The sequence below is a fragment of the Manis pentadactyla genome, chromosome 3, assembly GCF_030020395.1.
Source record: "Manis pentadactyla isolate mManPen7 chromosome 3, mManPen7.hap1, whole genome shotgun sequence".
Classification (NCBI taxonomy): Eukaryota; Metazoa; Chordata; class Mammalia; order Pholidota; family Manidae; genus Manis; species Manis pentadactyla.
The window spans coordinates 102,781,940-102,926,118 of record NC_080021.1 but is presented as its reverse complement, the minus strand read 5'-3'; the positions used below and the strand labels follow the sequence as shown (position 1 = coordinate 102,926,118).

General features: G+C 36.1%; 1 protein-coding gene across 6 annotated transcripts; it reads left to right on the top strand.

Annotated features, from left to right (window-relative positions):
* The first annotated feature begins 50,190 nt into the window (after positions 1 to 50,190).
* On the top strand, positions 50,191 to 131,601 carry MINDY3 (MINDY lysine 48 deubiquitinase 3). Of its 6 annotated transcripts, none has more exons than XM_036908030.2 (15): positions 50,191 to 50,516; positions 60,298 to 60,377; positions 64,442 to 64,502; positions 66,168 to 66,338; positions 69,587 to 69,638; positions 70,493 to 70,607; positions 72,634 to 72,707; positions 73,467 to 73,546; positions 90,181 to 90,251; positions 94,642 to 94,722; positions 109,994 to 110,066; positions 123,426 to 123,498; positions 125,759 to 125,846; positions 128,755 to 128,826; positions 130,663 to 131,601. In XM_036908030.2, exons 1-15 carry the CDS (start codon positions 50,423 to 50,425, stop codon positions 130,810 to 130,812), a joined length of 1,335 nt encoding a protein of 444 aa, XP_036763925.2. In that variant the 5' UTR covers positions 50,191 to 50,422; the 3' UTR covers positions 130,813 to 131,601. The 6 variants fall into 6 exon arrangements, with proteins under 6 accessions (XP_036763925.2, XP_057354216.1, XP_057354215.1 ...); XM_057498233.1 differs by lacking the exon at positions 60,298 to 60,377 and adding an exon at positions 65,034 to 65,098 and having other exon boundaries at positions 50,193 to 50,516; XM_057498235.1 differs by lacking the exon at positions 50,191 to 50,516 and adding an exon at positions 65,034 to 65,098 and having other exon boundaries at positions 60,309 to 60,377.
* The last annotated feature ends 12,578 nt before the right edge of the window (positions 131,602 to 144,179 follow it).

The window sequence follows — 144,179 nt, the reverse complement described above, 5'->3', positions numbered from 1 at the left end:
TTTGCCTGTGTATGACAGTCTACATGTTCCCTTAGGGAGAGCTGAAAAAGTGGCTCTTACTAGGTAAAGTGTATGAACTTTATAAGGCCTGTAATACATGTAACCATAACAAACATCCTTTCTACAGAGCATGTAACAATTTTCACTACCACCAACAGTCTATGAAGTGTTGCCAACAGTGAAAAGTATCACTTTGTTTTGAATTGTAGTTGATGGATAAGGAATTGTATCGAATTACTATAATTGTGTAAATTTAGTGTGATTAAAACTGTTGCACCTTTCAGTCACTCAGTGCATGTGAGACAGAATCAGTTGTTTTAGACTGTTATTCCTTTAAATTGGCCATATCAGTATAATTTCATCTCTTTACATTCTAATGTCACATCATGTAGAGTATAATGGAATGTCCAACATAGAACTTCCAGCTGTTTGAGAGAAGTTCAAGAGACAGTATTTACATTTTTAGAGGAAAATTATGTTTGCTCTGTCTTTTACAGGTTAATAAGTCAGAAAGCCTGGGAAACTTGTGCAGAAATGCCCTAGGTTTGGTTTAAGATAACCAGCCTTATAGATATTTTAGATTACTATAAAAAACTTATTTACACAAACAGGATAATAACTACACAACACTTTTTCTCTCTTTTTCAAACACAAAGTATGGTAATAAACTCATTGTTCTAAATTATGAATAATATTGGTACTACCTTTTTAAACTACTGTCTTGATTCAACACATAATGCATCTTCAAATATAATGCTTTTGGAGATTGGTTTCAAGATGGCAGCGTGAGAGGTGAGACAGAAACCTCCTCCAAAAACCACATATATTATGAAAATATAGCAAATACAACTTATCCTGAAAGAGCAGCCAGAAAGAACACTGCAACAGACTGCCTACATCTGGGGAAAAGAGCAGACCACCCAGAAAATGGTAAAGTACCAAAGCTGTGATCCAGTGAAACCCAAGCCCTTCCCCTACCCCAGCTCCCCAGCAGAAGGAAGAGAAATGAAGCAGGGAGAGGATGGAGGACTAGGACTGCTGTACACCAAGCCCTGGAGATCTGCTCTGGGAGCACAAACCTACAATATATGGTGCTCTGGAGATTAGTGTGGCTGGAAAGCTAAGACAGGAAGAATACTCAAAAAGACTGAGATTTCAGCCACTGGTGGAGAACAGGAACCCACAACCAACCTGCTTTGGGACAAAAGAAAGGTGGGCACTCTAAGAGACTTCCCAAATGGCAAGAGGGCTGCTACAGGGGCAAGGATTTTACAGAGCTTGCTGCTCAGAAGAAAGGACAGGTGGACAAAATTGTCCCAGTGCACTCAGCCCAGCAGGTTGGGAACATTCAGGAGCTTCAGGTGCTCCATCGCTGTAGCTTGCAATGCAGCTACAAGGTCTACCACCACGATACACAGCTGCCACTTCTTCCACCCAGCCCGCACCATCTTATAAACTGGCTGCCCCCAACATAGTGCCAGGCCAGCCAGAGGGTGACCCCGCTTATAGCAGCTTTAAGTGCATAGCATAGAAGCTCCTCCCTGCATGCTCAATCCACTGGCCATGGCAGTGAGGGCAGGCACTGCAGCTGGGAAGCAGGAAAGAGCTCTTTCCACCCTGGCAGGAACCAATGCCACTCCCCTGCAACCAAAACCATCACTCCAGAGGCTGAGCAGCTCCAGAGAGTAGACATTCTGGGCACTAGAGGGTGCCACATACAAATATGAAATGTCAAAGGAACTGGTTCAAACCAAAATCCCACAAACACAAGGAGGGCCGAGTGAAACTGAACTCACCAATCTTCCTGAAAGAGATTTCAAAATAAAAATCATAAACACGCTCACAGAGCTACAGAAAAATATCCAAGACCTCAAGGAGAAATTCAAGAATGAGAAAGAAACTTTGAAAAATACAGTACATGAAATGAAACATACAATGGAGGGATTTAAAAGCAGATTCGATGAAGTAGAGGAGACAGTAAATGAAATAGAAATTAGAGAACAGGAATACAATGATGATGAGGCACAGAGAGAAAAAAGGAAACCTAGGAATGAAAGAATATTGAAAGAACTCTGTGACCAATCCAAATGAAACAATTTTTGCATTATAGGGGTACCAGAAGAAGACAGAGAAAAAGGGATAGAAAGTCTCTTTGAGAAGATAATTGCTGAAAATTTCTCCAACCTGGGGAAGGAAAAAGTCTCTCAGGCCATGGAAGTATACAAATATCCCAACACAAGGGACCTCAGTAAGACAGCAGAAAGACATATAATAATTAAAATGGCAAAGATCAAGGATAATGACAGACTATTAAAAATAGTCAGAGAGCAAAAAGAGATCACATACAAAGGAAAACCCATCAGGCTATCATCAGAGTTATCATCAGAAACCTTACAGGCCAGAAGGGAGTGGCATTATAAATTTAATGCAATGAAATAGAAGGGCCTCAAACCAAGAATACTCTACCAAGAAAGATTATCATTTAAATTTGAAGCATGGATTAAACACTTTCCAGATGAGCAAAAGTTGAGGAAATTTACATCCCACAAACTGTCTCTACAGTGTATTTGGGAGGGGCTACTGTAGATGGAAGTGCTCATAAGGATAAATAGCTGTCACCAGAGAAAATAAAACCACAGTAAAGGAAGTAGACCAATTAATTACCAAGCAAATGCAAAATTAAATTAACTACCTACAAAGCCAGTAAAGAGGTACACAAAAAGTACAGAATATGATGCCTAACATATAAAGAGTGGAGAAGGAAGAAAAAGAAGGGAGAAAAAGAAAAAAAAGAACCTTGAGATTATGTTTATAAAAGATTACTAATTGAGTTAAGGTAAACTGTTAAATAGTAAAGAAACTGCCATTGAACCTTTGGTAACCACAAATCTAAAGACTGCAATGACAGTAAGTACATATCTATCGATAATCACCCTAAATGTAAATGGACTGAATGCACCAATCAAAAGACATAGAGTCAGTGAATGCTAAAAAAACAAGACCCAACTATATGCTGCCTACAAGAGACTCACTTCAAACCCAAACACAGACACAGAATGAAAGTAAAGGGATAGAAAAGATATTTCATGCAACTAATAGGGAGAAAAAAGCAGGTGTTCCAGTACTTGTATCAGACAAAATAGAGTACAAAACAAAGAAAGTAACAAGAGATAAAGAAGAACATTACATAATGATAAAGGGGTCAGTCCAACAAGAGGATATAACCATTATAAATATCTATCCACCCAACATAGGAGCACCCAAATGTGTGAAACAAATACTAACAGTATTAAAGGGGAAAATAGAATGCAATGCATTCATTTTAGGAGACCTCAACACTCCAGTGACTCCAAAGGACAGATCAACCAGGCAGAAAATAAGTAGGGAGACAGAGGCACGGAACCTAACAGACATCTACAGGACACTCCACCCAGAAGCATCAGTATACACAATCTTCTCAAGTGCACATGGAACATTTTCAAGAATAGATCACATACGAGGCCACAAAAAGAACCTCAGTAATTCAAAGAGATTGAAATTGTACCAAGCAACTTCTCAGATCACAAAGGTATGAAACTAGAAATACATTATGCAAAGAAAACAATAAGGTCCGCAAACACATGGAAGCTTAGCAACATACTCCTAAATAATCAATGGATCAATGACAAAATAAAAACAGAGATCAAGCAATATATGGAGGTGAATGAAAACGAAAACTCAACACTGCAAAATCTGTGAGACGCAGCAAAGGCTGTGCTAAGAGGAAAGTATATGGCAATACAGGCTTATCTCAAGAAATAAGAACAATACCATATGAACAGTCTTAACTCACAATTAATGAAACTAGAAAAAGAAGAACAAATGAGTCCGAAAGTCACTAGAAGGAGAGACATAATAAAGATCAGAGCAGAAATATATAAAGTCAAGAAGAATAGAACAATAGAAAGAATCAATGAAAGCAGAAGCTGGTTCTTTGAGAAAATAAACAAAATAGATAAACCCATAGCCAGACTTATCAAAAAAGAGAGTCTACACACATAAACAGAATCAGAAATGAGAAAGGAAAAATCATGATGGACACCACAGAATATATACAAAGAATTATTAGAGAATACTATGAAAATCTATATGATAACAAACTGGATAACCTGGAAGAAATGGACAACTTTCTAGACAAATACAACCATCCAAGACTGACCCAGGAAGAAACAGAAAATCTGAACAGACCAATTACCAGCAACAAAATTGAATTGGTAATCAAAAAACTACCTAAGAACAAAACTCCTGGGCCAGATGGCTTCACCGCTGAATTTTATCAAACATTTATGGAAGGCCTAATTCCCATCCTCCTTAAAGTTTCCAAAAAAGTAGAAAAGGATGGAATATTTCCAAACTCATTCTATGAATCTACTATCACTCTAATACCAAAACCAGGCAAAGACACCACAAAAAAAAGAAAATTACAGACCAAAATCCCTAATAAACAAAGATGCAAAACTCCTCAACAAAATATTAGCAAACTGAATTCAAAAATACATCAAAAAGATAATCCATCGAGACCAACTGGAATTTATTCTAGGGATGCAAGAATGGTACAACATTCAAAAATCCATCAACATCATCTACCACATCAACAAAAAGGACAAAAATCACATGATCATTCCCATAGGTGCTGAAAAAGTATTTGACAAAATTCAACACCCATTCATGATAAAAACTCTCAACAAAATGGTTATAGAGGGCAAATACTTCATCATAATAATGGTCATATATGCAAACCCACAGCCAACATTATACTTAACAGTGAGAACCTGAAAGCTTTTCCTCTAAGATCAGGAACAAGAATAGGATGCCCACTCCCCCTGTTTTATTCAGCATAGTACTGAAGGTCCTAGCCACAGCAATCAGACAACACAAAGAAATAAAAGCCATTCAGATTGGTAAGAAAGATGTTAAACTGTCACTGCTTGCAGGTGACATGATATTGTACATAAAAAACCCTAAAGAATCCACTCCAAAACTACTAGAACTGATAACTGAATTCAGCAAAGTTGCAGGATATAAAATTAATGCACAGAAATCTGTTGCATTCCTATACACTAATGATGAACTAGCAGAAAGAGAAATCAGGAAAACAATTCCATTCACAGTTGCATCAAAAAGAATAAAATACCTAGGAATAAATCTAACCAAGGAGGTGAAAGACCTATATCCTGAAAACTACAGGACACTCATGACAGATATTAAAGAAGACACCAATAAATGGAAATACATCCCATGCTCATGGATAAGAAGAATTAATATTGTCAAAATGGCCATCCTGTCTAAAGCAATCTACAGATTCAATGCAATCCCTATCAAAATACCAACAGCATTCTTCAACAAACATGAACAAATAGTTCTAAAATTCATATGGAACCACAAAAGACCCCAAATAGCCAAAGCAATCCTAAGAAAGAAGAATAAAGTGGTGGGGATTATGCTCCCCAACTTCAAGCTCTACTACAAAGCCACAGTAATCAAGACAATTTGGTACTGGCACAAGAAAAGACTCATAGATCAATGGAACAAACCAGAGAGCCCAGATATAAACCCAGGCATATATGGTCAATTAAAACATGATAAAGGAGCCATGGATATACAATGGCGAGATGACAGCATCTTCAACAACTGATGTTGACAAAATGGAACAGCTACATGTCAGAGAATGAAACTGGATTACTATCTAACTCCATAAACAAAAGTAAACTCGAAATGAATCAAAGATCTGAATGTAAGTCATGAAACCATAAAACTCTTAGAAGCAAACATCTCTTGAGTATGTACATGAGAACTTTTTCCTGAACACATCTCAGGCAAGGGAAACAAAAGCAAAAATGAACAAATGGAACTACAGCAAACTAAAAAGCTTCTGTACAGCAAAGGACACCATCAGTAAAACAAAGAGGCATCCTACAGCATGGGAGAATATATTTGAAAATGACACATCTAACAAGAGGTTGACACCCAAAATATATAAAGATCTCACATGCTTCAACACCCAAACAGCAAAGAACCCAATTATAAAATGGGCGGAGGATATGAATAGAAACTTCTCCAAAGAAGAAATTCAGATGGCCAACAGGCACATGAAAGATGCTCCACATTGCTAATTATCAGGGAAAGCAAATTAAAACCAAAATGAGATATTACCCCATACCAATTAGGATGGCCAACATCCAGGAGACAAGGAACAACAAATGCTGGCTAGGTTGTGGAGAAAGGGGAACCCTATTACACTGCTGGTGGGAATGAAAACTAGTTCAACTATTATGGAAAGTGGTATGGAGGTTCCTCAAAAAAATAAAAATAGAAATTCCATTTGACCCACAAATTCCACTCCTAGGAATTTACCCAAAGAAAACAAGACCCCAAATTCAGAAAGACACATGCACCCATATGTTTATCGCAGTGCTATTTGCAATAGCCAAGACATGGAAACAACCTAAGTGTCCATCAGTAGATGAATGGATAAAGAAGATGTAGTAAGGTAGTACATATACACAATAGAATACTATTCAGCCAACAACATGGATGGAACTAGAGGGTATTATGCTCAGTGAAATAAGCCAGGCGGAGAAAGACAAGTACCAAATGATTTCCCTCATTTTTGGAGTTTAACAGTGAAGCAAAACTGAAGGAACAAACCATCAACAGACTCACAGACTCCAAGAAGGAACTAACAGTTACCAAAGGGGAGGGGGAAGATAGTATGGGTGGGGAGGGAGGGAGAAGGGGATTGATGGGCATTATGATTGGCACACATGGTGTGGGGGGGGGTCACGAGGAAAACAGTGTAGCACAGAGAAGACAAGTAGTGACTCTGTGGCATCTTACTATGCTGATAGACAGTGACTGCATTGGGGTATGGGGGGGGACTTGATAATATGGGTGAATGTACTAACCACAATGTTTTTCATGTGAAACCTTCATAAGAGTGTATATCAATGATACCTTAATACAAAAAAAGACAACAAATAAAAGAGTGCCTTTCATTAAAAATGGCATGATGAAATGTGGAAAAAAGAAATAATACCATTTTTAACTTGTGAGGGATCCATAGTCATTTTGCAAGAGAATTTCCTTAACCACATTGTTTCTTAACTACTCAGAGATATTTTAAGATTGTTACATACCTTACAAATGTTTCCTCCAGTTTTTGTTAAATCCTGAAGTTTTTAATTAGAGCAAAGTTCTTTCTTACAACTGTTTTCTTTTTTAGGATGAATAAAAATTCATTGTTAGTACATTGGCACAATACTACTGTAGATAATTTCAAAGCCATTATATTCAAAAGTAGTAGCTCTTCAAACTTAGCCACATATTACATTTTGACCATTTCATTTTTTGAGCAACTGGAATGAGATGGCACTGTGCTCAGTGGTTATGAATATATGAACAAGACAGAAACTCTACATTAGAGTGCTTTTGATTAGGATCACTAGATTTAACAAGTAAAAAAACAAAAGGTCAGATAAATATGATTTCTGGATAAACAATTCTTTTAGCGTAAGTATGTCTCAAATACAAAAAAAAAAAATTTCATCCGTAATTTGAATTTAACTAGGCGTCAGATTTTTAATCTGATGAGCCACTTATGAAATAATAGAAGAGTAATAAAAGCCATTAATTCTCCCAATAAATATAAACAGTTGTGTTAGTGCTATAAAGCAGGAACTTAACCATGCTACCCAAGTGAAGTGGTGGATAAGAGGAAGATTCGTTAAAGAATTGTTCCTGAACTGGGTCATAAGCAAGTCAGATTTAGACAGAGGATAATCACTGATGTTCCAGTAAAGGGGGAAAGCATGAGGAAAGGTGGATGGGAAAGAAAGGGGGTCCAAAAATATCCTGGTGATATAGTCCATTTCAGCTGGCAAAGAAATTCATAGCTTCCATGTCTTGGCTATTGTAAATGATTATAAACAATGTATGTAGAAGTCTTAAGTTATAAACTATTTAGGAAATACCACATTGCGTTTGTAGGATATTATAAATTCTCGGGTATAAGAGTTCAATAATATGTTATGGTTGTTGGTGGTATTTCTGCCTGGAAACTAAGACCGCTCTTTATAGCAAGAGTTATAGCTCCCTCTGCTGATCAAAAGTGGAGAAATCCTCAGTTGATATCGAAGATAAATGTAACGATTAGACAATAGAGTGGACATTTCATTTATAAACTATCTGGTAATATTGGCAATATCTTGGAATATCTCCTTTTAAGATAAACAGGTGTTTTCTTTTTTTCTATATTGCACAATTCAGAAACTTATTAGTGACAGAAAAGACTTTAAAAATTGAGGAATTTGTTTAAATGGAAAATGTCAAAATGCTCACATGAAGCTCACTGAAGTTCTCTTCTCCACACCACAGTTTCTGTCTAATCTGACTGGAAGTCAGGGAAAACACTAAATCTGTGACTAAATACATTTTCTAACTACCTAGAAGAAGCTGTGCATAAATGAGACTCACTCTGCGAGCTCATCAACATACTCTTCCTATCCCAAATCCTCTCAAACATAAGCGCCTGAAGAGGGGCTTGCCAATCTGCACTTTAAACAATTGTCCCCAAGTGATTCTTCTCAGGAAACTTTGGGAAATTCTTCTCCAGTACAAATATTTCTCAGTAAACTAAAACGCTTAAGCTGCTAACTTGTTGCTGAACAGCTGACTCCTGATTATCCTCAATTAATTAGCACCACCTGTTTAATAAAAGGGAATCGCTCCCTATTTGTCTATTAGATCAACTCAGAAAGCTCTCTCTGGCAGGAATTCAGGCTCCAGCTGGTGTTCCCTCACCAGCTCACATCCCTACCCAAACCCCTGATTCCAGCTGGGCCCCTCTGTCATGGGAATCTTCCCTGCCATGCATCTCCCCACAGAGCAATTAGCCCTCGGAAAAATATAACTTCTCCACTTCTCTTGAGGTCTCCTTCAAGTCTAAACGTCTATTGTACTGACGACTACAGCTACCATGGTCTTAACCCTCTGACTGCCTTAGGTTGTTTGCGTTTTAGACTTGCTCCTAAATGCTGTTCATTACTTACCAGTTTCTTATCAATTTCTGAGCTAGCACATGTGTGGCACTCCTGACAGGCTAACAATTTGACAGCCTTCTAATTCATAGTAGTTAAAAATTAGTTCAACCTTCATGTAAAGGAGAAGCTGGCGTGGAATGGGGGGAAGGACACAGGAGGACCACAGAGCTCAGTTCCTGCTCTTCTGTTCCTCAAACCTTCCTCCTACTACCCGACCCGAGCCCTGCAGTACGGCCCCAGGGGTCTCACCACACTCCTCCTTCTCACCAAGAAGCTCCTCGAAAATATTTATTTCAACCACACACAGTGTATACCCTTAGAAGTCTGTTGGTAATATGATCTTCTAAGTCTAATTAATTTTCTTCTGATGCCTGGCACACCCTGTGGAAGTGACGGTGCAGTTGTGGAGCCAGCCTGCCTTCGGTCAGCTCTCCATCCTTTAGAGCTAGGTCTTGGCTACCCAGCAAGACTAGCCGATATTTTATTTTAACCTTCTGTACCTACCATGGGACCTATCATGACCCAGTGTACACTAAAGCTCTTTCATAAATATTGGGGGAGTTTGCCACCGTCAGGAGCAATCATCCGGGAACTGCTATCTGATATCTGTAGTCCAGAGATACTAAACAGGCTATAAATTCAGGTTTTGATAATATTATGTTAATGTTTTCAGGCTTCTAGGGGACAGTTCTTTTTAAATATGTATGTTGTGTCAATAAAAGCATGTCGTATGTGATATAAAGTCACTCTAGCAATTACAAACCTAAAGAATCATTAACACTTCCATTTTTGTCTATATGACTGAATAACCAGAAAAGATCAACACTAAAGCATTACAAATACTACATATAAAAAGCAAATATTCTTTTAGACACATCAAAGACAAAAATATTTTGAATGACCTATGTACACTTCACCCAGCCCAACAGCCATCAACCCACAGTGAACTCATAGCCCCATGCAAATGCCCATCCACTCTCTCCACCTGGTATTATTTGAAAGCAAATCCATTGTATCATATATACGCATTTAAGTATGAATCTCTAAAAGGAATGACCTTTTATTAACAAGACCACATGTCAATATTACATCTAAATCATTCCTTAGTATTATTAAATCTCCAGTGTTCAAACTTCAAATTTCTCAAAACTGTCATAAATGGAGCTTTTTAGCATTAAAAAAATAGAGATATATTTCTTAAAAATAAAAGAATCAGGATATTTTCCAAAAACTTTTTAAAAATTAAAAAGCCAAAAATATTTAAATGCCAGGCATGTTTAACACAGAACCAAACAGAACTTCAGTAATTAGACTTTAATAAGTGTACTTGTTACAGCGGAAGTCCCCTGAATAATTAAACTTTAAGGCTTTTATGTTCACTTCTTGACATAAAATTTTTGTCTCTGCTATTGTGAGCTAGAAAATCAAACTATTCTGACTGTGTATGCTATATCCAGGGCTAAATTTCAGCTGATGTCCCGCATAGTGCCTGAGATGTAGAATATATCCAGTAACTGTTACTTGATTTGAAATGACCAAACTGCCTTGGACTAAGCACTCTTACCCAGCTAACAGGCATCAGTTTTAGGTGGGAGCATCTACTACCCACTAATCAAATAAAGAAATAACAGAGCAGAGCAGAACTTGTATATCCAATTTATCAGATGGGGTTGCACACTACTTGTACTCATTTGCTGTTGCAGCAAAGTAAATTACAACCACCTTAAGTGGCTTTCGACAGTACCCATTTGTTTTCTCACATTTGGGTAGATCAGGAGTATGGGAGGAGATGATTGAGTTTCCTGCTTAGGATCTCACAAGCCTAAAATTCAAGGTGTCAGCAAGCTGATTTGTGAGAAGGATCTAGAAGAATCCACCTCCAAATTCATGCAGGTCATTGGCAGAATTCAGTTCCTTTGTAGCTGTAGGACTGAGGTCCCCATTCCCTTGCTGGCTGGCTGTAGGAGCCTGCTGGTAGCTCCTGGAGGTCACCCACAGCCCTTGGTACATGGTCCCCTCCTTCTTCAAAACCAATAATGGCTCAGCAAGTGTCCCTCAAGCTTTGGATCTCTGATTTCCTTTTCTTCCACCAGTCAGTTTAAACTCTGCTTTTAAAGGGCTTGTGATTATGCCCACCTGGATTATCTCCCTTTTGCCATATAACATAATCAAAAGAGTGGTATCTCATCATATGCAGAGGTTTTCCTGCTTCCAAAGGGGAGGGGATTTTACAAAGGTACAGATCAGCGGTCATTCTTGACACTATATACACCAAGTGCATGACTTAGTAGGTATGCTTTATTAAAAACAAAAGATGGAATATAAAAATAAAATATATATAATTTATATAAACACATATAATAATGACATATTAATAATATATATTAATTCAACAAACATTTATGGCATTCCACCTATATACTGGATGTTGTTTATACAAAGTTTACTGTGATGGATATAACCACAAAGACTCTAAATGGTACAGTGGTGGCATAAAGGAAGGAGGGATGGGTCTGAATCTTGATGTAGGAATGAGGTAGCATAAAATGATGATATCTAAGCACCAGCACCACATCAGATCACAAAGGGCCTTGCATATCCTGCTAAGGAATTTTTAATTTATTCTGTGGTTGAGACAAAGCCATTTGTAGTTATTAAACCAGAGAATGATGTGAGGTTCCTCTAAACCTGACACCCAGACTATGAAATTTTCACTAGCAGTAAATATTACAATAGTAGCTACAACATATGCAAACTGACTCACTGTTATCATTACTGAATTTGGAAGGAATGAATTCTAGCAGCCTAGTGGCCAAAAACATACCATAATTTTCAAAGCGACCTAATTTATAATCAGATCGCCCACCAAGACATAGAAAATCCAACTCAGTCCAGCATCTCCTCCTTCACTATTCTGTGACAGATTTCTATTTTACCATAATCTATTATGTCATCCTTCCAAAATTCCATGACTTTTCTGCCCACCCTCTGCCAGGCTTTCAACTATCTACCAAAAAAAAGAAAAAAAAATGGTTTTCTTTTTTAGACTAGAATTAAAGCTTTAGGCACATTACAAACAAAACCCCCAAAACCATGGACATTTTAAACCTGTAGTTGCTTCCTGAGAAAAGGTTGCAGGAATCGCAAGAAAATTTTAATGAATTAGGACCTTAGGTCTCAGAACTGGTTTTTGTGGGGAAGCATTTGAGATGTAGTAAGTTCATGGTTGACGTGAATTATCACAAAGGTGTACACCAGTCTGCATATGGTGTCCTTTTATTTTAAAGAGTAGCCAAGTTACAGAAATAGAATAATTTTTTAAATGTCACTATTAGATCTTGCTAAGTATTTAGAAAATCAAAATCCAGCTTCCTAGAGTGACTCATCACTAAGTTTCTTGTCAGTGAAATTCATTGTTTAAAGCAATAAATGGAGGAGGAAAGACTGTTCCCTGATTAAGATGTAAAAAAAAATTAGTAATACTTTTATTAATTTAGTAATGCTTCCTTCCCATTATCTTCTGTACTTGTCTGTCTATCCTTGCCTTCTCCATGTTACCAGACATGGGTGTGACTCATGAGATTCTATTTGAAGTTTAAGCTCAGCTTAGTCCTCCCCATAATTGAGTTTTCTGTCCAAATTTATGAAGTAGAGAAGAGAAACCTGAACATTCAGGGTTCCTGACTTACAAGAATACAGGTCAATATTTTTAAATAAAAAAAAAACAAAAATCAAAGTATTAGTAAAAATTTAAAGGAGCATAATGCCATCTTCACTTTGGATATTATTTCAGAAATTCTTATCACTACAAGATAATGGGAAATTTTAGGGCTTCTAAAAATTAACTTCTGTAGTATCTAAATTTCTCAAAAAGAATTTTATTTGAACTAAATGTTTTTCTTTATTATACAGCAGCTTTATACTAGGCATGGGTTATATAACAGTGAATAAACTGTCTCATCAGATTCTATTTTAACCATAGAGTGTTGGGTTAAAATTTTCTGCCCAATATTCAGATACCAACCAGTCATAGGAACCTAGGTTTGGGGGCTTTTTGCTTTTTCTTTACTTTTTTCAGTTTTATGAAGATTTAATTGACATATAACATTGTGTAAGTTTAGTTGTGCAATGTGTTGATTTGATAAAATGATCACCCCTATAGCCATAGCTAGCATCTCCATTGTGTCACAAAATTACCATCTTTTTTTATAGTGAGAACATTTAAGGTCTATTCTCTTAGCAAGTTTCAAGTATATAACATAGTATTATATCAAGTATATAACACATGGTATATAATCACCATGCTGTACATTAGATTCCCCAGAACTTACTCATCTCATACCTGGAAGTTTGTTTCCTTTGACTGACACCTCCTTCACCCCCAAGGCCCTGGTAACCACCATTCTACTTTTTGCTTCCATGAGTTTGGCTTTTTCACATTCACATGTGAAAATAGCACATTCACATTTGGCTATTTCACATAAGTGAGACCACACAGGATTTGTGTGTCTCTGTCTGACTTCACTTAGCATACTGCCCTCAAGATCCACCCATGTTGTCACAGTGGCAGAATGTCCTTCTTTCTTGAGGCTGAGTAATATTCCATCATATATGTACACCACATGCTCTTTAGCCATTCACCTGTTGACAGATACTTGGGTTGTTTCCATATCTTGGCTACCATGAATAAATCGATTTTCCCAACCAGATAGTAAATCCTCTTTCTCTGAGGAATCCAATTTATTTTTGCCTTTCTTAGAGCCTTTAGCCCATTCTCCTTTTTATTCAGATTATAAATGTAATTGCCTTGTTGGAGAGACTATCATTTCCATGGCTTATGGATTTGTTTTTATACTATTATCATACTGTTTTAATTCCTGTAGCTTTGTAATATATTTTGAATCAGGAAATGTGATTCTTTCCGGTTTGCTCATCTTTTTCAAGAGTGTCTTAGCTGTTTGGTGTCTTTTGTGACTCCATATCAATTTTAGGATTGTTCGTTTCTGTAAACTACACCATTGGGATTTTGATAGGGATTACATTTAATCTGTATCTCTCTTTGAGTAGTATGAACATTTTAACAATATTAAATTTTCTGATCCATGAACACAGAATGCCTTTCTATTTATTAGTTGTTCACAGAAGGAAAAAAACTGCATGACTCCACTTATACGAGCTATCTAAAATAGTCAAACTCAGAGAGTAGAATGGGGGTTGCCAGGAGCTAAGGGGAGCAAGAAATGGGGAGATGCTGTTCAATGGGTATAAAGTTTCAGTTATATAATATGAATAAGTTCTGTAAATCTGCTATACAACATTGTGCCTACAATAGCAATAATGTTTGTTTTGTGCACTTAAAAATTTGTTAAGTGGGTAGATCTCATTCATGTTAAATGTCTATATAACAATTTAAGAAAATAACAAAAGGAAGCACAATTGTCTTGAATGAGTTGCATAGGAAAGAGCAATGAAAGAGAATAAAATAGATCTGAACTATAGAAAGTAGAGAGAAAAGATTATAATGAGAAGGAGTTTAGGTAACCTAAAGGAGGGAGGGTAAAGCTTTTAATATCAGATGTGGCTTGCATGTGTCTGTGTGTATGAGAGAGAGATAACACAAGAAGTTTCAAGAAATGTGTGCTAAGTATGCCAAAATAAAGATTAAATTGCTTTTCAAATTTTTTGGAAGATGTCACACTGCTGTTTATTTGAATAAAGACCAATAAATGATTTAGCTTTATATGAATAATATGTTTACATATTTTATATGATGCCTGTGGGATTTTTGCCTAGTCATGTTCATTCTCCTTTTTCTAGTGATAATATTAACTCCCCAGACCTAGAGGTCTCCTGGCAAGCACATTTGTATGACACACTTCTATTCCTCTGGTGATACATAATATAGTAAGGATCAACATCATATATCCATATATTCCTAGCCAAAAGTCTCCCCAGGAATTTGGAACTTGAATTTACAGAATGTCACACAGTTTCTAGATATATCTGGACTATAACAGATAAACTTGGGAGTCCTAGGATAGACATAATTCACCACATGAATCATGGAGTAAAGCATATAGGGAGAGAGATGAGAAAAGAAAAATGCTGACAACTTTTCAGTATGTGGTTTAGTCTTTTCGTAAGAAATTCCTCCTGAGAAGTAGCCTTGGAATCCTCAAAGCATCTCTTTATTTTTGTCATGAATTCCTTTTTTGTTTTCTCCTTTAGCTAGCTTAAGTTGATTTCTTTCATTTGTGATCAAACACACACACACACACACACACACACACACACACACACACACATACATATACAAGTTCATTTTGTTTTTTCTCATTCAGTAATGTATCAGGAATACTTTTTCATATTAATGAATACAGCTTTACCTCATCTACATTAATTACTGTATAGTTTTGCATTGATGAGTGCCCATAATTCACTTAACCAACTTCTATTTTTGTATATTTTCTCATAAATCCTTACATATATATCTTTGCATATTTACTTGATAATTTCTTTAGGATAAATTTGTAGTAGCGCACACTCTGGGTCAAACAGTAGGTACTTCCTTTAATATATTTGAGACAAGTTAACAAACTATTTTCCAAAACATATTTAACAATCCATAAAAAAAGCTATAAACATTTTAAATTATTGACAATACTGACAAAAGATACATTTCTTGTTTTAATGTGTAGTCCTTTGACCACTAGAACAGAATATTTATTCACATGTGTGAATAAATTTCTTCTTTAGTTAGTTATATTCTTAACTCACCTTTACAAGTGTACAGTTTTTCCACATTGATTTGTAAAAGATCTTTTAAATGTAAAAGAATTAGTCCTTTGCTTTAGTGTATGCTGAACTTCTATTTCCCTTCTTTGGTGTTTAATTTTCTATATGGTGGGCTTATGGCCATTTTGTTTTAAATGTTTCTGAATTGATCATATAGCAACCTTTATTCTCTATGTTTTCACCCGTGAGGATATGCTTAGAAATTTCTCTGGCATTCCAGATTATATAACCTTTAGTTGGTTCTCTTAGTTTTTTCAGGGAGATAATCATATCATTTCTGTTCTATTATTGTACACATTTTGGGTTTTTTTCTTCTCCACTTCTGCCTTCCTTCCTGCTTGGCCTGCCCCCTTTTTTCTTTGTCTTATTACACCGGCTAGAATTTACAGAACAATAACAAAAGATAACCTAGATAGAAGGCATCCCATATCTTGTTTCAAGTCCAGTGGAAAAGCAACTGGAATTTTGCTGTTAAGATGCTTGGCAAATAGATTTTGAGATACACTATTTATATTCCTGTAACTTGCTATTCATAGCTTCCTGGGATATTTTGTGAGGACTGGAAATTCACCTTGCTCAAAGGCCTCTTCAGCATCTCTAGAGCTAATTTTCTAATGTGGGTGGTGGGTGTCTCGGTTCCAACTCATTAGATATAAAGGCTCATTTCCTGTCCCACCACTGACACGTTAGAAGTTGTAGGGTTTATAACATACATACAAGTAAAAGGTATGGTGATATTAGTATGAAGAACAGGAAAGAGAAAAGAAAGTACACTGTAGAGAGATCGGTTCATGTAATATAAAGAGGCAGACGTAGGTAGACTGTAATAATGTTAAGTTAGATAGTAAACCTAGGGCTGCCACTTAAAAAAAAATGCCAACCACAGAGATAAAATGGAATTCTAAAAAAGTCTCATTCTTTTCCAAAAGACAGGAGAAAAAGAACAGATAAGACAAATGGGAAACATGGAGCAGCATGATATATCTAAGCTCATAATGGATACTGACAATAATGTAATTTAAGTAGACCTAGGGGACTCACACTGAAACAGACCTAGGCCAGAACTTCATTTATTACTTTGACCCTGTAAACCTGAACTCAAATGGGGAGGGTTGGTGAAGGAAGATACCACTTTGAGTCCCTGGATGTCAGCATCAACTTGGATCCTACATCCAACAGCTTGCAAATCATCTTGGCATTCCCTTTCCCCAGTGTACATTTATCAAAATAAATGGTCATAGTTCTCTTTGTCAAAGGACTAAAAGAATCACAAAATAACACACTTGCTGTGTAATTGCAGAGTCCTTCCTCATAGGGACCAGACCTCTGTCTCACTTTGTTAAATTCAAGGGCTGAGAACTGGCTCAGGCCTCGTCACTAGACAAGGGTTCATAATTTTCTGTTGTGCACCTCTACTTATCCATTCTTTCTTTTTTATCTTTAGAAGTCATTTATTAGTTCTGATTGTTTGAGGGAGTCTTTAGGATTTATTATATATGATATCTTGCATATAGAGACCATTTTACTTCCTCCTTTCTGATTTGGATGTCTTTTTATTCTTTTTCTTGCTCTGGCTAAGGCTTTCAGTGATGTGTTAGATAAAAGTGGTGGGCATGGGTATCCTTGTCTTGTTCCTGATCTTAGAGGAAAATCTTTCCGTTGTTCATGGTTGAGTATGATGTTTGCTGTGGCCTTGTCATCTATGGTCTTCATTGTGTTCAGGTACTTCTTTCTATGCCCACTTTGTTGAGTTTTTGTCATGAATGGAAGTTTAATTTTGTCAGATGCTTTTTCTGCATCTATTGAGATGATTATATGACTTTATCTTACTTTCTAGTAATGTGATACATCACATTGATTTGCAGATATTGAACCATTTTTGCATTCCAGGGGTAAAGCCCACTTGCTCATGGCATACATACATTCTTTGTAATGGAATTTGGTTTGTGACTGTTTTGCTGAGGAATTTTACATGTGTATTCATCAGGGATACTGGCATGTAATTTTTTTTCTTGTAGTGTCCTTGTCTGGTTTGGTATCAGGGTAATGCTGGCCTTGTACATAAGTTGGAAGAGTTCCCCCCTCCTTCTACTTTTTGGAAGAGTTTGAGAAGGACTGGTTTTAATTCTTCTTCAAATGTTTGGTAGAATTCACAAGTGAAGTCATCTGGTCCTGGATTTTTTTTTTTGGTTGTGGTGGGGAGGTTTTTGATTATTGATTTAATCTCCTTACTAGTAAGTGGTCCATTCAGATTATTTCTTCATGGGCCAGTCTACTTTATTTCTTTTGAATATACATAGTAATCAACACTTGAGTTAACTGTATGGATACTGTGATGCACCATTCAGACCCACTTTCAATGAAGTACTTGATATCCCAGATGTTGTGAGTGCTCCTGGCAGACAGTCTTAAGTTGTCAGCACCTCAGCTACAGTGAGACCCTCAACCAGGTCATCCCTCTTCCCAGAGTGGCCCATGTCCAATGACTGCTTGATGCAGGAATATAAATGTCTGGCACCTTAGCTCAACTCAGGAAATCTCTGAAGAACCACTTCTTGTTCCCAGAGCTCCTGTGTGGTCAGCCAAGACTGGTGTTAGGTCTGCAATGCAGCTGCATCTCCCTCTGCCCAATCCTGCTTCCATACCCTCCCATCTACAGGTGTCAATTCCAAGTCCACATGTCATAAATATAAGAAGCCCTAATCTCCCTGCCCCAGAGCCTGCTTCCCAGCAAAGCCACCCTGCAATGGTTGGAACAGGAGTGGCCTGTGAAAGCAGAGATAAGACAGGGTTTTGGAGCTGGGTTCCTTGCCATCTGATGGCAATGAGGACCACCTAACTGGTAGTAGGCAGAGCATAGGAGTCCCAGGAACAAGGTGACAGTCCAGTTGTTAAAACTTACAGTGGGGATAAACTGGGATGGTATACCAGAAGAAGTGAATTCACTAGCTGGTGTAGTAAGTATATCAGGCATTTGATAAATACTAGGAAAACAGTAACTACAAAGAAAAAGAAAGCAGATGGATATAATCAAACCATATAAAATGCTGGAGAAAGGTAAGAACAACCTAAGAGTGATGAGTAGCCAACTGAAAGCCAAGTCTGAAATCCAGATGGCTTTGTTGGTAGTTTACCAAGCATTGGGAAGGCAGCAAAAGCTGAGGACCATGCCCAAGAGGGAATTTTCAGTGTAACTGATCTCTAAAGAAAGTTGAACTCAAAACCAAGGCAAGTGAAGGCCAGGGTCTGGTTGGGAAAAAATGGGTCCTGACATTCAGAAAGGAAACATCTGGTTTGATGGCCTGAAAAATCTTGAAATCCCAGATTCCTCTGAATCTTCTGAACCTGTCTCTTCTGAACAAGTGCCCACCCCTCTTAAAAACTGGAATGCCCCCTTTTACTTGAAGACAATGCAGAAGCCTCTGCTTTGTGAGGCTACATGTGCATCTCTCAAGATCTGCTCCACCAACCTCTCCTGGCATCCAGGCCCATAACCAGGATTAAGTCACAGCATAACTCAGCCAGAAGCATGCTGGGCCTGATAAGGGAAATAAGAGATTATATTTCAAAGTAACTGCAAGATTTAGCCTATATATGCTGGAAAGAATTAGGAATGTTGTCATGGGACTAAATTATTAAGGAGTTTGATGAAAGAGGCTAATATGTAAGGTTGAATGCATATTCCAAAGATGCAAGATTTAATAATCTGTCAAGGATCCCAGAGAATGGTCCAATTTACTCCTAAAGTATTTTACATATGGATTATCAAGTGCACATGTCATAAATATAGGAAGCCCTAATCTCTCTTGAAGCTTCAAATGGTCTCTATGACCTTCAACAACAACAAAAATTGAATTCTCTATTTTCCCCAGTTTCTTTAAGTAATATAAACTTCAATTTTATGTTTCATATGTTATACATAACCACTTTTTAAAATAAAATTTCTGTGAAGAAAATTGTAAAGTATAATTTTTTCAATAAATAAAAGTATATTTCTATTGTTAAGGAATACAGGGTCTCAAAGAAGATTCAAGAGGTCCACCCTTATTTAAAAATCATTCACTTCCCTGGTCTAAAGGAAAAAGGGTAAATGTAAGATCTTAGACTCTCTCACAGAATGGCTAAGGACCTGCAAACAAACTTTGAAAGAGCAAAATGGTGGATGGGAGTTGAATATTAATAAAATAAATATGAGATAAGCCTTCATTCTCTTTTATGCCAGGAAAAATTATGTTCCCCACTCCTCACTTACCACCCCATCTAAAAGAAGCACCAGATCTGAAAATCAATGAGATTGTTCTCACCCAATTTAAATCCAAATGAAGACAGAATCACAATATGGTAGGATAATTCTTGGAGAGGATAGACTATTACACGAATGCATTCTTTTTTTCCTACATGTATGTATAATAGTAACAATACCATACACAGCAGTAACAGTAGTGTAACTTTGTTCAGGTACCCGGACCCAATTCCAATGTATGTAAGTATGTGGGGGGGGGTCTTCCCATACATTCTTATACCAAGCAATTCTCGAACACCAGCAGGGTGTTGGAGAACTCACCTCAATTCTGACTCTCTCTGCTGGGAGACAGCACCAGATTCCCCAGGTTAAGGGCTCCATCCTACAGAACTGCCCTTCACCCACCACTCCAGACTCTAGTCACAAGCCCCAGGCTGTTACTTGTGCTTCTGACCTACTGAATACAAACTAGAGGTTCCCACGACCTCCCCCTTGGGTTCAATTAATTTGCTAGAGAGGCTCACAGAACTCAGGAAAACACTTAACATTTTCTAGTTTAATAAAGGATACAAGTTAACAGCCAGATGAAAAGAGACATAGGGCAAGGTCTCAAATAAAGGGGCTTCTATTTTCACGGAGTTTGGGGCCTGGCTCAGTGGCATGTGCAGGCATTCTGGTTCCCCAAGATTAGAAGTTCCCTCCAACAACGATGCAGGATCCAACTGAGTAGAGAGTGTGTTTAGCTCTTCTCAGGGGTTTTTATGAGGTCTTTTTTGCATGGTTCACTAAATTTTTGGCCATTAGCTGATTCAGCCTCCAGCCCCTGCCCTTGGGTGGGGTCCAAAAGTCTCTCACTAACATGACAAAATACCCATTTCACCTTTAAGACTCTGCAGTGTTTTCAGGAATTGTGGATAAGAACCAAATATACCTGAGAAACATGTATTTGGCCATGTGAATGACCAAATACATATTTTTTATGTCTCATTATATCACAGGTATGGATCATCTATCACAATCTAATAAAAATAGCATTTGTACAGTTCTATACATACCTTTGAACTCTCAACCTCCTCAGTTACTGTACTGCAGAACAACTATAGTTACAGTTAAAATGTACTCTTTTCATTGTCTCTACTGTGTAATGAAAAAGAGCCCATAAATTAGAAGGATCCAGCTTAGTCCAAATCTTACTTTAATAGTCACTTCTAAAAATGTGAAATAGGGATTGTTAAAGAGTTGCATAGTAAGAATCATAATAAATCTGAGAATAAATTTGAAAAGTTGGCTCTGAACAATAGAAATATGCTAATAAATGAGAATTACTTGTTAAACTTACACTAGAGAAAAATGATCTTAAGAATATCCCTTAGAATAAATTGTGTCCAGCATATTGATAATTGCACCATTTCATATGTAGCCCCTTACTTGAGTTTCTGTTCCTAAACGAATTATATTTTACCAACTTTGAACTGAAGTTTCTATCTGCTGATTTACACACCTAATTGATGCAAATGATTTTTAACACTAACTCCGTGTTAGTGCTGCCTACATTGCTAGTATTGCTAAAGAACTGTATCATTTTCAGTTAGTTTTTCTCAAATCATGTCAAAAACACAGAACTAATTAGTTTAGAAAATCCAGCTGTTCCTGAAATCACCAAGGAGAATCACAAGAAGCCTCAAAGTCATTTCTGTCTGTGAGTTACAACCTCTTATTCCCACCTTCTGTGATCGTGCTGTGACTTTGACACCCACCCTTGAGGAAATAGCTTTGCCAGCTTACATAGTGAATGGAAGGCAGAACTAGGAAAGGGGTGCAGCCCAGTGTTATTCTGCATTCGTTCTCTTTATGCCAGTGCAAATGGGGTACTCACTCCAAGCTGACCCTGCATGACTTGCTACAACATGAAAGCGATCTCCAAGGTGCTGTTATTTCAAGTAACACTTAACTACAAAGAAATCTCTTGATAGAGTTACAACCAATATAACATTTAATAGCATATGTAAAGGAAAAAACACAAATGGGCCATCTTGCTTCCTCAAATCTAGGGATTTAAATTTGGGGGGATCTAGATTTCATTTTCTGAAGTCTTGCTATAAGTGAAATGAAAAATTATCAATATGATGGACAGTTTCTTAATAAATTGAAGGATTTTTTTTTTTACTAGATAATTATTGAAGGGTAGTTGACACACAGTATTACATTACATTAGTTTCAGGTGTACAACACAGTGATTCAACATTTATATACATGATAATTCTAGGTACCAGCTATCACCATACCAAGTTGTTACAATATTTTGACTATATTCCTTATGCTATTCATTACATCCCGGTTACTTATTTATTTTACAATTGGAAGTGTGTACTTTTTTTTTTTGGGAGGGCATCTCTCATATTTATTGATCAAATGGTTGTTAACAACAATAAAATTCTGTACAGGGGAGTCAAAGCTCAATTCACAATCATTAATTCACCCCAAGCCTAATTTTCGTCAGTCTCCAATCTTCTGAAGCATAACAAACAAGTTCTTACATGGAGAACAAATTCTTACATAGTGAATAAGTTACACGGTGAACAGTACAAGGGCAGTCATCACAGAAACTTTCGGTTTTGCTCATGCATTATGAACTATAAACAGTCAGTTCAAATATGAATACTCATTTGATTTTTATACTTGATTTACATGTGGATACCACATTTCTCTCTTTATTATTATTATTTTTAATAAAATGCTGAAGTGGTAGGTAGATACAAGATAAAGGTAGAAAACATAGTTTAGTGTTGTAAGAGAGCAAATGTAGATGATCAGGTGTGTCCCTGCAGACTATGTGTTAATCCAAGCTACACAAGGGCAATAAAACATCCACGGAAGCAGAAGATTTCTCTCAGAATGGGGGGGTGAGGTTCTAAGCCTCACCTCTGTTGATCCCCAATTTCTCACTTGATGACCCCCCTGCGACTGTGCCTATCTTAGGTTGTTCCTCCCTTGAGGAATCTTACCCGTCTCTGGCTAACCAGTCATCTTCCGGGGCCATACAGGGAAATGTAAAGTTGGTAAGTGAGAGAGAAGCCTTATTGTTTGAAATGGTTAGCTTTTTACTTCTTTGCATATTTATGTCCTGTAGCTTCTATGCCCAGCATTTGTCTTGAGGTATCTTTACCACTTGGAAGAATTATGATACTCGGTAAATTTGATATGAGGCACGAATTCTATTTAAGGGTTGTAATTAGGAAGGAAGAAGAAAAGCTATAGAAGTAGCAGGCGGAAGAAAACATGGGAAGATTGATTATTTCTTCAACAAATCTTCTTGTAGAGTAACTTCAGCATGTATAGGTTTTAAACTACTAATTAAATTGTGCACACACATTAACATAATAGGAGTATAGTTACATAACCAAAGCATACCTGTAATTACCAGCCATCTCCAGTGAAACCAAGAAAACCAGTTAGGCACCTTAGGCATTTGTGAAAACTTATCTATGATATGGTGGATATTATCCAACTGAACTTGAACAGTCTGAGAGAAATCAGACAAATTAAAACAACCCTTTCCTGGGGAATGTTCACATCCCATATGTTCCTTTAACAGTAAATAGTCTGTAGTTGTAAGATTTTGGAGCGCTACAATTTGCACTTCTCCTAATTCTTGGTTGAGTTCCAACAGTATAGATCCAGTCAAATTTGTTGTTTTACTGTATGCACAGGCCAGCTTAGATATCTCCTTCTTCATTCCCATGGCAAGTCCAGGAACTGGTGGGATGAGTGCATCTATAGCTGTAGCAGTGCGTGGATCTTTGTTGGGGTTTTTTGATGATCATCTTCTGGCATGAGTCTTCCAGAGAGCGCTGATGTTGGAAGTTCTTTTTCATATTGTATCTTAGTTCATTTTCGGGGTAGCCCAATTAGGCTTTGATCCTCTGTATAAACACAAACAGACCCTTTGCCTACACTTTTATATGTGCTTTATGCCCTTGTGGAGAACTCATTGGAGGTTACCACACAGGAACTGCCTTTTTTCTTTTTTTAGTATGACTAATCTACACTTACATGATGAATATTATGTTTACTAGGCTCTCCCCTATACCAGGTCCCCCCTATAAACCCCTTACAGTCACTGTCTATCAGCATAGCAAAATGTTGTAGAATCACTACTTGCCTTCTCTGTGTTGTACAGCCCTCCCCTTTCTCCCACCCCCTCATGCATGTGAATCTTAATACCCCCCTAATTCTACCCCACCTTATCCCTCCTTACACACCCATCCTCCCCAGTCCCTTTCCCTTTGGTACTTGTTAGTCCATTTTTGAGTTTTGTGATTCTGCTGCTGTTTTGTTCCTTCAGTTTTTCCTTTGTTCTTATATTCCACAGATGAGTGAAATCATTTGGTATTTCTCTTTCTCCGCTTGGCTTGTTTCACTGAGCATAATACCCTTCAGCTCCATCCATGTTGCTGCAAACGGTAGGATTTTCCCTTTTCTTATGGCTGAGTAGTATTCCATTGTGTATATGAACCACATCTTCTTTATCCATTCATCTATCGATGGACATTTAGGTTGCTTCCAATTATTGGCTGTTGTAAATAGTGCTGTGATAAACATAGGGGTGCACTGATCTTTCTCATACTTGATTGTTGCATTCTTAGGGTAAATTCCTAGGAGTGCAATTCCTGGGTCAAATGGTAAGTCTGTTTTGAGCATTTTGATGTACCTCCATACTGCTTTCCACAATGGTTGAACTAACTTACATTCCCACCAGCAGTGTAGGAGGGTTCCCCTTTCTCCACAGCCTCGCCAACATCTGTTGTTGTTTGTCTTTTGGATGGCAGCCATCCTTACTGGTGTGAGGTGATACCTCATTGTAGTTTTAATTTGCATTTCTCTGATAATTAGTGATGTGGAGCATCTTTTCATGTGTCTGTTGGCCATCTGTATTTCTTTTTTGTGAGAACTGTCTGTTCAGTTCCTCTGACCATTTTTTAATTGGGTTATTTGTTTTTTGTTTGTTGAGGCGTGTGAGTTCTTTATATATTCTGAACGTCAAGCCTTTATCGGATGTGTCATTTTCAAATATATTCTCCCATACTGTAGGGTTCCTTTTTGTTCTATTGATGGTGTCTTTTGCTGTACAGAAGCTTTTCAGCTTAATATAGTTCCACTTGTTCATTTTTGCTATTGTTTTTCTTGCCCGGGGAGATATGTTCAAGAAGAGGTCACTCATGTTTATGTCTAAGAGGTTTTTGCCTATGTTTTCTTCCAAGAGTTTAATGGTTTCATGACTTACATTCAGGTCTTTGATCCATTTTGAGTTTACTTTTGTGTATGGGGTTAGACAATGGTCCAGTTTCATTCTCCTACATGTAGCTGTCCAGTTTTGCCAGCACCATCTGTTGAAGAGACTGTCATTTCGCCATTGTATGCCCATGGCTCCTTTATCAAATATTAATTGACCATATATGTCTGGGTTAATGTCTGGATTCTCTAGTCTGTTCCATTGGTCTGTGGCTCTGCTCTTGTGCCAGTACCAAATTGTCTTGATTACTATGGCTTTATAGAAGAGCTTCAAGTTGGGGAGTGAGATCTCCCCTACTTTCTCAGGATTGCTTTGGCTATTCGGGGTCTTTGATGCTTCCATATGAATTTTTGAATTATTTGTTCCAGTTCATTGAAGAATGCTGCTGGTAGTTTCATAGGGATTGCATCAAATCTGTATATTGCTTTGGGCAGGATGGCCATTTTGACGATATTAATTCTTCCTAGCCACGAGCATGGGATGAGTTTCCATCTGTTAGGGTCCCCTTTAATTTCTCTTAAGAGTGACTTGTAGTTTCCAGAGTATAAGTCTTTCGCTTCCTTGGTTAGGTTTATTCCTAGGTATTTTATTTATTTTTTATGCAATTGTGAATGGAGTTGTTTTCCTGATTTCTCTTTCTGTTGGTTCATTGGTGGTGTATAGGAAAGCCACAGATTTCTGTGTGTTGATTTTGTATCCTGCAACTTTGCTGTATTCCGATATCAGTTCTAGTAGTTTTGGGGTGGAGTCTTTAGGGTTTTTTATGTACAGTATCATGTCATCTGCAAATAGTGACAGTTTAACTTCTTCTTTACCAATCTGGATTCCCTGTATTTCTTTGTTTTGTCTGATTGCCGTGTCCAGGACCTCCAGTACTATGTTAAATAACAGTGGAGAGAGTGGGCATCCCTGTCTAGTTCCTGATCTCAGAGGAAATGCTTTCAGCTTCTCGCTGTTCAATATAATGTTGGCTGTGGGTTTATCATAGATGGCCTTTATTATGTTGAGGTACTTGCCCTCTATTCCCATTTTGCTGAGAGTTTTTATCATGAATGGATGTTGAACTTTGTCAAATGCTTTTTCAGCATCTATGGAGATGATCATGTGGTTTTTGGCTTTCTTTTTGTTGATGTGGTGGATGATGTTGATGGACTTTCGAATGTTGTAACATCCTTGCATCCCTGGGATGAATCCCACTTGGTCATGGTGTATGATCCTTTTGATGTATTTTTGAATTCGGTTTGCTAATATTTTGTTGAGTATTTTTGCATCTATGTTCATCAGGGATATTGGACTGTAGTGTTCTTTCTTGGTAGGGTCTTTTCCTGGTTTTGGTATTAGGGTGATGTTGGCTTCATAGAATGAGTTTGGAAGTATTCCCTCCTCTTCTATTTTTTGGAAAACTTTAAGGAGAATGGGTATTATGTCTTCCCTGTATGTCTGATAAAATTCCGAGGTAAATCCATCTGGCCCGGGGGTTTTGTTCTTTGGTAGTTTTTTGATTACCGCTTCAATTTCGTTGCTGGTAATTGGTCTGTTTAGATTTTCTGTTTCTTTCTGGGTCAGTCTTGGAAGGTTGTATTTTTCTAGGAAGTTGTCCATTTCTCCTAGGTTTCTCAACTTCTTAGCATATAGGTTTTCATAGTATTCTCTAATAATTCTTTGTATTTCTGTGGGGTCCGTCATGACTTTTCCTTTCTCGTTTCTGATACTGTTGATTCGTGTTGACACTCTTTTCTTCTTAATAAGTCTGGCTAGAGGCTTATCTATTTTGTTTATTTTCTCGAAGAACCAGCTCTTGGTTTCATTGATTTTTGCTATGGTTTTATTCTTCTCAATTTTATTTAATTCTTCTCTGATCTTTATTATGTCCCTCCTTCTGCTGACCTTAGGCCTCATTTGTTCTTCTTTTTCCAATTTCGATAATTGTGACATTAGACCATTCATTTGGGATTGTTCTTCCTTTTTTAAATATGCTTGCATTGCTTTATACTTTCCTCTTAAGACTGGTTTTGCTGTGTCCCACAGAAGTTGGGGCTTAGTGTTGTTGTTGTCATTTGTTTCCATATATTGCTAGATCTCCATTTTCATTTGGTCATTGATCCATTGATTATTTAGGAGCATGTTGTTAAGCCTCCATGTGTTTGTGAGCCTCTTTGCTTTCTTTGTACAGTTTATTTCTAGTTTTATGCCTTTGTGGTCTGAAAAGTTGGTTGGTAGGATTTCAATCTTTTGGAATTTACTGAGGCTCTTTTTGTGGCCTAGTATGTGGTCTATTCTGGAGAATGTTCCACGTGCACTTGAGAAGAATGTATATCCTATTGCTTTTGGATGTAGAGTTCTATAGATCTCTATTAGGTCCATCTGCTCTACTGTGTTGTTCAGTGCTTCCGTGTCCTTACTTATTTTCTGCCCAGTGGATCTATCCTTTGGGGTGAGTGGTGTGTTGAAGTCTCCTAGAATGAATGCATTGCAGTCTATTTCCCCCTTTAGTTCTGTTAGTATTTGTTTCACATATGCTGGTGCTCCTGTGTTGGGTGCATATATATTTAGAATGGTTATATCCTCTTGTTGGACTGAGCCCTTTATCATTATGTAGTGTCCTTCTTTATCTCTTGTTACTTTCTTTGTTTTGAAGTCTATTTTGCCTGATATTAGTACTGCAACCCTTGCTTTCTTCTCGCTGTTGTTTGCTTAAAATATGTTTTCCCATCCCTTGACTTTTAGTCTGTACATGTCTTTGGGTTTGAGGTGAGTTTCTTGTAAGCAGCATATAGATGGGTCTTGCTTTTTTATCCATTCTATTACTCTGTGTCTTTTGATTGGTGCATTCAGCCCATTAACATTTAGGGTGAGTATTGAAAGATATGTACTTATTGCCATTGCAGGCTTTAAATTCGTGGTTACCAAAGGTTCAAGGTTAGCCTCTTTAGTATCTTACTGCCTAACTTAGCTCGCTTATTGAGCTGTTATATACACTGTCTGGAGATTCTTTTCTTCTCTCCCTTCTTATTCCTCCTCCTCGATTCTTCATATGTTGGGTGTTTTGTGCTGTGCTCTTTCTAGGAGTGCTCCCATCTAGTGCAGTCCCTATAAGATGTTCTGTTGAGGTGGTTTGTGGGAAGCAAATTCCCTCAGCTTTTGTTTGTCTGGGAATTGTTTAATCCCACCATCATATTTGAATGATAGTCGTGCTGGTTACAGTATCCTTGGGTCAAGGCCCTTCTGTTTCATTGCATTAAATACATCATGCCATTCTCTTCTGGCCTGTAAGGTTTCTGTCGAGAAGTCTCACGATAGCCTGATTGGTTTTCCTTTATAGGTGACCTTTTTCTCTCTAGCTGCCTTTACAACTCTTTCCTTGTCCTTGATCTTTGCCATTTTAATTATTATGAGTCTTGGTGTTGTCCTCCTTGGATCCTTTCTGTTGGGAGTTCTGTGTATTTCCGTGGTCTGTTCGATTATTTCCTCCCCCACTTTGGGGAAGTTTTCAGCAATTATTTCTTCCAAGATACTTTCCATCCCTTTTCCTCTCTTTTCTTCTTCTGGTACCCCTATAATACGGATATTATTCCTTTTGGATTGGTCACACAGTTCTCTTAATATTGTTTCATTTCTGGAGATCCGTTTATCTCTCTCTATGTCAGCTTCTATGCATTCCTGTTCTCTGGTTTCAATTCCATCAATGGCCTCTTGCATTCTATCCATTCTGCTTATAAACCCTTCCAGAGTTTGTTTCATTTCTGCGATCTCCTTTCTGGCATCTGTGATCTCCCTCCGGACTTCATCCCATCTCTCTTGCATATTTCTCTGCATCTCAGTCAGCATGTTATGATTTTTATTTTGAATTCTTTTTCAGGAAGACTGGTTAGGTCTGTCTCCTTCTCTGGTGTTGTCTCTGTGATCTTTGTCTGTCTGTAGCTTTGCCTTTTCATGGTCATAGGAATAGTTTGCAGAGCTGGGACGAGTGACGGCTGGAAGAACTTCCCTTCTTGTTGGTTTCTGGCCCTCCTCTCCTGGGAGAACAGCGACCTCTAGTGGCTTGCGCTGGGCAGCTGCGTGCAGACAGGGCTTCTGTTTCCTGCCCAGCTGCTATGGAGTTTATCTCCGCTGTTGCTGTGGGCCGCTACTCCAAAGTGGTGGAGTCACGTTCGAGGGGGAGCAGCTGGGAGGCTATTTATCTCTGTAAAGGGCCTCCCTGCTTCCTGCAGCCCAGGGGTTAGGGTGCCCAGAGATCCCCGGATTCCCTACCTCTGGATTAAGTGTCCTGCCCTGCCCCTTTAAGACTTCCAAAAAGCACCCGCCAAAACAAAACAACGACCACAAAAAAAAAAAAAAAAATATTTTAATTAAAAAAAAATTGGCTGCTCATTTTTCTTTATTCTCCGGCGCCATCCTCAGGCATCTGCTCACCTGTCTTGCTGCCCTGTTTCCCTAGTATTGGGGTCCCTATCCCTTTAATACTTCCAAAAAGCGCCCGCCAGAACAAAACAGCAAAAAAAAAAAAATTGGTCACTCACTTTTCTGGTGTCGTCCGGTGCCAGGCCTCCAGTGTCCGCTCACTGTTCTTGCTGCCCTGGGTCCCTAGTGTCCAGGGCCCCCTGTGCACGCACTGTGTCTGTGCTCTGGCCCAGATGGCTGGGGCTGGGTGTTCAGCAGTCCTGGTCTCCGTCTCCCTCCCGCTCTGCCTACTCTTCTCCTGCCGGGAGCTGGGGGGAGGGGCGCTCGGCTCCCACCGGGCCGGGACTTGTATCTTACCCCCTTTGCAAGGCACTGGGTTCTCTCAGGTGTGGATGTAGTCTGGATATTGTCCTGTGTCCTCTGGTCTTTTTTCTAGGAAGAATTGTCTTTGTTATATTTTCATAGATATATGTGGTTTTGGGAGGAGATTTCCGCTGCTCTACTCACGCCGCCATCTTGGCTCCCTCCCCTCCTATATGGTGTGAAGGATATTCTTAAAATCATTTCCTTTTAATGTAAGTTTTAACATGTATTTCTCATTTATTAGCATATTTCTATGGTTGAAAGACACATTTTCAAAAATGTAGTATTTCTACAAATATGAAAAGTTATTCTAAAAATTTTATTCTAAAATTCTAACATTCTAAAAATGAGAACTTGTGATCTAAATATTGAAGCATATGTTGATCCTGTAGATATCAGAACAAGCAGCTATCTATTATCAATACTATTTTTGATTATTTGTTGCTTTGTAAAAAAAATAGCACACATGCCCTGTATTCTATAGAAGTATATTATACATTAGAAGATTACAATCAATTTTGTTCTGCAACATAATTTTTACAATATAATTTTTTAAAAAGAAACCCTAAGATCAAAGTTTTTTTAGAGTGCAAAAGCAATAACAGAAGCCCCTAGAAAAGTTGAGATCCTCATAGATGGAACTATTCCAAAATGGTTTCTTTCTTAAAGTTGGACCTATAATACAATAACACTACCTATTGATTGAATGGCAGAATTGAAGCCCTAAAATATACAAAAATAATTATCAAATATTCATTGGAATTATAAAGCAAGGTATAAAATGTAGGTCATTGACCATTAATCTGATGCAGATGGTAATTGATTTGTTTACATCAATTGCTTCTTTGCTTTTCTAGCATTCTGTGGAATAGCACAGCATTTCTTTAAAGGTTAATCATTTCTGGAACATAAAAAAACATATAGTTAAGGTTAGTTTTCTTACATATATTTAAAAGTCAATTTAAGAAGAAATATATTGTTAAGATTGACTTTATTTATAAAATACATAGTTACATTGGACTGAACATTGAGGTCTGCAGAACACATTTTTGAGAATCTGGGCTTCATTTTCTGGAAATATGATAAATTGGGTAATGTCCAGTCAATGCGTTTAAAAATACCTTATGACATGGAAAAAATAATCTCAGGTGCATGCTTATACTTGCAAGAGATATCCCCATGGACCAAATTTGAAGAAGAACCCCAAAAGAGGTGCAATAAGCCAATGAACTGGGTATTCTCCAACTTTCCTAGAGGAAAGTGTATGTGTGTTGGGGAATAGGAATTTCTTTCTAAGTTCTTGGATTTTAAGACTTTGAATCAAAAGATGACAATTCGAACTTGTGTGATGTCAGTAGTTGAAACTGAGCCTTTCAAACGGCTATAACTTTAGTGAAAGTACAGAATAGGAAAAAAAAAAGTATGCCCATCAATGCAGGAAAATGAAAAGGAAGCTTGTCTGTCTTGACATAGGATCTTGATAAATCAATAAAAATTCAGATTTGAGAATTTGTGATAATGAAGTTTTCCTGACAAAGGCTGGCCTTCTAATTTCTACTATGTGGTCCAGGATTGCTTCAGCTGAGAAATCTACATAAAATTGGCCTACATTACTGTACATCATCACTAAATACCTGGATGAACCAAATTCATAATCTCTTTGTGGCACAAATACTCAGTCTGGATTACACAGCTATACAAGATTCCCACAAGTAAAACTTCACTGAAAATAAGCTCATAATCCAAAATCATAAAACTAACAAGGATATATTTCATCATAAGTGTGTCAGAGAATACTATTATAAAAGTTCTGGCATATCTGGAAAACAATGAAATATTTTGATTTTTATAAACAAAAAATATTGAGATTCAAACTTCAATAAGTAATTTAAAAGCAGATAAGGATTAATAAACTGAAGACTTTATTTCATATATAACATATAACAGGGCAGAAAAAAGTAAGGAAATGGAAAATATGAAAGACAACTTGAGACATGGAAGATGGAATGACTAAACCCAAGCTATATCTATGCAGATTTCCAGAGATGAATGGTAAGTGGATTGATTGAGAGAAAATATTAAGCATTAAATGGCTTAAATATTTCCCAAATTAATGAAAGACATGAATCTACAATTTGAAATCATACAAGAAACACCAAGCATGGTAAACAGAAATGAACCATATCTAGATAACACAATGAAACAGCAGAAAACCAAAGATAAAGAAATGCTATCAAATGCAGATGGAAAGATAAGACAGGTTTCCAAAAAAGAAATGACAGTAGCATGTGCTATACACTTCTCACAGCAGCCAACTGTAAAATGTTATCTTTAAGGAAGAAGAAGAAATAACTCTCACCTTATTCATGTATTTATTTTTATTAACATTTACATAGCATTAACCATGAGCCATCCCTGTTTAGCATCTTACAAATGTTCACTTGTTGAATTGACATAATTGAATCCTCATAACCCCATAAGGTAGGAATGATTTTAAACTTTCATTTCATTAATGAGAAAGTGAGGAACAGAAAGGTAAAGTAACATTCTCAAAGTCACATGCCAAAGAAGAACTTAAAACTTGGTATTTTATACCTTGCTAAATTATCAGTTAAGAATGCTGACAAAACAAATATTTAGTAACACAAAAATTCCTCACTAGAATTTTAAAAAGATGTTTTTTAATGAAGCAAGAAGTTAAATCCAAAAGAAGAAAAGGTAAACAAAGAGGTAAAAATAAGTATGTGAGTGAACCTAAGTAAACCTTACCTACTAAATAATAATAATTTAGAGATTACATAAATGAAGGAAAACTAAATATTGAACACTACCACTACATATTCCATTTCAAGTCATTACTTACAGATACAGGAATAATTTTCCAAACAGGTATAATAATTCTAATGTGTAGATGCCCATTATATAAAAAAGTAATATTTAAGGCAGTGCTTAGTACCACAAGAAAAAAAACGACAAGTCCACCTTAACAGTGAGAAATTTAATATTCTCTCTGAATGAGTGATCAATTAGATTTTTTTAAAGTTCTTAATATTATGTATGTATAAATCAATGAATTAAACTCTTAATCTATTGATAATATCTAGAATCTTCAAAGAAGCCAGAGGGCAGGTATTCTCAATCATGCACAAGACCTTTATAAAAACTGACCATGAATTAAGCTTAAAAGCAACTCTCACAAATACCAAAGTATCAGGATCATAAGTATGTGTCCACTAAACAAAATATAATTAAACTAGAAATTAGTAAGAAATAAATTAAGAAATATTTGAGAATTTAAAATTTATTTGGAAATAACTGAGTTAAGAAAAGAAAATGGGAATCATAAAACACCTGAACTGAATGATAATTATGAAAATACTGTATATCATAACTTGTATAATTCCTAGATACTAATTTGTCACAGTAAATGTCTTATTAGAAAGACTGTACCATAATGAATGAACCATCCAACTCAAGAAGTTAGAAAACAGAAGAACAAATAAACAGAACATGATCATTTTTTAACTCCTAATGAAAGAATTAGTTCAGGCAAGGATTTTCAGAGGACCCTAAACCATCAAATAAAAAGTTAACAAAAAATTTAATTAACATAGAGCTAAAGTAGAGCCTACAGATTATTTGCCCAAGACACCTTCTACCAGTGATCAGTATTAGTCACATTAGTAATTAGACAGCCACCTGATGTGATGGAATAAGAAACACATAGCATTATTCTTAAAATACACTTGCTAAAGTGTTTTGCTGCCTAATTAATTTATTCAAATAAAATAATATAAAATATTTACACCTAAACTTCCAGGAAATACCAAAACCTACAGTAAAGCATAAGTCAAACAATCATACAAGTAAACAATCATGCATGTTTTAAAAATCAGATGTTCTAAAGGAAAATTGATCCAATCTCTTCAAATTTAATGGAGAAAAGAGGGGAAAGTTCTATTAAAATAATTTTTAGAGAAATGCTGTATATTGTCACTGCTTGCATCATAGTCTGAAGAAACCAGGCTTACAAGGCATTCTATGAACTAATGCAGACATGGATAATATTAAATAATATAAATAGGGAATTATTGATTTTGCTAGATGTGATAATGCTGTTGTGGTTATGTAGAAAATTTTTTAGGGATGCCTACTGAAATAGAGGTATATTGTCATGGTGTCTGTAATTTATATTTAAAAATTCACCAAAAATACATTAAACAAATGATTTAATTGTAAAATCTAGGAGATAGGTATTTATAATGCCTTTTACTTTTTATGTGTTTAAAATTTTTTATAATAACAAGTTTTAAAAGTAGAAACCAAAGAAAATAGAAGCAGTCTTAGGGCTCTACTATTGTTTTCCTTCGAAGGAGCTAATATGAACCAGACCTATTTGCCTGTCTATGCTCCAGTGTCCTCACCTAAGTCTGCTTCCTAATGTTGCAGAAGGCACAGATCCCAAAGGCTCAGGGACAGAGGTCAGTCATCCTTTACCAAGTGGGTTGTTTTGCCTGGACAGAAGCCCTGCTGGAGATTCTAACAGTAATTGAACCAGGGAGGTGTTGAACACATACCTCATCCTCCTTTGGTTTTATATGCAGTATTCCAACATGAACTAGGAGTCAAGCAAACTTGAATAGCTCCTTCTGGAGACAACTGAGAAAACTGGGGAGACAGGGATAAAATTAAAATCAGTTTCAAATCATGGAATCAGTTTTCCTATGCAGTTTCACCACTTCTGGCAGTTTAAAACCTGCAGAACATGCTTTTCTGTCTCTCTCATTCCATCCAGTTTCTGAGCCTTACCCAACAGAAATTGCCATTCTTCTTCCATATTTGTGGAATAAAGAATTGGATATTGTATTGGCAAAAATTAAGTAGCCCAATTCAATATTCATTTATTAGTCCCTCAGCCTATCCGAGGGGGATTCAATAAATGCTGTCAGGAACTCACTGAGAGGCAAGCTGTAGAAGAGTTCACAAGTAACAATGAGAGAAAGGAAAACTGTGCAATAGAAATCCAGAAAAAAAATATTACCTATAAAATGAGACATGGGACAGGCTATAAGAAATGATAGATTTGTTTCTACTTTATTAATCCTTTTATTTCTTTTTCTTGCCTTGGTGACTAGGATCTCCTTTATGATGTTGACTAAAAGGAATAATAGTGCATACCCTTGTTTCCAGTCTAAAAGGGAAAATTGTCTGCACTAAGTCTGATGTTGCCAAGGCTTATTTATTTATTTATTTTTTGAGAGGGCATCTCTCATATTTATTGATCAAATGGTTGTTAACAACAATAAAATTCTGTATAGGGGACCCAATGCACAATCATTAATCAACCCCAAGCCTAGTTCTCAACAGTCTCCAATCTTCTGAAGCATAACGAACAAGTTCTTACATGGAGAACAAATTCTTACATAGTGAATAAGTTCTTACATGGTGAACAGTGCAAGGGCAGTCATCACAGAAACTTTCGGTTTTGATCACGCATTATGAACTATAAACAATCAGGTCAAATATGAATATTCATTTGATTTTTATACTTGATTTATATGTGAATCCCACATTTCTCCCTTATTATTATTGCTATTATTTTTTTTTTAATGAAATGCTGAGGTGGTAGGTAGATGCAAGATAAAGGTAGAAAACATAGTTTAGTGCTGTAAGAAGGCAAATGTAGATGATCAGGTGTGTACCTATAGACTAAGTATTAATCCAAGCTAGACAAGGGCAACAAAACATCCATGGATGCAGAAGATTTCTCTCAAAACAGGGGGGTGGGGTTCTAAGCCTCACCTCTGTTGATCCCCAATTTCTCACCTGATGGCCCCCCTGCGACTGTGCCTGTCTTAGGTTGTTCCTCCCTTGAGGAATCTTACCCATCTCTGGCTAACCAGTCATCTTCTGGGGCCATACAGGGAAATGTAAAGTTGGTAAGTGAGAGAGAAGCAATATTGTTTGAAAAGGTTAGCTTTTTACTTCTTTGCAGATTTATGCCCTGTGGCTTTTATGCCCAGCATTTGTCTTGAGGTATCTTTACCACTTGGAAGAATTATGATACTCGGTAATTTTGTTATGAGGCATGAATTCTACTTGAGGGTTGTATTTAGGAAGGAAGAAGAAAAGCTATAGAAGTAGCAGATGGAAGAAAACATGGGAAGATTGATTATTTCTTTGACATATCTTCTTGTAGAGTAACAAAAGCATGTATAGGTTTTAAACTACTAATTAAATTGTGTACACACATTAACATAATAGGAATACAGCTACATAACCAAAGCAGACCTACAATTACCAGCCATCTCCAGTGAAACCAAAAAAACCAGTTAGGCACCCTAGGCATTTGTGAAAACTTGTCAATGATAAGATGGATATTGTCTAACTGAACTTGAATAGTTTGAGAAAAATCAGACAAATTAAAACAACACATTCCTGGGAACTGTTCACATCCCATATGCTCTTTTAATAGTAGATAGTCTGTAGTTGCAAGATTTTGGAGCGCTGCAAAATGCACTTCTCCTAATTCTTGGTTGAGTTCCGACAGTATAGATCCAGTCAAATTTGTTGTTTTACTGTATGCACAGGCCAGCTTAGATAGCTCCTTCTTCATTCCAATGGCAAGTCCAGGAAACAGTGGGATGAATGCAGCTACAACTGCAACAGCGCCAGGATCTTTGTTGAAGTTTTTCGATGATCATCTTCTGGAATGACTCTTCCAGAGAATGTTGATGTTGGAAATGCTTCTTCATATAGTATCTTAACTCGTTTTCTGGGTAGCTAAATTAGGATTTGATCCTCTGTATAAACACAAAGAAACCCTTTGCCCACACTTTGATATGCCCTTTGTATCATTGTGAAGAACTTATTGGAGATGACCACACAAGAACTGCTTTTTTTTTTCTTTTAAGATAAAGGAATATTATCAGAAAAATGTACTTCCATAGCTGATCAGCTGACACCGTTTAAATGATCAAAATTAAAGATATTTAAAGCATGCTTTAATCGTTGGTTTACAGTTAGTTTTATCCTATCAGGGAGTAATCCCCCTTTTCTTTCGGTTTTCTTTTTTGTTATCATTAGTCTACAATTACAAGAAGAATATTATGTTTACTAGGCTCTGCCCTATACCAGGTCCCCCCCCACAAACCCCATTAGAGTCACTGTCCATCAGCATAGCAAAATGTTGTAGAATCACTACTTGTCTTCTCTGTGTTGTACAGCCCTCCCCTTTCTCCCACCCCCCCCATTATGCATACTAATCATAATACCACCTTTCTTCTTCTCCCCCCTTATCACTCCCTACCCACCCATCCTCCCCAGTCCCTTTCCCTTTGGTACCTGTTAGTCCATTCTTGGGTTCTGTGATTCTGCTACTGTTTTGTTCCTTCAGTTTTTCCTTTGTTCTTGTACTCCACAGATGAGTGAAATCATTTGGTATTTCTCTTTCTCCGCTTGGCTTATTTCACTGAGCATAATACCCTCTAGCTCCATCCATGTTGCTGCAAATGGTAGGATTTTCCCTTTTCTTATGGCTGAGTAGTATTCCATTGTGTATATGTACCACATCTTCTTTATCCATTCATCTATCGATGGACACTTAGGTTGCTTCCAATTATTGGCTGTTGTAAATAGTGCTGCGACAAACATAGGGGTGCATCTGTCTTTTTCAAACTTGAGTGCTGCATTCTTAGGGTAAATTCCTAGGAGTGGAATTCCTGGGTCAAACGGTAATTCTATTTTGAGCATTTTGAGGAACCTCCATACTGCTTTCCACAATGGTTGAACTAACTTACATTCCCACCAGCAGTGTAGGAGGGTTCCCCTTTCTCCACAACCTCGCCAACATCTGTTGTTGTTTGTCTTTTGGATGGCAGCCATCCTTACTGGTGTGAGGTGATACCTCATTGTGCTTTTAGTTTGTATTTCTCTGATAATTAGCAATGTGGAGCATCTTTTCATGTGTCTCTTGGCCATCTGTATTACTTTTTTGGAGAACTTTCTGTTCAGTTCCTCTGCCCATTTTTTAATTGGATTATTTGTTTTTTGTTTGTTGAGGTGGGTGAGCTCTTTATATATTTTGGACATCAAGCCTTTATTGGATCCGTCATTTTCAAATATATTCTCCCATACAGTAGGGTACCTTTTTTGTTCTATTGATGGTGTCTTTTGCTGTACAGAAGCTTTTCAGCTTAATATAGTTCCACTTGTTCATTTTTGCTGTTGTTTTCCTTGTCCGGGGAGATATGTTGAAGAAGAGGTCACTCATGTTTATGTCTAAGAGGTTTTTGCCTATGTTTTTTCTAAGAGTTTTATGGTTTCATGACTTGCATTCAGGTCTTTGATCCATTTAAAATTTGCTTTTGTGTATGGGGTTAGACAATGGTCCAGTTTCATTCTCCTACATGTAGCTGTCCAGTTTTGCCAGCACCATCTGTTGAAGAGACTGTCATTTCGCCATTGTATGTCCATGGCTCCTTTATCAAATATTAATTGACCATATATGTCTGGATTAATGTCTGGATTCTCTCGTCTGTTCCATTGGTCTGTGGCTCTGTTCTTGTGCCAGTACCAAATTGTCTTGATTGCTATGGCTTTATAGTAGAGCTTGAAGTTGGGGAGTCAGATCACCCCTACTTTATTCTTCTTTCTCAGGATTGCTTTGGCTATTCGGGATCTTTGGTGTTTCCATATGAATTTTTGAATTATTTGTTCCAGTTCATTGAAGAATGTTGCTGGTAGTTTCATAGGGATTGCATCAAATCTGTATATTGCTTTGGGCAGGATGGCCATTTTGACGATATTAATTCTTCCTAGCCACGAGCAACGAGCATGGGATGAGTTTCCATCTGTTAGTGTCCCCTTTAATTTCTCTTAAGAGTGACTTGTAGTTTTCAGAGTATAAGTCTTTCACTTCTTTGGTTAGGTTTATTCCTAGGTATTTTATTTATTTTTGATGCAATTGTGAATGGAGTTGTTTTCCTGATTTCTCTTTCTGTTGGTTCATTGTTAGTGTGTAGGAAAGCCACAGGTTTCTGTGTGTTGATTTTGTATCCTGCAACTTTGCTGTATTCTGATAACAGTTCTAGTAGTTTTTGGGGTGGAGTCTTTAGGATTTTTTATGTACAGTATCATGTCATCTGCAAATAGTGACAGTTTAACTTCTTCTTTACCAATCTGGATTCCTTGTATTTCTTTGTTTTGTCTGATTGCCGTGTCTAGGACCTCCAGTACTATGTTAAATAACAGTGGAGAGAGTGGGCATCCCTGTCTAGTTCCCGATCGCAGAGGAAGTGCTTTCAGCTTCTCGCTGTTCAATATAATGTTGGCTGTGGGTTTATCATAGATGGCCTTTATTATGTTGAGGTACTTGCCCTCTATTCCCATTTTGCTGAGAGTTTTTAACATGAATGGATGTTGAACTTTGTCAAATGCTTTTTCAGCATCTATGGAGATGATCATGTGGTTTTTGTCTTTCTTTTTGTTGATGTGGTGGATGATGTTGATGGATATTCGAATGTTGTACCGTCCTTGCATCCCTGGGATGAATCCCACTTGGTCATGGTGTACGATCCTTTTGATTTATTTTTGAATTCAGTTTGCTAATATTTTATTGAGTATTTTTGCATCTCCATTCATCAGGGATATTGGTCTGTAATTTTCTTTTTTGGTGGGGTCTTTGCCTGGTTTTGGTATTAGGGTGATGTTGGCTTCACAGAATGAGTTTAGGAGTATTCCCCCCTCTTCTATTTTTTGGAAAACTTTAAGGAGAGTGGGTATTGTCTTCTCTGTGTGTCTGATAAAATTCCGAGGTAAATCTGTCCGGCCCGGGGGTTTTGTTCTTGGGTAGTTTTTTGATTACCGTTTCAATTTCTTTGCTCGTAATTGGTTTGTTTACCTTCTGTGTTTCTTCCTTGGTCAGTCTTGGAAGGTTGTATTTTTCTAGGAAGTTGTCCATTTCTTCTAGGTTTTCCAGCTTGTTGGCATATAGGTTTTCATAGTAGTCTTTAATAATTCTTTGTATTTCTGTGGAGTCTGTCGTGATTTTTCTGTTCTCATTTCTGATTATGTTGATTTGTGTTGATTCTCTTTTTCTCTTAATAAGTTTGGCTAGAGGCTTATCTATTTTGTTTATTTTCTCAAAGAACCAGCTCTTGGTTTCATTGATTTTTGCTATTGTTTTATACTTCTCAATTTTGTTTATTTCTTCTCTGATCTTTATTATGTCCCTGCTTCTGCTGACCTTAGGCCTCATTTGTTCTTCTTTTTCCAGTTTCGATAATTGTGATGTTAGACTATTCATTTGGGATTGTTCTCCCTTCTTCAAGTGTGCCTGGATCACTTTATACTTTCCTCTTAAGACTGATTTTGCTGCATCCCTCAAAAGTTGATGATTTGTGTTGCTGTTGTCATTTGTTTCCATATATTCCTTGATCTCTATTTTAATTTGTTTGTTGATTCATTGATTATTTAGGAGCATGTTGTTAAGCCTCCATGTGTTTGTGAGACTTTTTGTTTTCTTTATAGAATTTATTTCTAGTTTTATGCCTTTGTGGTCTGAAAAATTGGTTGGTAGAATTTCAATATTTTGGATTTTACTGAAGCTCTTTTTGTGGGCTAATATGTGGTCTATTCTGGAGAATGTTCCATGTGCACTTGAGAAGAATGTATATCTTGTTGCTTTTGGAAGTAGAGTTCTATAGATGTCTATTAGGTCCATCTGTTCTACTGTGTTGTTCAGTGCCTCCGTGTCCTTACTTGTTTTCTGCCCGGTGGATCTATCCTTTGGGGTGAGTGGTGTGTTGAAGTCTCCTAAAGTGAATGCATTGCAGTCTATTTCCCCCTTTAGTTCTGTTAGTATTTGTTTCACATATGCTGGTGCTCCTGTGTTGGGTGCATATATATTTAGAATGGTTATATCCTCTTGTTGGACTGAGCCCTTTATCATTATGTAGTGTCCTTCTTTATCTCTTGTTACTTTCTTTGTTTTGAAGTCTATTTTGTCTGATATTAGTACTGCAACCCCTACTTTCTTCTCGCTGTTGTTTTCCTGAAATATGTTTTTCCATCCCTTGACTTTTAGTCTGTGCATGTCTTTGGATTTGAGGTGAGTTTCTTGTAAGCAACATACAGATGGGTCTTGCTTTTTTATCCATTCTATTACTCTGTGTCTTTTGATTGGTGCATTCATTCCATTTACATTTAGGGTGAGTATTGAAAGATATGTACTTATTGCCATTGCAGGCTTTAAATTCGTGGTTACCAAAGGTTCAAGGTTAGCCTCTTTAGTATCTTATTGCCTAACTTAGCTCGCTTATTGGGCTGTTATATACACTGTCTGGAGATTCTTTTCTTCTCTCCCTTCTTATTCTTCCTCCTCCATTCTTCATATGTTGGGTGTTTTGTTCTGTGCTCTTTTTAGGAGTAATCCCATCTAGAGCAGTCCCTGTAAGATGCCCTGTAGAGGTGGTTTGTGGGAGGCAAATTCCCTCAGCTTTTGCTTGCCTGGGAATTGTTTAATCCCTCCATCATATTTGAATGATAGTCGTGCTGGTTACAGTATCCTTGGGTCAAGGCCCTTCTGTTTCATTGCATTAAATACATCGTGCCATTCTCTTCTGGCCTGTAAGGTTTCTGTCGAGAAGTCTCACGATAGCCTGATTGGTTTTCCTTTATAGGTGACCTTTTTCTCTCTAGCTGCCTTTAAAACTCTTTCCTTGTCCTTGATCTTTGCCATTTTAATTATTATGTGTCTTGGTGTTGTCCTCCTTGGTTCCTTTCTGTTGGGAGTTTTGTGTATTTCCGTGGTCTGTTCGATTATTTCCTCCCCCAGTTTAGGTAAGTTTTCAGCAATTATTTCTTCAAAGATACTTTCCATCCCTTTTCCTCTCTTTTCTTCTTCTGGTACCCCTATAATACAGATATTATTCCTTTTGGATTGGTCACACAGTTCTCTTAATATTGTTTCATTCCTGGAGATCCTTTTATCTCTCTCTGTGTCAGCTTCTATGCGTTCCTGCTCTCTGGTTTCTATTCCATCAATGGCCTCTTGCATCTTATCCATTCTGCTTATAAATCCTTCCAGAGTTTGTTTCACTTCTGTAATCTCCTTCCTGGCATCTGTGATCTCCCTCCGGAGTTCATCCCATTGCTCTTGCATATTTCTCTGCATCTCCATCAGCATGTTTATGATTTTTATTTTGAATTCTTTTTCAGGAAGACTGGTTTGGTCTGTCTCCTTCTCTGGTATTATCTCTGTGATCTTGGTTTGCCTGTAATTTTGCCTTTTCATGGTGATAGAAATAGTTTGCAGAGCTGGGACTAGTGACAGCTGGAAGAACTTCCCTTCTTTTTCGTTTGTGGCCTTCCTCTCCTGGGAGAACAGCGACCTCTAGTGGCTTGTGCTGGGCAGCTGCATGCAGACAGGGCTTCTGCTTCCTGCCTGGCTGCTATGGAGTTTATCTATGCTGTTGCTGTGGGCGTGGCCTGGCTCGGGCTGCTGCTCCAAAATTGTGGAGGTGTGTTGGAGGGGTGGCGGCCAGGAGGCTATTTATCTCCGTGAGGAGCCTCCATGCTCCCTGCTGCCCAGGGGGTTAGAGTGCCCAGAGATCCCCAGATTCCCTGCAAGGATTTTTTATTTTTAACACCTGTAAACAGGTGCTGTCACTTCTGTAGGTCAGAGTCTGACGCGGGTCTCACCAGGCTAAAGTTGAGGCATGAGCAGCCTGTCCTCCTTTCTGTAGGCTTTGGGAGGGGTTCTTTTCCTTGCCTTTTCCAGCTTCTAGAGGCTGCCTGCATTCCCTGAGACACTCCCTTAAAATCTTTAGAGGGTCTTTTGACTGATTTTTCTAAGGTCTTTTGCATTGCTTTCTTCTTTTCATCTTTAGACCGTGGTTTTCTGAACTTTCCTTTTATTTAGCCTTGCTTACAAGGTATTTTTTAATTTTTACACCATTTTTCATATGAAAAGTCTAGAAATTGTCCAAACCAGCAAATCCAAATCTTTTATGCCTACCAGTTATTTACTTAGCATGTTTCTCCCTCTTACACTTACTTGAATTTGCAACAAGAAAAAGCCAGCTGGCACATTAAACACTGTGCCTGGAAATCTCCTAAGCTGGATCACCAAGTTCAATAAGGAAATTTTTTACTTTCCACATTACTGCAGAAGATACAGCATGTTACACAGGGATTTCCTTCTGTCAGTCTCCAATAATATTTTTCCAATATTCTCACTTTCCTTTAAGCCTTCCCTACCCTGGGACCACCTGGCTTCCACTAACAGTCTCTTTGCTTCCATTAGGATTTCACTAACATACCTTTCAAAGGCTTTCCACCTTTTACCCACTGCCTAGCCTCAAAACAATTCCCATGTCTTGTAGATTTTGCTGGAGTATCACCACATTCACAGTACTAATGTTTGAATCAACGATCTGTTGCTAGATAACCAATTACCCCAAAACTGAGTGGCTTAGAATAACAATAAACATGTATTCTTGGTTTCTTTAGGAAAGCATTTGGGTGTCAGTTAGCTGGGCAATTCTAGCTCAAGGATTCTCATGGAGCTCGGTCAGACATCAGCAGTGATCTGGAGGCATGAACGGGGCTGGAGGCTCCACTTCACAGTGGCTTAATCATATGACTGTGAAGTTGCACTGGCTTTTGGCAGAAGCTTCTGTTCTCCCTGTGGGCTTCTCTACAGGAGTATTTCAGTGTGCTCACGACACAGTAGCTGGCTCCTTCCTGAGTGAGCAATCCGGCGGAACTAAAGTGAAAACTGCAACATGCTTTAGGGCTTAGCTTGGAAGTATATTCCATATTTGAGAATAACGGTCTCTCATTTACCTTGTGAAAAAGAAGCTTTGAGTGGAGCCAGTGCAAAACATACCTTACTGCAAGTTCAGGCTGCAGTGAAAGCAACTCTGACTTTCCCTTATAATCTTGTAGCTCTTGTGGTTCCCAAGTTAGCTATGGGAGATAAAAAAGTTGAGTGGACCACTAATAGGCCCCAGTAGAAAAGTTGCAACACAGAATCTAAGGCCATTTCTTTGCCTTTTTCCAACCTCAGTGTCCTTTCAGTTCTGCTGGCGTTCCTGACAAACTCTCCATTTGTCTTTGCACTTGCTATTTCCTCTGCCTGAAATAATCTGTCATCGTAGACTTTGGCTCTCTTTCATGTCTCTGCTTACATGCAACTTTATCACGAGTCAGGGAGAAGGACTCTTTTGAGAATTGCAATCCCCCTCCTCCTCACCCAGTGCTCTTTGCCCTTTCTCTGAATTTTCTCCAGAGAATTTAATGTGACACACTATATACTTTATTTGTCTGTTTTTTCCTATGTGATCTACATTAGAATGTAAATTCAGTGATGATATTTGTCAACTTTTAAAAACAACTTTTGAAACCCAGTATATATAAAACAGTGCCTGCACATACTAGACACTCAGTACATACTTATTGGGTGAATAAATGCTAGACCCCAAATTTTACCTGCCTAATGAACATCTTCATCTCAACACCTTCAAGACACTGATCATTGATTATCTCATTCCCTGTGATAGGCAGGAGAATGGATCCCCTCCAAAATGTCCATGTTGTAATCTCAGGAATTTGTGATCATAACCTGTGTAGATTACATGGAAAAAGGGGAATTAGGTGTCAGATTAAATCAAGGCTGATAACTGGTGGAATTTAAAATAAGGAGATGATCCCAGAGTAGCTGTGTGGGCTCAGTATAATCACAAGAGTCCTTCAAACTGGAAGAGGAGCTACTAATGGTGGTGTGGTGTTAGCAGAACTCAGCTAGCTTTTTCTAGCTTTGAAGACAGAGGAAGGGGTGACAAGCCATGGGATGCAGGCAGCCTCCAGAAGCTGGCAAAGGCAAGGAAATCGCCCCTCCCAAAGCCTCCAGAAGGGAGAGCAGCCCGCTGGTGCAGTGACTGCAGCCCAATGAGACCCACATTAGACTTCTGACCTACAAAACTAACATAATACGTTTGTGTTATTTAAGCCACTACATTTTGTGATAGTTTGTTACTATTATTATAGAAAACCAATACATTCCCTCCCACTTACTCCTCTTTACCTTCCTTACTACCAGGGACACAGTTTTATTCAGAGGTCGCACTTCCTTTCAGGAGTTTTCTGAATTCCAGTTTTCATGCAGTGGCTTCAGTAAACTTCAGCCTTCAGAATCAGACTCCTCTTCATCTATTCCTATTTCCATAGCTGGAACCCAGCAGGCCTACAGCTTTCAGCCCCGTTTGTGTTTCTGTTCTGTTTCTGATCAATAGAGATGCTAATCCTGTGCTTAAACTAGCTTTGTTTCATTAACTTTTTAATGTCAGCTTCCCTTCTTAATATATCACCAAGTTTTATCCGTTATGCTTCTAAAATGCCTGTGGAATTTGCCCCTCACTGACACTGTCCCAGCTAGTGCTCCATGGACTAGTAGTCCTGGACACATAGGGCTCCAGGTCAAGCCCTATGCATGGTTTCAAGAAGATGACAGTAACTTCCCAGCTGCTTTAGCTGTTTCCAGGCTTTGTCACTTAAATCACTGTCCTTACTATGCACTGCCAGTTATCATTATAAAATATAAAGGTGATGTTACCACTCCCTATTCAAAAATCTCACCCAGCTAGAGTGTTATGAACCAAGTAGTATTAAGGCCATAGGCTCTGGAGTCAAATCACCTGTGCTCTGAACCTTGTCTCAACACAGGTTCTGGGTCAGAAAAATCTGGGTTTGCATCCTAGTTTTCCCATTTACTGCATGACTCAGGGCAAAGGCCTTATTGTTCTGAGATCATTGTAATACTTCAGAATTGTGAGTTCTGTTTTTAATACATCTAAAGAGCTTAATATAGTGGCACAAAATGGGATTAGTGAATATTAACTGGTATAATTATGTAAGAGAGCATTCAATGTTCTTAAGATTCTGGATTTCAGTACTAGCCTGCTCAGGCTGCCATAACAAAATGCCAGAGAGTGTGTGGCTTAAATAACAGAAATTAATTTTCTCACAGTTCTGGAGGCTTTAAGTACAAGATCAAGGTGCCATCCAGGTTGGGTAATGGTGAGATAGCTCTTTCTGGGTCAGTCAGCTGCCTTCTCACTGTGTCCTCACATGGCCTTTTGTCTCTGTGCATGTGCAGAGAGAGAGATCTCTAGTGTCTCTTCCTCTTCTTAGTAGGATACCATTTCTGTTGGATGATGGCCCTATCTTTATGACCTCATTTGACTTTAATTACCTCTGTGAAGGTCTATCTCCAAATACAGTAACGCTGGCTTCAGCATACAGATTTAGAGGGGACAAAATTCAGTTTATGCCACCCTCCCTAACCTGACATTCCTGGCTCCTCTCTCTCTGGTGACACAAATGCCAGGCTCCCATCACAGTAGTATTTCATGCCTGAAATACATATCCTCTCTTTTTTCTCTAGTCTAAATTCTACCCTGTTCAAATGCAGCAATAACTTATGTGCCACCATTGCTCCTGTGGTACTTTGTTCAAACCATTATTATAGCTGACATAAGAGTAGAATTTTTCACCATACAATTACATACATTACATACAATGCTGTTAAATCCATAATCTTTGTGTGATGTAATAATTAAGCTTATTTTACGCATGTGGCAACTGAGTCTCAAAGAGGTTGTTTATTCATTCTGTTGAAATTGAACACATTAAAAAATATAGATGATGGTACCATTCACTGATTCTGAAACACTGAAAGGGGAGCAGGTTTTATGGAAAAATATTTTGGATTTGGCACATACTGAGTTTGAGGGGCCTATAATACATCCAAGTGTGCAAACATTGTATTCTCATTTCAAATAGGCAGTCTTGGATTACGGTACATGTTGGGATCTGATCTTCTCACTTCATAATGTTCACACAAGTGGTAAGTGACAAATAATTAATTTTGTTCTATGCGTTAGTAAAGAATAATGCTAAATTGTTTACTCTGTACTTACTCAACATTTTCTTCCCACTCTTTTCATATATTTTAACTTCCAAACAGCTAGTTTTTAAAATGATAGAAGTGGGCAGGATCTGAAGTGAATGGGATCTTAGATTATCTAAATATAATCTTCTTAATTTATAGATGAAGATAACATTGTATAGAGCTATTTAAGTGAATCTTGCAAGAGCACAGTTAGTACTCAAAGAACTAACATTTGGATTTTCTGATTCCAGTCAAATGCTTATTTGATTATACCAGTTATTCCTAAACAGTATTGTGCAGAACATAAACGATGTGGGATTCTGCATAAAATGATTCAAATGTGTCTCCTAACCCTAAACACCGTCCCCTTTCTTGGAGAGTTGCAGTGAACAACTTGCTAACTTTACATAACACAGCCCTTAATGATAGAACCCCTTCTCCACCTTGTGTTAGTACTAGTACTAGTAGGAAATGCTTTGGGCATTAACGCCCCATGCCATAGTGGAGTAGGACAACAGTGGATTTAAAAGGAACTTGGTGTGCTTGGTCGGAAAATTATCTTGCTGAGATAAGGGTAGGATGACACAAAGAGAAGAATTTCACTTGTTTGCCATTCCTATTGTAGGGTGGTTTTTGAAAGATTTGTTTTCTCCTAAATAAGTGGTGATGCAAATACACTAACTTAAGGGTGAAGCGCTTCAGACTGGAGAATTGTCCTTTTCTTTTCATGATAGTTGCTGGGAACCAGGTAATGAAGCTGTTGGGCTTTTTATTTGACAGGGAAATTTTGGGAAAGACAGGAAAATAATTAAACACAGTTAGGGGATAATGGGTAATTGATTCTGTTGCTGTTAAATAGTAAAAAGATGGCTAAAAGAGAATTAATCATGACGGAAATTTCAGCCCAGTTTTATGGAAGTGCCCTGACTTGAATTTGAAAGAAAGAGAATCACTACTAATACAATTTATATATGAATAGGAAGTGTCAAATTTTTTAGGACTCTTTTTGGGCAGAAGCTCATTCATGCAACCTATGCACATCTCAGTGATACATGTCAGTTTAATCAAAATCATAAATAGTCCTAAGGGAGAAAATGCTAAAATATGGAGCAACATAAATACTTCAAAGAAAATTTATCTAAATTTCAAGTCATTATAATAAAAGAAGGTATTATTGTCCTGTACCAGATACAGATGCAACAAACTTGACTGCTTCCAATATTTATTATTTTATATATAATAACCAGATAAGAAAAATCTTAATGAATATTAATTTGCATTTCTATTGTAGTTTAAGCAAGTTCACAATTAAAATGTTACGACTAATGAATAATTAGACAATATAAATAATTTAACATTAATCAAATATTCCTTGTAAAAAATGTGGTCTACTAAAAAAATTTAAAGCATTGCAAATAAAGAATTTAACATAAAGGGGGAAAGGACATACATAGCAATATCTGTCCAAGATTTTGCCAGCTTCACTGTAGATGGAAACTAAGAAAAATCACAGATCAATAACTACTACATTAAAAAAAATACATTTTGAAAGTATAGCTTTTGCTTTATATCTATAGTTAAGCAAATCCATTATTACTATGTATATATTAATGGTGGAAAGAAAACAAATGTGATATAGTGTTACATATACTACACCATTAATATTTCCACATATTAATGGAAAGAAAACACATGTACCAATATCTTTAAACTCAGAGGTCTGCCACTTTACCGGACTGCAGGAATATAGACCCTCTCTGTCTTTCAGGAAGTGAAATAGTTACATAAATAGTAAACCATCATGCAAATGTTAGATATTTAGGTGGAGCCATCAGTACCACTTTCCCTGTTCCCTCACTTCCTGAAAGCTAATGAAATCTTAAATTCCAGTGCAGGTAAGTTCATTCCTTCTACTTACTGAAGCCCAGCAATGTTCAAGGCTCCCTACTAGGTACTATGAGTAAGACCAATCTTTGGCTTCCATGCATTTATATCCCAGGAGAAGAATAAATAATTCTTGGCAAATATAAGGATCACAGTAATTGTCATAAGCAAGATACAGACAGGTAAGGCACTATGAAATTTCAGAAAGTAAAATTTTTACTTTGGATTTTAATGACTGGAGAAAGCTTTATTACAAAGTGGCATTTACATTGTTTTGAAGAATGGGTACGATTTGGTTTGCAAAAATAGCATTAAGGGTATTCCAAAGGGAATACAAATTAGGAGGAAGCCTATGGATATGCTTCAGACTCTGAACAATTCCTTTTAACTAAAGCAAAAGTTGCTGAATTCACAAAGGATAAATTAGCAAAATCTCTTATTTGCAATCTAGAAACTAGAAAGAACCCCATCACATTTTGCCCTTTTGTTTTACATTCAAAGGTCAGCCAATGTAGCGCGAATAGAAGTTTCACACAAATTAAACTGAATGCTTGTCAATGATGAAAACTGGACTTCGGTCTAGATTTTGCTTACACGGCCCAATAGTCTAAAAAATTGGAAACTAAAACATTCTACCATTTCTAAACAGGCTTCTTTGAATGTTTTCCTATAAACAACTTTGTAATTCTTCATTACACCTGGTATAGGCATTTCTAATACGCATTACCCCATGCTCTTCCGTTGTTTTTAATAGTTGGTTCATATGATTTTTCAAGGCATAGAGGCTGAAAGATCTTCAACTTATTGGAGCCTCTCTATACATACATGGATGTCCCCTCACTGAGATTCAACAACTGCCTTACAATTGCAGTTTTGCATAATTAATATTACCAATTTTAATAGGCTACATTCTAGGTCCCAGGGCTTGGGCTTCAGAACCTCCGGCGAAGACCAAAGCAGGGCGCGCAGAGACGAGGTGTTCCGAGAAGACCGAACTACGCCGACGTCTGCGCAACGCGGCGAGCGCGCCAGGGTTAACGCTACCACCTACCCGGGCACCCGGGAAAGGCGCCCAGCGGCCAGCCGCTCAAACAGAGGTCCGCAGGTCTTCCCGCCCCCACTTCCGCTTCCGGGGAGGTGACTCACGGGCCCTTCGGCTGTGGGGGCTGTGGCTAAAAAAGAAGCCGGAAGTGGCCCTGGCACTTCCGGTACAGGAAACTCCTTGCGGTCGCTGCCGCCCGTTTTGACAGGCGCGGTCCCTGCGAATAGATCTCTCCTTTTGCCTTCCTCTGGTCTAACCTCCACACTCATTTGCAGCTGCCGTCCTGCAACTCCTGTCTCCGAAACCGCCCCTTCCCCATGTTCCGGGGCAGGTGTCCTGAAAGCGAAGACCCTCTTGCCGGTACCCCATCATGTCCGAACTGACTAAAGAGCTGGTGGAGCTGGTGTGGGGCACCAAGAGCAGCCCCGGTCTCTCTGACACCATTTTCTGCCGCTGGACACAAGGTACCCCGGTTGGGTTCTCGCTTCCAGCCGCCGCTTTCTTGCCCTGCGAGTGTCTGTGACTTCTCTGGCGCCAGTCCCCTCGCGCGCCCGCTCTCTGTCCCAGGTCCCAGACTCGGCTCTGAAACTGGACTTCATACTAGCACGCTGCCGGCCTTGCGGGGAGAGGTTGAGTAGGAGAGTGGTTGCTGTCCCCGAAAGCCCGCAGGCCTCTGCCATTCCCTAGGCGCCCGTCCGGCTGGGTGGGAGAAGGGGTGGTTGCTGGGCTGCGGTGTGGACTACGAGGGTGTGCCCTGTGTTCCGGGGTCATTTTCTCAGGACGTGCTGTGGCCGCGGATCTTCACTTCCTAACAAAGCTTCCTGTTACTGCCGTTTGGTCTAATTTTGGAGAGAGAGAAGTCCATAGGAAAGTCAAAGTGGCTAATAAGTAGTTTTGTTTTTAGTATTTTAGTTATATGGTTAGTAGTGGCACCGGTGCATAAATAAGGTGTTGCTTGCTACGAAGTGTTCTCTTGACCCAAAGCATCCCCGGGTTTCAGATGGTTTACTGTTACAGTTAAAAGGAATATGGACAATAGCCCTTCCTGTGCCGGTGTACCTAGACAGGCTTTTGACTTAAATAAGAAATTTTATTAACACGAATAATAATGAACTTAAAATGACCGTTTATTGTACCTGCGCTGTGCCAGGCTCTGAGCTGGGCAGTTTTTACTAGTAATTATCACTAATTCTTAATTTTAATACTAAAATACACACTTTGCTTAAGACTGGTGAAGTTAAGTGAGGTTAGGAGCATAGTCTTTGGAGTCAGAAGGACTGACGATGTATGTATGTAAAACATCACAGGTCAGTAAGGAATAGCTATATATTACTACTATTATTAAAACGTGTTTAGATAATGCCTATTCTCAAAGAAGTTGGGGGAATTTTAGCATTGTAAATCTAAGTAGTGTATTCATAATGTGTATTTTGTAACAGAAATTCAGGGTTTAAATTTTCTCTCTTCCCCCCAGGTATGTCTCTTTTAAGAAGTGGTAAAATTAGACTCATAAGTATTACAGTCAGTTCGGTTATTTAGTCTATCACTCTTGTTTTGCAGATGAAAAGTGTGAGTCATGAAGGCTAAATCACCAGGCCAGAGGTGCACAGATTGATAGAATTGGGAGTGAATAACAAGTCTCCCAATTCCTAAAACATCTCTGTTCTCATTATTTTCCTTTGAGTTTCTAATCCCTACATGCAGTTAGTTTGGCTCTTTTACACATTTGATTATGTCACATAACTAATATTTTTTGAAATCTTGGACACCTGCATTTGCAGATCTTATTTTAAAATGTACTTTCCCTTTTGATTTACTAATAATGAACAGCCCTAAAATACACAAGATGGATTAAAGATTAAGAAAAAGTTTACTTCCCTTGTAATTAGTCAGCATTAATTAAGCATTTACAATATATGGTAAGGTAATATTCAGCCTCATTTATGTTCATACTGTGGTGCAGATTCAAGGAGTATTCAGAGACGCAGTACTAGTAATGGTTAAGAGCCGGCTTTGGAATAGGTGTACTTGGGTTGTAGGTTTAAGGTATTTTACTTATTTAAGCCTCAGTTTCCTTCTCTGTAAAGTACAGATAATAGTAGTGTCAACCTTACAGGGTTGTTGTGAGGATTAAAAGCATGTAGATATGTACAGGCACTTAGCACAATATCTGACATATAGTAAACTCTTAAGAAAATGGTAGCTAAATTTAAAAAGCATTTAATTGTGAACTAAGCCAAAGGTCACTCTCTGGCTATGCCCTGACAATTATAAGAAATAATTGTTTATTTGGTGGATAATTGTTATTTAAGATAGAACCTTATAATGATGTATGAGATTGCTCTGCCACCGTTTAGTCATACCCTTAACAAGATTCATTCAATCAGTAACATGTCAAAATAAAGGACTTGTTTCTTTTTTTGCTTTTCAGAGTGCAGTTATATTGTAGATGTGTTTTCTTCAAGGTTGTATATTCAAAGATTTTAAGGCAACCAAATACGTATTTTTAAGTAATCACTTCTAAATCAGAGAGATGTTGTTTTGGTTTTGCTCTGTTAATTGCTGTATTCATTTATTCATTCTTAGAATATGGCAGGAGCCATCACTCAAGATTGTTTTCCAGGCATGTGGGATTCTGATTCGGAATAGGCCCTAGACACAGCTGTACTGCACTTGAGTTACTGCATTCATAATGTGACATCAACTTTGGCTTTATTTCATAGTCTATAGCTGTGCTTTGAATTGACAACTGTAATTTCATTAGTCTTTTGGAAACAAATTATAAGTGTAAGATATTTGAGATAAATATAAAGTTATGTCTAGGGATATTCCATTTATGAAACTATATTAATTGGTCATGTTACATTTTTTTGGTATGTTACAGCAATAAGCTGCAGGAGTTGCCACCGCACATAGTTAGGGTTTGTTTTTTTTCTCTTTTAATTGATTGGACAGTTTTAGCTAATATGTTAAAGCAGTAAGCCACAGAAGTGGCACACAATTGTTTTCATTCATTTGGTTATTTGGACGGTTTTAGATTATTGTTTTCTGCAAATCCTTTTTCTTTAAAAAAAAAAGGTAGGTGTTGTTTTCTGTTCTTTTTTTTTTTGCCAGTTTGTATTTTAAAGGCAGTAAGTTAGGTAGTTTGAAGGTTTGAAGTTATTTTCTTCAATTTGGAAATTTGCTCTTTACTGGTACCTGCTTCCCTTCTGCTCAATTACCTATAATACTTTTAAAGCATAGATTTTCTACCCCTTTTTACATTTCTACCCCTTTATACATAAGTACCATTTTCCCCTCCCATCTCTTTTTCACACAAAGTACAACAGTGTTCCAGGCTTCTGCTGCTTGGACTTGATAGGGTGGGAGGGAAAACAAAAGAAAATAAACATAATATAGTATAACTTAAGTATATATGATAGTTATAAGGTAGATAAATAGGGAATTATAGGATGGGGTAGCATGGATAGGGCTCATTTTAAATGATATTTGAGCAAATACTTGAAGTATCTGAGTTAGTCTTGCAGATATCTGAAGCAAGTGTTCTAGGCAGAGAGAATGGCCATTTGAGACATAATGAAAAATGTGCCTGGCAGTATAGCCCATGTCAGTACTTTGGCTTTTATTTTGAATGAATTGAAAGGTTATTGGAATGTTTGGAGTAGAGGAGAGACATGACGTGACAAATGTTGAAGCATCCGTCTGCTGCTGTGTGGGATGATCAACTGTATTGTTGATACAGCAAGATCAAGGCAGACAGCTGCAGTAATCCAGGACATATGTGGTGGCTTGGACCAGGAGGGCGGCAGTGGAGATAGTAAGGCGTGGTCAGGTCAACCACATGGCAACCAAACCAAAGTAAGAGTCATCTAGATCTAGAAGAAGTAAATAGTAATCTTATTATAACTGAAAATGTTTGACTTAATGGAACTTGTTTTCTTTTCAGTATTGATTGTCTAGCTTGGTGTGTAACAAACTTGTCTGTCTCAGTATCAGCACTCATCTCTGCTCTTGCTGCAGACGCAGCCCTACATGGTATGGATGTGGCTGTGTTCCAAACTGCATTTACAAAAACAAGCCAATCCCTTATTGAGATTCTAGAGAAACCATTTTTTCCTTTTTTATTCACCCCTCCCTCCAAGCTCTAAGTTATTTTATTGCTTTACCTAAAGATTAACCAGAAAAGGAAAAACCCAATTTTGTTATTTGTACCAGTTTATTGTATTTTCTTGGTGGGGGTTTGGGGGAAGGTGGAGCTTTAGTTGATCAAAATTAGAGAGTTTTGGACTTTCAGTATAGGATAATTCCTGTCACATAAAAGGAACAAATGAGATTTAACAAATAACTTAGAGAAAGTGAGGGATCAATTAAAATATGAGTATAAAATGTATTTCAGAGTTAATACATTTGAATTAAAGTTTGAAAGTATGTTTGGATATTTATTTTAATAAGATTTAACATTTTATCAAAGCAATAAAACCATCAATATTTAATTTTTTTGCCAAAGTGAAGACGAGTTAATACTATGGATCATACATATCACTTCAGAGGTGGTTGTTGTCAGAAGCCTTTTGTTTCTCTCAAGTACAGATTTTTCTTTCTCCAACCTATCTAAATCATAATCCATCTAAAATCCAGTTTTATTAAATTTAATTTGTAAACTGATATGACAAAGTTAATTTCTTAGTATTTTGAATACATATAATGCATTTTTTAGTTCAGAGTATCTGTCATATCTTACATTTGTATTACTCTGTACAATGTTCGAAAATCTTCTGTAATCCTTGCAACAACCCTGTGAGTATAAGAATGGGTAAATATAGTTATCCTCATTTTATAGATGAGGAGACAAAGGCCCAGCTCAGATTTGACTCAGTCAGTATCTTGTCATGACAAACCAGGTCATTGTTTGGCTCTCTGTTTATATGGAAGGCTAGAATTATATAGAGAGCAGAAGCCGTCAAACTGGCTTGAATAATGTACATATACATAGTAAGTCTTGAAAATAAAAGACTGAAAATTACAAAGGTGTTCATGGCTTAGGTATAAATTAGTTATGAGCTATAAAACTGAGAAAGACTCGTGTCTGTAGTACTGTGTAATATGGTACAAAAGTGTATACTTATGCTTTGATGGCTAATTTTAGATCTAATTTTAAAAAGCAGCCATTTTGTTAATGGCTATTAAAACCATTTTTTAAAGGTAAATTAATTCCTTTTAAAACCAGAAAACAATTTAAATATGAGAACACTTGATCAGAAAAATAACTGTATTCTAAAATATTCAAACTCAAGTAAAATCTTGCTATAAAAGGAAAAACCTCCTTAGCATAGTCCTCTATTTTAGGATGCAATATTTAATTTCAATTTAGCTGACTTTATGTCATCTTAAGATGTAATAGCCTTTGTTCATTATCAAATAACACACTAAAATATACATACCTATAAGTCAACAGAATTTGACTTAAAGCAGATTTGCCTAGAATTCTCTCCTTGGGGTTTTTATATGTAAAGTAAAAAAGCAAATCACTCTTGTGCAGTAAAACTATAAGCTCCACCCTTGAATCTTAAAAATTGTATTACGTTATTAGTAATTTTAAGGAGGGCAAGAATCCATTACTGATTCATATTTATTTTGTACCCTGGAAGTTTGACAAGAGCCTGGTGTCACCTCTGCACTTGAGTTCAACACTAAGGACCCTTTCCTTATTCCCAGGAGGAGAAGAGATAACCAAAGAGTGGAAGCCTCTTGGCCTCACCTCTTGTTCCTAGATTTGGCTGTCTTGACATGATAACCAGCACCCTTAGTTCTCATTTGTCCTTATTAAATTTGTCCTGCCCTCCTTACCTAGTCTAATGCTCCATTTAGCCTGTCTGTTTCTGTTTCTCCCAGGCTGCTGTGTATTGCTACAGGAAATGGTGATCAGCATCGATACAAATGTAGGAATTAGACCTTATCTGAGCCCTCACTGTTCTCTTAGTTCCTTATCTTGTAAGTTTTTCTTACATTTTTTCAGAATTAATGTCCTCCTCAATTCTCTACTTCCCACATTCACCTCATGCTCCATCAGTAACTCCCTTCACTTCCTCCTTGTCTATATATTTAACTTAGAAGCCTGTTAAGATTTACTTCTCCTAGGCTAGTGGCTCTCAAGGTTTTTGAACTCAGGGCTCCATTACACTCTTAAAAGTTATTAAAGACTTCAGTATGAAAAATTATTAAAAATTATGACCTGCGACATTGTTTTAAATTTTTTGTACATCTCTTTAATGTCTGTTCATTAGAAAACAGCTGGATTCTCACAGTTGCTCTTCCACTCATTCTGTTGTAATATGTTGTTTTAGTTGAAGCACATGCACAAAATCCAGCCTCACACAGCTAGGTAATTGGTAAGGTAGGAGTATTGTAACAGCCATTTCTGAAATTCTGGATATTTTTTGATACTACACCAAAACTGAACACGTAGTAGTTTCTTAGAAGTTTGTTGCAATGTGGAACCTGAAGCCACACCAACAAACTTTTTGTACTCTGTTAAATTGAAACCCCTTGGTTTATCTTGTACTTTGGATGGTCTTTTACCCACGCTTTAATTTCTAACAGCATGCATTGGTCATTTGGAAGTTATTGGTCCACTGGTATCCGCAGAACATCAGAATGTTAACACATCTTGTTTTACAATATTAAAATTCACATTTATTACCATCACCATTGATCTCAGAACAATCTCTGTCTCTGACGAAAAGTAATATAATTACAGATTATGATAAATATAGTTGTGCTGAGAGAAGATAGGAGAGATTTACTTATACAAGCTTGTCAAGAATTATCTCTGAGCAGTGAATATGTAAACTGAGTCCTTAAGAATGAAAAGGATTCAGCTTTACTAGGAGAGAAGGGGAAATGCACTCAGAGGGAACAAAGAGCATTAAGGCTAAAGTAAATACCTTGGGATGTTCTAAGGGCCTCAAGTCTCTGTAGATAATGAAGTTAAGTGTGAATTGAGGGAAGGCGGGATTGCTAGGTCCCAGGGTCTTTCAGGCCATGAAAAGGAGTTTGGGTTTCATTCTAATTGCAGTGAGAAGTCATTGAAATGTTTTAAGCAGGCTGTGACAAAATCTGATTTCCAAGTATAAAATATTCCTCTGCTAACTCTATAGTGAACAAATAAAGTAGGGGAGGCAAGGGGGAAGGAATGGGGAGATTTGGTTGGAAGCTCTTAACAGTATTCTAGGTGAGAGAGTGATGGTGGTTCGAACTACAAGGTAGACTAGAGATGGGTTAGAAATGGATGCAAGGTATATTTTGGAGCCTTGAACCAAGAGGACCTTACCTTAAGGCAAAGCCTGAAAGATAAGATGGAGGTTTTCAGACAGAAGGTTAGCAAGTATTTCAAGTGGAGGGAACAACATGTTCAAAAGGTGAAACAGGGAGAAAATGGGTATTTGAGGATCTGAAAGAAGCTCAGCATGCCAGGAGTCTAAGGAGGGAGAGTGGTAAAGGATAAGGTAGGCAATTTAGGCAGAAGCTGATTGACCATACAGGGCCATGTTAAGGAATTTAGACTTTATGTCTGGAGTTCTAATCTGGGCTTTCTGTGCGAATTACCTGATTATAACCAGCAATGGAAATGTAGTTACCCAGGGTCAATGTATACAAGTGAGGATCACATAGAACCTAATGCCAAGACCTGAGGAACATTAACATTGAAAAGTAGTTGATCAAAGAAACTAAGAAACAGGGAAGGAAAATTTGGAACCAGAGGAACCAGTAAAGCCAAGGGATAAAGATTTTTTTAGAACTCAGTGGTCAGCATTTCAGGTGATTCTCTGGGAGATTAAATAGGAAAAGACTTGAGAATAACCAGTACTGGTCATTGATGAAGTTGGTGAATGAGTTGGTACAGTCATTGGTTGAAAACCAGATTTTCAATGGTTGACTAAATTGTGAGGTAAGGAAATTGAGACAGTGCCTATAAATAACTAGGTGAGCTTAGAGAGTGGTGGATGGAGTTTTGGTGGAATATTTTTTATGGTCAAATGTTTTCCTTTTTTTATTAAGACTTTACTTTTTCGGAAGAGTTTTAGGTTCACAGTAAAACTGTGGTGAGTGTACAGAGATCTCCCAAGCACATCTTGTTCCCACAACATGATAGCCTCCTCTGTTATCACTATCCCCCCACCAGATGGGACATTTGTTACAATTAATGAACCTGCATGGACATATCGTCATCCAGAATCCTTAGTTTACATTAAGTTTATTCTTCGTGGTGTGCATTCTGTGGGTTTGGGCAAATGTACAGTGACATGGAGCAATTATTATGGTATCATAGTATTTGTATCATGGTATCACTGCCTTAGCTACCCTCTGTGCCCCCACCTCTCACCCCTGGCAACCACTGATATTTTTACTGACTTCATATATTAATGTAGAATTGGGATCATACAGCATGTAGCCTTTTATATTGGTTTCTTCATTTAGTAATATGCATTTAAGTTTCCTCCATGGCTTTTCATGGCTTACAAGCTCATTTCTTTTTAGTGCTGAATAATGGTCCTTTCTCTAGCTGTACCACAGTTCATGTATCCATTTACATACTGAAGGACATTTTGGTTGCCTCTGAATTTTGGCAGTTATGACTAAAGGTGCAATAAGCATGTGTGTACAGGTTTTTATGTTAATAGAAGTTTTCAACTCCTTTACGTAAATGCCAAGGAGCTTTTGGTCAACTCTTCAGAAGGGTTTTTGTCTTTTGTTTTTAAATATGTGAAATATATGTTTAAATACTGTTTGAAAGAAGAGAGATCAAAAGGTAAAGAGAGAGGAAGTGGGGTGGAATGGGATCCTCTATACTGTGTCGTATCTCACTTGCTATCACCTAGTGTCTCAAGCTAGAAAGTTCAGACTCAGCTGTAATTTCTTTTGTATGAAGCCTTTGCCTCACTTGCACATGCTCATCAAATCTTAATTTTTACCTCATAAATATTGTTTGGATATAGTTTCTGCTCTCCACTAATGTCTGTTTTATTAGGTTGGCACCATCTTTATAAGGCTGTTGAAACAATCTCCTCCCCATTCTGGTCTTTCAAAAAGGAAAAAAATTCAGTATAATCATATCACTGCTTTAATTAGTACTTGTCACGGTCAGCCTTCCCAGTATCAGCCTCTTGTCAGCTTCCCACCTCCATTTACCATCTCCCCCCATCTTACATCCAGTCTACCCTTCAACTATGCTGAATATCTATCTGATCCATAAATCTTTTTTCTTAAATAAAGTTTTTTGCTTTATCTGAAAGTCATTTTCCTACCACCTTGGCTCTTTAGCAGATTCCTATTCAAGATCAGCCTCAAAGTCATCTGTTAAGACTTGACTCAGGCAGTGTAAGTCACTCATTTTATATCCACAGCATTCTCTTCATAATTCTGTTGTAACATTCATTTATTCCTTTATTTTAGTAACTGCTCGTATGTCTGTCTTTTCCTGGACCGTTGGCTCCTCCAGACCAGGGACTTTGTCATTCATGCATATACCCTGGGTGCTCGGATGTTCATTAGATGTTTGTTGGATGAATGATTAATTATAACCATTAATGAAACTTTACATAATTCTTAACATGTTGAAATTGGAAGTGATCATTTAAGGATAAGTACACTGACACCTAGAGAAGTGAAATGATTTCCTGTAGGTTATACAGATATATAGTTCTCCTCATTGATGGCCAGTGCTCTCTGTGGTAACTTGTAGTTGCTCCCTGTCAGTACTGGTTGGGTAATACCTAAATTAAAATAGAGCCAGCATGTGTACATTCACTGTCTATGATGCCATTTAATTTTAGCTTATAGAATGTGACTCAGATTAGAGTGAGGAAAGATACTGCAGGGAAGGCATCCTAAAAATTCTGTTTGAATTCAATAAATAGACTGTCTAGTCTTCCTTCAATTAAATTAAATTATGTAAAAGTCAGATTTAGTATCCTTTTATGAAAGGACACACTTCCCCTAGTCCACTTAATGGGATCCCTGAGTACAAAATCCTGTGTGTATGTGTTTTAGGGGGGCATAAGTTCCATACCTTTTTTCACAGGGTTCCTTGATACCCCCAAAAGTTAAGAACTATGGTGCCTAATGGACTTGAAGATATTTTACTGTTGTGATAAGTGATCTTTCTCAAAGTGAAAGTACATTAAAAATTTTTTAGCTGCTACTTGAATTATATTTTTAATCTTTACTACTTGCTTTCATTTTTAGGGTTTGTGTTTAGTGAATCAGAGGGATCTGCATTAGAACAGTTTGAAGGTGGCCCCTGTGCTGTTATTGCACCTGTTCAGGTAACATAGACTACTTTACCAACTCCTTAGAGGGACGTGTTCAAACGTTTCATATTTGACTTTTTTTTCTAATATCTTTATGTAATGAAGCATTATCAGTTACCTCTTAACTTCCATTCATACAAGTTGCTGTAAACATCCAAAATAAAAATGAATTTAGGCCTTGAGTGGGGTACATAGCACTAGCCTTTTGACTTATCTTTATCTTCAAGAAACCATAATAGGTATTCCTTGGCTTTCAGAAAATTAGGAATTAATTATCATAACATCTTAATACAACAGTCCTGTTGAGTAGTAACATTTTATGCTCTACATAGGTACATCATAGTAATGGTATTATTTTCATTTGTTCTGTCTATAAAAAGAATTTTCCTAAAAAGTTGGAGATGAGATAATATTTTCATGGCCTAAAACTATAAACTTTTAAAATAAGTTGTCAGTAAGTACTATTTTAGGCTATAGCTTTAGCCTTTAAGATAAAATTGATAGCACTTGATTTCGAAGAGAATTCCCAAAATAAAAAAAGGTTTTTTCTTTGCACAAAAGATAGGGTTAATCTGAATATGTATATGAATATATGTATTTGATTTGGGATCTTGATGTGTTATATTTGAATATCAAAGGCTGATTTGCTATAAATGGTTCTGTTGTTAAAACCAAGAATTTGATTTTCACTTTATTATAATACTTAAAATGTCTGAACAGAATTGTTATAAAAGAAACTGCAATGTATTGTTTTAATCAGCACATTTTGAAAATACAAAATAAATAAATCAGCACATTTATTATTCATTGGGCATAAAGAATGCATTCCTGAACTGTTAGCTGCGAAGTAAATTTGTGTGTCAACCCTTATGCCACATACTATACTTATATTACTTATATTACATACCCAATAATACTTATATTATTAAATTGCAAATGTATTTCTCTGGAGGAAAAAATTTCCTTTCATGGTTGGTACCAAAATATATCCCTTGTAGGTCATTATTTTATTTTTGTAAAGGATAAAGTTGATATTTACATTATAGTACAACTTTTAAAAAGTAAAGAAAAATTTGGATGTTTGAGTTTTGCCTGGGAGTTGCTGACTATAAAGAATAAAATTTAACTATTGATCAGTAATTAGAGCTGTTTTGCTGAATAACTGGGGCAGATTTTGGTTGCTTGTAGAACTCTTATTATCTGAACTTGAAGATTTCTTGTCTTCTCCATATGCAAATTAGATTATATTACCTCTGCCCACCTTGAGCCATAATAGTACCATAGAGTTTTTATTGAAAGTCCTTGAATGTAGCTAAATGCAAGGTATACCACAGGAGTTTACCATTTTTTTAAAATTAAGTGTATTTCCACAGTGATAGTTATTTTTCCAAGTGGGGCTGCTATGTAAGGATGATTGTAATGTTCAAAATACTTATGTATCTTTGAGGTAGTTATTTAGTTTATAGTCACATAAATCTTTTCAATCACAGAATTTTAATATTTCAGTATGAAAGTCAAAACTGAAGCATTAAAAGTAATGAAGGGAAATGAGTGAGTCTGGATGTTAAAACTCTTTTAAACTATGAAAACTAGAACACAACACTATTGCTAGAAGAACAAGCATTTATGGAACCAGACAGGTAATACAGTAGTAGAACACTTACATATAATAGTTAACCCAGTATTTATCACATACCAAAATAAAGAAGGAACTACTAATGATAAAATTAAATGACATTGAATAAATATCACTCATACAAAACTGGTTGGCAATTTGAGGGGGAAAATGAATTTAGATCATCTTATACGATATACCAAATATATTCTTGACAAAATATTTAACCACAGAAAAACTAAAAATAATGTATTGTCACCTCTCTAAGAGAAGGGATGAGTTCTAATAAGCTCAGAAGAATATTTGCAATGAACATTAGCAATAAACGGATATTGTCTTTCTTCTGCAAAGAACTTGTACAAATTGGGTAGAAAAACACAGAGACCCCAGTTGTGAAAATGGGCCTGTATATGCAGTCAGAATAGGTGGAATAAAGGCAGACAACCGAAGAATCAGTATGAGTCTAAAGAATCCAAGAAAATGCAATTAAAAGTGTAACCAGATTCTATTGCTTGCTTTTTCTAATCATTAAGTATACAATACAGTTGGCTGCTGGACAACATGGGTTTGAATTGCATAGGTCCACTTACATGTGCATTATCTTTAATAACTATATTGGAAATTTTTTGTAGATTTGTAATAATTTGAAAAAACCTTTTCTCCAGCTTACTTTATTGTAATAATACATTATATAATACATATATGGAATACATGCTAAATGTTTATGTTATCAGAAAGTCTTCCAGTCAGATTAGGCTTTGAGTAGTTAAGTTTTTGGGAAGTCAAAGTTACATGCAGATTTTTGACTGTGCAGGGGTCAGCACCCCTAACCCTGAATTGTTTAAGAGTCAGCTGTTACTGCCAGTGCCTATAGGGTAGGATGATGCTGGCACACTCATTTATCACAACATAGTACAAATTTGTACTTTGATTTGGGGAAAGAATATTATATTATAATTGGAACCATTATAGTGCAGATTCTTTGATGCAATAATTGTACTTCTGTGAATCTTTCCTAAAGAAATAATCCTTAATATGGAAAAGGCTGTATTCAAGAAGAAGCTTTTATATTTATAGTGGTAAAAAAAAATCTGATACACAATAATTTATTTTAGACATAATTATTTAGAAATAATATTTAAGTAAATTATGTTAGTTTGATAGACACTTAGTGACTAAAATTGTAGTTATAAAGTAGTAAAACAGAAAAATGGAAAACACAGTCACATACCCAATATGCTTCTGTCTTGTAATAAAACTTAAAATAGGTATGAAGGAAAGACTGGAAGGAGGTACGTAAAATGCTAACAGTGGTTGCCCTAGTGGTGAAACAATGGGCACCCACCTCACTTTTCCAGAACATTGTAATATAGTGTATACTACTCAGTTTTATGGATGTTGTTTTGGGGAAAAATCAGAAGCACTTGATTGTAGTATTTGTAGATTTCAGTTCTATGAGACTATTATAGAACATTAGTTTTTTGTTAAAATACTTTGAAATAATTGCTTATTAAGTGCCAGGTATGGTGCTAAGTGCATTACATAGATTATATTGTATAATCCTCACTGCAACCTTTTAAAGTTTGTGCTATTATTATTTTTAGTTAGTAAAGTAGTAGAACCAGTAGTAATAGGTAGGTAGTAGAACAAACCCAGGTCTGTCTGACTAAGGAGTCTTCTTATTTGTACAATTTGCTTCCAAACACATTAACCTGTTTTTCTTGGAACTGTGCACCAGAGATTCAGATACATTAGGTAGAGCATAAGAATCTGCATTTTAAATACATAAGTCAGCTGACTAGGGTGTAACTAGACCTTGAACTGCACTTTGAGAAGGGAGCATTGTACCGCACTGAACTGTTTGCTATCAAATCACCAGTGTAGCATGGTTGACTCATATAGGAAAGATGGAAACAGATTTGTTTTTTCTTTTGAGTCTTACAGCTTTTTGAGTTAAATCAGGAGATTGGAGCTCCTTGAAATAAAATGGTGACTCTGTGACTGTCACAGTGGTATTTTTATATCAAAATCAGAGCTAATAGAGTAAAATCACTTTGACACATAGATTTCTTTTCTACCAAGAAATCTGAAAGAAATGTAGATTTGTTCATGTTTTATAAGGCCTTTTACTCTGTGAATAGAGCAGTAAATTTCTTTAATTTTTCAGTTATATGTTTAACATTTTAACTCAGTTCTCCTAGTTGCCAGAAAATATGTAGTATAAAAAAGAGTTTTATGGATCTAGAATCACACTTACTCTTAATCAATTCTTAATCAAGTAGCATATTTTGAATAAATATGCTCTTACTATTGAACATGAAGGATAACTATTTGAAATTTTTATAGCACTATTCAGAAGATTAGAAAGGAAGTACAAATTAGTTTTTTTCTGCTTTAAAATAAAAGAATGATGTAAGGTATGTTTATAATTCATTCTAATAATTATTGCTTTAATTGTATAAAGGCATTTCTTTTGAAGAAGCTCCTGTTTTCTTCTGAGAAGTCTTCTTGGAGGGATTGCCCAGGTATGACAGCTATCCTTTACAAACATTTCCTCCATTCTCTATATTATCCATGCTCTATGCAGCAATCATTGGTGGTGGTTTAATTGAAATTACCTACCTTAAAAAGTAAACTGTGGGGGTTTTTTTCTTGAGGTTTATCTTTTAAATGTTTGAGAAAGTTTCATAAACAGTGACTCCAAATTTAAAAATATATATTTCCAAATTTGGTTTACCTGACTGGAAGGTATAAGACAGCATAATATAAGGGGAAAACCTTTGGGCTTTTGCTAAAACATGGTGCATTTCCCCAAACTGTTAAATATTAGCATAACTTAAGGAATAGTTATTTATGTTTGTTCTGTCTTATTTAGCTCTAAGTATGAACTCAGAATTATCTTTGTATTCCTGCATCTTTGAGTACAGTGGCTTATATAATGCAAATAATTTTGAGTTAAATTGCAAATGAAGCTGTTATAGCTTCTGCAATATGATTAGGTCAGAGAGCTATATGGTGCTATCTGATTATAACAAATGTTTCATTCCACTTGACAGTTTACAAAGGTCTTTCCTTCACTTACATAATTTCATGTGAACCTCACAATAACTTCTGGAATAAGGTAGGCTATGTTATAATCCCAGTTTTGTATTTAAGAGCAAAATAGTTTCCATACCAAACCAGACCCAGAGAATCTACTAAGGATTTTAAATTTAAGAGTTTAAGTGTCAATGCCCTGTACTTTTTATTAATAGCTGAAATGCAAAATAACATTAAGTAGAGAAGAAACTAGTCAAAAGATGCTATTATGAACATCAGCATTTTATTACAATTCATATTTCTTGCACAAAAATATATTCATTTTGATTAAAATATATATATATATATAACATTGTCACAAATGTGGTTGTAACATGAGTGACATAGTTCCTGCCTTTAAAGAACTGTAAATCTATTTGGAGAGATAGAAACCCCTTATAGCATAAAATTTTACACTAAATGTATGCACGTCTTTTCTATCCCCTTTCTTTGAATGTTTCAGAGAGCCATGCTTCCTCGGCAGAGTAATACTGCTTGCAAAGGGGAGGGTGGCTGAGGTTCAGGAGAAATTGTTTGAGGATTTGTGCTATTTTTTTATGAAAGTTGAGTACTTGAATCACTGCAATACGGTATCAGTAGTTTCTGTATTATGCAGCATAACCATGATGGCCTCTGCTGATGTAATGGTTTGTATATTGTATGTGCTGACGGTGTTGTCTCATTTTCCTTACCCCTGTGGGACAGGCAAATCAAAGTCAGAAATGAGGAAAAACAGAGATCTCAAGAGACTCTCATGTTGTGCCTGGTTCTGCAGGACAGGAAACCTCATGGCCTAAATACTTTATTTATAGCCTAAGAAAGGGGGGTGAGCAGTGTTAGGTTATTGCAAGTGGTATATTCTTTCTCCTAATGTTTATTTATGTACTTTTCAGGATTCTTTTTCTAATTAATGGTAATATTTAATAATGATAACATTTTAACCTTCAAGCACATTATTTTTCTAAAACATATGATCAGTTGTTTATGGATTCCCCCCATTTACAATGCTCCATTTTCATCATTAAATTGACACATTCTTAAAATTATTATTCATTACAGGATTTTTTCTTTTCACAGAAAGCCATTATAATTTGTACTTTGGTTATTTTTAGAGGAAGAGCAGAAGGAACTCCTTTGTCATACCTTATGTGATATTTTAGAAAGTGCTTGTGACAGCTCTGGGCCATACTGCTTGGTTTCATGGTTGAGAGGAAAGACAACTGAGGAAACTGCTAGTATTTCTGGGAGTCCTGCAGAGTCTAGTTGCCAAGTGGAACATTCTTGTAAGATACATTTTTATTTCCTGAAGTAATTCTTGTACTTTTGTTTAATGAAACTATTGAAAATGTTTTGAAGAAAAAAATATATAAAATTTTCATTTCTTGTCTCTTCTTTTAGCCTAAGCTTAATTCATAAGCCTTAGTATTTTTCATTTCCCTTTCAGTTATTTTAGTTACTAGAAGATACTACATGTGCTTAATTTTTGTTTTCATTTTCGGGTAAAAGGAATGCACCCCTTAAACTTTTTAAAAAGTTCTAGTTAACTTCTGTTTGATGACAATCTCTTTTGAACTTTAGAACTCTCATTTAGAAAGTCAAAAACAATTCTGTATAATTTAGTTTCACATGCATTAATGTTTTCTTTGATATTAGGAGGAAAAAAGGGATCCTTTTTTAACACTAGCACATTTAAAAAATATCTTTAGTTACTTCCTGGAGCAAAATGGGGACGTTATTCTTTATTGCACGTTGTTTCTTTCCCTCCTGAACTTTTTAGACATTGTTATTAGTATGTATGAATTATTTTAAGGTAGTTTTAATTATGCCTTCATTTAAGTTTGTATACTTTGAAGATCTCTTTTTACAAAGAAGTAACAGCTATTCTCATTCATAAACATATACAAATGCATTCACACATATATATTCTGTGGTCTTTAGTCTGAAAATTCTTATGTGATTGACCTAAAAACTGTCAGAATGAACTAGGAAAATGGAGACGTGGTGGAAGCTAGATAAAAGAATTGCTTTTCTGTTTTTCTTTTCAGGAATTATCTTGCTAGTAGGTGGCTTTGATAACTGGTAGTTCTAAGTACTTATATTTAATAAATAACATATTCTACATATAATGCATGCTGTTAACTCTTGTCTCTGCAGAAATTGTTTTTAAAGAAATTAGATACCTGATTTATAGGAAGTGAATTTCAGTTGCTTGTGATACACATCTTGCTCTCCGCATAGGGCTACCTTTGAGGCACTGTTGCCTCCATGGGCTGAAATGTCTCTGTGATGTCAGCACCTTCTCTCTCCTTTCTCTGCAGTTACAGTGGCAAATTCTCATAGTAGTACATTGGCAAGGAATAGTTTTTAAAATCTAGTTATATGACATTTCCTCTTTAGGCATTTCAAACATAGCCTTTCAAAGAGAATTTAACATTTTTTTCAAGAGTTTATAATAACAGTTGAAGAAAACAAGTGGAAAATATTCACAAGGATGACAGTTACAAATATCTTTAAGATTGATTTTTAAATATTTTCCAGGTTTTACTGGGTTGCATGTAAGCATGTTTAATAGATCCATATAGGATATTAAAATTTTAACAGAGAAATACTTGTACTAATTAAAAATTGCTTTAAAAAATATGTGCTTAAAGCCAATCTATATATTAATGTGTAAGAACATAGTAAGATCTTTTGTGACATTTTTCATTAGTATCTTAGAAGTATACTATATGCTTACTGTGAAATATGCTTACTATCAATGTGTTGATAGGTTAAATTGCTCTAGCTTAAATGGTTTCATAATGCATGAGCTAGTACTTCAAGTGGGCATATTATATTGAATTACCCCCCAGAAAAACATACTTTATTAATTCTCCAATTTTCTTTGCCTGATTTTAAAAGCTGACGTGAACTAAAGTCATATTAAATCTGTTTTGAATACTGTGTAAATTTGAAGTTTTTGAAAAGTTGAGAATTTATTTTTATATTAGATATTAACAAATGAAATGAGCTTATATAAAATATTTATTCCTGTAACAATCTATTTGATCTGTTCTTTCCTTTATTCCCAGCTATGTTCTTTTTCTTGTGTTTTATATTTTTCCACCATCCTGCCTGCTAAGCTTTTTATTTTGCTTGCCTCTTTTCTCTAAATTACTATCTCTGTGTCTATTTTCATGGCATATTATACCCAGTAAAAATATTTAGATAATCAAGCACTGCAGAACATTTAGTACAATTGGGAAAAGGTTAGGTGAATTTTTATTTTATCCTGAAATTTTAAATGTGGAATGTTTTGCCCCCTGTCAATATTACGTTCTGTACAACATTAATTTCATTGGCTTCTGTGGTGTGCATAGTTTTGGCCTTTTGGTAACGCACACTTGTTTGCAGTGGTGAATACTCAGGTTCAATTTCAGTTTGTTTCCCACAGAAATCAGAAGATTATTTCAGTTAATCCATTTGGATTTTGAAAGATTTTAAAAAGTAGTTTGAAATATTTGAAAATTAAAAGACTTTGAAAGGCAAACGTAATGTGACATTTTAAATTGTAGATCAGACATTTTAATTTGGGGTTCATGATAAACCCATTTCTTTAATTCTCTAGTGAGAATTAATATATAAAATTGTGAAGATTTGCTTATAAAATATATATGAAATTGTTCATTGTGATAAATTAGAGTAGGCATTTTGACTCATGTACAGTATCTTTAAAGACTTTATCTTTGTGGAGCCAAGACTCTCTGGGTTCAAGTCTCAGCCCTGCTGTTTATTGCTGCATATTGTGAGATGGGTCTGTGTGTCAGGTTCCTCTTCTGTAGTATGGAATAGTAGGGTCGTTACAGGGTTAAAGGAGGTAAGACCTGTAGAGCATTTAGAAAGGGACCTGGCACTTAGCAAAATGTTGAATAAACATTCCCTTTGAGTTTAGGCTTTCTTTGATTTTCAAAAAAATTTATAATTGTGCTGTATTAATAAACATAATCTAAACAAGTTACTGAAAATTTCTCAACAGTTACACAAATAAATGAAACAAACTTAAAGCTGTAGTTGAACCTGTGTAGTTTCAAAGTGCTATGCCTTTTTTTACACATTTGATTAATAATTAAGCTTTAAACCTAAAGATTTTATAAAGGAAGAAGATTAGCTGTGATGATTTTACTTGGATTTATGAATCGAAAGATTATTTACTAGTGCACACACATTGCAATGATGTGTGAAGCACTATGATTGTCTATAATTTCTCATATTTTATAAACTATCCTAGCATAACGGAATTGAAAATAGATGTTTATTATTTAATTACCCTTCTATATTCTCAATATTATATCCATTTTAGTTAGAATCATGGTAACTAAGTTGTTGAAATATAAATTTTATGCCACAGTAAAGCTGAAAATCAACTGAGCATTTTAAGGGAGTAAGCAAATAGGAAAATTTTTGATTGCTTGAAAGTATTTACATCCTGCTGTGTGTATCTTGTGTCATTTATTTGCCATGTGTAGTGCTGAAAAGTGTCTTTTATGTATAGCTGCCTTGGCTGTGGAAGAGCTTGGCTTTGAGCAATTTCATTCATTAATTCAGTAAGTAACACTGAAACATTTAAAATACTTAACCTTGTGGACGCATTGCCATTTTAAGTCTGTTCATACTGTGGAAAGGGACTTAGATTTATATGCTTGAAGATTAATTTCCAGTTTCAAAAAATGATTTGTTAATATATATTATTCTCATTCTTTAACTGCTTAGACTTTTGTTTTATAATATTAAAGGCTTTTTCATCACTAAAATGAAAAAATCATTTTTGCTTAATTTTTTTTTGTCCTGATTAAATACGAAGATTTCTAGTAGGATAAATATTCCAGTTATTTCTTGTTTGCCAAAATATGCTTTCTGTAACTTTCACTATAAAAACCACATTTTCATTAGAGCATTTAAACTTTGTATTATAAAATAAAAGATAAGGACAGGTATACTGATAGAATTATAGGTGGCCATTTGATTTGAAATGTAACAGTTTCTTTTAAAAGTGGCCAAAAATGTATATTTTATATTTGGTATTCAGATATTTATGAAACAGTTTTTGGGCTTTAAAAGGTCATTTGTTTTTATTCTTTAACACCTCTTAGCAGACGGTGACTTTATCCTTTAAGTATGTATAATTATTACAGAATTTATCAGTGCCACAGAGTTCACCAAATTTATGAAGAGAGTGTCTGCCAAGTAGGCATTTTGTCTTCATGGTATATATAGTGACATTTGTCAGCAATGGCTTTTGCTTTTAATGGCTAAATTTGTATTTGAAATTTTGAGACATAAATATCTCCTGTTTGTATGTGTATGTTTTAATGTGTATAAGACAATTTAAAATTTTCCCATTTATAAATATAGTCAATCTCATCATGATACTAATAATTAATTCTTTTTTCCCCATCAGAAAAAGATTATGTAGAAGTTTATCAGAACTAAAAGATGCTGTCTTGGACCACTATTCAATGTGGGGAGGCAAATTTGGAGTGTTGCTTTTTCTGTATTCTGTATTACTCACAAAGGTTTGTTTAAGAAGATGCTTCTTCTGGCTTTTATTAGTTTGAGTTTAGTTCTGTTTTTCTGGCAGTAATGAGTAATTTTTTTCTTGATGCTGTTTCTAACTCTGAGAACTAAAATCTCTTATGATGATAATAAACAATCAATTTCTCTTTCCTCACTGCTCTAATGTTACTTAATCACTTTCAAACTGACTTCCACCCCTGATTTTTGGAAAGTAGAGGTAACCAATAGTGTTCTAATTATGAAATGCACTCAATTCTTGTGAATTTTATTTTCTTTCATCTTAACTATATGTGGCATTTGACCCATTAAGACCTCTGGAAGTTCTTTCTGACCCCAGCTCCCATTCTTACCTGATAAGTCACTGTGCTAATTATTTTGTTTTGTTCCCCGACAGTGTCATTTCCTTCTTTACCTGTTATCAACTGCTCCTTTCTCTCCTCCCTGTAAATTTTTATACTCCAGAAAATGTCAGCACCCTGTATCCCACATGCTTTTTCTTTTATGGGTATTTTATTCTCTCAGCTTACCTTTATGTGGTTAATTCCACTGTGTACACTTCCAGTCCTACCTTTTTCCCCAAGTGCCGGTCTCATCTCTCTAAGAGCCTATTAGAATCAGCTGAGTATCCTTCTAGATTTATTTACCATGTCTGAAACCAGTCTTATGTCATTTAACAAATGTTTTTTTGAACATTGACTCTTTGCAAGGGACTGTACTTAAAATGTAGGATGCATGGTTTTTCGATGGTTCCTCTTTAGAGTTGTAGAAAAAAAATTAATACATTAATAATTACTTCCATTATAGCAGTGGGTTTTTTTTTTGGTATTTGTTTACTTGTTGCATGCACAAATCATGGTGGGAAAATAGAAGGATGCCTGAGTCAAAGACAGACTATATAGTAGGGACCGTTTGATGGCTGTAGGTTCTTAATGGATAAGAAAAAGGTTTCTAGGTAAAAAAACTGTAGGAAGAGTTTCTAAGTAGTGGGACAGAAAATGCATAAAACCCAAATGCATGATGGATTGGGGTATACCAACAGGTTTGGAGAACTCCAAGTAGTTCAGTGTCACAGCATGTAGTGCACCAGATAGGCAACCATGGAGGATGAGACTGGGTTCTTACATGAAGAAGGCTCAGAATATGAAATGAAATCCCTTGCAATACTGTGCCAAAAATACTTTATATTTCATGTGGCTGAAATTAGAACAGAACAAAAATTTTGAACAAGCTAATAATAAGATCATTTGGTTGACAAAAGATTCCTTGAATTGGGGTAAGAATTGTGCTGGAGGGAATTGTTTTGTGGAGATTAAGACCAGAGTCTAGGAAACTAGAAAAATGGTTGTTGAAATAGGTGAACCTAAGCTAAGGCCTTGGCCATGGAAATGGAAAAGAAATAGAGTGTGTTCGGAAGCATGTTTTAAATTTAGAAATTTTAAAATAGGAGCATGTTTAAAAGAACCAAAAGTACTTGGTAATTGGAGAGATGTGGTAGTTGGTGAATAGCAGCAATAGGATCCAAGATTGCTCATGAATAGTTCTTCTTGACTGTTCATTATTCTCTCAGTTTTTTATGCTCAAAACTTTTGATAGTGTCTCTGTCTCTTGTCCTTTATGGCCAATAATCATGTCTAGTTGTTCTTCTTGAACTGATCTTTGAAATGATGTCCCCACATTCTCCAGTGAGTGTGCCACTTGTTATATCCTTACTCATTTTGATTTTATCACAGCTTGCTTTGTATTGTTTACAAGGAAGCAAGTGGAAGTTACCATACTTGTTTCTTCCTACAATATTCAGGTGATCATTAAAGATTTTGATTGTTGATTAATATTCTCTATAATCCTTAGACAAGGCCTGAGAGAAGTAATGATTAGTTAGGTGGTTAGCACAATGAAGGGCAGTTTGTCTTTGTCATTTAGAGATGATGAGGTTATAATGCCTAGGGCTTTTTGAACTTAACAGGAAGTACAGATTGTCTGTATTTAAACTTCCCTAATTTTCCAATGAATTCTTGGTTTCTTTAGGGCATTGAAAACATAAAAAATGAAATAGAGGATTCAAATGAACCTTTGATAGATCCTGTATATGGACATGGCAGGTAATTAACTAAAATCTGTTCTCTCCTTGTATGGATTTAGTTATAAATTTGAGCAATCTTTTGCTTTATGTGTGAAATATTAATTACCACTGTAGGCTTATGTATACATTGCATTTATTGTGACATATGTTTTAAGGTGACAGCAGGTAGTATTTTAATAAATTCTTCTTGATACCCCATTTGTGAGGTTTTTTTAATAGATGAAATGTATTCATTTTGACTTAGAATAGTATATCCTTACTTTGTGATTGCTTTCCCACTTGGAAGAGGAAAAGTTTTTTCCTTATTTTTCTCTGAAACCACCCTCCCTCTCAAGCTTTTTAATAGCTATTTCTACTAAAATAAAAAAACTGGTGATAGTTAACCCACTCTAATATGTAAGTCCTTCTCTTCAGATTTTAACTGCCTCAGAGGATAAAATCCACATACCTTTCATCAAACACCAGAAAAATAACAATTATATATGTATTATGAAGGATTATAAATATTAAGTGAATTATCAATCTGTCATTTACTTTCATCCATTTAAATACAATTTCTTGGATACACTTGTTTAATTTATATGAATAAGTAGAACAGCAGATACACTGGTAATACACTTAATGATACATTCAGTAAAGCTGTTGTTCATTGAGTGTTGAGGATGGAAAAAAAAGTAAGATTTTTCCCTAACTTTGTTTCTTAAACAACATAATGTAAAAAGTCATTACTTTATGCCTTACCATTCATATTTTAATTACTTTAACTTTTTGTTAATAGCCAAAGTTTAATTAACCTCCTACTGACGGGACATGCTGTTTCTAATGTATGGGATGGTGATAGAGAATGCTCAGGAATGAGTAAGTATATTCTTTGTTGTGTTTGTCTCGTTTATGGTTACTACTTCACTAGAAACAACTGATTGTTATTCATCTATTTAATGGCTCTACATTACTTAGAGGTAAAGATAAGTGCTTTATATGGAATACTGCTTACCAGTGCTCAGGGCAGTAACAGGAAGTGTGTAGACTTTGGAGGCAGATAAGTGTGGGTTCCAGTCCCAAGTGTGGGACTTCAGTAAAGTTATTTCAGTACCTTTATTCCTTTCCAGTTTAAAATTGAGATTCTAGGGCTAACTTCTTTAAGAAAAATAGATCTCTTAATCGATAAACCTAGTATGTGTTTATCCAGAGGATCTATAAAGCTGGGAAACAATTGCATTTTGTTTAATATTAGGAGAATTACAAGTATTGTAATTTGAAATATTTGTTTTGCGAGGCTAGTAGTTTTTCCTTTATTACTTTTAATGCGAATAATTTTCATTAAAATATTGGGCAAATTTAATGTTATCTGAGAATTTTAAATTTCTTGTCTCAATTATTTCTTTCCTAGAGCTTCATATGTTGCCAGGGACACTGAAGTGAAATACATTTAAGAAGAGCTGATACATAACTTTGAATAGCATTCCCTTCAGCTTATTATTGGATCAGTCTAAATTCATTTATTTATTCCTTCAGTTTACATTGAGTAATTCCTCTGTGCGTCCTACTAAAGCATGTGTTATAGAACCGGAAGCTCTTATTGTAAGATAAATTCCAATAAATTCTAACCGAAATAAGCAGGCAAAGAGAGGCAACAAAGGGCCAGGTAGTTTATTTGAGTGCAACTCCCTGGTGATAGTTCCCCATTCTGGCTATCACAGGCCAGGGAAGTCACACTCGGTCAGGGAGGTGGGGGCTTATAAGGGATTAGGAGGGGGAGCAGTGGGCAAGCTATCCTAGGGGGCGTGGAGTGGTATGATTGGCTAATGGTGACATAATAGACAACCAGAAACTTTTTTTCCTTCCAAGAGGGAGGAGGCGGACATCTGGGTCTTCGTTGGCACATCAGAAGGTTGGAATTCAGGAAGAGCTGTCCCCTTTCCATATAAGGCACGGACCTTGGGGTCTGGTCTGTTCTCCCCCTATGGCATCTCTCTGTTCTGTTTGCATGTCCTTGTTTTTCCTTCCTCCAGCCAACACTTATAGTTCCTACAGTTCACAAGGACGTTTATTTCTTCTACAATGAGATGAACCTGTCACCAAGTCACAGAAGCAAACATTATGATAAAGAAAATAATAGTTACTGGGTTTTGCTCCCATTTAAATGAGTGAATCTTGATCTTAAATATGAATTTTTCTCAAATTTTAATAATAGTGTAGTTATTAACAGAAGCATGAAAGAATACATATAAAGGAAAAAAATCAGTTAAAATACAGAATTTCAGAATTAAAAAGTTTTGCTCAATGCAAACCTTCATTTTACTGCTTGAGAAATTGAAGAACTATCTTTCCTCCCTACATCAGATAATATATGCAAAATTATTCACCTAGTGACAAGGTTAAAATAACCCAAGTTTTGATGATTTCTGGTAAATGTCAAAGTTTAAGAAGTAAAATTTGTGAGCAATAAAAGTACACAAGTTATCTTGCTCTGTTCTCTGTAACTGAGCCCATCCTGTTCTTGAGCCCTTATTCTGACTGATAGCTAAAAAGATTTAATCCTGCCTGTTAAAGGTACATCAGTCTCTCTTGAGTAACATGCAGTTTTCTCTGCTGTTCCAACCATGATGGCTTCTGCACCAGTCCACTTCCTCCTTTCCTACTATGGTTTCTGGGCCCCGGGGTATTGTAAAGCTTCTCAGACAACTTGGGAAGGAATATCTGGTTCTTTGGCTGAGGTATCTCATCCTACTTGGCCTTTGTCTTGCTACTCCTATGTGCTGTGGCTCATAACTAGTACTGCACTCATCATAGTCTTGAGTACGATAATAATGTGAAGTGATGTGGAAGACATTTATCTTAAGAAATTCTTCTAGCCCAGGAAGTAATTATTTGTCTCATTTATAAAGAGAAGCTGAGAATGAGAATTTAATCTGAAGATTGTTGCAAGTGCTACAATAGTGAATGAGCCATGCTGCTTTTCTCATTCAAGGAGGAGGACTAACAACAGGCTATGAATTTAGCAATTAGCAATGTCTTTGCATTAAAAGAGCAACTGAGTAGAAGCCAGGTCATAGGGAGTAAATATTTTAGCAATGTAGGCAAGGAAACTTCTCTAGTGAAAGGATGGAAAAAGAGCAGTCTATTGCCTGGTCATGATCAGGCCAAAAGATGGTATACATAGGTAGTTTTCAGGGATAGAGGTCACCTAAATTGTTTGTTGGCAAAGGGAAGGGAACCACTTTTAATAAAATAGATGGTTAAACAGGGTCAAGAATGACAGTAGTCTTGGAAATATGCACATCTTCTAAAACAGGTATAAAGAATGTGTTGAGAAAGGAAGGCATTTTGAAGTATGAAAGGTTTAGATTAGGAGAACTTGAGATTTTGAAATTGGCTGTGAATGAGTGGACAGATGTAGAAGTGTATAAAGCAGAGAAAAAGTTTGAATCCACTGCTTTAAGAAGGAATATAAAAATGGATTAGAAGGGAATGTGCAACCAGCAGTAAGAGTTGAGATGAGATCACATAAGATAATTTGGAGTGGATCCAAACACTAAAGTTTATAGTTAAGTTTTTTTTCTACCAACAATAATCAGTCTGACAGTGGAGAGAAAATGGATATTCGATGTTATTGCAGAAAAGGCCAGGAAGGTTCAGTGAAAGATAAATAGGTCAGTTTCTCCCCATTACTTCTTCTACTAAAGGATGTCATGCTTGATCTTATATATATAGATATATAAATAAATAAACATATTTTTTTCCTAGTTTGTCTTTTGCCTTTAGTTTACTCACTGTGAACATTTTAGATTGCTATCATTTGGGCTGTTACAAACAATGCTGCAGTGAATATTTTTGTAAGTAAGTCTTCTGCATATATTCTTATAGGATAGATTCCTAAAAGTAGCACGTGTTAAAAATCCCTCAATTTTTCTGCTAATAGCTTTATTGAGATAAAGTCCACATATCATACAAGTCTCCCATTTAAAATGTACAATTCAGGGGTTTTTAGTATGTTCTTAGAGTTGTGCAGCCACATCAATTTTAGAACTTTTTATCACCACAGAAAGAATGCTTATATCCATTAGCAACCACCTCCATAATTCCCTCCCTCTCAGCTCCTAGCAACCATTAATCTACTTTCTATCTCTGTAGATTTGCCTAAACTAGACATTTATTATAAATAGAACCTTAAAATAGGTGACCTTCTTTGACTGGCTTCTTTCATTTAGCATGTTTTCAAGGTTCATTCATGTATAGCATGTACCAGCTCTTCACTCCTTTTTACTGATGAAGAATATCTCATTATATAGACATACACCACATTTTATTTTCATTCCTCAGTTGATAAGCATTTGGCTTGTTTCTACTTGCTTGTCATGAATAATGTAATGAGGAACATTTATGCACAAGTATTTATGAGGATGTATGTTTTCATTTTTCTCTGCTATGTAAGAGTGAAAATCCTGTGTCATTTGATAACTCATGTTTGACCTTTTGAGAAATACCTGTTAAACTTGGATAGATAATGCCAAATTACCTTCTAAAATCTGCTTTACCAACTGGTAATGTATAAACTTATGCTTCTGACAGTGTAGTCCTGTTGTCTGCCTCCTGATCAACATACAGAACTACCCATCTTCAGTATTTTGTCAGTTGATTTATTGACAGTGGATAACCTATTTTAATTCACATTTTTCCAATTCTGAGTGAGATTGCACTTGATTGTTGTGTCATGTGTTTGTCAGCTTTTAGAATTTCCTCTTCTGGAAATTGCATCTGTCTGTCTTTTTGGCATTTTGACAGGAAGGGTCATTTTCTTTAATTCAGTTTCTAGGAGCTATTTATAAATTCACTCTTTGTAAAAGATGTTAAATCTGCGTTGCAAATATTTTCCCAGCTTTTTCTGTCTGTTAACTAACTTGATGGTATCTTTTATAATGCCCAAGCTTTTCAGGTCAAGTCATTTGATCTTTTCTGTTAAGGCTTCTGTTGTTTTTTAAGTTCTTTTTGTATCAGTTTTAGGTTTCTCCCAACCTAAGATTAATATTCTCTAATGTTTTCTTCAAAGCCTTTTTTGTAGGTGTGTGTGAGTTTTTTTTTAATGTTTAGCTCTTTAATAGATTTGGGCTGTATATTTTTTTAATTATGATATCGGTAATAAATAATCACATGAGCAACATTGTGGTTACTAGATACCCCCCATTATCAAGTTCCCACCACATACCTCATTACTATCACTGTCCATATGCATGGTAAGATGCTATAGAGTCACTACTTATCTTCTCTGTGCTATACTGCCTTCCCCATGCCCCTCCCTACATTATGTGTGCTAATCGTAATGCCCCTTAATCTCCTTATCCCTCCCTTCCCACCAACCTTCCACAGTCCCTTTCCCTTTCATAACTGTTAGTCCATTCTTAGCTTCTGTGAGTCTGCTGCTGTTTTGTTCCTTCAGTTTTTGCTTAGATGTTATACTCCACAGATGAGTGAAATCATTTGATACTTGTCTTTATCTGCCTGGCTTATTTCACTGAGCATAATACCCCCAGCTCCATCCATGTTGTTGCAAATGGGATGATTTGTTTTCTTCTTATGGCTGAATAATATTCCATATACCGCACCTTCTTTATCCATTCATCTACTGATGGACACTTAGGTTGCTTCCATTCTTGGCTATTGTAAGTAGTGCTGCGATAAACATAGGGGTGCTTATGTCTTTTTCAAACTGGGCTCCTGCATTCTTAGGGTAAATTCCTGGGTCAAATGGTATTTCTATTTTGAGTTTTTTGAGGAAGCTCCATACTGCTTTCGACAATGGTTGAACTAATTTACATTCCCACCAGCAGTGTAGGAGGGTTCCCCTTTCTCCACAACCTCACCAACATTTGTTGTTGTTTGTCTTTTGGATGGTGAAGATCCTTAGTGGTGTGAGGTGATATCTCATTGTGGTTTTAATTTGCATTTCTCCCATGACTAGTGATGTGGAGCATCTTTTCATGTGTCTGTTGGTGGTCTGAATTTCTTCTGTGGAAAAGTGTCTGTTCAGATCCTCTGCCCATTTTTTAATTGGATTATTTGCTTTTTGCTTGTTGATATGCATGAGTTTTTTATATATTTTGGATGTCAACCCTTTATCGGATCTGTCATTTATGAATATATTCTCCCACACTGTAGGATGCCTTTTTGTTCTATTGATGGTGTCCTTTGCTGTACAGAAGCATTTCAGCTTGATAAAGTCCTACTTGTTCATTTTTGCTTTTGTTTCCTTTGCCTGGGGAGATGTGTTCATGAAGAAGTTGCCATGTTTATGTCCAAAAGATTTTTGCCTATGTTTTTCTCCAAGAGTTTTATGGTTTCATGACTTACATTTAGGTATTTGATCCATTTGGAATTTACTTTTGTGTATGGGGTTAGACAATTATCCAGTTTCATTCTTTTACATGTAGCTGTCCAGTTTTGCCAACACCAGCTGTTGAAGAGGCTGTCATTTCCCCATTGTATATCCATGGCTCCTTTATCTTATATTAATTGACCATATGTTTGGGTTAATATCTGGAGTCTCTAATCTGTTCCACTGGTCTGTGGCTCTGTTCTTGTGCCAGTACCAAATTGTCTTGATTACACTGGCTTTGTAGTAGAGCTTGAAGTTGGGAAGCAAGATCCCCCTGACTTTACTTTTCCTTCTCAGGATTGCTTTGGCTATTCAGGGTCATTGGTGGTTGCATATGAATTTCAGAACTATTTGTTGCAGTTCATTGAAGAATGCTGTTGGTATTTTGATAGGGATTGCATTGAATCTGTAGATTGCTTTAGGCAGGATGGCCATTTTGACAATATTAATTCTTCCTAGCCAAGAGCATGGGATGAATTTCCATTTATTAGTGTCCTCTTTAATTTCTCTTAAGAGTGTCTTGTAGTTTTCAGGATATAGGTCTTTCACTTCCTTGGTTAGGTTTATTCCTAGGTATTTTATTCTTTTTCATGCAATTTTGAATGGAACTGTTTTCCTGATTTCTCTTTCTGCTAGTTCATTGTTAGTGTTTAGGAAAGCAACAGATTTCTGTGTATTAATTTTGTATCCTGCAAATTTGCTGAATTCAAATATTAGTTCTAGTAGTTTTTGAGTGGAGTCTTTGGGATTTTTATGTACAATATCATGTCATCTGCAAATAGTGACAGTTTGACTTCTTCTTTACCAATCTGGATTTCTTGTATGTCTTTCTTTTGTCTGATTGCCTGGCTAGGAGCTCCAGAACTATGTTGAATAACAGTGGGGAGAGTGGGCATCCCTGTCGTGTTCCCAATCTTAGAGGAAAAGCTTTCAGCTTCTCACTGTTAAGTATGATGTTGGCTGTGGGTTTATCATATATGGCCTTTATTATGTTAAGGTACTTGCTGTCTATACCCATTTTTTTTAGAGTTTTTATCATGAGTGGATTTTGAATTTTGTCGAATGCTGTTTCAGGGTCTGTAGAGATGATCATGTGGTTTTTGTCCTTTTTGTTGATGTGGTGGATGATGTTGATGGATTTTCAAGTGTTGTACCATCCTTGCATCCCTGAGATGAATCCCACTTGGGCATGGCGTATGATCCTCTTGTGTATTTTTTAATCCATTTGCTAATATTTTGTCGAGTATTTTTGCATCTATGTTCATCAGGGATATTGATCTATAATTTTCTTTTTTGGTGGGGTCTTTGCCTTGTTTTGGTACTAGAGTGATGTTGGCTTCATAGAATGAGTTTGGAAGTATTCCCTCCTCTTCTATTTTTTGGAAAACTTTAAGGAGAATGGGTACTATGTCTTCTCAGTATGTCTGATAAAATTCTACGGTACATACATCTGACCTGGGGTTTTGTTCTTGGGTAGTTTTTTGATTACTGATTCAATTTCATTGCTGGTATTGGTCTGTTTAGATTTTCTGCTTCTTCCTTGGTCAGTCTTGGTAGGTAGTATTTTTCTAGGAAGTTGTCCGTTTCTTCTAGGTTTTCCAGCTTGTTAGCATATAGATTCTCATAGTATTCTCTAATGATTCTTTGTATTTCTGTGGGTCCGTCCTGATTTTTCCTTTCTCATTTCTGATTCTGTTGATGTGCGTAGATTCTCTTTTTCTCTTAATAAGTCTGGCTAGGGGCTTATTTATTTTGTTTATTTTCTCAGAGAACCAGCTCTTGGTTTCATTGATTTTTTTCTCTTGTTTTATTCTTCTCAATTTTACTTATTTGTTCTCTGATCTTTATTATGTCCCTCCTTCTGCTGACTTTGGGCCTCATTTGTTCTTCTTTTTCAATTTCAATAATTGTGATTTTAGACTATTCATTTGGGATTGTTCTTCCTTCTTTAAATAGGCCTGGATTGTTATATTTTTTCCTCTTAGAACTGCCTTCTCTGCGTCCCTCAGAAGTTGGGGCTTTGTGCTGTTGTTGTAATTTGTTACCATATATTGCTTGGTCTCTATTTTAATTTGGTCATTGATCCATTGATTATTTAGGAGCATGTTGTTAAGCCTCCATGTGTTTGTGAGCCTTTTTGTTTTCTTTGTACAATTTATTTCTAGTTTTAAACCTTTGTGGTCTCAAGTTGATTGGTAGAATTTCAATCTTTTTTAATTTACTAAGGCTCTTTTTGCAGCCTAGTATGTGGTCTATTCTGGAGAATGTTCCATGTGCACTTGAGAAGAATGTGTATCCTGTTGCTTTTGGATGTAGACTTCTGTAGATGTCTGTTAGGTCCATCTGTTCTAGTGTGTTGTTCAGTGACTCTGTGTCCTTACTTATTTTCTGTCTGGTGGATCTGTCCTTTGGAGTGATTGGTGTCTTGGAGTCTCCTAGAATGAATGCATCGCATTCTATTTCCTCCTTTAATTCTGTTAGTATTTGTTTCACATACGCTGGTGCTCCTGTATTGGGTGCATATATCTTTATAATGGTTATATCCTCTTGTTGGACTCAGTCCTTTACCATTATGTAATGTCCTTTATTTCTTGTTACTTTCTTTGTTTTGAAATCTGTTTTGTCTGATACTAGTACTGCAACACCTGCTTTTTTCTCCCTATTGTTTGCATGAATATCTTTTTCCATCCCTTGATTTTTAGTCTATGTATGTCTTTGGGTTTGAGGTGAGTCTCTTGTAAGCAGCATATAGATGTGTCTTGCTTTTTATCCATTCTATTACTCTGTGTCTTTCGATTGGTGCATTCAGTCCATTTACATTTAGGGTGATTATTGAAAGGTATGTACTTATTGCCATTGCAGGCTTTAGATTCGTGGTTACGAAAAGTTCAAGGTTAGCTTCTTTACTATCTAACTGTCTAAAACTTAACTCGCTTATTAAGCTATTATAAACAGAGTCTGATGATTCTTTATTTCTCTCCCTTCTTATTCCTCCTCCTCCATTCTTTATATGTTAGGTGTTTTATTCTGTACTCTTTTGTGTTTCCTTTGACTGCTTTTGTGAGCAGTTGATTTTATTTTTTTTTACCCTTTAGTTAGTATTTGGTTGGTCTGCTTTCTTTGGTATGGTTTTATTTTCTCTTGTGACATCTATTTAGCCTTAGGAGTGCTTCCTTCTAGAGCAATCCCTTTAAAATATCCTGTAGAGGTGGTTTGTGGGAGGCAAATTCCCTCAATTTTTGATTGTCTGGGAATTGTCTAATCTTTCCTTCATATTTAAATGATAATCGTGCTGGATACAGTATTCTTGGTTCTAGGCCCTTCTGTTTCATTGCATTAAATATATCATGCCATTCTCTTCTGGCCTGTAAGGTTTCTGTTGAGAAGTCTGGTGATAGCCTGATGGGTTTTCCTTTGTAGGTGACCTTTTTTCTCTCTCAGGCTGCCTTTAATACTCTGTCCTTGTCCTTTATCTTTGCCATTTTAACTATTATATGTCTTGGTATTGTCTTCCTTGGGTCACATGTATAGGGCATTCTGTGGGCCTCCATGGTCTGAGAGACTATTTCCTCCCCCAGTTTGGGGAAGTTTTCAGCCATTATTTCTTCAAAGACACTTTCTATCCCTTTTTCTCTCTTCTTCTTCTGGTACCCCTATAATACAAATATTGTTCCATTTAGATTGGTCACACAGTTCTCTTAATATTCTTTCATTCCTGGAGATCCTTTTATGTCTCTCTGCTTCAGCTTCTCTGTGTTCTTGTTCCTGATGTCTATTCCATTACCAGCCTCCTGCACCTCATCCAATCTACTCTTAAGTCCTTCCAGAGATTGTTTTATTTCTGTATTCTCCCTCCTAACTTGATCCGTTAGCTCTTGCATATTTCTCTGCAGGTCCATCAGCATGGTTATGACCTTTATTTTGAATTCTTTTTCAGGAACATTGGGTAAATCTATCTCCCCTGGCTCCCTCTCGGGGGTTGTCTGGGTAATTCTGCACTGGATCAAATTCTTCTGTCTTTTCATGGCAATACAGGTAGTCATAGGCAGTTGGCGCATGTGTCAGCTGGGAGAACAACATCCCACACATGGGAAGCAGCTTCCGGTTTTATTTCCTGAGCCACCACGGGTGGGGCAGCCATCGGGGCAGCCCCAAGCCCCGCGTGGAGAGGCAGGCACACCGGGTGTGCTCTCCTGCAAGAACGGTGACCGTTTGTGCCCTGTCCTGGCTTCCTCTGTCTGTGCTGTGTTGCCGTGTGCCAGTGGGTCCTCTGAGTCAGGTCCAGGTGGCTGCAGAGGAGGCTCTCAGCGGTTGCTGTGGGCGTGGATGCTCCCCTGCTGTGGCAGGGCTGCACCGGAGGGTGAATGGATAGGAGACTCTTTATCACCATGAGGGGCTTCAGAGCTGCACTGTTGCCCAGGGGGGTAGGGCACCTGGAGTTCCCAGGGATTCCCAGCTGCTGGGCTGAGTGTGCTGGGACAGTACCATCCAGCTGTGGAATCCCTGTCCCTTTAAAACTTTCAAAAAACACTTGCTTTTCTTTTATCCCAGGGGCGCCAGCTGCGGGGACCCACTCACAGATTTTACTGTTCCATTTCCCTAATATCTAGCACACCACGCAATGTGTGTCTGCGCTCCTGGTGCGGATGACTAGGGCTGGTTGTTTAGCAGTCCTGGGCTCCTTCTCCCTCCGGGCTCCTCTCCTCCCACGGGGGAGCTGGGGTCGGGGGACGCCCTCTGGTCCCACCGGGCCACAGCTTGTATCTTACCCCCTTTGTGAGGTGCTGAGTTCTTGCAGATGTAGATGTAGCCTGGCTGTTGTACTGTATCTTCTGGTTTCTCTTTTAGGGTTAGTTGTATTTGTTGTATTTTCAAATATATATATGGTTTTGGGAGGAGATTTCCGCTGTCCTACTCATGCCACCATCTTGGCTTCTCCCCTTTAATAGTTTTAAAGCGCCTGCTTTTCTTTTGTCCCAGGACAGCCAGTGTGGGAACCTGTTTGCAGTCTTTGTCTCAGACTTTGCTTTTCAGCCCCTCTTATCTCCAGAGCACCAAGCAATGTGGGTCTGTACTCCCGGGGCAGATTTCTAGGTCTGGGTATTTAGCAGTCCTGTGCTTCTACTCCCTCCTGTCTCTGATTCTTTTCCTTCCCCAAGTGACCTGGAACTGGGGGAGTGCTCAGGTCCTGCTGGGTCATGGCTTTTTACTTTACCCTTTTCTGTGAGATTTTGACTTCTCCCAGATGTAGCCTGGCTATTGTACTGTTACTTCTGTTCACTTTTTTAGGAATAGTTGTATTTGCTGTATTTTCTAAACATATTTGGTTTTGGGAGGAGATTTCCACCACACTACTCACCATCTTTTTCCCTCCCTCTGGGTTGTATTTTTATAAGGACATGAGACAGAGATCCTCCTTTTGCTTTTTCCCAAAGCATTACCTCATATCCTAACTCCAGTCAATTCTCCACAGATATGAAACACCACCTTTATCAGATAACACATTTGCCATGTGTATTAGTTATTTTTTGGACTCTTATATTACACTAATCTATTCACAAGTTCTCATGCCAAAACTACATGGTTACTTAGGTTTTTAATTGTCTTCTTTGGTATTTGTTAGCATATATTTCCTAATATTTTACTTTTTCAGAATTATCATGGTCATTTCTACATTGTCTGTTCCAATGGAACTTTTCTCTGTCTTTTACATTGCAAACTTAAGAAATCTGTGAGGATTTTTATTGAGGTTATATTAAATTTGTAGCTGAAAACCCTGACATCTCTACAATAGTAAGTCTTCCCATTAGATTTTTTTTTGTATCTTTTAATGAAAGAATATATTGTAGATCATATAGTTCCTGAATCCTTGTACTTTATTCTAACTCGGATGTTAAAACTCTTTTGCTTCTTCAGTATACAAATAAACTTTAGTAGAACTAATCACCTAATATCACTCTTTGCCCACCCCCTCAGTCCTTCACAGTTACTAGCGTGGTATTTTAAAAACAAAATCGATCTTGATAGTTGCTCACTTAAAACCATTCAATAACTGGCTTCCCATGCACTTAAAATCCATACATCTTACCAAGGATCTCAAATCCTTTTGTGATCTGTCCCTCATCTACCTGCTATCTCTTTCATTTTGTACTACTGCATATATTTGAGATGAGGTTTTCTTTGATTTTGTTTCCTTTGTATTAGTTTTCCCATGGTCTCTTTTCTATCTTTAAGGCATCCCTCAGTATTTGTGTACTCCCTGTTTTTGTGTGTATTGTTCATTTATTACTTTAGTGTGTTTATTTGATGATTATTTTATTTTAATGTTTTCTTCATTTTATGGGACTGAAATAGACTCAGCTCTTAAATCAGAAACGCAGAGCTTTGTTCCTTTTTTTTCGTTTTAGTAGTAGTTAATACCACGTTCCCTCGTGGCTGCAATCAAACAGTCAATTGAAAGTTACTAAATTCATGATACATAAACAGTAAGAAAATCTAACTCTGAAGATTAAGATCATTTTGAAATTGTAGTATTTTTAATTAATATGAATTGTTATTGACTAGGTGCTATAAAAATTCAAAAAGTATTTATCATAATTTATGTGAGAAATGATCTGAAATGTTTATTTTCCCCTAATGTTATTACTTGAAAAATTGTGTAGATACCACTATTTCTTTATACATAAAATTAGCTGGAACTTAGTTACCACGTAAAGTGCATGACTCCTAGTTAAATTTGAATTTCAGATATACAATGAATCATTTTTAGATAAGTAATGTCATATATATTATTTAGAATATACCTATGCTAAAAAATCATACAGTTTTTAATCTGAAATTTAAATTTAATTGGACATGTGTTTTTATTTGCTAAATCTGGCAACGGCAGCTAGATGCCAACTCTCTAGCAATCTGACTTCTTAGGAATACAGTAAAGAGTCATAAAGTGGGTTTAAAAAGCTCCTTACTTTCAAAAAATAAATTTCACAAACCTTGTGGCTCTACTTGCATATACCTGTGAGATAACCAAGCTTTTCTTAGTTTAGTGCTTTCTATTTTAGCTATCCTAACATTCTTATGAAAAAGTCAGTTTTTAAATTTTTTAGCTACAGATTATTTACCTTACTTTACCAAGGACCCTACATAATTTCATCCCAACTTTTTTTCAGCTATCATGAACCTATACTTGAACAAAATTATGCTACTTACTTTCATTTCTTCATGCTGCTCCCTGTACCTGGAGACCTATATTCCTTTGCCTGTCCAGTCCTTCAGTGCCCACTTCATAGGCTATCCCCTCCAAGGCGAGCTTCCCCATTGTCACAGCCAAAAGTTATCTGTCCTGTCACTGAGTATTTTGCTTTCATGGCACTTACTACATTCTCCTTTGTCACCCACTGGATTTTTTGGGGGAAGAAGTAAGGATGAATTATTTTAATGGTAATAAGAAGATCTAACATGAAATGTACCCTCATAAGGAATTTTTAAGTTAAGGTACAGTATTAGCCATAGGTATGAAGTTATACAGCAGATCTCTACAACTTATTCTATCTTGCCTAAGTAAAACTTTTTATCTGTTGGATAGCAAGTCCCCATTTTATCCTCCTCCCAGGTCCTGGAAGCCACCATTGTACTCTCTGCTTCTGAGTTCAACTAGTTTAGATCCCTCCTATATGTGGAATCATGCAATATTTCTCCCTTTGTGACTGGCATGTTTCACTTATTTAGCATAATTTCCTCAGCATTCATCCATGTTGCTATATATGACGGGATTTCCTTTTGAAAGGCTGAATAATATTCCATCATGTGTAGATAGCACACTTTATACGTTCATTTATTACAGAACACTTAGGTTGTTTTCAATATCTTGGCTATTGTGAATAGTGCTGCAGTGAGCTTGGGAGTGCAGAGAGTGCAGATAGCTCTCTGAGGTTCTGATTTCTATTCTTCTGGATTGACTAGCCAGAAGTGAAATTATTGGATCTTGCGGTGGTTTTATTTTCACTTTTTTTAGGGACATCAATACTGTTTGCCATAGCAGCTGACCCATTTTATGACCAACAGTACACAAGGGTTCCAGTTTCCACACATCCTCCCCAACACATACCTTTTATTTTTCTGATAATGGCCATCCTAACAGTTGTGAGGTGGTATCTCGTGGTTTTCATTTACATCTGTCTGATGATTAATAATGTCAAGCATCAGTTTGTATACTGTTGGAGAAATGTCTGCTTAAGTCCTTTGCCCAGTTTTTAATTGTTTTTTTTTTTGCAGCTGAGTTGTGGGAGTTCCTCATATAGTTTGGATATTAACCCTTTATCAGATATGTGGTTTGCATGAAGGATCTTGTCTTCATATCCCTGTGGTATCTTTGTATTCCTGCACTGTGCTTAACATTGCTCTTTTCAATACTTGGCACTCAGAGTGTTTGTTAAATAAATGTAATGTGGCTGCCTGGTTTCCAAGTCAGCTTCAAATTTGAAAGGACCCAAGAGGAAGGGACCTCACCCTGACAGCAGTGAGAAGTGGTGGTTGAGTGGAGAACACTAAAAGAAAGCAAACTCAGGAATATAAAACTCTGCATATGTATATTCTCACTGTAGCAGACAAGGTTTGATAGGGACTGATCATGATTAATCTTAAATGCCAGGCAAAGAAAACAAAGTTAGGTTGAAAATTCTAAAATATAATGACAGTTATAAGAATTTTCTGCAAAAGTAAATAGACTTGAGACTCATTGAGAAAAATCTCCTATGAGTAAATTCTATAAGTTGTTATATGTGAGAATATTATATCCTCACTATAATTACTTTATACAATAAATGTTCCTAATGATGCATTTTAGGTATCCAACAAAGACAAAAATTTTCATATATATTGTTTAAGGAAATAGGAATAATACATTTTTAAAATATAACCATCCAAATTACATAGGTGGTTTCTGACCTTATCTAAGTAATTTTAAAAACCTGATACCCAAGAATTATGAACAGCTAGTTTGCTTTGTTTAGTAGCATATTATTATAAGTACAATATTATAGACATTTGTTTAAAATTCCAGAGACAGATGATGTAGTATTTTGTAGCAACACTAGGTGGTGATAATCGATTGTAGAAATCAGAGTGTAAAAATATTTTTCAACATATATATTCCTCTTAGAACTTGAAAACATGTTACATGTAGTGATGTTCCAATTCAGAAGAAAGAGGAGGGGAAATTTGCAAGCTATAGTGCTATTTCTACCTTTTTGGGCTCCACATCTGCACTCCCTTTGAATGATCTCAAATTTTTTGGTTTCATGCCCTTTACACTCTTAGAAAGTACCAAGAATCCCAAAGAGCTCTTACTTATATGAGTTACAAGCTAATAATGATTAGTATTTTTCTTGTTAGAAATTAAGACTGAGAAACTTAAAAGATGTATTAGTTCATTTTAGAATAACAATAAACCCATTACTTATTAGTATAAATATTTTTAATAAAAAATAATACTAATAAGAAAAGTGAAATTGTCTAAAGCTTTTTGTTTTTTTTTTACATTTTACAATGATTTATTTAACACAATTTTTTATGAGTATTTTCTTTTATTTTGGTATCATTAATATACAATCACATGAGCAACATTGTAGTTACTAGATTTCCCCCATTATCAAGTCCCCACCAGATACTCCATTACAATCACTGTCCATCAGCATAGTAAGATGCTATAGAGTCACTACTTGTCTTCTCTATGCTATACTGCCTTCCCCGTGCCCCTACCTATGTTATGTGTGCTAATCATAATGCCCCTTATTCCCCTTATCCCTCCCTTCCCAGCCTCCCTCCCCAGTTCCTTTCCCTTTGGCACTGTTAGTCCATTTTTGGGTTCTGTGACTCTGCTGATGTTTTGTTCCTTCAGTTTTTGCTTTGTTCTTATGCTCCACAGATGAGTGAAATCATTTGGTACTTATCTTTCTTTGCCTGACTTATTTCACTGAGCATAATACCCTCTAGCTCCATCCATGTTGTTGCAAATAGGATGATTTGTTTTCTTCTTATGGCTGAATAATATTCCATTGTGTATATGTATCACATCTTCTTTATCCATTCATCTACTGATGGACACTTAGGTTGCTTCCATATCTTGGCTATTGTAAATAGTGCTGCAATAAACATAGGGGTGCATATGTCTTTTTGAAATTGGGGTCCTGCATTCTTAGGGTAAATTCCTAGGAGTGGAATTCCTGGGTCAAATGGTATTTCTATTTTTAGTTGTTTGAGGAACCTCCATACTGCTCTCCATAATGGTTAAAATAGTTTACATTCCCACCAGCAGTGAAGGAGGGTTCCCCTTTCTCTGCATCCTCGCCAGCATATGTTGTTCCTAAGCTTTTTTTTATGTTGGCCATCCTAACTGGTGTGAGGTGATAATTCATTGTGATTTTAATTTGCATTTCCCTGATAATTAGCGATGTGGAGCATCTTTTCATGTGCCTTTAGCCATCTGAATTTCTTCTGTGGAGAAGTATCTGTTCATGTCCTCTGCCCATTTTTTAATAGGGTTATTTGCTTTTTGGGTGTTGAGGCGTGTTTGTTGAAAAGTTTTGCAAATCATTTTAATGTGTAGCTTAGTAGTAGACAGCTGAATTCTCATTTCTGTTTATAGATTTAATCTGTTGGGACATAACATTTCATTTAGTCTCTGGAAAATTCCACTGTACATCTTGAGACAGTAAGAGTTAAAAAAAATAACATATTTTTATGAAATTATTTTCATTTTGTGTAGTTTGTAAAAAAGGTTCTTGTGGACTACTAAGAATCCTAAACCACAATCTGAGAACTATTGCTATACCTCCTCTGTATGAGAAGCTAGTGAAAAAATACAAGTTATATGTATATGTGCCTTCTATTGACTTTGAATTTACAAATCCAAAAAATTGAACTACCAGTTCTTGGCTTACACCATCTGGATGTTATGACCAGGTGGTAAAAAGGATACTATAATATATACATTGTGTTTACAGTGGACATAATTTTTAACTAGAAAAAAAATACTCTTTAGATTCATTCTAAATTTACCCTGGGAAAAAAAAAACTTTTCAGATTTATGTATATTAAGCAATGCTAACTCTATTTGCAGAACTTCTTGGTATACATGAACAAGCAGCTGTAGGATTCTTAACATTAATGGAAGCTTTAAGATACTGTAAGGTAAGTTGATTTTTTTAAGGTACTTTGACAGTTTTTACATGTCCACTGTTGTAGATAGTATTTTTCTACTGTGATAACATGTTCTAGCTACTACTGTTTCTATATGCTCTTCAATTCCTTCTTGATCTCCCTTCCTAAACAGACAGGCTTATTAAAGGTGGAGCTAAGCTGTTTTTGAAGTTTGTTCTTTTTTGAGGTTGGGGGGCAGAATCCTGCACAAAATAATTTATAAAAATAGAGACATCTATTATTGAATATGAGGTTTTTTTTTTGAAAACTGAGGGAAAAAATACATTGTTTCTTCCTAACAGTGTGCTTTACTGAAACAACTGGTAATATTTTATCAGGCAAAGAAAAATAATTTGCTAAATGCCTGAAATTCCAACTCTTGTCTGTTCCATCTGAAAAATCATATCACACTAAAAAGAAAAAATTCCAAGCATTTCACAGCATTAAACTCTTTTAACACATGTTCTAGTGTTAGGAACTGCCATGAAACTCTCATTTATTGATACTTATTTCATTGTTTTCTTGGAGAATTTGAAATAACTATTAGATATTCCAAATAATTTTAAAGGGAGTTTAAATCATTAATGATTTACACATAATAAGATGTTCTGATTTGGTAGAAAGAAGTATATCTAATTTTCCTTTCCATTTTAGAAAGGTGCTTCTCCTGGTGGTGGTTATTTTTAGTTACAGTAATAGTCTCTTATCCTCTTGCTTTCTCTCTCCCTCCCTCTCTCTCTTTCTGTTCTTCCCCTTCCTCTCTGCCTCCCTTCCTTCCTCCCTTCCCCAGTGTTCCTCTTTCATGACAGCACTTAGGGGTGAAATGGGTATGAATATCAAATAGGTTTCATCCTGCCCTTCTCCATCAGCAGTGATCATATTGTTAAATAGTAGCAACTCTTATTCTCCGTGACTTTAATTATAAAAACTAAAGCTGTTCTGGGGCAGCCTAGTGATGAGAGAATCAAACAAAAGGATAGGGTATGGAGATGATGTATTTGGAAATCTTCCCTGCGTGGCCTGTAAGGCCCTCTTGGTCTGAATCCTGTCTGTCCTTCCAGAGTTGTATTGCTTTCTCCATGACTGTGCTGCAGCTCTGCTGGTGTCTTGTCAAGTTTCTCAAACACACCAAGCCCTTTCCTGCCTGATAAGCCTTCGCACTTGCTGTCATTTCTGCCTGGAATACTCTAGCTCTTAGCTGGATGGCTCACTCTCCCTTGCAGGTCCTACTTAAGATGGTGCTTCAAACACCCTGACCACTCAACAAGCGTCAGTGACGCTTGTTAATGTTATTTCATAGGAATAGTCGCTCTGTAATAATCTTTTTTGCTTACTTGTTTATTTTTTTTAATCTTGAAGTTGTTTTCTGTTATTCTCCCTAATGGAATATAGAATCTCTGAAGACACACATTTTCTGTCTGGGTACATATTAGGTACTCAGTAAATAGTGAATGAATGAATGGACAGTTTTACCAGAACTGTAAGCTTTTCTAAATATGTGCTTTTGCTTTTCTTTAACCATTAGGTAGAGCAGAGGAATGTCTGTTCCCCCTCAATATCTTAGTGGGAAGTCAATAGCTGCTGTATATTCTATTACATATCACTCTAGTATTCTAGCAAAAACGATGGTGTTTTATAAGACTTGAAGATTCTTTTACTGCCGGAACACAGTACACAGATATTCAGATAGATGAAGAGCAGAACTCTGTTAGTTACAGCTTCAAACCACAGAGGGCTGCCAGGCAGTGCCACAGCTGGTACCCCAGGGGTACCAGCACGCTGCAGCTGACAGGGGTTCAGTGTAGGAATTGGGATGGAGTTAGCTAGACTGCGTGGGTTTCCTGTGGACAGGCTAATTGGAATTGTTTCGGTGAGTTCTGGGACCCCGGGGACTGTCCCTACTTGTCTGGCATCTGGCTCCAGGGCCATTAGGGCCATGCTTAGTGGCCTGGAGTGTAGAGATCTGAGAGAGAAATGGTTAGAGTATGGACTTAATCAGCTGTCTTTTAAAGAAAACTAACGGGCCTCTAGCCAAGGTCTCAGAATTGAGTCACGACAGCATTTTTTTTAAAAACTGTGTTACTCTGTGGTGTTCATCTGTATATAATGTAGACAGATCTTTGGAAATCTATGTATGTTTACTTTTTGCCAAATGTTTAGAGAAATGGCATTAAGAAAATAATTGTGTTTGTATTAGTTTTGTGAATCTGAACGTTACCCTATTTTTTGATGGTGTGCCCTTTAGAAATGAAATTAACGTTTCCATATTAGTTTGACCATATGTATTCATTGGTACAAATGAAACAATATACACACACGCGCAAAGGTGATTCTGAGTGCTGTTGACTGCCGTTTTTAAGTAGATATATTTACTCACATCCCATGAAGCCCCCTATTTTAAGGTGTGTAATTTAGTGCTTTTCCATATCTTCACAAAACACAGAATATTTTTCTCACCCCAGAAAGATTCTCCGACCCCATGAGCAGTCACTCCCCACCAGCCTCTGGCAACTTTGTCTCCAGATTTTCCTGCTCTAGATATTCATCTAAGTGGAATCATACCATAGGTGGCCTTTAGTATCTGGCTTCTTCCACTTAACATCATGTTTTCATTGTTTTTCTGTTTTAACATGTATTAGTACTTTGCTTCTTTTTATGATCAGGTAATATTCTTGTTGTGTGATATATGAATTCTGTTAATTCATCAGTTGATGGACTTTTGGGTTGTCTCTGTTTTTAGCTATTAGGAATAATGCTGCTGTGAATATTTATGTATAAGGTTTTTGTGAACATGTTTTCATTTCTCTTGGGTGTATGTATACTTAGAAATGAAATTGCTTGGTCATATGGTAATTATATGCTTAACTTCTTGAGGAACTGTCAAACTTTTCTAAAGTGGTTGCACTATTTATGCATTCTTAGTTTATTTTTAATATTCTAAAATACTTCATGAGTTCAGTATTCATTTACCATTTGATCCTACTGCATATAATCCTCATTTTTTAATTCTACCTTAATTACATACACACACTTTCTCTAAAAGATAAATAACATTTAAACTGCTCACCACAGGAGGTAACATGATGTAACAGAAAACCACCACATTAAAGAGTCTGAAAGCCAGAGTTTTAATTCCAATTCTGTACTACTTTGCTGTTGAGTTCAGTCAAGGCACTGATCCTAGTATTTCTTTGTCCTTCTGTAAAATTGAAAGACTTGGACTGAACAGCCCTAAAATCCCTTCTACTCTGAACCTGTGATCAGAGCTTTACCTTTGTCCTTCTGCTGTTTTTCTTCTTTATTGTCCCCAAACCATACTTCCTGCTCTTCTCATTCACCGATGACACGAGTGCATTCAACTCAGCCCTCCCATCCCAGGGCAAAGATACTAGTTTTTGTGTCCATGAATACAAGAGCACCTGTTTCCCACTTTCCTCTTCATGATAAGAATAAATTCTAAAGGGCTGTGGTATTGGTCGAAAGCAGGGCATCATACCAGGGCAATTGGCTGATGATGGGAGAACAGTTGGTCCTGACTCTGCTGCAAGCAGCCTGTTGGCATTACCCAATTCTGGGGAGTCTGTAGAAAAGAAGATGCAGCAAATTTGATTGGTAAGGTTAGTTATTTTTAAGTTAAAGTGTTTGTCCTCATAAGAATGTGGAATTGACTGGATTTCATAAATCTATTTTTTGTTGAATTTTAAGCTTCCTTTTTCACAGTCACATACAAATTATAAATCTCAAATTTTTGGTACTATAGTTTTTATAGATTAAATATATAACCTTGAAGGCAGACTAGAAGTATAGCTTCTTATGCATTTTAAAGAGACTTCATATGGTAAAACTTTCAACTTACCTCCTACCATTAATAGTCAAATGACAGTATTCTTTTATGTTCTTAAATGTTTTGGAATAAATATTTTTGCCTTACAGAGATTATGATATTGCCCTAGGTTCTTTGAAGACAGAATGTTTCTTAAGACATTTCCCCTTTACTTATTTATTCATATATTCTCCTGATACAGTAATTATCATTAAGTTTGTAGTTTTAGGGTTTGAGATGAAATTCTAGAAGTTTTCATTCTCCATAGGAACTTTAGTAAAACCTGAGCACAATTCTTAGGGCTAAACTAATTACTCTCCTCTGCGTTAAATCTTTATGATTGTTCTTATAAAGGTGCCGTAAGCTTAGCTGTGGCGGTCTTGATAGCACTCATTGTTACATGCAACATTTGGCATTTATGGGTAAGGCATTCTGGCACAATTCATTATTTAAATGTGAATTGGATGCTTCAGTTATGCTTCAGATATTCTTAGGCAAATATTTAACAGGCAGTATAAAATTTTCATTTGTTTATTTATTTTGCTGTATTTGTTCTAGGTTGGTTCTTACTTGAAATCTCCAAAATTCCCTATTTGGATTGTTGGCAGTGAAACTCACCTCACCGTATTTTTTGCCAAGGTATGCTTGTAGCAGGATTTTTTTTTTTAAGTGTGACTTCAGGCAAACAAGTAATGTAAGTCCATTTAGTTTGGATCTTTGTGCAAACCCCAATGTATTCCCACTACCAAGTGGATTGTTCCAAAATCTAAAAAATTAATGCTAAAGAACATATGGTTCTATTACTCTACCTTTGGAATCATTTCAACGAAATCTGTCATGATTTAGTTATAATCTTTTTACCTTGTCTGATTTTAGAGCTTTGACTTTTTATTTTTTTCAGAAGTTACTGGTATAATGGTGAAAATAATTGGACTTAAAAGTTTTTAATTGCTCTTTGGTAGGATTTAAAAAATCTAACTACATGATATAAAATCATTTTAGTTATCTTCTAGGAAAATGTTTTAAAATCTAATAGTTCAATGGTATAGAAGTCATGTACTCTTTTAAGATGGACTATTTCCTAGAATTTAATGCATGGTTACAATATTGAAATAGATTATATGCACTTGAATATGTTTGTGTTACTAAACCATTTCTAAATCCCAGCCTTCCCTGTAGTCTTTCTTTTTCGACAGTTGAGAGCTTTGGAGTCAGACAGCCTTCATTTGTATTCCAGCCTTGCCACTCCTAACATGGCTCAAAGCCTCTTTTTCAGTGTCTTTATTAGGGATTAATGATAGCACGCAGCTCATCATATTGTCAGGTTTACAGATGAAATATTTGCGGTGTGCAGGGCAAACAAAATGCCCAACAAATCCAACCTGTCATTATCATTGTTGCCATTTTCATTACTTTACCTTCATTAGACATTTCTGGTATGCTTAGATAGAGTTGCCAGATGTTGAACTAAAGGGAGAAAATATATAATTTTATTGCAGTTTCTAAATTCTCATGCACTTTCCTGATTACTCCATGTACGTTTTTTAGCTTATTCTCAACTTAACTTAATGTAAGTTTGTGTCTATAGGAATTATGAATAGTAAAGATTATACTAAAAACTGAACTGACAATGCTAAGTTTTGTGGATCTATTTCATTATTTATTACTGTATATACTTCTATTGTGCTGGCAAAAGTCCAGCTAGTAGATTTAGAGCAAGATACATACTTACCTTTTTTTACCTAGGGAAAGCTATAAAAAAAAGCAACTCTTCAAGTACAGACATTATTGGATATGTGACAAGTAGTCTGAAAGCTTTCACTGTTTATTTCCCTCCTTAAGTAGAGGGGAAGAAGTTGAAAACATGTAAACATAGAATCTGCACAACTTCTAATTCCTGAGTGAGGATTTCATCATTTGACTAATTTTTGTGTCAAGTGTTAAAAAATTTTTTTAGAAAAGAAGATAGTTCCAATTTACGTATAGAAATGTATTTCCAAGTTAGTATTTTATCTCCATCCCTATTCTTTAGCATTAGAAAAACTATTAAATTCTATGAAACTATAGAAGTTTCTAATATAAAAGATAGTAAGACTAAGATATTTTAAATATTAATTTTTATGATTGATATTTAAGAAATAAGTTTGTTGTCAAACAGTAGAAGAGATTTCACAGGAGGTTAATACAAGGAACAGTGTCCATTCAGCTCTGTAAATATACTCAGATATTTTATTTTTAAGCATCTTAGTGCTAGGTATGTTGATAGAGTCATGGACCTTTCTATAGGTAAAACTGTGATATACACATTTCTTATCCCCCCGTCCTGGTGTTCTTTGTTGTTCCCACTGTACTTGGCCCATTGTGCTATTGCATTTGTCAGTCTATGCATAGTTCTCCTTCCCACACCACTGATTGCATGTCCTGTGGTCAGCAGGGAGCCTTATCCAGGATAAAGACCTTCTCATTCATCCTCTTATCCATAGACCTCAGCCATGTAAAAATGTTGAATTAGAAAGATGGAGTACATGGAAACATGAAAAGCCCCTGCGTTTATACCGCCAGTTGTAGGCCTGACAGAACACTCAGTGTATGCCATGTGAGTCAGACAAGATTCTGAAGCTGTCTTCATTTACTTGCATTCTTGAAGCTACTAATGATCCTTATAGAAACACACACTCATAAAGTGATTATAATGAATTTTATAGTAAGATTTTAAGTTCCTCAACTATTATAAATCTTAAAAGTCATATATATATATATGAAGTACCTTATCTCCTATTGAGAACTCTTGACCTCTTTACTAATTGCTATTGTTTTGATACTTACCTTTGTATTTTCTGAACCTGATATATAGTCTGGCACATAGTATAGGAGATTCATTAGTTTAATGAATAAAGCCTTTGCAAGAATTTTCCACACTTGGGTTCCAGCAATATTTTTATCTTCTAAAGATGCTTTTTCATGACCCATTCTGAAGATTCTTAAAAAGCATGGTTTCTTCCTTTTCAGTGTGTTCTAAAACAATTGAATTTAGATTGCTAGACATGTTATCTTTAGAAAGAGTTATAGGTAAAGAGTTTTTCCCTTTACATAAAGTAATAGAAAGCTAAAAGATCACATAAATGGTAAAGGAAGTGAGTAACACTTGACAATGTTTATTATCCCTTTAAAATTTTTCTGAATAAAATAGTATTTATGTAGTCTTCACCAAATAAAAAATAAAAGACCTATTATTTGGTCATTCTTTCTTTGATATTTCTTTACTGCAGCAAGAAATTTTGCCTGTGGATCTGTTTTTATTTTTTATTTTTGAATTTTGGTGTATTTGTTTTAGGTGGATTTGTTCACCTTATGTTCCGTCGCCTGACACAGACAATGTTGCTTTTATTTTCCCCCAGTAGCTTCATATAAATGTTGTCTTTTTCTGTAAAACTGGTATGTTGTTTGTCTGGATATGTATTCCATGTGCTGACTTCTTTGTACTGATTATGATTAAGTAAAAAAGCATGTTTTAAGGTCACAATTTTCAAGGCAGTCTGTAATTTGGCATTGTAAAATACCTTTGGAAAGCAATAGCATTCTTCATGTGACTTTACACTGGAGGTGATAATAGTTGCAGCTGTCTTCTTTCATATACACACTCATTTGTCAGATATTTACTAGGCATACATGTGTGTCTGGCATTATGCCAGGGGCTGTGAATACAGTGGTGAACAAATATAGATATGACTCTTATTCTCCTGGAGGTGTGCTTTCTAATGAAGGAGGCATTAATCAGAGAATCACACGTGTAGAATTAAAACTGTGATAAGTAGTGAGTGACAAAGCACAGCTTGGTAAAGCTGTAAGAATTTGTCTTAGTTTTGCAGATTAGGAATGTTTCCTTGAAGAACTGGTGTCTAAGATGAGCGCTGAGGCATCAGTAAGATTGAGCTACCAGAAAGGGGAAGAGCATTCCCTGCATATGACATGGAGCAGACAGCTGCTGAGGAGGAAGGGACTCTGGTGTGAGCAAAGTGGAAGAGAAGAGCTGAAGCATTTGAGAATCTGGCAGGGGGAGGGTGGGGACAGAGGTGTTTAGAAAGAAGAAGGGAACAGGATTAAATATGCTTTTTGAGAAGTAAATCACTCTGGCTAATAGTGGAAAACATACGTACTGAAGGATAAACTCAGGAGTATCTAAACAAGACTGTTGCAATATCCCAGGTAATCAAAGACTATAGTTGATCCAGGCTAATGATGATAGAGATGCATAGAATTACATACATTTGAGAGAGTTATTCCTGAGTTAAACTGACTGTACTTGTTGGTGGATTGGATTGGATAGGTAAGGGGTAGAGAAGTCCATTGACATATGTGTTCTTAATGATTAGATTTTTGAGCCTCAGAAAGAGCTCAGCTTCGCTGTTGTTCAGTGTACCCACTCGTGATTAAAGCACCTTATTTTCCTTTGGACAGACTGACCAGTTCAGGAAGAAGGATTGAGATACTGCAGGTTGGGGCATCTCAGTGAAACAGCCCAGCCAAATAAACCCCACGGTGAGGTTCACACAGACAGTTGTAGGCCTGACAGTTTCTCTAGTATTAGCAGACTACCTAGGATCACCAGACATTTGAGGAGTGCTTACATTAAAGACAGAGGTCAGAACAAGCAGGGCAAAGGGAACTCAAAAGAATGGAGATAGCATAGGACATTATAGGGATCAAAATCGTTTCAAAATCCAGAAACCATGAGAGTTGTTGTATCTGTGAAACTAGGGAGGCTATAAGAAAGAACATTTGAAGGACAAAAGAGAAACTGGAAAGTTATGGAAAGACAGATGGGAGAACTCTGTCTCCTATAGGTCATGTGGTAGCTTCCTGATGGCCGTGCTGTTGCCCTTTCTATAGCTGCAGCGTCACTGCAGTTCAGTAATTACAATGACCTTTGTAAAATTTAAGTCACTTCATCTCAGTCTTCTCAAAACCCAACATTGGCTCCCCTTTCACTAATAGCCAAAGTCCTTAAAATAACCTCCTAGGCCCTGCTTCCCTCCCATGATTCTTTGTCACCTTTGTCTCCTTTCCTCCTACTCTTTGTCCTGACTTGCTTGGACACACTTGCCTTTCCTCTGCCTCAAAAATGAGGCATCCCTTGACACCTGCTGTGCCTTCTGCTTAAATGAGCTGGCCTCAGACATCTGTATAAAGGATTCCTTCCTTCCTTTGGGTCAGCATTCAGGTGTCTCCTCCTCTGTGAAGCCTTTCCTAGCCCCTTTGCTAAACTTTCGACCCCTTTCCCTACCCGCTTTTCATTAAAATTTTGTCTCTCAAAGCTAGATATTTTTTTTTAATTGAGGTGGAGTTCACTTAACAAAATTAACCATTTTCAACTGAACAATTTAGTGTCATTTAGTACCTTCACAGTGTTACCCAGCCACCACCTGTATCTATTTCCAAAACATTTTCAGAATAAACCATATCCATTCAGCAGTTATTCCCTCTCCTCCTTTCCAGAGCCCCAGCAGCCACCAGTGTGCTTTCAGTCTCAATGAGGTTACCAATACTGGATATTTCATGTAAATGGGATCCTATGATACATGACCTTTGTGTCTGGATCCTTTCACTGTGTATGTTTTTAAGGATCATCCTCATGGTAGCATGTATCAGTGCTTCATTCCCTTTTATGGCTGAATGAAATTCACTGTGTGCATATGACACAGTTTATGTACTCAGCCATGGACATGGGGTGCACTTCCACCTTCTAGCCATTGTGACTATCCTGCTGTGAACATTACTGCAGCAGCACTTAAGTTCCAGCCCCTGTGTGCAGTTCTTTTGGGTGAATACCAAGCACTGGAATTGCTGGGTCATATTGGCAGTTCTACAGTTAACTCCTTTGGAACTGCCAACCTGTTTCCACAGCAGCAACACCATTTTGCATTCCCACTAACAATATTCAAGGGTTCCAGGTTTTCCACATTTTTGCCAACATTATTTTCTATTTTTATTGCCATCATAGTGGGAGTTAAGTGGTTGTTGTGGTTCTGATTCATATTTCCCTGATGACTGATGCTGCTGACCGTCTGTGTGCTTCAAGCCACTGGTGTGTCTTCTTTGGAGAAATGTCTAGGCAGGTACTTTGCCTTTGAATTGGGTTGTTTGTCTTTTTGTTAGATTCCCAGTTATAAGGCACATAGTATCTATTTAACTTAATTTGTTTTGTGTATTGTCTTTTTCTCTCACTAATAAGCTCTAGGAAGGCAGGATTTTTTATCACTTTGTCTTCTACTGTTTTCCAACACCTGCAAGAGTTCCAGGCATGGTGTTGGTGCTCAGTAAATTTCTGTTGAACAAATAAATCGCAGAAAAACACTGAAGATTATCTCACCAAAAATTGTGAGACTTGTTATTTGATAAGAAAGGAGACTGGGGCTTGCGAGTGCTAAGTTGTCTTTGATCATACGGCAACAATAGATGACTAAATTTATGGATCAGTTAATGCGTATACAATATCCCATACAGAGACTAAAACAGAAGCATTTGCTTTTGCTTTTCTACTCGATCGACTTAAGTACACCTCCATACACAGGTTCTTTCTCCAGATTACTGAATAAAAACATCTTTGGTGAGTATTTCTAAATAAGCATTGTCACTCTAAGTACTCTTATCATATTTAAGATTTATATTCATGGTTTGAGGGTGGATTAGAAAATTGTTTTTATTCAGTGAAATGACTTCTTAACTATCTGTTTTGGTTTTCCCAGTTGAGATGAACAGTCTACTTTTAGAACTCCAGATAATTAATTATAATATTTTTTAAGAGGGGTGTAAGTTTGTGATTTTAAATTTGAGTGCCAAAGTGTTTACTTAATAGTTATTCCTTGATATTTGAGATGCCAGTGGCCCAGAACCTTTTCTTTTTTTAACTGGATCCCTCTTCCTGACACATGGAGAGTCATTGAACACATTTTGTAGGATTAGGAGAGATTTTTCACAATTCGGTTTTTGTTTGAAAGTTAGTGGTAAAAATAAATTTAGTAATATTTCAGAGGAGGTTGTAAAATTTCACACTGATCAGTTTTATAGCCAGCTTCTTTATCTTCAAGTTTTTTAATTTATCTGCCATGTTTTGTAAATCATCTTACTTTTTTTTCTGACTTAGAGTTATCTTTTTTATCTTAACTATCTGTGACTATGAAACAACAAAAATTATACTGTACCCTTTGATATATCTTGGAGATTGTGGTCGCAAAAAATAAAGCTATCCTATGTAAATGGGACTTTTGTACTTACTACTGAGGGGGAATAGCAGAGAATCTAATTGCAGGGAACTTATAGGAAGTCAGAACCATCAAGCAGCTAGGGTCTCATGGAACCTTTTATAAGAGGATGTGGGTGAGGTGAAATGCAGTACATAAATGGACTTTCCAAAGGAAATTTAATTTCTATTAAGTAGGGTGAAGAATTTTGCAAGCTGGTCATCTGAGGTATGGCAGAATCAACTTTCAGATCTGTATGCTGTGCGGGAGCATGCCCTTGGGGCATGAGCAGTGTGTTCAGAAATTATACCATGGTACTTTTGATGAGAGGTTAGTTGAAAAATTGCAAAGCTACTGTACAGATGAAAGAAATGATTTTGAATAGTAGATGCTTAAAGAATTTAGAACCTATATTTAAATTTATCTTTCCTAAATTGTTTCCCTTGATATCAAAAGAAAAAGCTCTATTGCTAAACAGGGCTGTGTAATGTTTGTTTTATAATGTTAAATCTTTTCTTCCTTTAGGAGTCAGGCTTGTTCATACTGAGACATATTAGTATACTTTAAGTGCCCAAATATTACCTGAGAGAATATTTGGACATTTGTTCTCTTACCTTTCTCTTCTCTCTAGCCATCATTTTTCCCTTTGATATTTTGTCTTCCTTTTTTATATCTGGGTTTTAAGGTTAAATTATTTGGGTCACTTTCATAATTTCCTTTGGAATTGGAACTAATTACAAAATTAATTTGCATTTCAAATTCAAGATGAGGGCTTTAAATTTGAAAATATGATGCTTTAATATTGTATAAAATTAGACATTTATACATTTAGTGTATAAAATGATAGGCAAAACAAATGTTTTCTTTTTATTGTGCATTTGAATCTCAGTGTGGAGTGACAGCCACTGATCCAGTATAAAAATAGTTGGAACCTACCTATAACATCTAGTTTCATCTTCAGAAGATCAGTAACTAATGTCCTTGGTAATTCATTTCAGACTTTCTTTTGAAGTTAGAGAGATGCGTTTCATATCCCTTCTTGTTCTTTTTATGGTTATAAAGGGACTCTTTGTATGTGTGTGCAGAGTGTTCCTTTTGGCCTTTCCTATGATAAAGCAGTTTTCCTTTCAGGTAAGAACACATGAAAACATATTACTGTTTAGACACAAAATGTATAAAGAAACTGGATTTAATACAAAGGAGAAACAAAACATGTAACTGTTCCTTTATGAGCTGACTGTAACAGTGGTATCTGTTACTGGGAGTCTATTTAAAATTCTTCCTACAGAGCAAGCTTCTTTTGTGTGTGACTCTTTGGTGTACATTAGGAAGACTACTGCATTTAAATGGTAGGGTCCTTTTTTTAGTTATTTCAAAACTGGAGCATTCTACTTTATTGTTAATATATTTCTCTACATGTAATTAGCACAGTTTTAAGGAAAAGAAGTGAAATGATGCCTTGTAGACTTTGTTATGAAGAAAATTCCTTTATGTATCTTTAATTATTGGGTAAAAGTCACATAATTTGGAATGCAGTTTGGGCATTTTGTAATAGGGTTTTCCTATATGTTAGTGCAGATCATTCATCCCATCCATTTATCTTAAGTAAATTTTAGAGTTTATGCATAAGTTTAAATTTGATGCCTTATCTACTATAGAAGGGAAATGTGTTTAAGAGGTGAAGTATTTATTTATATAGTCTACATCATAATTTGCCATGTGACTTTTAGCTACACCTATCTTCTAACAGAATAGCAGCTTTAGGCAAACGATACTGAAGTTAATCTACTATTTGAACTACTTGGAAAGTCTGGGTAGAAGTCTACACAAAGGCTTTCAAAGTGTATTATAAATGTTGCCTCCTTAAACAAAGTAAGAATTAATTGTCCTTATTGTATTCTTTTTTCTGAATTCCCTCTTGCTCCTGTTTCTCTATCTGGTTTTTATAATTTTTATGATTTTTTTTTCCTTTAATCCTCTCATCTGCCCAGAGTGTGATCAAAATCCTGCTCAGCTCTCATGGTCCTGCCTTGGCATCTCTTCTGTTTTGGCTGCTGATTTCCTTACTCCCTTGTTGCTCCTATAATATCTTGCAACTTTCTACCATCTTATGGTCACTGATACTACCTGATTTATCTGTGTCCTCACAGGACCTAATATAGCAAACATTAGGCATTATGCTAAGTACTGTTAGAAGGAAAAGATTAATAATATATTGTAATAGTGTACTTTTTACATTTACTGAGTGTTTTCTATGTGTCAGGCACTATGCTAAGCATCTTATATGCATTCCTCATTTAATCCTCAGTGCAACCTGTGAAGTAAGTGTCCTTTCCTTCTACATTTTATAGTCTGGGACCAGTGAAAAATAACATCTCTGAATTTATATATTAGTGAGTGCTAACTACAGGATTCAAACTCATATCTTCTGACTCCTGACCTTTTAACTACCTCAGTCCCTTAGGAAAACAAAAAACAATAATACTAGGGTAGAATAGAGACTGGAAGTGGGGAGACAGGTTCATAGATGATATTTGGATTAAAGGACATAATCAGTTTTAGATTTATATGAAATGAGGGCTTGGGGGAAAGTCAAGCACAAAGACGAGGGATGTGGCATGGGAGAGCTCATGCTACATTTGAGCAATAGTAATTGGTTCAATAAGGCTGAACACACGTGCTAGGAGACTAAGATGGAAGCCTAGTGGCATAGAGTAGTTACAAGACAAATGGCTTTTCTTGGCCCAGTTCTTCATGTAAACGAGAAAACACACAAAGTGATTCTGGATGCATAGGAGAGTCCTATCATGGAGTGGACACAGTAGGCCTCAGGGATAAACTCTGTGGCCAAAACCAGTTGAGAAAGGCTGGAAGGACTGTTAAAGTGAATTGTACAGCTATGAGAACAAGGAGAAAAATAAGTTATTTGTTAATATTTATAATTGTAATGATTACAGTTAGATTCGTTGAGACTCTTCCTCCTACTGCCTTATTTCCACTTGGACATTTAGAATTTATGGAGAGAGAACTTGGGCTTTGATGTATGCCTCCTGCTCTGACTTTTCTGGTGATGCAACACAAACCTGCAGCACATAGCAAGGGGCTTGGTGGGTTTGTCGCATGTTGTTTGGGAAGTACTGGGAGAGAGGGAAAAAAGACTACTGTCCTATCTAATTTCAGTTGATGACATTAACTGAATTCTGATTCTAACATTGGCACAAAAGAACATTATATTCTTAAGAGTGTTTAATAATTGACTTAAAAGCTGTTTTATAGTGGTTCTCAAGTTATTTTCATAAGTACAGTTAGTGAGTTGGAGAGTCAATATAAAAATATAAAGTGATTTTCAAGTGAAATTTTACTTAAAGCTTAGAGATGAATTACATGACAATTAACTTTAAATCTTTTTAAGGCACTCTAAAATGTTGTCTGCAAGTTAAAATGTAATTTATGTATGTGTGATCATTCTTGAAGTTAGGTAAGGTTCTCAGAGGTTCTCTGATTACTCATGACAGCAGATTGCTCTTGATAATGATGAAAGGTATAGTGAATAAACTTTAAAGACCTTTTCAGTAATGAACTACTTATACTGAGCCAGTGAACTGAACATAGGGCTTCCTTATATTTCAGTAGGTGTTTAGAAGAATAGCTAATGTTACATTTTAAAAGGTTTATGGTGAGCAGTGAATAATTATACTGATAGTACAGACAGAGCTACCTGAACAAGAGGTATTTGTTTCATGATTATAGGATATTAGATAGTCCCATTACAGCTTGGTATTTTTATTCCCTTCTCTTCTGTAGCATTTTGCCAATTAAAGAAAGTTGGGTGAGGCTAGATAATTTTAAAACCTGTATTGCTTAGCAATCCCTGTTGACCAGTAAATTGGCTGAACTGAAATTGAAATCTAACATTCCTCTGATAAAAGTATCTGAATATATTTGAATAACATAGAGAACTACTTTTAGAGTAAAAATCATAGTGATGGTAAGTCAGAGTTTAAATAGCTAACTAAGACACTTAGGTATTTGTCTTGTTTAGGATCTTTTCCTACTGGGACACCTGGAAGGGTTTCAGGGTACAATGCATGCTGAAATTTTATTTTAAGTGCTACAACAAAGGCTGGAAGAAAGAAAATGCTTACAAGTATCCTTGCTGACTTGGATAACTTGAAATTGCCTCAGTGGAATCTATTTATTTATAACTCAGTGTTTTTTTGAGGGTGGGAGGTTAATGTATGTTTGAATTTTATTCTGCAAGGTAGTTTTCTTAAGATTTTAAAATAATATTCATGGAAATAAGCACATAGTAGCATATTTGTCTCTCTTTCATTAGATTGTGACCTTAATGCACAGACTAGATCTTTCTCCACCATCTAATAGGCTTGACAGTATTCAAGACATTGTGGGTGTATAAATAATTGTATGGGAAAAATAAGTATACTGTCTAAAAGCTATATGCTGTAGTAAGTCTTGGAAATAGGAAATCTGATTAGAATTCTCTTCATGTTGTTCTTAACAGTTATTACATGAGAGTTCCGTCTTACTTCTTCTTTTATTATTAAATCATTCCCTCGATGTACAGTAAGAAAATATGGCACTGATATATTTCTCAGTAAAATATTGTCTTAAGATTGTAAAGGATTCTTTCTCAATTGAATGGAATTCTATACTTGCTGTTCAAACTCACTCTGCAAATATGAAATATGTTTAATATTAGTATTTTACCAAATTTTCTACATGGACCATTCTGCTGCAGATATTTAAACTAGGAACCTTGTTCAGAAGTGTTTAAGTAAATTAGTAAAAGTTAGTGTTGAAATTTGTAATTTTAAATCAAATTGGAAACTTAAAAGGAGTTCAGCATTAAACAGTTTAATGGGAATAGAAAGTGGTTTTGTAACTTTTTCTGATTTCATCTATAAACATTTAAACATATAAATTTAAACAAGCTTTAACTAAGTGATCATTTTCTACAATAATCTAAAAACTATTGCAAACGCTCAAAATAAGCAAACCAATAATTTGGAAGAGTGTACGGTTTTGGTTTGCAGATGAAAACTTTTGGAATGTTTTCATTGGACTTTAGTGTGATCTTTTTTTTTTCTTTTTGCCTTTATTTTCTTTTCATTCCCCCCCCCCCTAGTGTAAACACATCTTAAAATAAGTGGTATGACTAAGAACAGTTAATTCCTAAGGAGTTTAGCAATTTTAGTTATTAGTATACTGACACTACAGGAGCAAAACAAGGTTTCTTTTTACTTGTTCAAGACACAGTTTGGTTTGTTAGTAATAACAGTTGTAGTTGATGGTTTTATTATGTGGAACCTGACCAGTACTACTGAGCTGTACTTTGGGAGGAAAAAAGGAATTTCTGTTTAGGTAATTCATATATGGGTTTTTTGTTGTTTCTTCATATAGAGGGTTTGAGATACATCTAAACTTCAACCAATAAATTGCCTAAGTTCCTCTCTGGAGATACACTCTATTCTGACATCTTTGAAGTAATCTGCTTTCATCTGTTTCAGTATCTTACTTCATAGGTTCCCCAGCCCTGAGCTCCTCTAGTCATATCCTGCCAGCCTATCGAAGCGGACACTTGGCAAGAGCTGAGTGTTGATCATGTGCTGACTGTGAGGGCAACTCCATGTGCTCTGCTTGGATGTTTAATCACACCTCCACACTAAATGTTCGGTTGGCCGCCTTATTTCATCAAAGCTGATGTCCTTTCCTAGCAGCTCCTTTTCTCTCTCAGTTCTCAGTCCTGTTCAACTCGAAGATCCCCCATGGCCTGTGCTGATTCACATCTCCCTGGCTTTCAGATTCTGTTCCTGCTAGCTAGAATTCCCTAGCTTCTTTTCTCTCAGATGAGGGCCAAAATATTTTCTTTGTAAAATCTATTGAAACCTCTCTATATCCCCAGATGTGTCAGAAAGAAGACATCTTTGATAAATGTTAGATAATTTGGAAAAATATATTCTCTAAATCATAGGTCAACAAAATGTGGCCCACATGCCAAACAAGCCAGCACCTATTTTTGTAAATTGTTTATTGGAACACAGCCATGTGTATTTGTTTATGTATTATTGTATTATCTTGCTGCTGAGATCATATCTCTGCAAAACCTAAAATATTTGCTCCCTGGTCCGTTACAGAAAAAATTTGCCAGCCCCTGCTCGAAATGAACATTTGTTAAACTAGAGACATCAGGCATTTTGCCCAAGATTCAACAGATTTTTCTATATCAGGCCAAAATATATAGCCTATTCAAAGTAGAATAATAACATTTTCTAAAGCCTAAGTTTTTTATATATTCATAAACAAGTGAATTTTCATTGTCTACTTTAATTCCTTTCTACATAGGCATAGTATATTTTTTATTTGTAGCACTTGGAACTTAAAAGACAAGGGATCAGATAGTTTAACTGCCTGAAAATTTGATGTAAACCTTTTCTGTAGCTAAAACTGGCATCTTCTGTGTCTCCCCAACTTTATGAACAAACAGTAATTTCCCCAGACTTCACTGTGTAAGAATATTAAAATAACACTTCAATTATATTCTCCACCACGTTTTTCCTCAAAAAGATTGTTTTTTGAGGAAGAAAAACAATATTCCCTTTCCATCCATTTATATCATAGTTTTAAATAATATTTAGAAATATTGAAGTAATGTTTTAAAACTCTTTCCAACATTTCCCCATTATTTACTAGTAACAAAAAAATGCAACAGATATTGAATAGAAAGAACAACTGTAACCTCCTCCCATGCCCCTGGGTGTCGCCTGTATCTCATCTATAGCTGGTACCATCTCCTCAATGATAGCATTCATCCACAGTTTGCAGCAGTCATTGTGAAGGAGAGAATTGAAAAAAGAATGAAGTAGGGTTGGAAACAGTTGAGAGGACTAAAGCTTACTGTGGAATACATGTAGAAATTTTTGCAATTAAGGTTTGGAAGGAATAAAAGAATGTAAGGAGGAATAATAGTAATAGCCCCAGTGTTAGTAACTGTTACATAAATCTGAGAGCAGACACTAATCCTAGCTTAGATACAGAGTTAAATTATAGAGCTAAGACTGTATTGGTGATGTATTAGAAAAAATAAAGAGTTTTAAGAAATATTATTCAAAATCGGTTAAATGAACAAGCATAACCCAAGAACCTAGCAATCTCTACCAAAATTACAACTGCTTTCTGCTTTTGACCCAGCAGTCCTATCTTGTGCTCTGTCCTACAGGTGCATCGGCACATGTATGAAATGACATATTCAGGTTTATTTGGTGTAGTACTTTTTATAACAGCAAAATGATTAGATACAGTCCAACTATCCAGCAATAAAAGTCTGTATCATAAAATCAGAAAGGCATTGAAAACTAGTCAAGACAAAAACATCACTTGACATGCATATTACCTGCAAAATAGTATTGAAAACGCAAGAAAAGGAGACCCTAAAAGTTGCTGTCAAAGGATAGTAAATGGGACATAATTGTACATGACAAAATTTTACTGTATTATAAATGTCAAATGATCTGTCTTTTATTACAAAAAAAAGTGTAAGCGCTTGCATATATTGCCTTGTTTTGATTCTCATTCCTATTCGATTGATATTCCCATATGAACTGAACATACTATTAAGGTGTTCAGGCACCTAATCTCATGGTTGGGTAGAAACTACTCTCATTATTCTTAACAGTTTGTTACTTCATCTCTGAGGTTAAAAGTGGGAAGATTAGGACAAATTAGTACATTTCTTACAAAAATTTATTTCCTGAGAGGAACAGCATTTTAAGCTGTACTTAACATTTATATCTCACAGCTTTCTAAGGACAAGAAAGCAAGAAGGGATGATTGGAACCTTGCTCTCTCATGAAGTTTGTCTGAGTAAACACAAGTATAGACAAAGGCTTAGCCCAAAACTATAAGGAGAAGCTGTACAGGGAGACAACTGGAGCTTATATTCTTGTCAGTTAAGTGGTAGAATTTCTTAGCAGTTTAAATATGTGGAGTGAAGGTTTCTGAGAAATTCAAGATAGCACTGAATTTATGCCTATTTTTGGTAAATTTTAATATTGATTACTGTGTAAAGAGATGTCATGATAAAGAATTTTATGGGGAAACGTATTCTGCCTTTGAGATATTTCCTTTGAGTTGAGAAAAATTAAAATTTTGGACATGCCAAACTTGATTGTTGATTTGTGACTAGGTATTGATAGAACATGCTTACTAAAGGAATAAATTACAGATGCATTCCTGTGTAATTGCTATCATGTATCTCTGGAGTTAATTTTAAATATTTGGGAACTAGAGTTTGTTTAAGTTACATTTCTTCTCAATTCGATGATAATGTGAAGCAAAGGTATAAATCATTAATTTTTGCAGGTTGCATTTTTATAGTTGATTACCTATATAATATTATACTTTTAAGTGTTTTTATATAAAGCTTCACGTGTCACTTAAAATAATTCCCAGTGGTTGAAGTATTACTCCCATTTTTCAGATGTAAAATTTAAGGCCCAGAGAGTTTGTGACTTACCTAGTCACATACTTATGAAATGAATATGACTCAGTCTCTGACTATAGTACCATCATTTCTTCACCCTAGTATTGTTTTGGTGCTTTTAATGTCATGATACTATAGCTTGTTGATAGCATGATTTCTATCTTTCCAGGATATGGCTTTAGTTGCCCCAGAGGCACCTTCAGAACAGGCCAAGAGAGTTTTTCAAACCTATGATCCAGAAGGTAAAAAATTTTATTGCTTTATTAATTCTATGTTTTATAACTTCATAAATATGAAATATATTGATACCTACCTGAGTTTTATTAAGAGTTATTGGATTATTGAATAAAACATAGATTGCATTTCTTGAAAAATTGAAATGGGCAATAGTGAAAATGGGAAGAAATAAAATAAGATACTTAAATGATTGTCAAGTTCTCACATGGTGTAAGGTTTCATGATTCTTGGGGTACTAAACTTACAGTTCTTTCAATCTTGGCCTCTGATAGTCAGTGTTATACAGGAAAAAACACCACTTTCTGAACAAGCTCTTTAAAAGTAAGTTAATTTTCTTCTTTCATTATGTATTGAAATGTATATTAAATAAATCTTCCAGAATATTATTTTAATTGAGATATAACTGACATATAACATTGTGTAAGCTTAGGGTATACAACACATTGCTTTGATACATTTAAATACTGCAAAATGATTATTATGGTAGTTTTAGCTAACAGTTCTATCATGTCACACAATTATCTTTTGTTGTACATGGTGAGAATAATTAACATCTAGGCTCCTACCAACTTTGAAATTTATAATACAGTATTATTGACCATAATCACTATGGCATCCATTTGCTCTTCAGGAGTTATTTATCTACTAGTTGCAGGTTTGTGCCCTAAAACAGCATTTCCCCAATTAACCTACCCCCATCCCCTGGTAACCACAATTCTACTGTTTTCTCAAATTCAGATTTTTAGATTCCACATATAAGTGGCATAATATGGTATTTGTCTTTCTCTGTCTGACTTAACTTTGCTTAGTGTAGTGCCCTCAAGGCCTATGCATGCTGTTACAAATGGCAAGGTTGCCTCCATATCTTGGCTGTTGTGAATAACGCTGCAATGACCATTGTTGTGTAGATATCTCATTGAACTGCTGATGTCAGTATCTTCACATATATACCTGTGAATGGGACTTGGGATTGTATGGTGGTTCTATTTGTAGAGGAACCCCCATATTATTTTTCTCCAGTGGGTGTACCAGTTTACATTTTCATCAACAGTATATAAATGTTCCCTTTTCTCCACATATTCATCATTAATCCCTTTTGATAAAAGCCATCTTAATAGGTGTAATACCTCACTGTGGTTTTGATTTCCATTTTCCTGATGATTGGTGATATTAAATATCTTTTTATATACCCATTGACCATGTGTATGTCTTCTTTAGAAAAATGCTTATTCAAGTCCATTGCCCATTTTTTTATCGGTTTTTTTGTGTTTTTGCTGTTGAGGTTTGTGAGTTCTTTATGTGTTTTATATACTAACCCCTTATCAAGATACATCATTTGTGGAAACTTTCTCCCATTCTTTAGGTTGCCTTTTCAATTTATTGACTGTTTCCATTGCTCTGCAAAAGCTCTTTAATTTAATGTGGCTTTTGTTGCCAATGCCTTTGGTGTCTTATCTAAGAAATCATTGCCAGGATTGATGACAATGGTCTTTTCCCTGTTTTCTTATAGGAGTTTTACAGTTTCAGATCTAACATTTAAGTCTTTGATCCATTTCAAGTTAATTTTCATGAACACTGTAAGAAAGGGTCCAGTTTCATTGTTTTGCATGTGGATATCCAGTTCTTGCTACAACATTTATTGAAGAAACTATCTTTTTCCCGATTGTGAGTTTGTCACATCCTTGGCAAAAACTAGTTGGTCATATATGAGGAAGTTTATGTCAGAGCTCTCGATTCTGTTACACTGGTCTGTGTGCCTGTTTTTATGCCATATCATAGCTTTGCACATAGATTGAAATCAGGTACTATGGTGACACCAGCTCTGCTCTTCTTAGGATTGTTTTGACTATGCAGAGTTTTTTGTAGTTCCAAACAAATTTTAAATCATTTTTTCTATCTGTGAAAATGCCATTGGAATTTTGACAGGGGTTGCATTGAAACTGTAGATCTCTTTAGATACCATGGACATGTTCACAATATTCTCCCAGTCTGAGAACACAATATCTTACCATTTATTTGTGTCTTATTCAATTTTCATCAGTGTCTTTTAATTTTTAGTGTATAGGCCTTACACCCCCTTGGTTTAACTTGATGCTATTGTAAATGGGATTGCTTTCATAATTTCACTTTCAGATAGTTCACTGTGTGTAGAAATGCAACTGTATCAGTATGTTGAATTTTTATTCTGCAAACTTCCTGAAATCATTTATTAGTTCTAATAGTTTTTTAGTTCAGTCTTAAGGGTTTAATATATAAGAGCATGTGATCTGCAAACAATTTTACTTCTTCCTTTCCACTATAAATGCCTTTTATTTCTTTTCTCGTTTAATTGAAGGGCTAGGACTTCTAATACTATGTTGACTAGAAATGGCAAAAACAATCAACCTTACCTTTTCCCTGATTTTAGAGGAAAGAATTTTAAATTTTCACCATTGTTGTATATGGCCTTTATTATACTGAGGAACATTACTTGTGTACCATTTTTATCATGAAAGGTTTTTGAATTATATCAAAGGCTTTTTCTACATATTGAGATGATTATATGATTTTTTTCTTTCATTTTATTCCTGGAGTATATCACATTTATTGATTTGCATATGTTGAACCATTCTTGTATCCAAGGGACAAATCCCACTTGGTAGTGGTGTATGCTGTTTTTAATGACTTCTTTAATTTAGTATGCTAATTTTTTGTTGAGAATTTTTGCATCTGTATACATCAGGGCTGTTGAGCTGTGGTTTCCTAATCTGGCTTTAGTATCAGGGTAATGCTGGCCTTGTGAAAGGAACTTCTAAGTGTTCCTTCATCTTCAGCTTTTTGGAAGACTTTAAGGAGGATTGGCATTAATTCTTCTTTAAGTGTTCAATAGATTCACCAGTGAAGCCATCTAGTCCTGGGATTTTCTTTATTGGGAGGTTTTGCATTACTTTATCAAACTCCTTTTTATTATTGGTCTGTTCACATTTTCTGTGTCTTCATAATTCAGTTTTGACAGGTTGTATATTTGTAGAAATTGGTAAATTTCCTTTAGGTTCTCTAGTTTGTTGGTGTATTATTGTTTATAAGAGTCTTCTGATTCCCTGTGTTTCTGTCGAATCAGTTGTATTATTTCCCCTTTCATTTCTGAGTTGATTTTTTTTTTCCCCTTGGGGAGTCTAGCTAAAGGCTTGTCTGTTTTTTTCAGAAAACCAGCTCTTAGTTTCATTGATCTTTTCTATTGTTTTTCTTGTCTCAATTTCACTTATTTGTGTTCTGATCTTTGTTATTTCCATCTGCTAACTTTGGACTTAGTTTGTCTTTTTCTGTTTCCATGAGGTGTAATGTGAGGTTGATTATTTGATACCTTTATCACTAAAAACTAACCTCTTAAAACTGTTCTTTTGCAGAAACCCTTTGGGTTTTGATATATTGTGTGTTTCATTTGTTTCAAGATCCTTCTTGATTTCCCTTTTTACTTCTTGCCTGACCCATTGGTTGATGAGGAGCATATTGTTTAATCCCCATAGATTTATGAACTTCAGCTTTCCTTCTGTTATTGATACCTAGTTTTATATCTTTGTGGCTGGAAAAGATACTTGGTATGATTTCAGTCTTCTTAAATTTGCTAAGATATGTTTGTGACCTATCCCATTATCTGTCCTTAATAATGTTCCACATGCACTTGAGAAGAATGTATATCCTGCTGCTGTTGAGTAAAATGTTCTGTATATGTCTGTAAAGTCCAGTTGGTCCAAGTGTCATTTTAGTACAGTATTTCCTTAATGGCTTTCTGCTTGGATGATTTATATATTGTTCAAAGTAGGGTTTTGAATTGCTCTACCATTATTTCACTGCTATCTTACTTCTCCCTTCAGATTTATTAATAATTATTTAATATATTAAAGTGCTCCAATATATGGTACACATATGTTTACAGTTATATCCTCCTGATAAATTGATCCCTTTATCATTTTATAATGACTTCTTTGTCCCTTTTTACAGTGTTTTACTTAAAGTCTATTTTGTCTGAATTAAGTATAGCTAAGCTTGTTGTCTTTTAGTTTACATTTGCATAGACTCTCTTTTTTGATCCCTTCACTGTCAGCTTCTGAGTGTCCTTAAAGCTTGGTATTGTGTATGCAGTATATAGTTGGGTTTTGTTTTTATCTGTTCAGCCATGCTATCTATGTCTTTTAATAGGAAAATTTAAAGCATTTACATTTAATCATACATAAGTAATAACTATAGCCATTTTAATAATTGTTTTCTGATTGTTTTGTAGTTCTGTAGATCCTTTCTTATTCTCTTGCTGCCTCTGTGTCTTTATAGTAGTATAATTGATTATTTTCTATATAACATTTGTATAGTATCTATTGTAGATTTTTGCTCTGTGGTTACTGTGCGCTTTCATAATTCATCTTTTATAACCATCCATTTTAAGCTTATAACTTCAATTACAAAAGAAAGTTCTACCCATTATGTGCCCCACCCAATTATTTTTTTGATGTTCCAATTCAGTTATTTATATTGTATAGCCATTAGCTTAATATCGTAGCTATAGTTATTTTTAACACTTCTGTCTCTTAACCTATATGCTAGAGTTCAAATGATTTACACACCACTATTACAGGATTATTTTGTGTAGGTTTTTGGTTGATAACATTAGTTTCAGGTATACAACATAATGACTCAACATTGGTATATATTGTATATATGGTACCATAGTAAGTCTAGTTAACATCCATTGCTATACATAGTTACCATTTTTTTTCTTGTGATGAGAATTCTTAAGATCTATTCTCCTAATAACTCTCTAATATGTAATATAGTATTATTAACTATAGTCATAATGCTATACATTATATTCCCATGACTATATCTGGACATTTGTACCTTTGACACCCTTTACCCATTGTACCCACCCTCCCTCTCACCTCACCTCCACCTGTGGCAACTACCAGTCTGTTTTCTGTATCCATAAACTTGGTGTTATGTTTAGAGTCCACATAGAAGTGAAATCATAGGGTATTTCTTTTTCTCTGATTTATTGCACTTACCTTAATGCCCTCAAGGTCCATCCGTGTTGTGGCAAATGGCAAGTTCCTCTTTGTTATGGCTGAATAGTATTCCACATTTTCTTTATATATTGATGGACACTTAGGTTGTTTGCAACCTATATACTGTAGTTTATAATATACTGGCTCTTCTAAATAATGCTGCAGTGAACATGGGGTGCATCTACCTTTGAGTTAGTGTTTTCATTTTCTTTGGATAAACACCTAGTATGGAATTGTTGGATCATACATTTCTATTTTTAATTTTTTGAGGAACTTCCATTACTGTTTTCCATAGTGACTGTACCAATTTATATTCCCACAAACAGTGGAAAAGATAGGTACTAGTTTTCTTTAAATGTTTGGTAGAATTCACCTCTGAAGCCATCTGGTCCTGAACTTTTGTTTTGGGGGGAGTGTCTTGATTACTGAATCAAAATCGTTACTAGTAATCAATCTGTTCAGGTATTCTTTTCATGATTCAATCTTGATATGTTTGTTAGCATTTATCCACTTCTTGACCAATTATTTGATATATAATTGTTCCCAGTAGTCTCCTATATCATATATTTCTGTGATACAAATGGAATGTCTCCTTTTTCATTTCTGATTTTGAGTCCTCTTTTTTTCTTGTTCAGTATAGCTAAAGGTTTGTTGATGATCTTTTCAAAAAATCAGCTCTTAGTTTCATTGATCTTTCTATCTCTGTAGCTTCTATTTATTTCCACTCTTTGTTTTTTTTTTCTCTTTCTAGTTCCTAGAGGTGCAATGTGAGGTTGTTTGTTTGACATATAATGTGTTTTGAATTGGACTATATATTCATCTTTACCAGAGAATTTTATACTTTCACATGTTTTCATGCTACTAATTAACATCCCTTCATTTCAGCTTAAAGAACTCCCTTTAGTATTTCTTGTAGGGCAGGTCTCCTGGTGGAAAATTCTTTCAGCTTTCATTTGGGGAAGTCTTTATCTCTCACTTATTTCTGAATGACAGCTTTGCTGGCTAAAGTGTTGTTTGTTGACAGTTTTTTATTTTAAGCACTTTGAATGTCTTTTCTGACCTGCAGGGTTTCTTCTGAGAATATGTCTATAGTCTTGTTGGGATTCACTTACTTTTTAACTTACTTACATTGTGGTGCATCTTTTTTCTGTTACTTCTTTCAGAATTCTGAGTCTTTGCTTTTTGAGATCTTGATCATAGTGTATCCTGGGGAAGATCTCTATGGGGGCTTTGAGCTTCGTGTATCTGGATGGCCATCTCTCTTTCTCCCCAGATTTGTGAAGTTTTCAGCCATTAATTTCTTTAAACACAGTTTCTGTCTCCTTTCCCCCTCTTCACCTTCTGTGATGTGGATCTTGTTTCTCAGATGGTGCCCACAATCACTTAGGCTTTCTTCACCCTTTTCATTCTAATTTCTTTATTTGCAAGCTTAACAATTTCTGTTTAGTTCTTTCTAATGATTTCAATCTCTTTTATTGAAATTTTCATTTTGGTCATATATTGTTTTCCTAAGTTCATTGTGTTCCCATGATTCTCACTGAGCTCCCTAAAACTAATTATTTTGAATTCTTTTTCAAATAATTCAGATAACTATTTCTTTGGGGTCATGTTTCTTTTTTGTTTTTCTGATGGGTTTGCATTGAGGTCTGCACAGTTGAGGTTACAGTCACCTTTCTCAGCCTCTTTGGTTGTTGAGAAGGCAGAATGGCATTGTCCATGTGTTGCTTCATTGGGTAGGGTGACACTGACCATTCCTGGGGGCTCATCAGTGGACAAGCCTGAGGAAGTCCTGCTGTGGCAGTGTCAGGCTCTTCCTGTTCTCCTCTTCTACCCCTAGGAGGAAATTTTAGCAAGGCGGATCCTTCTCTGCTCCTTGCCTGGCGTGCTACAATCACAGCAGTGTCAGAGCCAAGGTCCTAGGATCAGGGGCTCACCGTGGTGACTCTGGCCGGTGTTTCAGCAACAACAAAGGCCCTGAGATGGCAGGAGGCAGAATGTATGAGCAGCCAGCCTGGGGGTGAGAATTAGGGCATTGGCCATCCAGTCGCAGCAATGACTTATCAGAGCTACAATCTGGGACACAATGGGCAAGGTGCAGGGCAACCCAGTGCCTTGGTAATGGTGGGACAAAGCCACTGTCTGGAGCAGTGCTGTGGTGCCCCAGCACTAGCCTCTGGGAGGAGGGGCAGAGATGGGGAGACCCTGGTGGCTCCATCAGCTGAGCCCAGCATTGGTGAGACTGAAGACTGCTGCCAGTAAGGCTACCAGTATCTATGGTGGGCAGCTTGCTGATGTTCTCCTTTCCCCGTGTGGTGACCTTCCTCTGAGGGGCCCCTCCTGGTCCCACGCTGCTCGTGACTTGGGGGTGGGGTGATACAGGTAATGTGCTAACTGTACTTTTCTATGTGACTGTCCTTGACTGTAGTGCCACCGAGTTTTTGCTGCTGCTGCTTTTAGATCAGAGCTGTCCGGTAGCTGCTTTGTTTGGTTTGGTCTGTAGTTATTTGTGTGAGAGATGTGCTCTGGAGCCTCCCAGCCCTGCATCTTGCTGATGTCACCCTCAGAATATTTCTGTGTGATTAGCTGTACAAGGAGAAGGCAGAAGAATGTATTGTCTTTACAATTCTCTTCTGAGCTTGAGCATAGCTATTCTACCAAACTAACACAGTTTGGAAAGTTTACATATATGTCACTATAATGTCCACTGTATCTTTGTTAGCTAGGCTGGTTTGACCACCTTTACATTTGTGTACTTAGATTACAGCCATGACTGACTTTTCAAGTTTTGACTTTAAAATCAAGTCATGCCTTAAATTCAATTGTAAATTAACCATGTAGGAAGCTACCTTGTTACATGAGTGAGGTCCTTTGAGCTCCTGAAGGGATTCAATTGCCTTTCTGAATACATTTTCTTCTGTCATAAAATTCTTTACTCCTGGGGATCTGCTCTTTTCATCTCTGAAAATTTGAGACACACACATTTTTGGAATATATCTTTTCTCTCATCACTTACTAATGGTCTAATTTTAGGCTAGTTGCTTTTAGGTCTATAAATCTCTTTTCTTATATCAAATGAAAATAACCATACCTACTTCTTAGAGTCATTATTAAGCCTGTGAATAATGCTGTGGAAAAACACTGAGCCTAGTGCATGACACAAAAGTAGGTACTTTGTGGAGTCTTTTCTCTATATATGTCAAGTTAATTGGTGCTTGTATAGGTCAACTCACTATGACTTAGGGAAAAGGGGTTTACCTCTACATTTTCCCACCAATGAATGAAATTAACCCTATAGTAAGTCAGCAATTTGAACTTGAGTCATTGTTGTGTATAACTTTGAAATGTGTCATGCAGGGTGACAAACTTACAATGATTCTCTTACTGCTTTGAATCAAATGCTTTGATAGGAAGGAAACAAGCCATTTCTATTCCTAAATGTTTTTAATACATTTTGAGGTCAAGATCAAACTTAAAATACAGTTTTTAGAAATAAGTTAGTATGAAAATAAAATGACATAAATAGTATAAGGTTAAGGAAATATGATTAAAGTGAGTTTAAAGTCAGAGAGCTTACCATGAAGAGCAGAGGGGGGAGAGAACATGTTGACAAATGGAAGGCAAAAGCAGAGAACAGGAGACAGCAATTGACATGCAAAGAATAGCTAGCATCGGGTTTGACTTAAGTCAAAAGACAGGGCACAAGAAAAATAACTATGTGGCATTTACTAAAGAGAAGTGACATTAGAGGCAGGAGGTTATTGGAATAACCAAGGAAGTTAATGGTCGACACTTGGGTTTATATTTTAAAGAACTACATTTCAAAGAATGAGTTGAGCAGTTTCCTGTGGCATATCCTTCTAAGGATTTAATTAAGGCATATGGTTTCTTCCTGCTGTCTGTAACACCCTTTTCTCTACCCCTGTTCCACTGGGGAGTACCACTTTATGCATGTTAAGTGCCTGCTCTGGTTCAGGACATAATTACAGCACAAGCAGTGGATTCTTCTCAGAATGGAACACGTTCTAGGATGGCCAGATGTAGAAACTGGGCATCTTCCCAGAGTTTCCAGTCAGGCCCTTAGAGTGCTGCCTCATTTGATCAGAAGCAATTTGTCCAAGATGTCAAGCACCTTCTCACCCCAGCACAGCCACCACAAACCATTCCAAAACCAGACCTGCGGCTTTCACAGATACCCCTCCATTTGTTTCAGTAGTGAGAATTTTAGAAGTGACATTGAAACAGAATAAATGTGTTTCTTAAGAAAGAGGACATGTTAGGAGAGTATCAGGTCTTAGGAGATAGTAAATGTTAGCAAACAAAGGCACGAAGAAATGCCATCAGAGAAAGAAGGAGTGTTCACAGACAGGAGACCTGGGCTGGCTTGAAAAGGCTCATGTAGAAGGCTGGAGTAAAAGACCCATTAGAAAAACAGGGTTAGTATCTTACTGTCATAAGCAGTGGTATTGTCTATTTGCTTTTTGCAATTTTTTAAAATCATAAATGAGGTAGTAGGCATGTACTGTTCATTTTGTTTTGCCAAATTGCAAGCAAAATTAGAATTTCTTATATTACCAATACTAAAATACAATGTATACTCAGTGGCCATTTTTAAGAATTGAGTCCTGAGACATGCACATGAAAGAAGTTTGCTATGTTTTCATACAGCAGTCTGCCAATCAGCTAATCTACTATTTTCTCCCCCAAACATAGCATGCTGTGATTTCAAGATTTAAACAGTCGGCTTTCTCAGAACATTTACTAGACTCACAGTTCTTACAAGCTTCTGGGTAGTTCCAGTTTCCACTTACTGGAGGCTAGTGTGAGGACAATTGTCCTTTGTCACCCACTTCAGAATATTTGTAGAGTAACTGACCTAGACAGAAGCTGAAGAAGATTTCAGTTTGTGAGTACTTCCGCTCTGCCTCACTGCCCCCCCTCCCCCCGCCCCCACCTGCCTGACCGGTAAACGGGTTTTGAGTCCTGCTAACATCTTGCTTTAGGCATAGTATGAATTAAATGCACTTGCAGGTTAATCACCATGTATAGTATTGCCTCTATGTGACTGAATTTCCTGTGTTTTGAACTGGTGACTTACTATGTTTTGGAACATAAACCTGATTTATAAGTGGGGATCTTTCTACAAATAATAATGCTTGGCCTCTGCATGGAAAGTTACAATTTTTAAAGCACTTTACCTGGTCTCATTTAAACCTTGCCATAATTTTCAAAGATAGGCTGGGATTACCATAACCATTTAGTTCCTGAGAAAATCAGCCTTGTAACAGTGTAAGTCACTTCTTCAGTACTACATGCCTGGTCATTAAGAACTGAGACAGATTCTAGGTGTTCTTCCAGGAGATCAAACAATCTCCACCTCAACTAGCAGTATCTTTTTTAAAGGCTGAAGTCATAAATAGGTGTTTTTAACCTGTTATTTTTAATTTATTGGAGTAAGGATTTGATTTTGATTCTCATTCTCACTAAGCAATTAATTTCAGATTTTATAAGATCTGAGGTAGCTCAATAATTACTTCTATGTCAAGCATATATATAAAATATGGTCAAAATTATAATTTTAACTGTTAATTTCTCCTTTGTAATGCTACCAAAATTTTAATGTCAGAAGGAGGACCTTGACATATCATCTACAATTACTTAGTTCAGTTTAATGAGTAATTTCAAATTTAGAAATTATAAAAATAAACACTAGTGTGTGTGCTCAGAGCCTGGACAGTCAGTTGTCAGACCTATGCAAAGTGTTAAGACAGACTTCAGAGAAAGGCCATGATTTTGATTTTTGCATCTCTTGTAGAGGAAAATGTTTGGGTGAATGCTTTGTATTCAGGTACATGTTTTACGGGAATTTTTTTAACTAATAAAAAGAGTAGGGATGGAGGTAAATATTTCAATGTGGTCAAAGATACTGGACCAGAGAGGAATTTTGGAGTGCCTCAGGGCATCAGAAAATGGCTTTCTAAACTGCTAAAAGCACTCCGATTGGTATCAGAGAAGCTGGATTTAAGTCCCACCTCTGTTACTCATTACTGTGTTATGTTGGGCAAGTTCCTAACCTCAGCTCTCTCATCTGTTAAATGGACTCAATGTCTACTTTACGTGATTATTCAAGTACTCAGTAAGTTTGTGATATTGGTTTTTTTTTTGATCCAAAAATAGGGTTTATTCAGTTACCTCCGAAGACACTAAATTGTACATTTACCTTTCAGAAAGGAAATTATGACTGGTCTATCTTTCTCCTTAAAATGTGACTCTGATTCCTTCGCTCAACCTCTAGAAGCTTGCCATTTTTCACAATCTGCATAAGAACAAGTTTTCTTTTTTAAATCAGCAAACAGCTTTATCCCTCCTTAACCAAAGCTTTAAAACAATTAACCCATATTGAACTATTTACCCAGTAGCTGCTATCACACAACTGCTGTGCCCTCATCTGCCCTTCCCACCCCATGGTCTCCTGAGCTTTAAAGCCTATGGAAGTCCATTTATATTTAGGTGGTTAATTTACCAAACACTCAAGTTCAACTTTTTCTTTTAGTGCTTCTTAGGTCTGCTTGACTAGTCAACAAATTGGTATCTCTCAGATTTCTTTTGCTGTTGGTCTTACCATTTTTTGTCTCTCTTCCATGTTCTCCAAGGAATCAGTTGACTAAATACTAGATGATCTAAGTTTCATCTGCTATTAGACTTATTGGTGGTTATTTTTCTAAAGAATTTGTCTTGACAGGTATGATTAAATAAAGTAATGTCAAATATTTTTAAAGGTAAGCAATTTCTCAATCTCCTCTTTTAATCTTAGGTATATTTAAAGTGAGGTATTGAGGAAGTTATAATCTCTAGCTTTAAACTATATGGAAAAATGTAGAGTTGCTGGCTTGGTAGAGTTTGTTACACTCCAAAATGTCTGTGTTTAAGGTACTCCAAGCTCAAGGTTAATCATGTTCACTTAAGAAGGTCACTGTTTTCCTAGTTGTAATTTGCATCCTTATACAGCCAATTAGCTCTTTCTGAGCATAGGAGCTAATTTTGGGTCTGGTAAAAAGAGGTAAGTGTGCACTGTTCAGTGTTCCCAAAATAGTCAACACTGCTTCTATCAAGTGGGTATAATATAGATGATAGCCCAGATGCATGGAAACATGCTCAGATTATTTTTCTTGTCTGCTAGTGGCCAAAAAAAGCCTGTTTTACATTTGGACCTCTGTGCTTCAAATTACTGGTAACTTGACAAATTGAAATTAAACCTCCACTTTAAAAAACTGCATTTTTAATTATACTAAATGATTCTTCGCATTTTAGTCAAGGCCAACCTACCTTCAAATGGGTGAGCATCTGCTTATGAGAATAAGATTTTTTTTTTAATCATAACTTCTTGGTTTCTTTTCTGATAGAAACAGAGTACATTGCCACATCCTAAAAGAGCAATTACCCTTTATTCTGTGGTTTAGTTATAGAAGCAGGGCTTTTGGACATGTTGTTCTCTATGATAAGATTTTTATTTTTTTAGTTATCTAATCCCTGAAAAGGATATTGTGTGGGAAGCTGATTTAAAGTTGAGAAAGTCTTCAGGAATGAGTGAGTAAGTAGAGGAGCTAAGGCACTGTACATTTAAGGGAATAAACTATGTGCTTGTTTAAAACTACTGTGATTTCAAACTGCCCTACAAGCTTTGTGTGTGTGTCATGTTTATTGCATCATCAGAGTCTGGACCACTTACCAGTGCTGTTTCCTCATCAAGCCCAAAAAAAGGAATATTTTCCATAAACTAGTCTTTTATCAACATTTGATTCTACTCTGCATCTCAATTTTGAATTTTTTTCCCAGTAAATCTCTGGCTTTTATTTGTCAAGTCTGTTACAGAGATATATTTTCTTGCTCTTATATTATCAGATATCTAAACAAGTGCATCATTAACATTCTTTCAAAAAGTTTAAAGGTTCACATTTTATTAGAAAATATACCTAACTAACTCCTGAATAACTGTTACAACTTCAAGTAGAAAAAACTTATTTAAATATATAAGCCTCTTTACAGAGCAGTTTGGCTTTATAGTTTCTTTGGAGTTCTCAGGTAATAGTCATGTGTGTTTTTTTTAATTAGAAACTAACCTTGAAAATAAAGCTTTACTCATGTGCCCAAGTTAATATAAGGGAGTATCTGATAATAATAGGCATTGTGCCTAAAATCAACTTAATAGGCTTTTCCTTAACCTTTTGTACTCCACCTATGTAATTTTTCACTGGAATCTAATCAGTGAGAATAGCCTTTCTTTAAGTAAGTTCTTATTCAGAGTTGTTTCTGTTATTTTTTTTCCCCCAGATAATGGATTTATACCTGATTCACTTCTAGAAGATGTGATGAAAGCGTTGGACCTTGTTTCAGATCCTGAATAGTAAGCTAAATAGGAAAGATTTAGAAAGATTCCATTAAATTAAAAACCAACACATTTTTGCCTTTTTTAAAATTTAAACTTGCATATATGAAACATAGTACTTTATGTAAAGCAAAGATTTAGGAAGAAATCAGGCTGATGAGTATTAATAGCAGAGACTTGACATACTTTAAACTTTGTTTTTTCTTACTGCAAAATCTTTTCTACTTTTAAGAATTCTGTGTGTGTCCTTAGTAGTTTCAGGGAAAGTAGTGACCATTCTGTATGTCTGTATTGCTGGTCATCCTGCTTAAATAGCCAGGAGGCCTCTTGAGTTTAAGTCCTAAATAAAGATATTTGATCAAAGACATCGAACATCCTGAATGCTTAAATTAATCTGAACCCTTCATGGCCCCAGGATATTTCAGAGTAGAAGTTTCATTATTTCCTATCTTCATTTCCACTGTTAGGTTTTATACATTGTCACATCCAGAACTTCTTCCACAAGTTTAGGGTCTTTATTCATTATACTGAGAAAAACTCTCTTAAAAAATGTAGATACATCTGTTGATCAAATATGAAAACTAAAGATCACCATTTTTTCCCTTCTGAAAGTTTGTGACAGTGACCAAGCTTTAGCTTGCAAAACAGTTATGTTGCATTTCTTGAATCCTTTCCTTTAAATATGGTGGGTACATGCAGTTCATAGAACTTGAACCTGTTCTGTTTTGAAGTACTTTGGGTGTATTTTATTTGGAAGTATGAAATACATATTAACATTTACAAACTACTCATGTCTGAATAACTGAATTAATATGTGTCAGTTATTGCATAAAGCTATGATTTATCCATTCTTTCTAGGCATAATTCTTATTTCCAACTTAGAGAGAAATTCAGAGAGCTGACCTAGCCCAGTCAGTGGTATAATAGTAATTACCATATTTGTTCTAAACTGATTTACAATGGGAACCATCTTTACATAGCTGTAATTTGCAAAAGAGAATTTTGGTCACTAACAATTTTTAAGAAGGGAAGGAGGAAAAGCGAAAAGTTAGGTGTTTGTTTTTTTTCTCAAATTGTTACATAGCTGGCTGTGCGTCATCTGTGCATCACACTACTCTAATGAAACATACCTGAAATAATCAAGTTAGTACAGTTGAGTTAGATTGGACTGAATTATTCACTCTGTATTTTGGCCTAGTCACATTTATAATAGCCCTTAAACTAACAGGACCAGGCTAAGAATTTCTAAATCAAATATGTTAGATATAGTATGATCTTGTTCGTTTGTTTCTTGGCTTCTCTTATACCCACTAAAAAGTATTATTTGCATGTTGTATAATAAGGTTTATTTAATGTGGCATTTATCATTTGGGAGATAACATGGTGAATGACAATTTTTCTGAAAAGACCATTTTCATTTTTAAAACTCTGCCTTTTCTGATGAAAATTAGGCTTGGGGTGGATTAATGATTGTGCATTGAGCATTGACTCCCCTATACAGAATTTTATTGTTGTTAACAACCATTTGATCAATAAATATGAGAGATGCCCTCTCAAAAAAAAAAAAAAAAACTCTGCCTTTTTTCTAGGCACACAAACAATACATTTCACCAGCCTTAGCTCCACCCTAATGTTAAAGGCTGCGCAGAGTGTAATTACCGACAGTGGCTCTTGGAGCAATGTAGTACACACCACGTACTGAAATTCACTCTACCCTAGCCCTTTGAGAATTATCTTACCTGTTTAACCTTCACATTACATCATTTAAGAATTTTAAGTCTCCACCTAATTTGGTTCTTGAAAACAAGCTGTTTAGGGGATGTTTTTGATTATCTGCTGTACCATTGCCTTTTGATGCTATTTCTTTTTCTCCTTGGGCTTGAAATCAACGTTTTTTAAGTTAAATGCCCCATTTGATTGTTAAATGCAGGCATACCTATGAAACAAAGGGAATTTGCCTGTGGGAGGTCATAAGCTTGTGTTTATAAGCCTAGGTTTTTAAATTACTTTACCTAATAAGGAACAATATTCCAAAATCATCATCATAATTTAAATTCTAAGTAGTAACAGATTACTCTGGTTTAAAAATAACCAGAGTTTTGGCAAATTACATGTCATTCCTGTGTATTTGTCATTAAGGGTCCAAAAAGAACAGCTCTTAGGATTTTTGGCAATCAAATGTGTTCAAGTACTAGTAATTTAATCATGAAAAAGAAAAATAAGCTTTTTCTTCTTTGGTATCCACTGTTTTTCTTTCTTTTTTTCCCCCTCCTCATAGTATAAATCTCATGAAGAATAAATTAGATCCAGAAGGATTAGGAATCATATTATTGGGTCCATTTCTTCAAGAATTTTTTCCTGATCAGGTAACATAGTTGAATAAATATATTTATTGTTTTGTTCTATTGGGATAACCATCTTGTGATTGTTTCAGCATTTTTTCTTACTTAAAATGCTCTAAAACACAGATGTAACACTGAGAAAGCACTATTATTATGTAAATACTTGGCCACACAATTAGGATAGAAGGGTGTGAGTTGGTCCAGTACAGTAACATGCAGCTTTGAGGGGCAGGGGTGGTTGAAGGGAGTTCACATGCCAGAATACACACATGATAATACTGTTTGTCTAAAGGAAGAATAAAATAAAATTCAGGAGTATATGGAGTAAAAAGAGGAGCTCCTCTTTATCTACTCTCACCCTTGTCTTCCTTCTCTCATGTAACTATTGTTATAATAGATGGGGTCTAACTTTTTATATCTTTCTAAATACTAGGAAGGAAGATAAAGGAGCCTGTATATATATTATATACTGGGCAGTCCTACTAGTGAATCTCAGTTCCAAGAAATATTACTTGAGTAAAAGAAAAACCCCTGTGTGGAACTGGGCTGTTTTGTGTTGGGAAATGTCCTCCAGTGGGTTGTACAGCAGTTCAGTTAGTAAGAATCTGTGCCGGTGTCCGTACTCCTGAGTTATGTCTACCTCATTGGTGAGCCGATTCTAAAGCTCAGGCTTGTCTTTCCCTCCCTGTTTCCTGTCTAAGTGAAGGATTATACCACTAAACCAAATTATTTAGCCAGGCATATCATGATTATTTCATCAGATAACAGCATGGTTTAAATTAACACTCACTGTTTCAATATAAATGCCAATTTCTATTCCACCTCTATTATAAAAGAGAACAAAATTATAGCAAATGTCAGGCTGTTTCACATTTAAGTCATCTTTAACAAAGTAGACAATATTATTGATATTCAATCTTGGTAATTAAAAGGAACCCATGTTTCCTAAACCTGTATCTACCTGTGATGGTTACTGTGAATAAAGAGAGTGAGTGAGGTAAAATTGAGTATAAGTAAGGATATCACAATACAGCTCTTAAGCTTTTTAAAATTTTGGTAAATGCTTCATTGAAAAAAAATTTTTCTGATAGGTTTAGAAAGACCATTGGATTGTGAAAAACTTTTTTCATAGTCCAACTACTAGGGTTTCTTTAAAGTTCTTTTTTGGAATCTAATACTGTTTTAGATACCCAGCAAATGTTTGAGGGATGTTAACAATTGAGACAGTTAGCAACTCTTGTGGAAGATACATATTATAGTTAAGTTATCCTAAGAACTTACTCAGGAAAACTTTCATTGTATTCCTTGAAGTAATTAAAGAGCATTCTGGTACACCTTCACTTCTACAGATGACAGATTTTTCTGTTTGTTCTCTCCAAGTTCATCCCTTCCTGTTTGCCTATTTCTTGTTTTTCCTCTGAACAAACTGCATCTGACTCTGCTCTTGGTCCCCTTTAGAGCACTGGGTTCTCAAAATGTGGTCTCCAAGAACTTACTAGAAATGCAAATTCTCAGGGCCCTCCCCAGCCCTAGTGAAGCAGAGGCTTAGCAGGTAGGGCCCAGCAATCTGGATGAACAAGCCCTGCAGGGCCTTAGTTCTAATGGTGCAAAGTTTGAGACCTTCTGCTTTAGAGGAAGAAAGGTCATGTTCCTACCTATGCTGTCCTGTAAGAACTGAGACCTGTGTCACAGATCTGACCATAGCCTGCACCACCACTGTCCTCTTTCTCTGTAGTCGCAAAATGACTCAATCACTTATTTGGCTTTATTCATATACTGCATCATACCTAACAGACTAGTACAGTGACACTCAGTAAACAAGTAATCAGCCAAGAATAAATGAAGTAAAGTTGCAAAACTGGGGACAGAAGGACAGCCAGGAAAATATTTATCTAATTTCAGTAATCTTTACATATGCTTGAAGTAGGGGCTATGGAAGAGCATTTCTTTGCTTTGAGGGGTAAGGGTTAGGAATATTCATAAGCTTTTCAAGGCACTTTGTTTATAATAAGAACAGCAGAAGAGCTACCATTTATTAAGTATGTGCTATGTCCAGGCACTCTATAAAGTAGGTATTCTTTTGACCATTTTGGCTAGGAAGGGGCTGATTAGGAGTCAAGCCCCGGAGACTAAGCCCTTCACCACTGTGTTACTCTGCCTTTTGTTGATATGTCAGTTAGTGACTGGAACTAGAGAATGTAACTTATGTTCAGTTACACAGCCCTGCCTGAAAATCAGCAGCCAAATTATCTAATTGCATTGGAAAATTATAAAATAAATTACTGATTTTTCTGTTTTTTGTAAAGCATTTTTAGTGGGATATAGAGAGCACTTTGATTTTTACTTGGGAATAGAAGACATGAATTTCAAAGTAGCAGCTGAGGAGATGACACAAAGTAGTATAGGATTCATTCCCAAATTAATTATTGAAACAATTGTCCCAAAATACTAAAGAATACAACTAGCATATTCAAGGAAAATGTCATAGCTAAAGTTAAGATTTGAACCAGGTCTTGGAAAAAGAATTTTAAAAATCACAAATGTGTAAAGAGCTGAGAACAAAAAGTCTTTTCATGGGAGAATGAGTATTGTGCTTCTCTAAAACAGAGAATTCAGAAAGGTGAGGAGTTAGTAGATAAGACTGAAATATGGTAAATTATAATGGAAATATTTTTGTGTTTTAGAACCTTGTCTCTTAAAAAAATTAATACATGCACATAGTTGAAAACTTAAAAATCAGCACTTTCCCACTTTCCAATCTATTCCCGAGAAGCAATTGTTTCAACTTTTAGGTTCATGTAGTTAACTACAGAAAACCTAAGTTTTCAATGATTTCCCAAAGGATGTAGATTTCAGAAACTTGCATTTCTACTTTGAATTGCTAACTAGAAATTGCCTGATAAAACTTTTAATAGTACTTTATTTATAACAGGGCTCCAGTGGTCCAGAGTCCTTTACTGTCTACCACTATAATGGATTGAAGCAGTCAAATTATAATGAAAAGGTAAGATAATTTACATATATTTATCAACCCAGGTGCAGACCAATCTCTCTGAGTAGATAACAATGTTTGATTTTTATAGAGTTGCTGTGTAAGATTTTCTAATAGTCTCTTTACTATCACAACATACTTTAGAATTGTTCATATTTTGATTTCACCAACCTGTGTTAATCAGTGAGATAACCCTTGGAATTTTGGAGCAATAGTTTCACTGTGGCAAAAACAACTACCTCCACATAATGTTGTTACTCTTTGTTGTAAAGATACTACTAAGTCAAGTTTAGACTAGTAAAAGTCAGTGATAGACTTAAATGGAAAAAGGGTAGCAAGTTAGATTTTTTTATTGAGAAAAAAAGTGTTTTATAACAGATTTAAGTCAATAAACATAATAACTAGTGCTTATTAAGCATTTACCTAGAATTGTAATAAGTACTTTGTTTTATCTGAAGTTTCACAGCACTCTATAAAGTAAATACTGTCTGTCTATCCCCATTTTACAGAGGGGAAACTGAGGCACAGAGAGGTGAGCACCTCGCCAGGGTCACACAGCCAGGAAATGGCAGGTCTAGGATTGGAACACAGCTGGTCCACCTCAGAACCGGCCTGTCTCCCACTGTGCCTTCCTCAGTGATTCTTTTCTTCCTGTGCCCATATTGTTTGAATCACACGTTTGGTCTTACCAGTCACCCTTTTTGATAATTAGCTTTGTCTACCATATCCCATATATTATTTTTGCACTAATTAATCAGTAGTGCACTAGGTGGCACTAATTAGACCTTCAAGGTAGGTCAGTCAGACATCATCCACATTTTACAGACAGGGCATCTGAGACAGGGCCGCACAGCAAGCCATTGGCAGAGTAGGGATTGGGCCGGAGTTCCTGATTCCCAACACTGTTCTTGGTCTGCTTGGTCACATGACTTGTGTCTAGTAAGTTTCCAAGTCATGCCCATAACAAGTGTCTGACATGCTAACAAGAGATCAGATATGTACAGAAAAACCGTAAAGGAAAGCTTGTATATGTTATGAGTTTCTCAGGAGCTAATGTGGTAGGCAGCACAGTCAGGTGCTGCGAAAATATCTGAGGAAGCGGATGAGAGAGAATGCTGGCCAAGCAGGAGGAGCAGGCTACCACCAATCTGTATAAACTTTTATTAACTTCTTGGTACAAAAAAAATTAATGACTGAATGATTTAAGAGTGAGCCCTTCTAATAAGTTACAGTTTTTGTTAGTGTGGTATTTCATTGCAAATCAAAGAAATCAGAATAAAACTTTCTTCTCTCTGCCAGTATATATCTTATATGCCCATTGCCACTGCATAAAAAGTACTTGGTTGGTTTTGATTTTTGTTTCCTGACATCCTTTTTAATTTTTTTCTCCATGATTTTTCATGTAGTACAAAGTGTCCTCATGTTTCAGTATAATTGCTCAGAAGTATTTAATACAGTAGCAAATTTCACTGACAAACATCAGTTTGCTTCTAGTACTGGAAATTCAACACTCAAGTTAAAAGTGAAGAGGAAAGCCCTGCTCAGAGGGCACAGCTGTATTCCCACTGCAGTGCTCCATCTCATGAGCAGCATGACACCCGAAGCAGTCTACTTGAAGAGTGGGCACCTGGCAGTTACAATTTGCATGGCCATCTTGTTTCCAATTTTATTTTCAGATTAAACAGTAAACATAAATCTTGCTCATAATTTCCATCAAAATAAGCCAAGTTCCATATTAAATAATATGCAATGCCTTCTTTATCTGCTAGCCTATGAAAACACTTCCATCACTCATAAGAATTCGCCAGGAATACTGACGGACCTTGGTGGCTTTATTTTGTCCAACAGGTCATGTATGTGGAGGGGACCGCAGTTGTTATGGGTTTTGAAGATCCCATGCTCCAGACGGATGACACTCCCATTAAACGCTGTCTCCAAACCAAATGGCCATACATTGAATTACTCTGGACCACAGATCGCTCTCCTTCACTAAACTGATTTGCTCAAGTATTTATTATAAGGAAGATTGTAGCAGATGTTGAAAGAGTGATGCAAGACTGGCGATTGGCTAAATTATGCTATACACTGGTATCGTTGATTAACTGTAAATAACAATTAAAAACACATTTTCAGTATTTAAGAAATGTTTAAATTATTGTTTTAAAGCTTTATGTTAAAGGTCCCCTATTTTATGTGAAATTTACTAGCAAAATTAAACTTTAAAGTTTATCACTTTGCAGCCTGACAATGGGTCAGTTATCAAATTACAAACATAGTACTATAGCATTTGTAAATTGAGTATCAAAGTTATTTATAAATTTCTCCTTTGGGATTTTATTTCATTCAGGCACATTTTATTGTTTAAACATTTCTGGCTTCAGCCTCCACACTGAAATGCAGAAGAGTTCATCTTTGTTATTTCTCTTCTACAATCTGGTTTCCATTAGAACAAATTACCAACCTGGATACTTTGACAACTGACTTAGCTCTAGCATGTTTATAGAAAGTAGAAACTATAAGGGAACATTACAATTTATTCACAGATAGAAGAGGATGGATTTTTAAAAATAATAGGAAAGAGAATCTGTCTGATAGTCTTAACACTGTTAACTTCCACTGTATTGCCAAATACACTTTTCCAAATTTGTCCCAACAGCCTTCTAAGCCAGCTCTCTTGTGTATTTATAAATGTGATAAATGCATGAGAACATCTGTTATTATATTAGTATATTGCATTATTTATGATCCTAGTGGATGGACTGAATAAACACTTTTCTTTCTTTAACAGTAACCTTGCATTTTTTACATTAGTGGCCCAGAATAAATAGTTATAAATATTTCAGTACAGAAAAGATGCTATGGACTCATACAACACCTTGAAAAGCAGACCAAACATTACACTTAAGCTAAAGCTCTAAGTCCGCCAGGAGCACCAGAACCTGGGTGGCAGCTGCCTGGATCAGTGGCTGGCTTACCAAGCCCCAGCCTGTTTTAGAGATTTACTCCACCCTGTCAGTAGGCCCAGCAATCTGAAATGTGACTAGCTAGAAATACTCTCTCCCCTTCACTCAGGAAGCAGACAATTATTTAGTATCCTCTTAGGAATTTCAGAACTGAACTTCACCTTCAACAGTATAGTTGAATATGTATTTCCACCATGAATCGCTTTGGAGTTTCATTTATATTTTACTTTTATAGATATTAATTATAATAATTAAGTAGATTTTAGCATAGGAAAAACAAAAGATTTTATGTATAACTTCATAGTAAGTTCAGGAGTGTGACGCTAGCTACTAGAATTACAGCTGTAAAATGTCAGATTTTTTGGTTAATCTTGGCTACTTCCAAATATATATAAAACATTGTGCTAGAATTTTTTAAGTCTGGTCCTCAATTCCATAGGATTATGAAAAAGCACATTTTCTCAAACACTGAGCCTTTAAACAGTACATTCATCTTATTGCTACATAAGGAACCAACCCAAAACTTAATGGCATAAAACAATCATTTTACCAATTCCTTGGCTCAGGAATTTGACCAGAGCACGGTGGGGATGGTTTGTCTACATCTCAATCTGGAGGCTCAACTGGGAGACTGGATGTGTCTTTATTTACATGCCTGGGATCTTAGCCTGGTCTAACTGATGAATGAACAACACTACACTAAACCACTACAGATACATTTTCTTGAGACACTTACTAAAATAGACCATCTTCTGCACCATGAAGCAAGTCTAGAAAATCCCCCAAAAGTTTGGAAATTTAGCAACTCACTTCTGAATAACCTAAGGGTCAAAAAAAAAAAAAAAACCCTAGGAATTAGAACATAGGTTTTCCTGACAGTAGGACATAACAAAAACTGTGGATGTCACTACAGTGATGCTTAGAGGGAAATGTATGGATTTAAGTAAGTTTAGAAGTGTCAAAAGCTTGGAACTTGGAATTTCTCCTTTGGGAAGAAACCCACAGTATAATAAAAAGAGGTATTCACATACAAAAGACTGAATTTGTACTACTTTATACCATATGCAAGAATTAACTTAAAATGATCAGAGGTCTTATTGTAAGAGCTGTTACTATAAAATTCCCAGAAGAAACAGAAGTATTCATGACTATGAACTCAAGACAGTGATTTCTTAAAATACCAAGAACACAAAATATAATTACACTTCAACAAACTTAAAATAACTATATGTCAAAGGATACCATCAAAAAAGATGACAACCCATATAAAGGGAGAAAATGTTCAAAAATCATATATCCCACAAGGAATTTGTGTTCAGAATATATAAAGAACTCATAACTAAAATAAAAATTATTTTTAACTGAACAAATGATTTGGAGAGCTGTTTTCAGAGATGATATACAAATGGCCAGTAAACTTGAACAGATGCTCAATGTGATTGATTAGTCATTAGGGAAATACAAATAAAAATCACCAAATACTATTTCACACCCACTAGGATGTCTAAAAACCAAAAAGGTAGACATTAGCAAGTGTTGGCAAAGATGTAGAGAAATTGAGATTCTCATGGTGGTGGGAATGTAAAATAGTGGTCACTTTGGAAAAACAGTTGTGCGGTGGCTCAAAAAGTAAAATACAGAGTTAGCATATAATCATCCATCAGTTCAATCGGAGGTATATACAAAGAGAAATGATGAAAACATACTCAAACTCCTTCGTGTGAATATTCCCAGTAATGTGCTTTATTCATACTAGCCAAAAATGGAGACAACCTAAATGTCCATCAACAGATGGATAAATGTAGTATATACATACAACAAAACACTATTTGACAATAGAAAAGAACGAATTGCTGATACATGCTACAACGTGGACAAACCTTGAAAACCTAAGTTAAAGAAGGCTGTCAAAAAGGACCACATGATTTCGTTTATGTGACATGTCCAGAACAGGCAAGCCAGAGAGACAAATAGAGTTAGTAGTTAGTCACCAGGAGCCAGGATAAGGATGAAGTGGGGAAACAAGATTGGGGAATGACTGCTAATGTGTATGGAATTTCTTTTGGGGGTGTTAAAAATATACTAGACCAGATAGTGGTGATGGTTGCACAATTCTGAATATACTAAAAACCACCGAATTGGGAGAACAAAAGATGAAAGGAGAAGTCAGTGAAACAGAAAGTAGATGCATAATAAGTCAGTAAAACCAAAAGTTGTTTGAAAAAACTATGAGAAACCTTCAAAAAAGACTAATCAAGAAAAAACTAGAAATATTAACATTAAGAATGAGAAGGCAAACATTACTATAAATTCTCTAGATATTGAAAAGACTGGACGATATTATGAACCAGTTTACACCAATAAATTTAAGAGCCAGATAAAACGGACTAATAATTTTAGAAGCAACATGAGAAAAAAACCTTATATCTATTAAAGAAATTTAATCAGTAATTTAAAACCTTCCCTCAAAACTACTGGCCTCGATAACTTCTCTGGCAAATGCTTCCAAGCAGTTAAGGAAAAAAATATATATAAATTGTAAACATGTACTCCCAGGAAAGGAACTACAAAAAGAAGGGTAACTTCACAATTATGAATCCCAGTGGTCCTGATAGAATACCTTAACCTGACAGGTTGCAAGAAAGATGACACACAAATATTTCCCATGATCATGGACACAAAAGTCCTATACAAATATGAAACCCATGTAAATTGTGTGTGTGCATGTTTGTAGTACATCATAACTAGGGTGTGTTGGTTTATGCTAAATATTTTTTCACATTAACAACATAGGAGAAAACCCATATGATTATCTCAATAGATGTAAAACATCTGATGAAAATCTTCATGATTTTAAAAAATCTCACTAAACTTTGGATATTTTAAATATGATAAAGGGTACTTACAAGAGACATTCTTAATAGTGAAATATTAAACACTTCCTCAAATTCAGAAGTATCTAAACTGTCCATTTCACATCTTACATATAATATTGTCCTGTGGAGGTACTAGCCGGTACAAAAAGTCAGTGAAAGGAAGTAAAATATAAGACAATGGGAAAGAAAAAGTTATAATGTCATTATTCATAGATAATATGACTCAAATATGCAAAAAAGTCTATATAAGCATTTAGAATTTGTAAGTGAATTTAGCCAACTGCTGGATATAAGATCAATATGCAAAAACAATTACATTTTATAGACACAAGGCGATTTCTAATTGCCAAAAAAAATATTATTTCCAGTGGCATCAAAAAACAAATACCCAGGAATAAATCCAATGAAAAATGTACAAGTTTCTACACCAAGAACTAGAAAGCATTGCTGAGACAAAGCAAAAAATAAATGGAGGAATATACTCTGCTAATAGACTTAGAAACACATTTTTGTTAGGAGTCAATTTTTCCAAATTGAGATTTAAATTCAATGAAATCCTAATCAAAATCTCATTAGATTGGTGTGTGTCTGTGAGTGTGTATATGTGTGTTTGATTACGCCGATTTTTCAGTTATATGGTATTTAGGTCATTTGGGCTGCCTGGATGGCTTAAAATGTTCCTTAAACAACAAGTATTTTTCATGGCTCTAAGAGGCTGAGAAGTCCAAAACCATGGCACAGGCAGGTTCAGTGTCTGGTGAGACCACACTTCCCAAATGGCCTAGACAGCTGCACCTCACGTGGTAAGGGAGCTTTCTCAGGCCACTTTTATGAGGGCACTCATAGAAAGTGAGGGCAATCACTTCCCAAGGGCCACAGCTCTCAATACCATTACCTAGGGGGATAGTTTCAACGTAAGAATTTGGGGGGAACACAAATAATTCAGACCATAATATATGGAAAATGAAAGGGACCTAGAGTGCCAAGATAATCTTGAAGTAGAAAAACAAATGTGGAGGACTTAATGGGCCAGATTTCAAAATGTTTTATAAAGCTATGATAAGTATGGTATTGGTAGAAGGACAAACCAATTGAACAATATAGGGAGTTCAAAAACAACAGACCTGATTTCAACAAAGGCTCTACTCCCATTAAATAAGAAGAGGATGGTCTAGTCAATAAACAGTGTTAGTCAATTGGTGTTTGTTGAGAATAATGGACCTTAAAAGTACATTTCATACACAGAAACTAATTTGAAATAGATAATAGACCTAAATGTTAAAACTATAAGCCTCCAGAAGTGAACACAGGATATTTTATGACTTTGCAGTAGTCAAAGATTTCTTAAAGAAGATGCATAAAACATGTTCATTATGAGACAAATTGTATTTTAATTATTAAGAATTTTGTTCATTAAAAGATAACATTAGAGAATTCAAACACCTTTCAGAGACTAGCAAAAGATACTTGCATTTAAACTAATATATATTCTATGTATTATAAATTATATCTATTTATTCTTACCAGAATCTATGAAGAATTCACACCAATCAAAAGGAAAAACTCAGTTTGAATATGGGCAAGAGCCTTGAACTGGCATTGCATAAAAGAGAATATCCATATGGTCTGTACGCATTAAAAAGACTGTTCAACTTCATTAACTATTAATAAAATGCAAAATAAAACCACAATGAAATACAACTACACGACCAGATCAGCTAAAATTAAAATATCTAACAATACAAAGTATTGGTGACAGTGTGAAAAAACTGAAATTGTTAAAGAGAACATTACTTAATGCAATAAGCTGTTTAGCAATATCTACTGAAGTTCAATGTACCTATACCTTATGAGCCAGCAACTCTACTGACTTTACCAAAAATGAGTGTTTATGTTCACCAAAAGTTATAAACAAAGATGTTCATGGCAATTTTGTTCATAATAACCTCAAACTGGGAACAACCAATGCCCATAACATATCCTAAAGTTAATAAAGTGTGTCACAGATTCATACAATGGATAACTACACTCTAAGGAGAAATGCTTTGATGCAGGCAACACATGGAAGAATTTCGCAAATACAATTATGAGCTAAAAAGAGCCTGATACAAAAATGTCTATGTGTGTGATTCTAAATATATGAAGGTCAAGAGCAGGCAAAACTTAGGCAAGGGAGCTAATTTATGGCCCATACACTACTGAGTGTAGCTCCCAGCCCGCCCAACCAGAAAGCCTGGCTGAAACACCTGCAAACTGCTTGTCCCAGCAATACCTGAGCTGAGAGTGTAACAGTGAGAGCAGACTATCCCCATAACAAAGCCAGGGGCACAGTTCAGCTGTGGAACTTGGGGTGCAGGTTGGCTAGAGTCAAGACCACAAACAAACCAGCTCAGCACTTAACCCAGTCTGGGAAACAAACTTGTAGTCTGCCCTTTGCAAAATAGAGCCTCCACACTGTCTAACCAAAGAACTGAACCAGGGAACATGGGAAGCTGCATGGCCCATCCAACAGCCCTGTTTGTAGTGGCATGTGAATAGAGAGCACCGCTGTGGTTTTCCTGTCTGCAGAGCAAAACCGGTGGCCTCATTCCAAGGAATTCAGTGCACACTCTTTCCTGATTCAGGTTCCCAAACACTAATCTGGGCAGACCTTGGGACCCATTCTGCTGGCACACCAAGACAAGGAAGCTCATTGGAGCTCCTCTTAGTATAGAGTATATAGTACCCAGACCCAAATGTCTAGAAAACTTGATCCAAGAATCCAGGCATCCATGGAGCCAATCCTATAGCCTTGCTTGGGCAGAGACCCAAGCCAGCAGTCCTATCCAACTGTTTTCAGAGAAAAGCCTGCAGTGACTACACCAAAGAATAGTTTTTTTATTCAAGTACATTGATACACATTTTTATGAAAATTTCATATGAAAAACAGTGTGATTACTACATTCACCCATATTGTCGAGTACCCCCATACCCCATTGCAGTCACTGTCCATCATTGTAGTAAGATGCCACAGAGTCCCTACTTGTCTTCTCTGTGCTGTACTGTCTTCCCCATAATCCCCCAAACACCATGTGTATTAATCATAATGCCCCTCAATCCCCTTCTCCCTCCCACCCACCCTCACCCACCCCTCCTCTTTGGAAACTGCTAGTCCCTTCTTGGAGTCTCTGAAGTCTGCTGCTATTTTGTACCTTCAGTTTTGCTTTGTTGTTATACTCCACAAATGAGGAAAATCATTTGGTATTTGTCTTTCTCTGCTGACTTTTTTCACTGAGCATAATACCCTCTAGCTCCCTCCATGTTGTTGCAAATGGTAGGATTTGTTTCTTTCTTATGGCTGAATAGTATTCCATTGTGTATATGTACCACTTCTTCTTTATTCATTCATCTACTGATGGACTCTTAGGTTGGTTCCATATCTTGGCTATTGTAAATAGTGCTGCAGTAAACATAGGGGTGCATATGTCTTTTTGAATCTGAGAAATTGTATTCTTTGGGGTAAATTCCTAGGAGTGGAATTCCCGGGTCAAATGGTACTTCTATTTTTAGTATTTCGAGGAACTTCCATATTGCTTTCCACAATGGTTGAACTGTTTACACTCCCACCAGCAGTGTAGGAGAGTTCCCCTTTCTCCACATCATCACCAGCATTTATTGTTCTTAGTCTTTTTGATGCTGGCCATTCTAATTGGTGTGAGGTGATATCTCATTGTGGTTTTAATTTGCATTTCCCTGATAATTAACGATGTGGAGCATCTTTTGTTCCCTCTCAGGATTGCTTTGGCTATTGAAGGTCTTTTGTAGTTCCATATGAATTTTAGAGCTATTTGCTCTAGTTCGTTGAAGAATCCTGTTGATATTTGATAGGGATTGCATTGAGTCTGCAGATTGCTTTAGTCAGAATGGCCATTTTGACAATATTAATTCTTCCTATCCATTAGCATGGGATGTATTTCCATTTCCTGGTATCTTCATTAATTTCTCTTATGAGTGTCTTGTAGTTTTCAGGGTATAGGTCTTTTACTTCCTTCGTTATGTTTATTCCTAGGTATTTTATTCTTCTTGATTGTATTCTTTGGGTAAATTGGAATTGTTTTCCTGATTTGTCTTTCTGCTAGCTCATTGCTAGTGTATAGGAATGCTACAGATTTCTGCATATTAATTTTATATCCTGCAACTTTGCTGAAATCAGATCTAGTAGTTTTGGGGTGGAGTCTTTAGGGTTTTCTATGTACAATCTCATGTCACCTGCAAACAGTAACAGTTTAGCTTCTTCTTTACCAACCTGGATGCCTTTAATTTCTTTGTGTGGTCTGATTGCCATGGCTAGAACCTCCAGTACTACGTTGAATAGAAGTGGGGAGAGTGGGCATCCCTGTCTTGTTCCCGATCTTAAAGGAAAAGTGTTCAGCTTCTTGCTGTTAAGTATGATGTTGGCTGTGGGTTATTATGTTGAGGTATTTGCCCTGTATACCCATGTTGTTGAGACTTTTCATCAAGAATGGGTGTTTAATTTTGTTGAATGCTTTTTCGGCATCTATGGTGATGATCATGTGGTTTTTGTCCTTCTTTTTGCTGATGTGGTGGATGATGTTGATGGATTTTCTAATATTGTAACATTTTTGCATCCCTGGAATAAATCCACCTTGACCATGATGGATGATCATCTTGATACATTTCTTAATTCAGTTTGCTAATATTTTGTTGAAGAATTTTGCATCTATGTTCATCACAGAATTGGTCTGTAATTTTTTTTGTGTGTGTGGTGTCTTTGCCTGGTTTTGGTATTAGAGTGATGCTGGCCTCAAAGAATGAGTTTGGAAGTATTGCCTCTTCTTCTACTTTTTGGAAAACTTTAATGAGGATGGGTATTAGATAGATCTTCACTAAATGTTTGATAAAATTCAGCTGTGAAGCCAAGTAGTCTGGGAATTTTGTTCATAGGTAGTTTTTTGATTACCAGTTCAATTTCATTGCTGGTAATTGGTCTGTTCAGATTTTCTATTTCTTCCTGGGTCAGCTTTGGAAGGTTTTATTTTTCTAGAAAGCTGTCCATTTCTTCTAGGTTATCCAGTTTCTTAGCATATAATTTTTTATAGTATTCTCTCATAATTCTTTGCATTTCACCACTTTGTGATGTTTGTAGTGATTTTTCCTTTCTCATTTCTGATTCTGTTTATGTGTGTGGACTCTCTTTTTTTCTTGGTAAGTCTGGCTAGGGGTTTATCTATTTTGTTTATTTTCTCAAAGAACCAGCTCCTGCTTTCTCGATTTTATTTCTTTCTACTGTAAATCTTTATTATGTCCCTCCTTCTACTGACTTAGGGCCTCATTTGTGCTTCTTTTTCTAGTTTTTAAATTGTGAGTTTAGACTCTTCATATGGGATTGTTATTCTTTCCTGCGGTAGGCGTGTATTACAATATACTTCCTTCTTAGCCTTTACTGCATCCCACAGATTTTTGCAGTGTTAAATTATTGTTGTTATTTGTCTCCCTATATTGCTTGATCTCTGCTTTTAGTTGGTCATTGATCCATTGGTTATTTAGGGGCATGTTGTTAAGCCTCCATGTGTTTGTGGGCTTTTTCATTTTCTATGCATAATTTATTTCTAGTTTCATACCTTTGTGATCTGAGAAGTTGGTTGGCACAGTTTCAATCTTTTTTAATTTACTGAGGCTCTTTTTTTGGACTACTATATGATTTATTCTTCAAAATGTTTGATATGCACTTGAGAAGAATGCGTATCCTGCTGCTTTTGGGTGGAGTGTCCTGTAGATGTCTGTTAGGTTCAGTTCCTCTGTCGCCTTACTTATTTTCTGTCCTTTGGAGTCAGTGGAGTGTTGAGGTCTCCTAAAATGAATGCCTTGCATTCTATTTCCCCCTTTAATTCTGTTAGTATTTGTTTCATACATGTAGGTGCTCCTGTGTTGGATGCATAGATATTTATAATGGTTATATCCTCTTGTTGGACTGACCCCTTCATCATTATGTAATGTCCTTCTTTGTCTCTTCTGACTTTCTTTGTTTTGAAGTCTATTTTGTCTGATACAAGTACTGCAATTCCTGCTTTTTTCTCCCTATTAGTTGCATGAAATATCTTTTTCTGTCCCTTCACTTTTATTCTGTGTGTTTTGGGGTTTGAAGTGAGTCTTTTGTAAGCAGCATATAGACAGGTCTTGTTTTTTATCCACACTCAATGACTATGTCTTTTGATTGGTGCATTCAGACCATTTACATTTAGGGTGATTATCAATAGGTATGTACTAACTGACATTGCAGGCATTAGATTCATAGTTACCAAAGGTTCAAGGTTAACTTCCTTATTATCTAACAGTCTAACTTGACTCACTAAGTATGCTATTACAAACACAATCTAAAGGTTCTTTTTTTTCCTCCTTTTTCTTCATCCTCTATTCTTTATATATTAGGTATCATATTCTGTACTCTTTGTCTATCCCTTGTCTGACTTTGGGGGTAGTTGATTTAATTTTTCATCTGCTTAGTAATTAATTGTTCTACTTTCTTTACTATGGTTTTATTTACTCTAGTGACAGCTATTTAGCCTTAGGAACACTTCCATCTAGAGCAGTCCCTCCAAAATACACTGTAAAGACGTTTTGTGGGAGGTAAATTCTCTCAGCTTTTGCTTATCTGGAAATTGTTTAATCCCTTCTTCAAATTTAAATGATAATCTTGCCAGATAGAGTATTCTTGGCTCAAGGTCTTTCTGCTTCATTGCATTAAATATATCATGCCACTCCCTTCTGGCCTATAAGGTCTCTGTTGAGAAGTCTGATGATAACCTCATGGGTTTAACTTTGTATGTTATCTTTTTTTGCTCTCTGGCTGCTTTTAATAGTCTGTCCTTATCCTTGATCTTTGCCATTTTAATTATTATATGTCATGGTGTTGTCCCCTTGGGTCTCTTGTATTGGGAGATCTGTGCACCTCCATGGCCTGAGAGACTATTTCCTTCCCAAGATTGGTGAACTTTTCAGCAATTACCTCCTCAAAGACACTTTGTATCCCTTTTTCTCTCTTCTTCTTCTTCTGGTACCCCTATAATATGAATATTGTCCCATTTGGATTGGTCTCCAACCCCACTAATCTCTAGAGCACCATGCAACATAGGTTTGTGCTCCCAGAGCAAATCTCCACAGCAGGGTATTCACCAGTCCTAAGCCTCCACTCCCGCCCTGCTCAATTTCTCTTCCTCCCACCAGTGAGCTGGGGTCGGGGAAGGTCTTGGGTCCTGCCGGATCATGGCTTTGGTACGTTACCCTGTTCCATGAAGTCTGTTCTTTTCTCCAGGTGTATGCAATCTGGTGCAGCCTTCTTTCTTGTTGCTCTTTCAGGATTGGTTGTATTAATTATATTTTTGTATTATATTTGGTTTTTGGAGGAGGCCTTTGTCTCACCTCTCATGCCATCATCTTTAGTTTCTTTTCTATACCAAAGAATATTAAAAAGAAGTCAAAGCATACTGATACCAAAAGACATCAAAACACTAAAAAGCAACAGGATAAGAAGCAAACTGGATCTACAAAACAGTGAGAAATCAATTAACAAAATTACAAGAGTACTATTGTTAGTCCTTACCTACCAATAATTACTTTAAATGTAAATGGATTAAATGTTCCCATCACAAGACAGAAGAGCTGAATGGATTAAAAAAAAAGAGGGGGAAAAGGGGGCCAACAATATGCTGCCCATAAGAGACTCAATTTGGCCTTAAAGATGCACATAGAGAATGAAGAGTTAGAAAAGATTTTCCATCATGTAGTAACAAAAAATAAGCAGGTGTAGCCATACTTATGTCAGAAAAATAGACTTTACACCAAAAATGATTTTAAGAAGACAATGAAGTTCATTATACAATAATAAAGTGGTCAATCCACCAAGAAGATACAACAGTTGTAAATGTTTATGAACAAAATAATGGAGTACCTAAATACACAGTGAAAACTAACAAAGCTAAAAGGAGAAATAAATAGCGCTACATTAGTTGGGGATTTTTATACACCATTCTCAGCAATGCATAGATCATCCAGACAGAGAATCAATAAGGAAACAATGAATATGAACAATACTGTAGGCAAAATGAACATTCTATCTGAACACAGCAAAATATACTTTCTCTTCAAGTGCACATGGAACATTTCCCAGGCTAGACCACATGGCAGGCCACAAAAAAATTCTTAGAAAGTTCTAGAAGATTGAAACCATATGCAATAACCTTCTCTGACCAAAATGGCATGAAACTAGAAATAAGTATCAGGAGAAAATTTGAAATCTCATGTATACATAAAAATTAAATATTCTCCTGAACAACTTAATGGATACCAAAACTTAGGGGATACAGCAAAAGCATTCTTAAGAGTTAAGTTCCATAAAGAATTATGAAGGCTCTAAAATAAATGACCTAACTCTATACCTCAAAGAAATAGAAAAAGAATTGCAAAAGCAATTCTGTGAAAGAAGAACAAAGAATTACTAGGGAATTCTATGAAAAATTACATGCTTAATAGTTGGACAACCTAAAAGAAATGGACAAATTCCTAGTAAAGTACAACTGTCCAAGACTGACCAAGGAAGAAATAGAAAATCTGACCAAACCAATTACCAGTAACAAAGCTGAACTGGTAATCAAACAACTCCTAGCAAACAAAATTCCAGGACCAGATGGCTTCACAGCTGAATTATACCAAACATTTAAAGAAGAGCTAATACCCATCCTTAAAGTATTCCAAAAAGTAAGAGGAGGGAATACTTCCAAACTCATTCTACAAGGCCTGGATCACTCTAATACTAAAGTCACGCAAAACACTACAAAAAAAGAAAATTATAGACCAATATTCTTGATGAACACAGACACAAAAATCCTCAACAAAATATAAGCAAACCAAATTCAAAAATATATCAAAAGGATCATCCATCATGACCAAATGGGACCTCTTCCAGGAATGCAGAGATGGTACAATATTCATAAATCCATCAACATCAGGCACCACATTAACAAAAAGGATAAAACCATATGATCGTCTCAATAGATGCTGAAAAAGCATTGAACAAAATTCAACATCCATTCATTATAAAAACTCTCAAAAAAATGGGTATAGAGGGAACATACCCTAACATAATAAATAATAAAGGCCCCAAAATAAAACCCCAAAATAATAAAGGCCATATATGACAAACTCATAGTTAACATTATACTCAATGGTGAAAAACTGCAAGTCTTTCCTCTAAGATCAGGAGCAAGACAAGGATATCCACTCTCACTACTTTTATTCAACATAGTACTGGAGGTCCTAGCCATGGGAATCAGACAAGACAAAAGGTATCCAAATTGGTAAGGAAGTTAAGATGCCACTATTTGCAGATGACATAATATTATATATAGAAAACCCTAAAGACTCCACCAAAATATGTATTAGAATAACTAGATTCAGCAAATTTGCAGGATATAAAATTAATATGCAGAAATCTGCTGCTTTCCTATATACAAACAATGAAATAGCAGAA

Bases quoted from the DNA above. Each gene is read 5' to 3' on its own strand.
- MINDY3 (XM_036908030.2), top strand. From the start codon at position 50,423: ATGTCCGAACTGACTAAAGAGCTGGTGGAGCTGGTGTGGGGCACCAAG. The intron at 72,708-73,466 runs GTAATTAACTAA...TTTTGTTAATAG, and splicing joins CCTGTATATGGACATGGCAG to CCAAAGTTTAATTAACCTCC. The intron at 90,252-94,641 runs GTAAGTTGATTT...TATTTGTTCTAG, and splicing joins AAGCTTTAAGATACTGTAAG to GTTGGTTCTTACTTGAAATC.